This window comes from Trachinotus anak, unplaced genomic scaffold (genome assembly GCF_046630095.1).
Source record: "Trachinotus anak isolate AG129_WGS33_773 ecotype Australia unplaced genomic scaffold, CSIRO_AGI_Tana_v1 ptg000028l, whole genome shotgun sequence".
In the NCBI taxonomy this organism is placed as follows: Eukaryota; Metazoa; Chordata; class Actinopteri; order Carangiformes; family Carangidae; genus Trachinotus; species Trachinotus anak.
This window is the reverse complement of record NW_027273879.1, coordinates 13,541,631-13,685,809: the sequence shown is the minus strand read 5'-3', so window position 1 is coordinate 13,685,809 and position 144,179 is coordinate 13,541,631. Positions and strand designations below refer to the sequence as shown.

At 40.0% G+C, this 144,179-nt stretch overlaps 2 protein-coding genes across 4 annotated transcripts in view; both read left to right on the top strand.

Annotated features, from left to right (window-relative positions):
• The first annotated feature begins 53,171 nt into the window (after positions 1-53,171).
• On the top strand, positions 53,172-117,508 carry LOC139611725 (matrix metalloproteinase-17-like). 2 transcript variants are annotated; one of them, XM_071466600.1, is made up of 11 exons: positions 53,172-53,310; positions 53,456-53,707; positions 74,368-74,500; positions 74,619-74,751; positions 89,111-89,397; positions 102,988-103,164; positions 104,286-104,388; positions 106,114-106,196; positions 107,063-107,215; positions 107,791-108,048; positions 115,887-116,349. In XM_071466600.1, the coding sequence occupies exons 2-11, from the start codon at positions 53,573-53,575 to the stop codon at positions 116,210-116,212; spliced, it is 1,788 nt and encodes a 595-aa protein (XP_071322701.1). In that variant the 5' UTR covers positions 53,172-53,310; positions 53,456-53,572; the 3' UTR covers positions 116,213-116,349. The 2 variants fall into 2 exon arrangements, with proteins under 2 accessions (XP_071322701.1, XP_071322702.1); XM_071466601.1 differs by having other exon boundaries at positions 53,242-53,707; positions 115,887-117,508.
• Positions 117,509-141,323: 23,815 nt separating this feature from the next.
• Positions 141,324-144,179, top strand: part of LOC139611222 (T-box-containing protein TBX6L-like) — a 4,740-nt gene continuing 1,884 nt past the window's right edge. Inside the window, exons 1-4 of one of the 2 annotated variants that reach the window (XM_071465687.1) lie at positions 141,324-142,278; positions 142,730-142,877; positions 143,086-143,188; positions 143,928-144,092. In XM_071465687.1, the coding sequence (XP_071321788.1) occupies positions 142,263-142,278; positions 142,730-142,877; positions 143,086-143,188; positions 143,928-144,092 (432 nt within the window). In that variant the 5' untranslated portion in view covers positions 141,324-142,262. Of the gene's footprint in view, positions 142,878-143,085; positions 143,189-143,927; positions 144,093-144,179 lie in introns of both variants that reach the window. The other variant, XM_071465685.1, reaches the window with a different exon arrangement.

The following is a 144,179-nucleotide window of genomic DNA, read 5'->3' as shown; positions in this document are numbered from 1 at the left end:
GTAGGTGTGCGGTGCCTCGTTTCCTGCTATTTCCTGTGGTTCAGTTCTGATGTGAGCATTGCTGCTGTTTAATTGACTGGGCTCTGTGTCTGCCATGCTCTGTTACAGACAGAGAGGCCCAGGCCTTTGGGAAGAGTGTCATCTCTGCACAGGCAGCTTTCGGTTTGGCAGCCCTTCTTTAACATCTTGACATGACTCAGCCAGCTAATGAACAGCATTAGAGACCCCTGGGCTAGCACATACAAACTTGTGGACAAACCCACACACATGCACCTAAGAAAACTTCTTCTCCTCTTTGCAGTTCACACAATTTCCATACGGTGTAGAAGCTGTTTCTGATTCACCTTTTTTCTTCATCTCTCTGATTCCTTTTGTCATTTTTCTTCACACTTTTCTTTTGGTCTCCAACTTCCTCCCTATGCTGCAAGTTTTCCATTAATTTTATAAAGCATGAAAGAACTGGGGCTGCGTTGATTGTCTGATAAATAACTAAATGCTACATAAGGGGAGTTGTTCTGCTGGATTCATCAACAGACAGAGACAGAATCAGATTCCTTTTCATCTCCAATAAAATCTCAGTGATTTTGGTTCCGTATTAGTGGACCCTCTCTCTCTGTGCTCTGTGTTTTCATCTCTTCTTGTCTCCTCCTATTTGTTCCTGCATTTCCCCATCATCATGCCAGCAGGGTCAGTTCAGCTATTAGTCAACTATATACACGGATGGTCAAGTTTTATCACTTGTTGAGGCAGGCAGGAACATAAATCTCCCAACCAGCCTGTTATTTGGAACTGGGGTTTCAGTAGTGTATGTAATAGGTTAGTATGCCCATATTCAATCAGAGAGCCTAACACCTTCGCTGTGCCACCTCCTCACCAGCTCCAGTCACTGACAGGTCATTTCCAAATACTAAATGGCTAATCATAATCACATTACATGTCACTGACATTATTGAGCCACTTTCTCAAAGTTTTATACATGTTGTCATTTGACTCCACTTTCCACTTATAGAAACTGTCAAGTTAAAGATGGGATTTTCTTTTGCTTTATAAGTTTGACAACCTTCTTAATTTAATAATAGCCCATTGCCTTGGAGCAGCATGCCGCTTTTTTCCAACCACTTACACTGCAACATAACTTGTAAATGGTCACCATCAGTACAAAGCCAGTACTAAACCAGACCCCACACTGATGCTGCTGATGTCTGTGTACAACCCTCTCAGTCTCTTTTCCTGTTGTAGTTTGGGACAAATGTAATCAAAGCTATGATAGATTAATGTAGCCAAAGGGCTAAAAAGCAATCTGTCAGCTCTTGTGAACCATCACCTCCACAAATGCAAGTTCAGTGGACAGATATCACAAATTCATGGAGATATCTATCACACTGGTGACAACCCATGACACCTGCACGAACATACACAGAAAAACGCCGCACCTCCTTGAAATGCAGCCATCATTAAGGATCGCAATTAATGACGAAGTCGGACATAATTGACTGGATATTGAATTTTTCAATTTTTCCCCATAGTTGAACGATAAATATGATTTCAAATAAGTGCTGGTCCTAATGCAGGTATTGTGTCTTAAGTTTTTTTTTTCAATTGGCATTAATGGAGCGCCATTACATTTCTGAAAGCCTGCATCTGTTTGAATGTAACACACAGACACAAGGAACCCCAGGTGGTGAGATACAGTGCAACATATAAATTATTATTGCTTCAGCTCACTTATGTGATAATAAAACAACAGTGTTCAGCCTTGTCTACCATTATGCCATCTTGATTGATTAGAGGGTCAGTGGGTAATGCTTAGATGGAAGTCATTTAGCTGCTGCGTATTAACAGAGACTGTCAAACCAAGCTAATTCAGGAGTATTAAAATGGAGATGATAGTGCTTGGCAGGACATCACTGATTCTCTCTGTGGATCTGTCTTCTGTTGGCAGGGATTGTATTTGTGTGTGTGAGTGAGAGAGACAGTAAGCCTAATATTGGGATAGAGATTATTTTTGTGTATATTATTATTATATATATTATTCAGAGCTATCATGAGATTTGGACTCAAATGTGACTTAAAGGAGCTATTTTTAAGTTTTGCTATTTGGTATCATGAATATTAGCATGAATGTTGCTAGCATGAATGTTAGCGTTAACAGTCTAGAAGAAACGTTGAGAGTTTAACATCAAACTTCATTGCTTTACTCACCAAGAGCTGTCTCCAGCGATAGAAAGCAACACCAATGTTAACTCTAGTCTCTATCACGTCTTTATATACTGAAGTTAGCATGCTAACCAGCTAGTCCAGGCCCGTCTCATCACTTTCTGATAGTGACTTACTGCCGCCTCCAATCTGCCCTGAAGATGATGCTCAGAGGGCATATTACAACCTCTTGTCTTGAAAATGCAACGATGGCCATAGCTTTTAACAAGTGACAATCACCACCATGTTCATCGGCAGAGAATAAAAATAGCCCCCTTTAAGTCGCAAACTTGAGTTTGAATGAAACTAAATAGCATATGTGTGTTTTCCTCTTAAAGCAGAATCCAAAAGGAAGAGTTTCATATTTCATGTGTTGTTATAATTGCGCTGCATTTTTGCATAAAGCAATAAAGTCATCGTTCCATCACAGCCAGACAGCAGCCTGCTACAAAACACAATGTGAGCCACACGTATTCACTTTGCTGCTAATGTCTTGGCCTCAATCATACAAACATGAACGCATCGTCCTCCACCTTAGCTTGTTAAATTAGCTATCACACCAAACATCTACGGGAAAAAGTGCAGGTAGCTCAGCTGCAATGCATTAACAAGCTTAAAAATGTGCTTACTCATCAGTACTACTGCTAACAAAATGAGTGCAATGTGTTACATAGCTTCATTTTAACAAGCATTCAGAAAGGCTTACGAGTGACTTTCAATTTGCTTATAAGACTTAACTTGGACCTACTTTCAGATTCAAGACTTAATTTTGCATTTCTGGATTTACATAAAAATTGGACTGGCCCCAAAAGACTAAAAAAATAGCTCTGACAGCGGTTATGTCCTAAATTTTAAGTAAAACTAAAGTGCCTTCTTGTGTTTTTCTAGTCAAGTTAAGGTCTTGGATTACATAAGGAAATTCATTTAAATCCTCGCATGTTTTCACTGCTCAAATACTGGGTTCAGAGGAATTATTTTTTGGCCAAAGACAGTGCTGTGTGTGCAGCAGATGAGAGCAGAATCAGGAATCCAGGGAATAGCAGTCAGGAGTCACTGGGGGACACAGCCATGCTGAATAAGGTGACCTGAGGCAGATTATTTTCAGACAATAAGATGTGAATTCTGGCAGCTTTCCGCTTTTTGGCTCTTTTTTTCATTCTTTCACTCTTTGCTGCCATGAGTCCTTATCGTTCCCCAGCCTTCATATCGCCGCTTGACACCCTGACTGGCTGATCAGTCACCTCTCTGTCGCGCTATTGCTTTCAGGTACACAATAATTAATCCCTCTATGAATAGTGCACCTGTCTCATCTTACCTTTTTCTCACAGAACTGCTTGTCTCGTAGCGCCTTATCTCCTCTGAACTCTGCTCCTTTCCTAATAATTTTAGTCTTGTACAGATTTTGTCTTTTGTCCTCTCTCCTCGCCGTCTTTCTCCTCTCCTCCCCTCTTCTCTCGTCCAAACTTCTCTATCTTGACAGAGCAGGTTTCTGCAACGGGATACTTCTCAGTCTGGTTTTCAAGATGTCAGTCCTAATTTCAAACCTGACTCTCCCTCCATATTGTTTCATTATCTCTCCCTCAGCCAAACCAGATAGTACAAAAACAGAGAGGTAGCATCAGCCCCTTATCTCTTCTGCTGCCCCGTGTTTTTCATGGACATTTAATCCAGTGCTGTTTAGCTTTGTCTTTATTTCTCTTCTCTTTTTCCCTTTCCTTGCCTTCTTTGCCCGTTCTGCTTCTTCCCTCTTCAATTTATCACTTTTCATAACATCTCCTCTTTCTTTTCCATGCTCACACCTTCTCTCTCTCTCTCTCTCTCGATCCTGGGTCTTTGCAGAGAGCGAGAGTGATGACGACAATGATGAGGACAGAAGATGGAGAGTAAGAAGATAAATATAGATAATAACTCCACTTCTCTGAGATAGACAGGGACAATTTTAGTCATTATAGCAAGAGTGTATCCTCATTAAATCATAAACACACACACATTTTGTTTTAGACTTACCATATACTCAACCATAACAAGTTCTAAACTTCAACAAGCCTTTTTCCTGTGCACCTGCTTTTCAGAATGTACCCAGCTGTTGATTTTTGTTTTGCTTTTTTAAAAATTATTCTTATCTTCTTCACTTGTATTACCACCTCTTAACTCCTCTTACTGACAGACAACTTCACCTCAATCAAAATGTTAACGCTCAACTCTCAGTCAACATTGAGTCACAAACTTTCGTGCGTTGACTAACGTGAAACATCTCACAGCTGTCTAAGAAACATTTAGTAGCCAGATGTCCAATTACTTTTCAACCCTTGCAATTTGGGCATTTAAATGGTTGTATCTCTTGCTCAGAACTTTCTGTAATGACTAAAATACACTGAAAATAAAGCTGAGACTTTAATGTTATGAGACGCTTTAGCATCATTTATTTAAGACTGAATGAGCAGACGCATAGACATGTGATTGTCCAAATACTTCTGGTCCGGATTTTATGTCTCTAAAGCCCCTTTTCCACTGGTCCAAAAACCTGCTAAGAGCCACAAACATCAGCCTTTTGTCAGCAATGGAAAAGGGCACATTGGCATTCATACCTGAGTCAACTGACACTGCAGTAGACGCGGTTATTTATTGGCTCATTGGCTCATCAATGCCGATTGGCTTTATCGGCACTGATGATAAATACAGCACCTCGGTGAACCCGCTAATTTTTGCCCCTTTTCCCGCTGTGACATCTTCCAGTACACACCAGCACTGTAAACAGACCTGTCACCTGCCCATCATGGTGCTGTTACACCAGAACACCATGGCTACACTGTGCTCATTTTAGTTTTTAAAACACACAGTCATTGATCAGTGGCTCTACGGAAGCACAAACCAGGAGATGAAACGTGACAGATCCGTTTTATCTGTTTGCACGGTGGTTAGCAGCTTGCTGTTTCTCCACTGCGCCTGTGTGTGTGTGTGCTCTGCTCCTTGCAGTTGTGTGTCGAACAGGAAGAAAAACTCGACTGGCAGTAGAAAAGGAGTGAATTGGTTTTTATTTGCGGGTTTACCTGTTTAATTTATATATTGGCGGAAAAAAGGGTATAATTTTCATGGCAATCTTGTTGAGTTGATGAGAAATTCAAAACCAACTGTTAACCTCATAAGAGTGCTAGAGGAAAAGTCAGAGGGTCACCAAAGTTGTTAGGATTCATCATTTAAAACCATGAATGCTGTACAAAATTCCATGGCAATGCATAAAACATCCACTAATTGTTATGAATTTTCATTCTGGAGCAAAGTGATGAACCGACTGTCCGACATTGCCTTCCTCATGCTGCTAGCACTTACTTTCCATCTTGTTAAATAACTGCTTCCTGCCTTGGCACTCAACGTTGGCACTGGACATACGGTAACTCCTGCATTGCATAATCCTCCAATGTGAGTGTAAATCTGTAAGACACACATTTACATTAAATTCCACAGAGTTGTTTTTCTCTGCTGCTTCACTGCAGTGAAGAAATGCCAAAATGTGGTGTGGTGTGTAAGTTCATTGTTTTGCTTGTCTGAAGCTATGTTTCCTGTAGAGAAGTGTGAATGTATACAGTGGGTACACTCAGGTAAGACATTGTGAGGACATCAACTACTGCTGTACATGCCTTTCACGTTTGGAGGGTGTTACCCTATTTTTAAATGGCCTATTCACCAGAACAAAATGGCTGTCTTTTGAGTCATTTCTAAAGAATTAATCTGCTGTAACATACTGTTAAAATGAGACACTTATTTTCAACATGGTCCCATGAGGTTACAAACCAAGACAGACAAATATTGTTAAAACTCAAATTACATCAGTTTAAAGTCACAAACCCAAAAAGTAATATCACTGTTAAAACACTAAAATACAACGTCAAATATCTAATTAATGACTTAAGGAACATTTCTAGTCAATGACTCGTAACCTTTCATTAGTAACCTGACACATTGTGCAGTTAGGCATGACGTGACCTTATCTTTTCTTATCTCTTCCATTTGAAAACTTGATATATGGTAGAAGACTGGTCTTGAACACACTGGTCCTGGAGTTGTAGCTGTGAGCTTGGACCAAGTCTATAAGCATAACTATGAAGGAGCATGACAATGTTAACATGATGCAACTTCTGTTATTCTGCCGTGACACCCCCGAGTTCATCACTACCCACATGAGTTTGAGGAGGCTTTCTTCACTGCTGCCTCTGACTCACAGCGGCTAGATCCACAACAGAGCAACAGCAGCTTGCTTGTTAATGAGCAGAATCAGGGAATCATGCCCCTGATCTTTGTTTGACAGCTCAGCAGCAGAAGGTTGAAGTGCTGCCATTGACCTTGTTTCAACTCTGTTATGATGAACTCTGATACCGAGCTGCAGACACATTCACATTAAAGATTACATGTGATTTACAACCACACAGAAAGACACATTTTTACATTTTCTACATCTTCAGATGACCTGCTTTGCACTGTGATAAATTGGAGTTAATTAATTGGAAGTGTACCAACTGAACACTGCCTCCATTTTCCCTACAGTATTTACATATTCAGTGGTCTTCTCCAGGAATCTTCATGAGGATTATCAATTACTGTATATCAGTTCATTTTTAAGAAACTACTACAAAACCATGCCGCTGTTAAAGTTGCCGCCAAATGTTTCCTGTCATTGCCAGTGCTCAAAATGCTTTCCACTGTCTATCTATTGTATTAATTATACAGCCCTCAGTTTGAATTCTCTAAAACAGGCACTAGTACAGTGCTGTGATCTTAATTATCTTATTTTTTAAACTTGTGCCTAATGAAAACATTTCTAGTTGATCAGAGTCTGCCCTACTCTCAGTCATACATGGATGGCTGCGCAGGGTTAGTTCTCCATTCTCATGTGTATTCAGTGGGGCACTAATCTAATTTGAGCAGACAGTGGTACACTTGGGTAATTAAAGCCACTTAGGGGTAGAGAGTTAAAACTAAGTGTGAAGCCTGAAGGCTGCACTGTGCCGGATAACATACAACATTTCTTTTTCTTTTTCTTTTTTTGTTAAGTCAAAGCTGAGTAATTTTTTTCTCCCTCTCTCTCTCTCTCTGCAGAAAGAAGGGGGTAACATAGTTAATATGAATTCCTGAGGCATTCTGCTTTTAAAGTAAAAGTTTTTAAAGTAATTGTGATGATACCAATTTTGTTTCACCATGTTAATGTCACACTGAATGATAGAAAGAGCAGTTCAGCAACTAGCTATTGGTATTCATTTGAGAATTCTGCAAAACCCTGGATTATATTCAATGTCTTAACACACCCATGTACTAGTCATCTCTGTACCATAAGTAAATCCAACCGGATACTGGGTTCCTTATTAATGATGTTTAGTCCTCAGACCTTCAGTGATTTTTTTCGTGTATTTTTATAAATCTATCAAAGAAATTACATGTTGGATCTTGATTGAAGCAGTGCTTGTCAAAAATTCTTTCTTCCTTTTTCCTTAGTAATTTGTTCACAGTACTGTGCAATCATAATCTTGAGCTCAAGATTACAAAATCTTATCATCTGCAAAGAAGAGGACTTATATTTCTTGTCCAAGAGATTATGTTCAGAATAGTTCTCTAATTTCCAGAAAAGTTGTTTAGAGATAGAGTTGGATGGAGCTGGCACAGAAATCTTTCCACTCATTTAAAAAAATACTGGATTCTTTTCAGGGATTTTTTTTTCCTGCAATTTATTTGTAGAATGCTATACTTACTGCTGCTCCAGTGTCAATAATAACATTAACAATATAAAAGTTAGAGTGTAAAATTTCAGAGTGTGAATCTGACCTGTGATGGGCCAGTTTGGTATAAACATATTTGGATTTGTGTTGTCATCTTTTATTTTAAGATTTGGGACATCTACTTCCAATAAAACAACCCAGAAAATATAGCTTATTTCAGTGTCATTGATAGCGATGATAAAAACCTGAAAAAGGCTTAAAGATGCTGTATTTAACAGTGAGGTATCAGGGTTTGTCATTTTGGAACATAGCCAGTGGAAAGTGAGGTGCTAATGGCAGGTGTCTCAGAGCCAAGTGGTCCAACCTTTTTTTCCCTTTTTTTATACGTTTTAATAATAGGCTGAAGAAGGGTCTCATCTGGGCTATTACAGCCCGTCTACAAAATCTTACAATGAGTTTGAGCATAGTTGTTCATGGAATTCCAAGTTAAAAAAGATCTGTCTAATATCTTCAGTCTTGTCAACAAAGAGGTGTAAGATTTTTTCAAAATCATGAGAAAAGACAACAGGAGGAGCATCAATATCATGATGAATAGGAGCCTTGGTTTTTGAATCTTGGTAGTGATTGGCTCAGAGACGAATAATGGGGCATATAATGTTCTTTTAGCAGATCATTTATCCCTGGGGATCTTTTGTTAGACCTAATTATCTTGGTTTTATGGGGAGCAGTAATATCAAAAGAAGACGTGATTAAAATCACTTAGGAGTGCAGCAGTACGGCCTTACAGATATTACCTCACATACATCAGTTTGACTTTGTCATTTCAAGTGGGAATTTTTAATGTTTAATCTTCATATTCACCATTCATTTTTTTTCTCTTATGCGCCTGGAACATAAAGTCTACAAATTACTGTGAGACTGATAGACGGGGTATGATATACTGCCAGGCACAGGTGTTTATGCTTGGTAGTCATATCATTATCATTTTGAGAAAGCACCAGTATATGGCAGGAAACAAAGAGAGAGAGGAATGCACCAATGGTCATGGGCTCGACTCAGACCAGGGATGTTGCTGTTTATCGTGAGGAAAATGCTTCCTTGGCCGATGTGTGTCATGTGACAAACAGAGAAGTTGCAGTACCCCACGTGGCCACTGCACCAAAAGCACTGGTTCTGAGACTTTGAATTTTCTTTAAATTTTTTGGTCCATTGTTCATCCAGCAGTGTTATAAGAGTACAAATACTCTTACATTTTTTTTTTTTATCTTTACCTTTAACTGCATTCAAATTTAGAATCTATGATTTTAAGTAAGAGGGCTAGAGCCTGATTCTGTCCTATTTTTGAGTCAACAAAAACTGTTGTAATTTAGAAGAAAAGCTAAATGACTCAAGTTTAAACTGGGGCACAAATGGAAGCACTTTAACAGCTTCATTTAAATTCTGCCATCTGCGGGTTATCTCACTCACTGTACCCACATTCTCCTCTCACATTCATTTCCTCTCGGAAATCCAGGCCAATTTGTCATTATCAGTTGGCTGTAATTATGCCTACTTTACACTGCCATTCAGATGATCCTTTGAGTAAATTCTACAGATGGAATCATTTAAGTACCGGGTTTTAAGAAACACTTACAGTAAGTGAAGTAGCTGGAATTTAAGCAGATCGGAGAGGGGGGACTGTCTCTCTCTCTTTTTTTTTGTCTCATGTTCATTCCTCCTCCACATTTCCTGTGACTGCCCTTAATGAAGTATTTTCTGTATTTGATCAGTGAATTTCTGTCTTTCTCTCTCTGTCCTCACTGTTGATGTCTTTCCTCCACTCCTCTGTATTCATTGATCTTCCTCTCTTGCTCTCTGCCTGTCATTTCTTCTCCCTCTTTATTAGTAAAGGTTAAACGAGCAAGGCCTTTTTTCGCTCTGCTGAGCAAATTTTAAAAGATTTCTATATCGGCTCAGATCAGCCTCACCTCTTGCTGTCTCTCTGTCTCTCCTTTCACTTTTTGTTCCAGTGTCACAACAAGTGCTTTTACTTAAATAAAAAAAATAGACCAATGACTCCAAAGTGTAATGTAACACTGTTTTTATTTAATTTTATTTAATTATTATCATGCTGTTTAACTAACATGAATACAAGAAACTGCTGACTTTTGCCAACTGTTCTGTCTCCTCATTTTGAACTGATTTGTTTTGTTGTCTATTACCTGGTCAGTGCAATCATGATGATGGTTGAGGGGTCTGTTGGACATTATATGACTCTAATTCTATTCATGCAAAATGTACCAGGAAGAAACTTGTGTACTGTAGGATGTCTTTTATTTTCTTATATGTTCTTTGTTAAAATCTTTTTTCTTCCTTGCTCCTCCCCAGGCCTGTTGTGTCCCTATATGTCTCCCCACATGCCAGTGTCTTCCTGCGCACTCTAACAGCTGGGTCAAATGACTGATTAGCTCCTGTGTGTCCCTCTGTGGCTTCATCAGCTGCTGAAACTTGGAGAAACTCAATCCAACTCTTTTCACTTCTCTGGTTACAAACTTGATATTTCATCACATCTATCAAACCTTTTACTCCTTGTTGTGTTGTGTCCCTCCCTCTGGGCAAAAGGTATGTTCAATTTTTAAATGTTCTGTGCACTTATTTGTTTCATTTATGTTTTATGAAAAAAGCGTTGTGGTAATAACAGCAGGGCAGGATCCAGACTCATCAATGAATTTTCCAGCTTTTAAAGCCCATGACCTGGCACTGTCCCTTTATGCACACACACACACCTGTTGGAGCAAAATAGTTAGAAAATGCAATCTCCAAATATGACTGCTGTCATGTAGTCCGTTGTCAATACACTCATCTGTGAGTAGATATGGACTGTGCAGTGGCAGTGGTATTCTCTCCACTGGCAACAGGCCTTGTTCACAGGAGATATTTTGACATTTCATCATCGATAGACCTCAGAAGTTACTAATGACATTAACAATAGCTACATTCCCTTCAAGTGTCCCAGTCATGTAACAGTGAGTCAATGCCACCATCCTGAAAACAACCTATTGTCATTTTGATATATTTTTTATTTCTTTGACCAGAAATCCTCATCCCACTCTGCTGTAAAAAGTATATATTTATGATAACAATAAATAGAAAGATTGGATTTTATTTTGCTCACAGTTATTTTGACAAGGTTTTTATTTTTTATTTGATGTGTTTTCAGTTTTGAGACACTTTCATCCATTCTGCCTTTTCTGCCTTTCATCTTTTCAACTGATACATTTTCGACCTTTTTTTTTTTTTTTTTTTTTTTTTTTTTTTTTGAATCTTCCTCAGTAAGCTTGCAGTTCAGTCTGTAACATATTATCTCTGTTTGGGGAATGTAAATTGGCCAAATTAGCATCAAATGGTCCCACTGTTTCTAAAGCTCCTGTGTTACAGGGTGGCAAGGAAAGTCACAAAACATTTTGTGGGAAAAAAAAAAAAATCAATGTCTGTGTTGTTTGATTTCTACTTCTATGTAATGCATTGATTGCTATTAAAAAAAAAAAAAAAAAAAGGAAGAAATAAATAATGAAACGTTGGCTGCTGTGCATGCCATGCATCTGTTGAGCTAAAGTGAAAAGTATCAATTGGGCAGCTTTGTGCTATCGCTGAATGAGCCGGACATCAGCTCTGTGGGCCTTTTCTGTTCCAGCTTTGTTCTTTCTATTTCTAACCGCTGTATTTTATTCTGAAAATTAACTCATCGCTGCAGGAAGGAAATAAATTTGACTCTGCTTATTTTTTTTATTGGAAGAGTGAGATGAATATCTATCCATTCATCTATTACCTGTTTGCCACTTACTCAGTGCAGGGTTACAGAAGGCAGGAGCCTCTGCCACAGTATGTACTGATCAGGAGGCAGAGTGCACCCTGAATGGGTCTATTAGAGCTAACACACACAAGTACATGAGTGAAAAGAGTGCACTTGGTAAACACTGGACTTGTTTGAAATTGGCTATTAGTTCCAACTTTTATTAAAATCACTAAGAGCAGTAAACCATTAGTAGCACTGGCTGTTAAACACCTAAACTGCCCGTTCATTTGTAATGGAAAAGAGACACTGAGAGGGGTAAAAAAAATAAAAATATTGCAGTGATTCTTGATAATTAGATGTAATTATAAGGAAAATGAAAGTTAGTGATATCTCGGTCTCAGTGGTCGTGGGTGTTTCTAAGGTGACATGATTTGGGTGGTTTTTGATCTTCATTATAGATTTCTTCTTCAGATATATTGGTGCTTCCACTCACGCTCACTGTCGGCCCACAAGCTGAACTGTGGCATTGTGTCTGGAATAAATTGTGAACATTCATCTGCCCCAAAAGATTGAACCTTGGATTGAATCAGACTGAATCCTGCTGTAGCATTGCAAATCAGCTGAAACTTATGTGTTCTGGCATGTTCTCAGTGTCAAGTCTAAAAATTAATTTCTGAGGTTCCATGTCAGTGAATGCTGTGCGGCTCTCCTGCTTTGTGTGTGTCCTGTTTTTGCACAAATCCAGTTTCCCTTTGGAAACCAGCAGTGTGATAGCGACGCACCAATCTGAGCCAAATTCATTTGGCTCACTCACAGGAAAATCACATCTTTGCATGCTGTTTTGATTGTTTGAACAATATGAGATAGGTAATTTGAAAAACACACACAACTTTTTTGTTTTTGACACAAAACAAATTTGACATGAATGAAAAGCATTTAAGAGCCTACATAAGACAGAGACAAATGCACATTTAGAGCAGTGATGGGAAAAGAAAAGATGTTCACCAAGGCACAGCTCTACAGCTTTGCATGACTTTTCTCTAACATAATATTGCATGGGCAGATTAGGCTGTATGTGAAATTAGGTCTAGCACTAGATATGTACATGTGTCCCTTCAGTTTTTACTAGAGAGTCTTGGAATAAGGGAGAAGCAATCACAATTTAGTGTAGACTATATTTTCTGGCACTAATGAGGATGTTTTGGCCAGTGGCCTTTCTGGTACAGGGCTGTGTGTGAAATAGTGTTGCAAGGAAATAGAGAGCTGTGTTTATTCGAAGCATCCTTCCTTTACCGTGTGCGCTCACTGTGACAGCTGGGACTCCTCTCTGACTGACCAGAGCTGGAGCAAGGCAGGCCAAAATAAACCGATGACCTCAAAAGATCACATTTGTTTGTGGAATTTGAGACGGGCTATAGCTCAACCTCATCAGCCCCTGTTGCCAGAAATCAACCATTACCATATTTTATTGAACATGGGCCACGGTATGAGCAGGCTCTGCAAGGACAATTGCAGCAGGAAATAGAAATAGAAAATAGAAAAAATAAAATGGAATATAAATGATCTAATACATCAGCTCTGCCACAAATACTGCATTACTGGTGCTTATAATGTCCATTTTGTACAGACTGTGACAGAAAGGTCTTACACTAGACAACTAATAATGGTAATTTTTGAGGCAATTTCCTGATGGATTGCATTAGACGGTGTTCAGGTTGTTCCTCCAGCCATGTTTATGGGGAAACAACATCCATCATATGAACACATTTAGAACTGCTCAATTATTCCATCTATCCATCCATCCACCCATTTACTGCCACTTATCCAGGTCTGGGTCACAATGGCAGCAGGGAGGTCCTTATTGGTGAGCTCAGACTTCCAGCCAGAGAAAATAATTTTGGTTGCTTGTGTCCATGTTGTTAGTCTTTTGGTCACTACCCAGGCTGTATGACCGTAGATGAGGGGTTAAAAGGAAGATTGATTGGTAAATCCACAGTGGTGCCTTCAGATTCTTTGCCCTTTTCACCCCTTTTGACACCACAACAATCCACCTGTTGATCGTGGGCTCCATCTTACCCTAAGATATCTGAACTGAATCCCAAACTGAAATAGATCTGGGAGCAAAAAACTGTTTTCACTATCTATCATCCCTATTTCTGGCTGTATCACTCATAGTGGGTTCCATGTACCAGTTTCTTACTAACTGAGCTCCTTAGATCTACACTTCATTATGAAAAAGAAGTGATGAATTCTTGACTCCAGTGGGGAAAACCTGGCTGGTGCAGGTGGAAGATGTTCATAGTATGATACTGCTTATGTCCTCTTACAGTCCCGAGATGACTGCAACCACATGCACACTTGAAAATGTCTTTTATCAATTTCCATAATGCATTAGCAACTCTGCTGACAACTCATCAGAATTGTGATGTGGTCATCAGTTATAGAATTTCATCTTCATTCACTGCTGAAACATTTGCATAACAACAATCTCAGCTAGTAAACCACAACCACAGAGTAAAAGTAAAATGAATAAATGCAGCACATGCAACTCCATGCAGTTATAGCAAAAGAGTAAAAGAGCACCTGGTCTGGAAAGGTATTGCACCTCTGATTGCAGAAAGCCTGCAGTGTAGGTCAGAGTCCACAAAGTGTTAGTGCTCCAGCTGATGGAGGTCAACAGAGTGTGAATGGAGAGTCTGCATTTGGCTGCAGCAGGCCTGCAGCACTGGGCTCTCAGGGAAACAGGATCAACTTTCACTCTACCAGATGGAATTCTGAACTCACTGTTTTCTGGCATTGAGCCACAGCATGAGTGTATATATGTGCACACACACACACACACACATGCACACGCACACACAGTGTGCCTGAACCTTTCTGCTCATTTTACTCAATGTTGCTCTCCTGTCTTTCACTCAGCTCTGATTAGATGGCCATTGTCCACATATAAGGGCGCCTTCCATTTCCTGTTGCTCAGTTACAACAGTCATACCTTCTTCTGTACAATCCTGATACATACCTGTGTCATCTTTGTTGTTGTAGTTCTACTCACAGTTTGAATTGAATTTTTTGTTTCACCTTTACCTGATTAGATTCTTTCCCACTTCATTTCATCTTACTCCCACCTTTGCTTCCTCTCCTTGCAGCTGAGGAGCAAGTGACAGTGTGCAGTACAATATTTAGCTCCTGTATATTCTTTTCTCTCAGCAGGTCAAGTATCCCATTAATGCTGCTAAGGTTGACGGATTGTAGCCTAATGGTTACAGCATTATATTTCACTTTTATAGCTCACACAGGTGGTACAAATGTAAGAACACCTCTTGCACAGGTATGTGTTTTGGCTGAAAGCTTTCCCTAAAGAGTTTTTCAAAGGAACAGTAATGCATTATGTTGGAACAGCCTTTTTATTTTTTAAACTGAGTGTATTTATTGCTTTCTGTAGTAACGCCATGTTATCCAGAACCTTCAGCAGACTATCACCTCTGCAGCCACCCACACAGTAATTTCACAGTAAGTCTGTGTGTTTGTTTGTTTGTTTGTTTGTTTGCGTGTGACTAGGAGGCCACATGTATGGATGCCAGGTGCAGCCTGATCCACACTGGAGTGGAGATTATGCTCATTTATTTCTGCTTCGTTTGCACCTCAGCTTTTCAGAGCAGTTCTTTATTGGGATCAGAGTGATTGATAGAGGGGATATTGTTAAGAAAACCAGAGAGGATAAAGAAATGTAGGCGCTGGTATCAAATTTTCATCTGTTGCATTTTATAACCAGTGGATGCACCAAACCTCTTGCACATTTATAAATGATAATATTTTCTATTATTGTCAGATATTTCTATTATGATGAAGGTTTTGGCACTGCTGACCAAATTATGTGATAGCTTTCGACCATCTTCAGTTGATTATTTTAGTGCTGACAAATGAATAGTTATGCATTTTAAGAAATGAACTTACACACTTTCTTGTTGAGAGTTACATCAGAAGATCAAAACCACTCTCATGTCTGTACAGAAAATATGGAGCTACTGTTAGCTAATCAACGCATTATACCTCATTTGTTTAATCCACACAAAAAAGGTGTTTTGTGCGCAACCTGCTCCTAGACATTAAATTCAGTTTGATGTACTAATTGTATGTAAATGTATCACTAAATTTTCACAGGCAACATTTGTTTTTCACCAAAATATCAGATTTTGCAGTGCAATATCCACTTATACTGACAACAACATTATTAGAGTTTTCATTGTTATGTTTAGGCGCTTATTTAAGGTTAGAGAAAGGTCTGGTTTAATATAGAAAAAGTTCAGATTGACGTAGGGCACAACATATTTATTAACATTTAACCAAAGCCACAATCTTCCCCTGACCTTAATTAAAGTGCTTTTGTTGCCTAACGCTGACCACAAACGGAACTGTGGATGCCATTCCTGGTTTTGACTCTGCCGCCACTAATAAATGTGACCTTGCTTTTAAACATTATCCAGCCACCGATTTTGTTGCCACCACAACCTAATTGGGGAAAACAGTTTAGTCGTTATGAACGTAATTTCAGGCAGGCTTGAATGTGCCAGACCATTTCTTAGCCTGGTGCATTTTACTTCCTGGAGTTTTCACTGGTTACCTGGCAACCTCATGGTTCTGAGAAGACTCCAGATTTAAATTGGTCAGAGGGATAGTTTGGCGTCAGAAGGTCAGCCCTCCAGTGGTTCACCTCCTCCTGCGGACAGAATATGTTGGAGGACATAAGACTTCTTCTCTCACACTTTGATGTCAAAGTCAGCAGCGTCACTGGTACGATGGCTGAATGATATTAAGCGCGCAGGTTAGCTTCTGCCGAACTTCTTTTAGCCACTTGGTTGGGGATCAGTGGGACAAATGTGGGACAGTTTTTTATGAATATCACAAAAAGGAATTAATGAGACTTCCTCCACTCAGATTTGGTTCCCTTGTCCATGGAACATTATTTTTTTTATGTTGAAACACATTAAATCAAATAATGAATCTCCAAAGTGGGACCTCGGTTAGTTTTTACTTAAAATGTAATTTTGAGGCTATTTTGCTTGTTTTTTTCTGGAAATTAATGAACATGTCCCAGAAGCAGTATCTCCAGCTGTCACATCAAATTTGCTGCTTTGAAAAGCAGAAAAAAACTTGTACAAACTAAATACTGCAATGCTATTATTCCCATGATCTTTACAAATTGTACCCGTATGACACATTCAGTCTATGACCTTTGGCAAAAAAGTCTGCATGATGTAATGCTAATTGTTACAGCAGTGATGCTGTTGAAAATTACCTGCATAGCTGTCACTACCAGCTCCATATTTCAGAATTGGTATGTGCTGAAAGTACTTTCGCACAGGACCAACAGCTGACCGATGTAATGTCATAACAACAACATAATTTGTAATGTAAGTATGAATGTGGCTGATTCACACAGTATGTTACTCAAAGACTCTGTAATTATCACAAATTATTATTTGTTCCAAAACCTGCTTAAACTGTGTGAATATAGAACAATAACCTAAGCCTCTGCATCATCCTCCTGCCTCTTTTCTGTTCATTTTACTTTGATGTTTCTTCTCCCTGTGTGCATTTTCAATTCATTTCATCAGTAGCCTCAGCAGCTTCATTATCGATACATTACGTCTTGGGCAGCATTGCGGGTGAAAACTAAAGATGCTCACCTTTAAGCAGAAATACGTATCTGGTTTCATACCTGACTGAGAAAACAGCTCATCAGCTGTGAGGCTGACATGTGTTTTGGTGCAGAGAATTTTAAGTAGGGTAAATAATTCATACACTACAGAGTCTTGCATGCTGCTTAAGAAAAAAGATTCTTATTTTCTCCCAAGTGATAATGACGTTCTTTGCTGTATTCTTTAATTGTGAAGCTGCCAGAGGGCTATATTGTATCCCTTTATTAAGGGTTGTGTTTTGTTGTTTATTTATTTATTTATTTTATTTTTTTGTTACTTTCATTTCTCTCTGCTGTTGTTTTCCTTCTCATTTCCTCTCCCCAGCTGTCTTTCTGTTCAGTGCCTCACCAGTTTCACATGAGAAGCTGTTTTTATTTTTCCTTTGCTGCTGTTTTACAGCCTTTTCTGTGTGTTTGTGGTTTGTAACAAATGTATTGTAGAGCCACATTAGTTGTGGAAACTATATGTAAAGTCCCTCCGAGAAAAAAAAAAAGAGGAATTGTTGCAGTTTTCTTGTAGTTTGCATTGAAAAAAGGTGCGGGTCAGTTCAATCAAGTTCATCTAATTAAATTCCTGACTGATTTATTGCACAAGCTCCTGTAGATATTGCAGTATGGAGATATGGATTGAAAGGAAATTGCTACTTGTTGCCGCTCGACTGAGACCTTTTATATTGCACAATGTGTTCCGGAGAAGATACAATCTAGATAAAGTATTGTTTACTGTCCTAAAGGAAATGTTGAGCAAGACAGAAAAGAAATGAGGAAATTATGTGTACAATAGATAGTGGGCTTAGAAAAAATTGAGGTTAATAACGTTTACACTTTGTGCATTATTTAAATCATTTACTCAGCTTTAGCCATTGTGACTCTTGCTGTGCTTTAACTGCGCATCTAAAACACATCCTTCAATAGGCAACTATATGTTCAAGACCAAAATTTGCCTTTAAGCCAAAAGTTCTTTAATATTTCTGATGAATACAAAAACCATCTAGCCATAGATGGTTTACAGTATGAGACGATGGACCCCTGGCCATGGATGCCGAAAAACAACCCTAACTTTGGTCGTCAACTGACCACACAGTTATACACATTTGCACAGTTATATTACACAGTATATTAGATAGTGTTAATCAGTGGTGAATAGTGAGTAATAGTAAGTGGGCCTTCATCATAAACTATCAAGACTGTGAACCGGCGGCGACTCCCTACCTTTGAAGTGGTTGTGAAGTCAGATTGTCTCTCTTTTGCTAAATTATTCATATTCCTTTAGTCCATAAGGGTCCTTCAGTTAGTCAGGAGAACTATCTGGCCTTTCACTCTGCAGTGAGAAATCTTCAATTGTTGGTTCACCCAGATTAAACAAAATACAATAAGATAAACAAAATAATAAAATATAATAAATAAAATACATAAAAACTTATCCACAGTGGTATATCTCCAAGCAAATGATTTCGCTTTTGTTTGCCCATATTTTGAGATATCTGTCTGTCTGGGGACTATTTCTTCCACTGACCAAAGCTGACAGAAACGTCTACGGATATGGACATTGTTTCTGGACAGAGAGCACCACAAATGAAATTCCATTCACCATCATTATATTTGGGGTGGAGTCTTAAAACTCATCTTGACCCCAAAGTCTGAACTGCATGGCAAGATAACAGTACATGTAAGAGGGAAAATATGTTATTATGTCATTTGGGTGAATGTCAATGCTTCACACAGAGGCTCAAGATTATGGATGGCTCCTTGGGGACCCTGCGGTAGTAAGTAATCTATCTTTATTTGTACTATGGAAATAGATATACTGTAAGAGACAGATTTCTTATTGACCTTTAACACTTGAAAATTTGATGTCTTGTACAGCTATCCCACTGAGTCACTGTGTCTCTATCAAACAGTAATTTATCTATACACTAGTGCCATTTTAGATATAATAGCACCACTAACTTTTACAGAGTAACTTTTCTCCAGCTAATCGTCTTGAGAAATCCTTTTTAGCTTGATTTCTGTAGTCTGAATGGATAAATGGAAGCTTAACACCATGTGAAAAAGGTCAAGGCAGGATAATATCTTTCAAATCCAGAAAATTGTTCCATTTGCCAGTTCATATTCTTTGTCAATGTACAGTCACTGTCGGGTAATTTACAGCCGCACAACAAAGGAGGAGAGATTTTTCCACACCACTCACCACTGGTCAGTGAAAATCAAAGCCTCCTTGATAAAGGATGTGTATCTGGATGTTTTTGGACTGAAAAACTCCAGTAATCCCAAAGTGTATGAGATCACAAAAGGCCTAATTTTTTGGCACTTCTTACTTCCATCTGTGTGTGCCTTGCCATGATACGGTATGACACATGGGTCAAAGAATTCTGCTGTTTTCCTGGTCAATGCTTTGTATGTGTATGTGAAAAGAGTTTTATTTGATTATTATTGCCTTTTATCTGCCTCTACAGCTGTGCTGGCTTTGATAAAGCAGAGAAGTGAGGCTTTTTCAATGCGTAATTGTCCACTGCCACTAAGGAAGAGATAAGTTTGAGTCGAATCGAGTGGAGTGAGGAAGCTTTCTCACAATGAGCCCATATCCCTTTATTACCGCAGCACATATTCTTATATTCTATCTATGCATGTGTGAAGATTTAGTGACATTCAGCTCTTTCGGGCATTATTCCAGATGTCAAAAGGAGAAGGGGGAAAGGTCACTGTTAAGTTAAGTACTCCAGGATAGCTACACCATTGGCAAACTTTTAAATGGCATCTGGGATTGGACATAAGTTAAAACCCAGAATGAAGCTGTAAAGTCAAGATTTATTTATACAGTCCTTCACCACACTTACTTCCAACACCAGCTTCCTCTCCACAGCCTTTCACCTGGTTTTAATAAGGTCTGATGACAGTTAGCTGTGCACAACATATAGTAGTCAAACAGGGGACAGGGGAATATGAGGTTATCCTAGGAAAATGAACATTATTTGATATGACTAATTTACAAAGTGGTAAATATTGCAAGACTTCAACTGACCTCATGGTAATATATTTGACAAGAGATATCATTCACAGCCTTTTATCCTGCGCTTCTCATGTATTCCCCTTTTTCAAAGGGAAGGTTATGACTGATCGTGTTAAAATTGATAATCTTTCAAAAAAGATATATTTCAGTCAGGACATTTGAATCCTTTGACTGAATACTTCTCTGTCTTTCTTACACAAAATGAGTATTCAAGTATTTAACCACACTATACTACTCACCTGGAGGAATAGATTGTAGACTGTTGACTGCAGTTCCATTGACCTTATCTAATAAAGACCATATGTGTGTGTGTTTGTGCAGTATTTGTATGAATTAGATTGTGATGACAGATACCTGCTCAAACTGTGACACTGTGGGGACCCACCTCCCATGAGGGGAGAAAAGAGGTCCTCACAAGTTCGACCACTGATATAAGGTTAAGATTTGGTTTTTGGTTAAGTCTGAATAATTCACATTGTGGGAAATATGCTCATTAGCTTTCTTGCTGAGAGAGAGAGGATCAATATCACTCCAATAAAGGTGTGTTAAGTATGATTCTAGACCAAGGAATCCATCATGTTAAAGAGAAGGGGAAAACAGCGAGTGTTAAATATGTAAAATAAAAAAAAGTCTACCAATGATACTAATTAACTCATTAACAAGTTATATTTCATTTGGTTAATCTGTAGATAAACAGAAATTTTAAAAATTACAACCTGTTACTGGGACCACTAGCAGCAATTTTCAGTAATCTTGTTGTCATGGTGAGGTTGCTGGGCAACCAGAGCATGTGTGTTTGTGTGTGTGAGTGTGTGTGTGTGTGTGTGTGTGTGTGTGTGTGTGTGTGTGTGTGTATGTGTTCTGTATTGGGTACTCTGCATTTCTCCCTCAGAAACAGATGCAAGATGTGGGAGAAACACTACACAGCCTATAGATACGAGTGTTAATGTGGTTTCTTGTGTATTAGCTGCGTTATACACTTGAAGGATATATCTACATATTCACACCTGAAAACTGTTCAAGTCAGATACAGTCTTAATGAGCTGCCCCACTGGAGCGGTTGGGGGTTAAGAGCCTTGCTCAAGGGCATCTCAAGGACTGTGGATTGAACAACTTTGCTCCAGGAATGAGTCAATTCCTGAGGCTGCTCTGTGTGAGACTAAATGTGATGTCACCCATCATTGCCGAGGGCTGCTGCACACTTACTGTTTGCACTGTAGTGTCTGCTTTTCGTTGCCTTTTTAACCCTAAAATAATGAATTTAAGAGCGGTTAGAAAATTAGAAATAAATTAGATAATAGGTAAATGTTAATTGGTAGGCAGTTTGACTGTGGTGAAAAGGTTGAGAATAATCCACCATCAGCCACCAGAAATGTCAGTGAAAAGGGTTGATGTGGAAAATCTTCTCCCTCTCGGCACTCACCTATTGTTCACCTATTTTTACTGTTGCCATTTTTTGTAAGCCTGCCTGCTAAATGCCTAAACTTTAAATCCTAAAAGTAGCACAATGGTACCTGACTTGGTAAAAGAGAGTCCTATTTAGCAGGCTACCGAGTTTAATGCTGCTTTGTTTTCAAGGAGAGAAACACACAAACGCAAGGCTACACAGTTATGTTCACTAATTACCTTTGAACGTGTTTTTTCCCCCCTGTGTTTGTTTCTGGTCATTCTCTAAAGTGTTCTGCAGTTTAAGAATGTCTGAGTGCCTTCAAGTTCATGCTTCAATTGTTTCACTCCTTCTGGAGCTCCACAGTGGGGACACGTTATCCCTGGTGCTTTTAAAACCACTTACCAACTTCTGCACTCTGTACCAACAAAGTGTATTACTTAGCCATTAATTTCACATTAATGTGATGTAGCTGCAGCTTGCATAGTGAGTATTGTCTTGATCACACTCCTCATCCTATCTTGTCTTCAGTCCCTTCCATCCATCTCTCTCTCTCACTTTGTCTTTCCATCTCTCTGTTTCTGTGGCAAATTGTTCCCCTGCCTTTTTGGTTGTTTGTCATAATGAGTTTTTCCCTTTAGAGCAAGAAAAAATAATGGAGATGGAGAAAGATAGAGTAATGAAAGTAGGGAGGCAGATAGGGAAAAACAGAAAATCACAGAGTGCACACAACAACTTAGTCATAGATAGAGAGGGAACAATCATTCCAGTCTAACCGGCTATTGTACTGCCTGAGCACTGGATGGCTGCAGTGTTTGTTTAGGAAAACATTTTCCCTCAGGGTCTCAGCTGGATGTTTCATGGTGCATACAGGAATGCCAATCGGCCAATCAGACTGTGACAGAACACAAGGGGGAACGCTGGAGCTTTTTCCAGAGTCAGTGGACAGCAGCAGCAGCAGCAGTGGTGGTGTTCCTCCTTTACCCCCCATCTATCCTGCCTGTTCTCTCCTGGTGTCTGTTGCAATCTCTTGGCCTCTTCTCATAGAAAAACAACCCGGTTTCTCTGGACCCCATGCAGAGCAAAGCATCCATTGTTCCCCTAAAACATAAACTCCTTCATATCCATCGTGTCAGCCTCCAAACTCTGGGGCACAGGTCTCTCTATACAGCTCTCTATACAATGGCTCATGCATAAGTGTGCCATTAAAAACACAGACAGTGCCACTGTAATTGGAAAGAAATCTAATGAGTCAGGCTGAATGCCTGACCATGGGCCACCACCACCTCCCAGCCTGGGAGTTTGTATTGTCTTTCTCTCAGAAGGATTTGGATAGGATAAATATAGGACTGTATGTGCGCTGCATTTTTGTCACTAAACATACTGCAGGGTCATTTCACTTCCTTAACAAGGACTGGAGCATATTTTAAGTATAACTTTATTCCCAAAGGAACATTGCAGTATATCAAAGTACCATACCATAACATGGCTTTTTACCTCAATTTAAATGTATACCTTTGGTGAGTTTAAGTTGCAGACCAGGAAAGTGTATCGCAAGGGTAACAAGAAATTAAGAGATGGTTGTTTCCTTCGACAGTGGGCCCAACTCTGCTCATATTTGTTAAAGTCACAGGAAATGAATGGCTCTTAATTGGTGGCATTTATATTCTGTTTGTGTTCTGTGACCTGCATCTTACATAACTCCATAGCCTTTTTATTTGCTGCCAAATGATGCCAGTGAGACACCGTGTTTCTTTAAACAAATCACTTTGTAACCGAATTTCATACTCTCCATGATCACCCTTCTTTCACTGCCAGCCGCAGCAGAACAGCACCCGTCTCCTGCTTGCTCTGATATTACACGCCATCCTCTCCACATTCAGCAAAGAATGAGGTCGCAACCTGTCTGAGCTTCAGCCGGACTGGAAGGCGTGATGGCCCCGCTGGGTTTCCCTTAGCAGGAGTAGTCTGCATTTAATCTGGCTTTGACAAAGCAGAGCTGCCAATTTACAATTTCCGATCTAAATAAGATGTGAGCAGCAAAAGACAGCCAAGAAATAACAGAACCATGACACTGGCTCCTCTGTGGTTTCTAGAGAAAGACAGAGTGGTGCTGTGTTTCAGTGTTTTGAAAGTTTTACTGACCTGTTGACTACTGTGCTCTATTTATTTAATTATTGTAAAAATATTCCCCATTGTCTGCAGTTAATGATCGGAATCATTTTTTCAGAGAGGCAAACTAAAATCCCTGCCCCACACTTGAAAAGAAGTCTAAATGAGAAACTGCGGTCTTATGAAAACAAGTCCTGGTAGGCCAAGAGCATGTTGATGATTTGTATATAACAAGTCAGTTTCATAACCTTAGCCATGTGTTTCTTATTGTAGCCATGACGACAGGTACCCTGACTTTAGCAAAATCACTTTAACCCAAACTGTGATCTCTCCCTGAACCTAAACAGGTTGTCTTTGTACCTGAACTATGGCATCACATTAAATAACTAGTTTATTTTGGACAGCGCCGAATAAACTGAACTTTAAGTTTAAGTTTTTAAGTTTGTTTTTTGTAATTTTGGACCAATTTTGTTGACACTATCTCATTCTGTAAAACCCCAGACTATATTCAGTGATGATATTTTTGTCACATTTAAAAAAACATACTAAGCTATGTAATTGGCATCACCCTTCATAAATCATGTACTGCAGAATCATTAGGCAGCAGCATTACTGAGCAGCAGTGTGTTCAAACTGAAAATTAGTCAGCAGCACAGGCAGAGTAAAGGTGAACATGTGAAGTGATGCGTGGGATTTGACATTTAAAACTCAAGGTATTTGAGCTGGTTTAACCTGCTCCATATTACTTTTGTATTCATATTTGGCTCAGAAATGACGGTGCCCCTGAGAGCTCAATGCACTGCAGCACAAGAAAAAACACATGCAAAGAGACAAGACACAAGCAAATTCAGAACACATATTCATCAATCTGACAACACATGCGCTGCAAATACAACACAACCAAACACATGAATGTGTTGCAAATACTCACAATGCAATGGAAGTGTTTCCAGGGGACACTAAAAAGTGATGAACCTGGCTGGTATGCACTTGTTGTTCCATGCCTTGTGACTTTTTAAATTAAAAACATTGAACAACAAGTGTACATGGATGTATTATAATACATGTACTGTAATACCTCCATGCAAATGCATCCCAGCAGTAAGAAGTAGTTGGTTGTTCAAAACATTAGCTTGTCTTCTTGTTCTTCTTAATTTATTAAATGAGAATTTGTCCACATTGTTTTCTCATCACTGCTCCTTTGCAGCTTGTTTCAGGACCTGTTGTGTATTAACATAGTGATAAACCCTCACGTTTGTCTGTGTGTTTGCACCAGAGTCGGCAAGACATTCATCATTCATTAGAATCCAGTGCATTCTGATAATGTCCTACAGCAACAGAGGTGAAACTAAAACATCTCCTTGCATGCTCTCAACTAGTGAGTGATATAAACATGTCAATACTAATCAGACATACTTGTAAATCTGAGTGATTTCTTAGGACACGGCTGTGTAAAAACATTTGCGAGAGTGATGATTTATTGCAGCCTCACACACACACACACGCACACACACACACACACACACAGCTGCTAGAAGCTCAAATAGGAACAAACCAACCATTACTACCTCTACAGCATAACGATCGGCTACAGATTCAGTGCCTTCAGTGGCCATAAAATACCTCCATTTTCATTAACCCTGAACTGAACCTGGAGAACAAGGAGGAAGGGACTTCAGTGTGACAGCTGGGTGGACAGGAGAATTTACAATTGCGCCTTCTAGATGTTTTATGGCTCAGGTTTCCCTCAGACATCCAATTCATAACTCATAATTGCTACAGAAATGAACAGTTCTCCTGTGCAGGATTTGGCCAAATGGCGCCCACAGATGCAGGGATTTGAGAAAAACATGAACACCTAATACATAACCTGAGTTCATCTTCTGTCCTCTCCCACTGGCACTCTGTTTAACTGTTCCATTAAACACAAGTGGCCCTGTGAAATCCACTGATTTATTCATAACCAAGCATCACTGAAGCATCACACAGTTAAAATCCTGTTTTGAGCACATTTTTTTCCCCAAACTATATCATGAACGTACTTAGTCAACATCCCCATGGCAGAAGATGGCATTTCAACATTGCAGCACTGCAAGTTATTATCCTCACTCATTGGTAATCATATAAACTATCTGGCTGCGTGAATTTAAGAAAGGATTAATGAGAGTATGAACGTGGATACGTAGACGTTCCCATTTTTCAATTTAACTGGATTATCATCATCTTTTTCATCTCCATGAAACTGCCTAAGCTGCCCAGACTCTGATACACATTTGCCCACAGACTCCTCTGTGGCCTTAAGTGAGCAATAGACGAGAGGGGAGCTGTTACTCTTTCCAACACAATCCCACATAGTCCCATCATTGTCTACTCTCTCCTGTTTTATTCCTCCTCCCTACCCAATCTTTTCTCATTCCCTCCCTTACTCCCTTACTTTATCATGCATTTCTTCCCCTCTGTGCTGCCCCTTTTTCACCATCACCCGTCCTTCCATCTTCACCCATCCCCCCAAATTAATCTGGTTAATGCATCTGGCTCTTGTGCCGCTGAGCAGAACGAGGCCCACTAAGACGCACACCAACAAAGACACAGGAACACACTGAAGTGCAGTTCTCATATCCACACATGCGCACACAAAGGAGGGTGCACTGGAAAGGAAACATATCGTACACAGTGAAGCACAACTGAACATTACGCACAAGCACACACTTACACGTATGTAAGCAACCGTGCACAGACCTGAAAGCATTTACTTGATCCCTGCACAGTTAGTGGGATGATTCTGCAGCTGCAAAGAAAATGAATTTGATTAACGTGTCCTGTGGGTGAACTGGGTCACCCTGTCATAGCAACTACCTTAATTAGCAACTAGATCAGAGTGAGTGGCAAGGCGGGGCATTATGGGATTGACTAGTTGCAGGGTGTTGAGGTTTTCCCCTCTATTTCTCATCTGCAAACACTTGTATCAAGGGAAGAGGCAGAGGAGAATGGCGCAGTGAAGCTCACATCTAGAATTCACAAAGATAGCTTCAAGAAAATTTCCCCATCATGCATATCCTCTCTGCATCTATCCTTAAGCAGTGCTGCAGAGGCAGCTGTGGCCAAGTATTTCTTCTTTCTCTTTTTTTTTCTTTTTGTGGAATTCTAACCCTTTTTTTATCCATAATTTCAATACCTTGTATTTTCTATAGACAAGTCATTTTCAAGACATGCCTATAAAATACTATACCAGTATTCTCCTCTTGCAAACTGGCTACATCAAATACCTGTCTGTATTTTTAATAATTAATTTCCTGTCTCCATTATATCCTGTCAAGCTATTGCAAACTGCCTTGATCCCCACAGAGAGCATGTAAGGGTGAGATCACATCAATCATTATATCATCACTCTTGGTATGATCTCTGTCTAATGAGCCTGGAAACAGCTGCTCACACATGCTTTTGTGAATTATAGATGCGATGTGCTGGTGCTCTTACCACTCATCATTTTGTAGGTTTCACTCAGACTGAATCAGGTGCAGAGAGGAAAGAAGAAGAGCCCTCACCATTCACTAGATTCTTCTCCATATTACTCATTCTTGGTCTATGGAGATTCTTGACATGGTAGGGGAGGTAAAAAAGACTTTTATGTTTGGTCCACTCTGTTTTAATTGTGAGGGAAAAAAAGTCACTGAGTAGAAAAACTACAGCTGAACAAACAGCTGTTCACTTCATGGTTTTTTATTGAGATTCTTCTCTAGTGTGGTGCATCCACTGGAGGACAAAATGAAAATCTTAACTCTACACCTGCAGATCAGGCAGCAATCAGTGCAATCTACAAGGGATGCTGCCACATCTAGTTGCATGCACACACATACTGTGCAGTATATACAGCCATAAATACAGAAGAACATCTAGTCTTCTAGGATCATAATCCCCAGATACACTTCATATTGTTTATCTCTTTTTTATAAGACACTTATGACATTTATGATGTATGGGCCATCTTTAGATCTGTACTTTCCTCTTGAAATGAAGTGCTCCTACATTCCTGTAAACTGTTTTGCCCACAGGCTCTGGAGACCTCAGCAGCCTTTATCCTCCTCTCTGGCCTCGGTTCTGCTGGCATTGCTCTGACTCACCCTGCTTCTCGCTGCTGTGATCACTGAGCTCTGATCACGACCCTCCATCCACTGTCCTCCAGTGACATCCATCTGTTTTAGGAACTGTGTGGGTTTATTGATGCTTCTATTTATAGTCAGTTTTCAAAACAAAATAAATACTTAAAGCTGCTCTGATCAACATTTTTTACATGAAGAATCAATAAAATTACTCAGTGTAGTGCAGTGATAAACCTCCAGAGAATTAAAACCTGACTCTGCAGTTTCCTCTAGTTAGATTGACCATTTTAGCATCTTTCAGCTCCTTGTTTGGATTTTATGAGCCACAACTTTACTAATTTGATTCATTCTCACTGCTCTTGACAGCATGGTTTCCAGCCACAGCAGGAAGCTGTTTTCATTTGGGGGAAAAAAAAGTCTCTGATAAATGCATCGCGTGCTCCCTGCCAAACACCAAACGGCAGACAGACAAATTTAGCAACTAGCTGGTTAAGAAACAGGAACATCTAACCGCTGACTCCAAATTAATGCTAATGTTGCTCCTTGTCTGCTCACTAACAAGTTCGCCATATCAATTTTATAAGGTGATAACCCGTCTGTGTTTTTCTTTTGTTTGTTTTTTTACAGTATGGTGGGTTGTCTCAAAGTAGTGGAAAAAATCAGTTATGCCCTACATTACACTGGTTTCCTAAAGCTTGGTTGACTTGTTGGCCTATTTGTACTATGATTACATTGTAATATGTGTATGCCCATATAATATACTTTCTATATGTATAAAATACACTAAAATGTGTATATAATAGAAGCAAGTAAAGCATGTGTTATCTTAATACATTATTTTTATTTTATTTATATTTTGCAGAGGGGTTTTGTACATTTAGTTGAATCAGGATACATTTAGAGTATTAGACTCAATAGTGCAGCACACACACACTCTCACTAAATAGAGGCACTCTGTTTAATTGACAGCAGTCAGTGATTTGTGTTTAGTGTTGAGCGGCATCCCTGAGGGGCTTTTGGTGAGGAGGGAGCTCCTCACTCAAACATCCTCCTGGCTGGCATGAATAAATCGTGCATCTCAATCAGCATTTCCACCACATCAGCAAACAGCAACAAACTCCCACCTCTCCCACAGCTCGACATCGGTTTGTTACTGGCGAACCATGAGAGAATCAGCTGGCGTCGCTGCAACTTCAGCTGCACACACCAGCACACAAACATCCTCACCGCGCTCAGCATCTTCGTGATGTTTGCTCATTACTTCATCTAAAACTCAAAGAAAATCTCATGGGGAATCAGTATTAAAGCAGTGTGTGTGTTTCATTTCAACTCCAGTAAACATAAGGACACATGCTCACTTATTTTATTCCCTGTAATTCTTTGATTCTTCCATGCTTCCCAGCCCATCTGCGCAGTCTAGTTGTTGAAATAATTCTGCCAAATTTACACTTGATCTTTTAAGAAGATGATGGCAACATAACCAAGCCCAGGGAGTAGGAGACGAAAAGGAAAGCAGTCTCCTCTTAAGTATTTGCAAATTAGGCATCCCTAAAGGATTGAGACCTCAGGGGGTCTATTATTAATTCTGAACATATTTGCCTCGTGTTGGGAGGGTTCTAATGAGCATCCACAATAGTCCAATAGAATGAAGATTGAAGACATCCAAAACTTTTGTCAGACAACTTTTGAAATGTTGAATAAAATGACCACCAGTGTCTGAAAGAGAACAAAAACTGTCCCAAAGCAATTGTTTAAGAGGACGTGTGGTTAATCACATGCCATGTAGAAATCTGCTGGAAAGCATTAATTTAAATTTAATGGTGCTTTATTTCAAGGAAAGAAAAAGAAAAACAATGTTGCCAAAGCATCAAAATGAAAAATAAATGCAATGAACAACACCAAGATTGATATACATGTATATATAAATTATGCATTTCCTCTAGTTGTGGCATGTTGCGATGTTATTTAGTTCTCTGAATTTACAGAATTGAATTGGTTTAAGTACATGTTCTTTATTTCACTGAATGATTTCCATTTTAGGAGAAAGCGCATCCCTGTCTCAGCCTCACATGCCAAACAGTGACCACATGCTCTGTTTTCTTTGGGTTGCAATTTTTTTTTTTTTTTTTTTTTTTGTCAGGTGTCATCCTTGTTCGATTTGTGGTCACTGAGCCTGTACCTGGTCCGCAGCTGCCTCTGCTCTCTGCCTCTGACAGTTAAGCGATATTCTGCCATTTCATAATCTCTGTTTAGGGACTATAAAGAAATCTCCTACGGCTTTTAGTTTCCTCTTTCTAGTGTTTCAAAGACGTTCCTTTGCATTATGTTATAACCTGGTGTACTCTGATTGGTGTTTGGAAAGTATTGTTGTTGTGAGACTGTTGTGTGTTCGAGAGGAGGCAGTTAGTCTCAGTGCCAACTGCCATAAGGGACTTTTTCTGGGCTCAGCTCTTGGGTTTTGAGGGCTTTTAAATGGAGGGTGTCTGGGAGGCTGGATTTAAGGTACTTCACATACTTTTGAATGTTAATTATCAGTGGGTATTTGTTCTGCTCGACAGGCATTTGTTGGTGATTTTCTTTGTGTGTGAAAAATGTATCTGTAAAATTCTGCATGTTGAGATTCTGTTGGGTATTTATCCCAACAGGCCGAGCTGTGATGTGGACCCCATACTTAACTACCATATGGTGCCATAGGCAGGATAACACTCTGAATTATACAATTTTCTCTCAATTGCAATTTTTTCTTTATTTACTTCTATTGGTCTATCTTTTTTTATTTATTTATTTGATTTATTTTAGCAGATACTCACATAAAGCACATACTGTACATTCACAAATAGTGAATAGTGCCTACACCTAACCAAGCCATGACCAATATTATAGTAACCATGACCGTTAGGTACAATCCATGTGTTTTTTTTTTTTATTGTAACGATGACAACCAAGATCCAGTTCGCCTGATTCTGTAGGGGCGCCACTTCAGGAGATGCTCCTATGGGTCATTTCAGAGGGTTGAAAAATATGACGTGTGTTGTTCAGGTTGGAGGGTTTATTGGACCTGCGGGAAAGCTGCGGGGCCTCTGAAAGGCCAAGTTGGGAAGATCTTTTTCTTCGCCCAACATTTTTGAGTGTTGACTCCAAAACTGTTTTTATTCACTGATAACACTTTTCACTTTTGACATTTCCATTATGTCAGTGTAGCTTCCAAAGCAGCCAAAGCAATAAGTAAGTTCAACAAATTGTTCCATTATTTTAGAGTTTGGCTGGGAGTCATAAGAGAATGTAATTGACTAAAACATAAATCTGATGGGAAACAGAAAATATGGTGTAGGAAAACGTTGCGTCAAACACAATAAGAAGAGACTAAATTGAAGTTACATATACTGAAGGCTTTATCCATGCAAGTAAATCTTGTTCAAATTACTATAATTGTTACAAAAGACAAGAAGATATTACCTCAGAAACAGCCTTTTAATGCCTGAGACATTTCGGTGGTGAAGACTTAGAGCTCTGAATGCTATCGCTAACAATATGAGTGAGCTGCACACAACGTACTGATGGGCTAAATCCACAGAGACAGTCCATCAGGCTGAATTTGAAATATTTCTCTTTGTGCCCTAGACAGCAGCCTCGAGCACAGAGTCTGATTGCAAAATTTTGAAAAGGTCCGCCAGACAGCCCCCTGGTCAATAGGTTTATGCAGAACTCTCTTCAGTCCTGAGGCAACCACTGGAAAGCACCCAAACACCTTATCCCCTGTGCATCCATCCTCAGAGTGAGAGGTCCCTGCACATTGTCCCAGTCTCCAACACTGCGTAAATACCTTCAGTTAGTTAACTGCGATGCTAGATTCACCACATCCTGGAGAGGTTTCCAGCCCCTAATACCTCTGGATACCCCTGGATAATAAATATGTCCTGCAGTGGATGTCACCCAGCAAAATGCCACTGAAAGTGTGCCCACCACTAGGGTATTAACACCCTTTGCCAAATATATTTTGAGGAAATGCAGTTGGTGTCTGGATTATGTTAATTTGCTAAATTTCTGTGTAATCCAGAAAGTGTGACATTCTTATTCTGGAAAGAAGCTCAAAGGGGGACATTGGGATGGATTGTTGAGCTCAGAAACCACAAAACTGTGACACTGGAGACAGATTTGTGTCCTAGAGTCGCATGTGTTATTAGGTTTAGGTAATTTAAGCAGATAAAAGAGAAGGAAAGATGTAGTTTTGATGTAGTCAGTGTTGACTTTGTAAATATTTAAGCAAACCATGGCCTTTTCCTATCCTTAACCAAGTGCAATGAGTTGCCTCAATATTTCCATAAAAAATTAATTGTATTCAACTTCCAGGAGCAGATAATGTGGGGGAAACAAATTAAATATGTTGACAGTGAGGAAGTTAGAGCCATCAATATAATTTGAAGACAGGCAGAATTATTTTTTTTCTGCTGCAAAACACAGGCTATGGTAATTCCACACCTGCAGTTGTGTGTAACCACAGTGATTACTGTCAGTGTAATGGTTTTTGGTGAGCTTGTGTTGTGTTTTCATACTGGCATTTAGTGTTATTGCACATGAAATTGAAGGCATTTGCTGTTTCACTGGTACCTGCACAGAACACAGATGCTCGTTCAACCTCGCTGCCAAAAAGCACCTGACACACAGACTAGATTAACACTGTTTAATAGAGGTTGATGTTGATAACGTGTTGAATAAACCGTGACTTTGTTTAAATATTGTGATTTCTTTTGTATAAAAACAGAAAAGGAGCCAGCACCTTATCAACAGTGAGGCACAGAAACAGGTCTGTGTGCCAGGCGGTTCATTCACTGAGGCAGCTGTAATTGTTGACAGTGAATTCTGTGCAAAGACTGACCCTAGTAAAAAGTAAATTATGGCTGGAAATTAAATTAAAAATAGGACTGTAGAGAAGGTGAAACACTACAGATGAATAATGGCTACTGGCCTGATATCTGTCACCTCCATTTCAAATGACTATGACTTTCCTGCAAATACGATGGCCAAAGAGCATAAATAAAGACGACTACATTTCAGAAACCCAATATATGGAGACAAGAAATAATGTAGAATTTCTAAGAATCCATGACAGAAAAAGGAAAATTGTACAATTTACAAAAGCTGTTAAAAATGACAAAAACTGAACTTGAAAATCCTACTTTCTGAGGCAGTGAATTTATGTTGGAGATTAGACCTCATACTGAGAGTCCAGGCACTGGTATGAGAGAAAGTAGCAGCATAGGCTGAAGTGACATGACTAAAAATGGATGAACACACAATAAGGTTGGAGGAAGAACTGAGTGGTTTTCTCCTCTGCTCCACAGATGAATGCTGAACATTCACAAAGTGCTACTGCTGTGGCAGAGTCTAAAGGAAACCTGTGGCGGGCGCATTAAAGTTACTGGCCTTCAACATGATCGTCGGTGGAGGGAGAGATGACTGAACAGAAGAACACTAAACCTGATTTTCCAGTCATGGATCAAACAAAGAGGCAGAGAATGCGGGGGCCACTGAGTTGTACGAGAGGTCGTCTGCTGGTTCCATGGAAAGCAGATGGAACAGAGGAAGATATTTTCCACTGCTGGCTGTGGGATCAGTCAGTCATGATGGTTCAAATGTTCACCTTGTACTGAAACTTTTTCAGAGCAGCGTCGATTCAACCTTAAGGCTCTTTTGGAGCAGTGTTTCAGCATTTAGTCTACATTTACTGAAATAAATATGGTATATATTAGAAATCCTCCTCGGTATCATGCAGTGCACCTCGACAGCACAGCAGGAGTAAGTGTTAACCCTCTACAACTATGAGTTTTCTTGTTTTCCAATCATTAGATCTGTGACTTGGACCAGCTTTCATACTATACATACAGGAACACAGGGTTTTTCTTTACTTTTTGACAGCCTCCTAAGGTTAAAGTCAGCTCCTGCTCTCCATTGATTTTCCACAAGAAGTGGTGAATCAGTTTCAAACAGCACTAGAGGCAGTGAGGGGCAGACAGGCTGTGCCGACAGCAAAGTTCAAATAAGTGAACTGTGACCTCAAAAGGGGGTAAAATTGCACTGCAATGGGCAATCACACACAAAATATGTTGTGTGTTTATTGCTATGGCTGACTGAAATCTGATTTATTTTGTTGCTCACAGACGTGTATAAATCCACACACAAACTAAAAGAGGAGTACAGAGGGTTTGTTTCTTTCTTTTTCTTAACCAAACTGAATGCGAAATTGAGGAGCAGAGTTGATGGCTGGTCAGTGCTTACTGTCTCAAAAAGATTATGGAGTCTCCCCCAAATAGAAGAAGCCCTTCAGCAACAATCTAAACTTTGACGGATAAAAAGGATAAGAACTGAAAACTGTGCCTACTCCTCTCAAGCAGCAGAGAAATGCTGTGAAGTTTGTTTACTTGCACTCTGATGAGTCCATTAATGTTAATTTAACAGAGGAATCAAAGGGGGGAAATGGAATATTTTGAAAGCTCAAAGCAGAGCAGATTCATCTGAACTCTATTCCTATGAATAAATAATCAGGAAAAAGGTTAAGACCAGTTATCAATATATTAACGGGATGAGGTGGTTATTCTGCAGCCTTTATTGTGCCATAGAGAGCCAGTCCGAGCAAATCAGAGTCATACCTGTGGCCTTTGAAAGATAGTGAAGATATTGAAGGAATGCCAGTGTGGATGATTAAGAGGAAGAGGCTCAGAGTCTTGAGGGTCCAACTATGTCACATGTGAAAGTCTGAGATTTCTCATTCAGACACATCAAATAAAATCCACTCATAAGAGGCTGAACCCGCGACTGCTCAATGAAACCTTGTATCTGTATTTTCACAGCTGTAAATGACTATGATATTATTTTGCAATGTATTTATTAAATAATATAAAGAGTCTTGAGTGTGTTGGGAGGATCTGCTTGTATGATGATGCCGTCTTTAGCTCCCTGGAGTACCTACACAGACACAAGCCTTTAAGTTGAAAAATAAAAAGACAGTTAGACTCTGTAATGAGAACTATTACATTTTCATAGAAGCCACACACCTGTGATAATCATTTTAATGCTGTCTCTAACTATTCCAGTTCCTGACTTTTACACCCAATTAATGTCTCAGCTCAACTCTGGCAGTTGGATGTGGACTCGGTGTGCAGGCATGAGTTCTTCTAACAGTCTCTTGGGTCTTTCATCATCTCTAATAGCTTGTTATCTGCAGTAAGCCAAGAGCCAGCTGAAACTGTCATCATATAATTACCACAGAATGAGTCACTAGCTGCCTTTCATTCGTCGTTGTTATTCATGTAGGTGTAGGTCAGCACATCCTTACGTCTCTAATCCATAGCGTTCCTGTGCCATAGTTTATATGTGGAGACTGTGCCTTGTTATTATCTGGGTTACATGCTATATACATGATTATATATATATATATATATTTTTTTTTTTTTTTTTTTTTTTGGGTGGTTTTGTTTCTGTGGTGAATTCTGCGAGACAGTGGTGTTTGGTGATTTAATGTTTTTTCTCCTTTTGGGACCTCATGTCAGCAATGTCAGTTGATTTGCCTGTCAAAACAAAATCTCTTAATAACTGCTGTCCAGATTGACATGATGGATGAGATGAATGTTCAGGGTCGTCAGAAGATCATGCCTAATTGTTGATTTGACACCTCAACCTTTCCCCAGCCATCATCAAGCCAAAACATGTCACCTCTCCTCTCCAGATGCTGCACAAAGATGTTGTTTCTGTAGCTCCTCTCACAGTATAGACAGAGGCTGCTAATCTAGGTATTCCTTGGCACAGAAAAACACTAGTGCAATAAAACCCATGCTTCACTGATTTCTCGCTATTCTATGGATATTGTGAATAGCTTGTTGGAACTGTTCCAGTTAGATGATGATTTCACCATTATATACTTGAAAGACTTTTATGTCTCAGTTGCTCCCAGGCACAAGAAGTCATTGTGATGCTGGTCCCAAAACACCAACTGGTAACCATTTCCCTACCAATTAACGTAAGCCTATCTACTGTACTGTTGAAGCACGCCCGAGAGGCTACTTCACCCTCTGGGGACTCTGGGGACATCGGTGTGCACAATTGTTGTGGACAGGGGGGGAAGAAGGACCTACTGAAACTGACAGCAGTGGTCTTGCAACATGACGCAAGGATGCAGACACTGGTGGCCAACAGATGGGTTTGTTTGCAGGCTGCACTGCTCAAGTTGAAGGTCGCAGAGAATTATGGGTTTAGGACTTCAGAAGCAGCCATCGGCACTCCCTCCGAGCACTTCACAGTCTGGGCCTAAAGGGCTGACATCATCACCTTACAGAATCAGCACAGCTGAAAACACAGCTCTGTTTCTGGCCTTCATGTGACCCTGAGCTGTTGGAGAGCTTTAGAGACACTAGCCCTGGACAAGACAACAATAATCCAGTTGACACAGGTGCCATCATGACCCTGCAGAGTCATACAGTTACTCTGACACAATAAAAATCACAGGGTTTGGGTCAATATACTGCAGCACCAGCACAGTAGTGGGTTCACTTTACCCAGTACCACTGGGTGAAAATTTTATGTTAAGCTTATCTTAATTTTATCTTAATCTGGCATGGTTGCAAACTGTCATAATCTACTTTAACCCTTTTTAAACGTACATGATTATATGTTATTGAATGTCAAAAACAAGTGTGTCATTTGCAGTTTTTGAATTTCATTTTTTTTTTTTTTTTTTTTTGGTGACAGTGTTCATGTAAAATGTGAGCTTGAGTTGTGGAAACCAATAGATATTTTGTAGGTTTCAGGTTTTGCAGTCCTCTAACCATCCTCCTCACTGATTCACTTGTCTGTGCAATTGTAGCAAGCTCATCCTTGATTGGTTGATGGGTCCCATCAATGCACAGTGTGATCTGTGGTAATAAATAATCAAGGTTTGGGAGCTCAATCAGCAGAATCAACCTCCATGTTCCCAGAGCTAGTCAGGGCTTTGGGAGAGACATATGTCACATCAAAGAATGCAGGTTCAGTACTTGATATTGTAGAATACTCCATGCTGAGGTGTGTTGGCATTTTTTGCTCTTAATTACTGATATAAGAACTGTCTACATACACTCCTTTTTATGCTTATTCAGCTGTTATCGCTGTGCAGAGGGACCTGAAATGTCTAGGGTGAAACTTGTGCGAGAGCTCTCTATCATCAGAGAGCGGCTTAATGACAACAGACTTTCACAAAATTTAGGGCATTCTAAGTCTATTGTGTTTGATTCTAGGCCCTGGAATAACTGAAATCTGTTTAAAGAAAGGAGCTCTTTCCAGCCACATCTTCCTGCAATTACTTCGTCAGCATCTTTGACTTGAATAGACACGATGGGTTGTAAACAAGATTAATGCAAGAATGAAATCCCAAGTTAAAAAGACTAATCTCCTGAATAAGAATGGTTTTACATAGATTATTAGCATCTTGCTTGGTTTTATTTTCACTGTGATGTTTGTACTTGTTGGTTTGAAGGTCAGTCTAATGCTGAAAATGTTTCATGATTCTGTTTGTAATTCACTATCTTTTTGATGTACAGGTACAACAGAAAATATACACAAAAGAGCACAGTAATAAAATGAAGAACAATAACTATGCGAACAGAAAGGGCTCACACTTATCTTTCTGACTAGCTTTAGTTCAGCACATCTGTTTCCTAAGGTTTCTTCAGGTCAGTGGTTGTTCTCCTACACTGGCGCCAGAATAATCTGGTGTCAAACCTGTGCATCTTTAATGGAAAGGTCATGGAGGGCTAGAAACTGAGATGTTTTCCATTTGGGTAGATTTTTAATGTGTTGTATGGTTAGACATTCTTTCAAAGGGTTCACAGAAAGGTGAAATCTGGTAATTAGTTGGATAACCAAAAAACCTTTTTAAAACATGCATGAAAAGCCATGTATGATACTGCCATGATGAACAATCAGCAAGACAACTTAATAAAATTCTCCATCTAATAATGGTTAATCACAAATAGAGCTATGCTAATAACTATGCTTTCTTGATGCTGAAATTGTACTTAATAAAAGGCTTTGAGACAAGAGTTTGTGCATGTTCTCAGTGTAACAATAACAAATTTCAAATTAACAAATTAGGTGATTGTGGCTTTAAAAGACATGTAAAACTAGTGGCTGGTGTCTTTCTGTTGTAGGGTGTAAGGCTGCCAAATCCTTTGCCTGTTGAACAACATTAACAAGCCTGTGAGTCTGTGAAAGCCTTCAGCTGATTCCTGGGCTCATTATTTTCAGGTGTCATTTATCAAATTAAAATCTGGGAATTAATACTGTGGGTATTTTGCATATGAATAACAGGTCAAAATCAATCAAGACTGAATACAGTTTTTCTTCATTGCTAAGACACATTTAATGAATATGGGATCCACTTGATACTTACTAGCACAGCAGAAGCCTACGCTTGCAAATGTGTTAACAGTTTTTTATTAGTTTCACACATTTTTTTCACCCAATTTCAAAACAGTTGGCACAGATCTCATAAAAAGACCCAGAACTCTATTGGTGTTAAAAGGAAAACATCTATTCACTACTGATAGAAATGACTTGGTGATTATGAATCCCTAATGCACCCGTGTGAAAGTCCTTTGCACAATTCTTGCAATCTTCTCAAATCAGTCCTTATCCATCGACAGAATATGCCGTCTCTGTGTTGCTATTTGCAAGCATGGATCAAAGTGGCCAAATGCACAGAGTGACAGTAAGAGGCCATGGCAGAGGGGCCCAAGAAAGAGGAGTCTGCATGTGTGGTGGAGGAGCAAGAGCAAAAAGTAAAGCTCAGATTTCAAATTAAATTCAGACAACGATTATTGACTATGCCGTCAGTCATGGGGAGTCCATCAGAGAGGCTGGACAAAGCTCCAGCCTATTCTGAGTCTGAATATAGGTAAAAAGTAATAGGTAAGTGTATTTCAGCTTTACTGTATTGTCCTGTTGGCAGTTTACTGTGTCTATAGTGGCAATATTTCATTAATCCAATTTATGTGACCGTCATAATGTCAACTCTGAATCTCTTTTAGAATCTACACACTACCACACACTGGTGACAGAGGAAAAGGAGGCTGCTGTTGTAGATATGGTCGTAGCAAACCATGCAATTAGACTGTGTGAAATCCAGGCAGCAGTAATTGCAGACTAGAAATATCAACAGTGTGAGTTTGGCTGCTATTGATCAAGTCCTTACATGAAACCAAGTTGAAATGAAACAGTTGTACAGAGTTCGTGAAGGAAGCAAGAATCCAATATGTGCAGGTAATGATTTGCTATTGTAATACATTATCATACTATACAGTTACATGCAACTGGAATGATTTGCTTTATGAATTTGCTTTTCTCATAGAGAATAGAGTTTAAAGCTGAATCACATATTCATTTATGTGGATGAGGCTGGCTTCAGCCTCTCTAAAGGGAGGACACACAGAAGGAACATCATTGGGCAGAGGGCCATCGTCACAGTGCCAGGTCAGAGGGGCGCCAATATCCCCATGTGTACCCTCCAATGATGGTGTCCTGTGCTGCATACCAACCATCGGCTCATAAAACACGCCATCACATTTCTTCATGCGCTGCATGAAAGGCTGGTTCCACCCGATGAGAGAGGACAGTTAATGCCTGGCTTCACTCCTTGTGTCATTATTTGAGACAATGTTGCCCTCCACTGCTCTCGCTCTGTGAATGAATGGTTTGCAGCGCAGTCCTATGTGATGATGGGATTCCTCCCTGCATACTCTCCTTTTCTGAACTCAACTGAGGAATTCTTCCCGGGTTAGATATAAAAAAGTATATGATCACCAGCCATATGACCAGATGTCCCTCCTGGAGGTAATGAATGCTGGTTGCCTGGCAATATTTGCAGAAGACTGCCAGGAATGGATTCGCCATGCGCATAGGTTTTTTTTCGTCAGTGCACTGAAAAGAAAACATCCACTGCAATGTTGATGAGAACCTGTGGCCTAATCGTCAGGAACAAATGGCCTAAATGATTTTAACTTTTTGGATATTTCTGTCCATAAGTTTTCATAGGTTTCTTTTATGTTTATAGTTATTTCCAATATTGAGCATTTCTGAGTTTGAAAAGTATGGAGAAAAAAAAACAATTACATGTAAAAAATCTGATGCAGTGCAATATAATGATTTTGTTTCTGAGTATTGCTCATTATGGGTCTTTATTCTTTGGTGAAGAAAGAATGAAATACAAAAGCTGTATCATATTCAATGTCCAAATTTGTCTTACTGTTGGTCTTGGGTGTCAGTGACAGTTCATGGGGACAGAAACCTGCAGACAAGAATAACATGAATGAAGAAAATTTTTTTTTAGAAAATGTCTCTTTTTTACACCATTTATTTATATTTACTTTACAAACTATGTAAAGTATCAACAAATGACACAGGCATGTAACACAAATTTGCATTGAATCGATTCATAGTGATAGCTGTATTTTGTTGTCCATTGTGTAATGATTGATTGAAAATCTTATGTTAATTTGACCACAGATTGTGTTGTTTGAGGGAAACGTTTGCTTCTGTTGTGTTGTCTTCTGTTTTGAATGTTTTGTGAGTGTTGTACAAACCAGATTAGTCATTTTGGCCTCAGAGTGGACAAATGTGAAAAACTGTAACACAGCTTCTATTCATATATATATAAAGCTACTGGCCCTGCCACCTGACTAGCTTTAGTTTGTTACATGTTTCCTGTAAAGTGTAGGACTGAAGGATTCTATAGGTCAGGGCTTGTTATTTGACTCTGCGGCCAGAATAATCTGATGTCAAACCCGTACATTTTTAAGGCAAAGGTCAAGAAACTGAGAGGATTTTTTTATTGTGTTGAAGGTGTTGGATATTGTTTTACATCGTTACATTGCCTCTCACCCTGTCAAGAGACTGATGAAAGGGTCCAGAGAGGAAGCACAATATGAGAGCTTATGTCTTTGTGTCAGAATCTCAGGTCTATCAATAAGCTGCTGCACACACTGGACTCTGTTTCAAAGGCTTCACAGAAAGGTGAAACCTGGTAGTTAGCTGGTTAACTAAAACCTTTTTTGATTATTACTTAGTTGTTGTTGTTCAGTCTTTCTACCTGTGCTCCATAGCATCCATAGCATCCATGGCCGTTCTTTGTGACAAAAAACACTTTGGCGTGAAAAACTATGTATCAAACTACCACAATGAACAAGGGACAGCTACTTAAAGCTTTCCATTTAATGATCTTTATTCACGAATAGAGTAGTTTCTTTTTCGTGCAAAAGATGCTTTCTACTTACTGAAACTTACTGAAAGATTTTGTCTTCAGTGTAACAATGACAAATTCCTCCACTTTTACTGTCTCTCTCCATTGGATGATTGTGGATTTAAAGTGTATGTAAAAATAGAGCCTGTTGTCTTTCTGTTGTAGTGTGTAAGGCTGCCAATTCCTTTGCCTGTTGAACAGCATTAACGAGCCTGTTGAGTCTGTGAAAGCCTTCATCTGATTCCTGGGCTCATTATTTTCAGGTGTCATTTATCAAATGAAAATCTGGGAATTAATACTGTGGATATTTTGCAGATGAATAACAGGTCAGAGTCACTCAAAAGTGAATGATATAAAAAATACAGTTGAAAGTCCCATTTCAAATTTAATCAGAGACAACAATCTTCATTTCAAAGCTACTTAGTGACATAATATATTTAGATTAACTGCCTGAGAGGTGATGTCCTGGCAGGACGTGTGATGGGAAGAGGAGATGAAAGGTGGAGGGAAGAGGAATGGGATGGGAAGCAGAATGACTAGAACATTGCTTCTATGATGCATTGTTTGGCTGCATCCCCTATGGTGCAGCTCTTTATTATCTGTCAGGTTCACAGAACCATTGAACTGCAGGAGAGCAGGCAATACTAACTGGCCCTTTCTGTGCTGACACTTATTAACATTGGAGAAATGAAGCCTAGTGCCCAACCCCATACTCATGCACATGGCGTATACAGAAGGCAGAAAGGAAAGAAATGCCAAACTCATGCGGCACAGATAAATCAGTACAGAGAGGGACTTCTTTAAAAGTCACACTTTTGCTCAATCAAATCATCATCAACAATTGCAAAACAGTTATAGCAAAGGTTTTGATGATAATCATTGAAAATGCATAATGCAGGACTTTTTCTGTATGCGGCACATGTAGGGCCTATGATAATTTCAAGAGTTCAAAGTTACACATTACTGTATGAGGGAAATTGAGTGCAATGATTCACATTTACACTTTTACTGTTTGTTCTGTTAACAGATCATGGCGTTGCGACAAAAAAAGAAAAGACTGTTTTACAGCGCTGCATGGCACAAAAGAGAAGAATACAAAATTAGACACATAAACACAGGAAACACACCCTTAGGCACAACTGTACATGCAGCGCTGTATGAGGAAATACAGTACAGGCTTTCTCCACCTTCTGACATTCCTGTCTGTCGGGCTACATATTCTCATCCATATCAGATGTATAACAGATATCTCACCTTGCAATGCAGCAGGGAAAAATTCATTTATACAGTCTTGCTGTCAGTCTGCTGTGATGTCCTCACTCGCTGCATCCATGGCAGCCAGGAGGGGTCATCTTAATATGTGGCTGGTGAATGTAAACCTTCCGACTCCATGCTGAGAATTACTCTTCAGTTAGTTTAAGGAATGAGGAATAGGGTGGGAGGGATTCCATCAGCATCCTGTAGTGGGTCACAAACCCTTGTCTGATGGAGTTTGAGTGATGGGAACTCACATTATCCCAGATTACCACAGACTTTGGTAAATCACCTTGAATCAGACCCCTCTCATCATGAGGGATGAGATCCCTGTTGAGGTGTCTGAGAAGGTGAGGAGCTGCTGTGTGTTGTATGGGTCTATAATGGGAACACAAGGTAGCACACTATGTTCTGCACACATAGTGATGTTCCCTCTCCACCGGCCTGGTACATCGACAGTAATGACATCTCGACCACACCTTCTGCCTTCGGCCAGGTAGAATCCAGCCTCATCCAGAAGCATGAAGCTGTGAGGTGGTTCACTTGATTATGGCTCCATTGTACGCTACATCGAAGAAGATACAAATTGAGCTTCATGAATTACATGTATTTTCATTTTGGACGAGATATAATCAAATGTACACATATTGCATACAGCCATAGCAAATGTGTACAGGTCATACTATTGTACGATATATCACAATGTTGCATATGTGCATAGATGTTTTGCCTCATACACACTGGCACTGTAGCTCCTTCACTCACCAATCATTTCTAATGGTACATGGTATACAACTCATCTGGTTTCTTTTCAGCACCCTGTCGATAGTTGAGATGCAAACAGACAGGATGCTTTCAAAGACATTGTTCTCTTCTATAATAGCACTCTATATTACTCTGTAACTCTGTATCTCCATTAGTTTAATGGAATTATTTGTTATGACCATGGTGCAAAAAGCCTCCTGCTATTGATGTGTGAAAAGGGACCTCTTTGCCCCTTTGGAAAAAAAAACATAGAAATGCAAAACACAAGATTAGCACAAGAGTAAGATTTCAAAAAAATATGTCGCTGTGTACATACACATAAAAACAGAACTGGTTGATCATTGGTTGATCTAACGCTTCACAAATTCTCCTTCATTTACAAAGAAAAGAAATATCCTTGACAGATTATGAAAACTGGCTCAACCACTTATTTAATCACTTATGCCTGCATGTTTTAAAAGGTAAAACTATTCAACAGAGAACCAGTATAATACACTTTGATCAACATGACATAAGCATTTAATAATGTAGGACACAGCAGACAATTGTACACAATCATCTGCATGAATGTGTCAAAGCATTTGCAATTTGTTCAAAATAATGACAAATTGCTTTTATGATTTGCAGAACTCACAAGATGACAACAAGGCTGAACAAGTAGTTTTGAGAATTTCAATTCTGATCTGAGAAACGTACCAAAGCGACTGAGAGGAAGTGTAAACATACAAATCAGAGCCATGTCTTGATCCAGAAACAAACACAAACATTCACTTGTAGCAAGGTATCAACTACTTGTAGTTTTTCATTCTGTGTTTACTGCCATTGTGTGCAGCTGGAGGAACATGGAGGCTGAGAAGACAAAAGATTACCCCCACGCAGATGTAGGCAAGCCCCAGGCACAGTTTCAGAAACCCACCTCCAGTCTAGGACAAACTCTCACAGAGCCTCTGGGCAGGAGGAAGCATCGAGACCACTATCCAATCTGATTAACATGGACAGAGGAAAGGTGCATATCTATTGCCTGCACAACCTCTTAGCCTCTCTCATTTCACTATCCAATATCTGTTGGCTTTTTTTACTCTTGAGGGAACAAAGGAGAGGGAGAGGGTAGATGCCGAACCTCCAGACATTCATCTTTTTTTACAGCAGTAATGTTGCTTGTCTGCATGTGGCCCTCTCTCAGCCAGGATATCAGATTTCATTATGCAGTGCTGCAGCTAGGCTGTTACAGATTTAATCAGGGGTCTAATCATACTATTGCCACTAATCACAAATACATTTTAAGATCAATATGCATTTCACACATGCAGAACCTCACAGGAGAAAACACTGAGCCCAATGTGTTGCATCTTGTATGTATGAAATCAAGCAGTTGGAGCGATCCATGAATTAAACATGACTATCACAGTGGCACAGCTGATACCTCCCCTGTTCTTTTACATCAAATGTAACCTGTAATGAATAATTTATTATGACGCTATAAATCCACTTTAGAACCCTAATTGGATTAATTTGGTCATTAATAAAGGAGAAGATGACTGAAGGAACACCCCAGTCCCTAATGTGAACTTCTATTTTGTACAGCTACTGCTTGATTTTAGGTCCCTCGTAAATCTATCACATTTGGATCCAAGGTAGAAATGTGGCGAACTGTGCACAGACCATCACACAGTGATATCCTGGATAACGTATGATTGATGAGTTTAGCTTGGTGTTTTTAAGACCGATGCAAGTGAGGAATTAAATCTGTGTAATAGATAGATAGATAGATAGATAGATAGATAGATAGATAGATAGATAGATAGATAGATATGAAACAAACTCTTGAAACAAACTCCACATACCTTTTTCGAAAGATTTTTGCTTTCATGCTAAGAAGAGTACAGTACTCCATGTGGTGAAGTGGCACTTCTGACTCCCTCCCTCTGTTGTTCTTTGCAGTGAAGCACTCATTTGTTTACGCCATCAGTTTCATGTCTTGTCTGCCTTTTAACGTCTGAACAGAACAATCTTTATGACTGCTGACAACAAGAGTTACATAACAGCTTTTGAACACATCTTAGTGAAAGTGAAGAGGATGTGGGTTTTGTTTAATGAATGATACATCCAGACACTTGTTTAGGTCTTTCTCATAACTAGAGTGAGGTCACCAAGTGACAGAAACTGTCCAGGCCCTGCTTCTATTCCCCTGCCCTTATTCTACCATGCCTCATTAATCATCCAGCCTAGCAGATCCCAGAGCAGACAGGAGCAGGCTAACAGGCCACAAAAATCAGCTCTTACTCCTGATTTTATTTTTCAACAGTATAACTGTAAAGCACTGCTCGTGAATATTTTTTCAAAGTGATGTTTCATCAACAGCTAAGTCAAAATTAGATTAGAATGAAATCACATTATTACCATAAAATATGACTTTAAATCAACTTTTGGCAACAGTCAAATTAGCACTACTGATGACAACAATGCACTAAATCACTAAAACAAGAGTAGAACCCTTTTTGCACCAAATTTAGCGAGTGTCAGTGGGTTTTTTGAAATGCGGGTAAACCTGTTTAAAAGGCGATTGACTTCTTTTACACTGCCAGCAGAGTTTGCTGGAGAGGGCACACACAGTGTGACCACATGCAGTTACACAGCACAGACACACACAGAGCCACGCAGACGCAGGGGAGAGAGAGCTGCTGGCCGACATGCAAACTGGTAAAACGGATCCGCCCCGTCTCATCCTCATGTTGGTGGCGTACTCCTGTCAGTTTTCAGTGTTTCCATGTGAAACACTTTGATCAGTGATTGTGTGTTTTTAAAACCTATGTCAGGGCTGCAGCTCACTCGTTCATCCCCAAGTGGACTGTAGCTGTTTTTGGTTTAACAGCACCTTGCTGGACATGTGACGGGTGTGTTTACAGTGTTTGTTCTCTGAAAGACCTCACAACACAGAAAAGGGGGTGTTCACCCAGGTGTTGTGTTTATGTTAATTCCAATCAAAGCTGGAGCAGAGAAATACCCCCATCCACTACAGAGTCTTTTCACCTGGGTCTGAATGCTGATTTTGCCTTTTTCCATTCCTAGATGTTAGAGGGTCTCAGTGGGTTTTATACCGGTGGAAAAGGGTTATAAGTCAAAGCCTAGTATATGGCAGGACCATGTATAGTCAATGTGCAAAATTGAGGACATAGCTGAAAACATTTGTGGAACTGATGTAAACAACTAGTTTTAAATGAAAGGTATATAAGGCCTGCTGGAAGACTGCTAAAACGTGTGACATCATCAGACAAACTTTAACTGGTAAGCATTCAGTGTTAGAGGTCAGGAGGATTGGAGATGCAGCGAATATACAGCAAAGGTAGAAAGATAGAAAACATAAAACTTCTGAATTTAGGATGCAATATCCTACTGAGTTTTCCTTGTGTTTAGTATTGTCACCTCCCTCTGACATCCTGGCTGACCTTGTAACAAGTGACGCATGACAGTGAGCACACATCCACAGCCAAAACCTTTATTTTGTATTGCATGAACAGGAGAGAATACAAAATGCCTGTAAATCTTCAAATAACCTTGAAAAGCAGAAAAAATAGCAGCAATGATAAATAAATAAATAAATGAATACTGGTACATACAATAATTCAAGTGAATTATTTCATTATTCAGGCAAAGTACAGGACACTATTAAACCCTGGGTCAGTAAGCTATTGTACATGAAAATTTGATTCTGTCTTTTCATGGTGGCAGTGAAGTTGAAAGTTCAGCTTAAAATATTAACATTAACACTAAATTCACTTGGCTTATATGCAGCACATAGTAAAACAGCAAAGCAGGAAGTCTATCAGCATGCATGATGACTGTTTCCTGAGAGCGGCAAAGTGTCTCCCGCAGTCCCTACACACTCCCACTCCCACACCCCCACTTGTGTGACTCTGTGTGGAGTCACACAAGCTTTGGGACACTCTCACCTTTTTCTCCAACAGAAACAGGAAATTTGTTGCAACCCAAAATATTTTAGAAAGGATACTGTAATCGAATAAATATTCCACTAAAAGATAATACATTTAAAAAAAAAAACAACACATACAGTTTTCTGTGGTAGACAACAGCATGTTCATTCTGAGATGCAACCTCTAACCTCTAATTCCATCGTGTGTGCCCTTCTCTGGGAGTGTGGTTTGTAAGCCTGCATCAATGCACACTCAGTGTTGGAGGGCTTTATAACCCACTCCCACTTCAGGGTAATTGGTTTGGAATGACATGTGGCGGACCCTTCATGTGAATGTGAAAACAGAGTGTGCGTGGGTAGGGGGAGGGTGAAGGGGCCCGATTGGAACTGGGCATATACAGTACCCTCCCCTTCCCTGAGGAGTGGCTCCTACAGCTGTGGGTGTAACTAAATCAAGTGCTTGCGAGCAGCGATCAATTTAGAGGGTAGTCGCCCTGATGGGTGGCGAACGCACAACAGTCAGAATCTGCCACCCTTCATTCACATGGAGAAAAACCAGACTAACACTGGTAAAATACTGTTTGAGAGCAGGTTCGGAAGGAATTCAAGCAGAAGATTTTACAGACTGCTGAGGACTGAAGAGAAGTAATGTGCTGCAAGGTTAAGTCACCAATATACAGTTTTCTGTCTTTTGAAATGTAAGAAAATCCAATTATTAATAGTTATATTAATATAGATTATTTGTTTACAAAAAAAAAATCACATTGTTTAGTTATATGAAAATATACTTGGAATCTAAAAAGACTAAGAGCCTACAGCCTGGCTAGTAGCTCTATGAGGCTGTGCGTAGCTAAATGCTAATATCAACGTGCTCATATTGAGAAGGTAAATATATTGAGAAGGTAAATCAACTTGTGTTGTCCCATATTCAGTATGGGATGCGTTTCAATACAGGCCAGGTGGCAACCCTAGCTGAGACTGGGGGAAAAGTCAGGGGATCATCAAAGTCAGTACAATTTATTATCTTGGGACCATGAACGTCAATATAAAATATTATGGCAATCCATCCAATAGTTATTAGATAGATATTAGATAGATATTTCAGTCTGGACCACCGCTAGCTAGTGCAACTAAAAAAATAATCACAGGACAAACTAACTGCTGGCAAATGACGATTGTTGACAGTATATGTACACACAGGCCTAAACTTCTTCCTGTCAGCGCTGTGTTTTCTTTATGTTTATTTGTTTTGGGGCTTCTTCTGCCATCCCCATCTTATAAGAAACATTCATATGAATTATGAAATATGACCTCAAGCAAAGTCTACACACAGAAAGCACGCATAAAGGCCTGAGAAAGTCTGCGGGGGAGCCCTCATGCGTTTCCACGATGGATTTTATGGCGGGGCAGCCCAGAGCCCTCGTGGACTTACGAGAACTGTACATCAAAGTCTGCGAGTCTGTGACAGTAAGATTGGACGAGAGAGAGTTCGAGGGGACGGAGAGGGAGATGTGGAAGTGGAAGGTTTACATTTGAGCAGTGACACATGCGCACACACACATACATACACACACCATGTAAGATTGATTAATTACAGATCCATCCATAACCATAAGCATGATTGATTTTACTTTCCAGAATGATATCGACGAACTGAAAAAAATGTTATTGGAAACATTACCCGAAGGTTGAGTTTGTATGTTGTTTATGCATGGATGTATCCTGAAGGGGAAATAAAACTGGATGTTAAATTCCAGAAACAGACTTTTTGAGAGTCAAAGGACAATATCTGTTGCTCATCACTGCTTCACCAGACTGGACATGAATAGAAGAGGAAATGCTGCTCAGGAGAACAAACGATAAATATTTAGATGGATTTAAGAATTCAGAGTATAAATTGGTTTCAGATCTGTGATTTTAAATAGTTTAGGAGTCTTTCACCCCTCCTCCAACACACACACACACACACACACACACACACCCTCTTTCACACACACCCTCTTTTCATTATCGATCAAAGCATTTGGAAATGGGAAAGTAATGCAGACAGATGCCAATTATCAAGTCACTCTGCCAAATGATCAGATTGGACAAACATGATTTCCAACATGATTAGGTGGGTTATAGTTATGCAGAGAGATGCCTTGCCAAGTTGACTCTTATTTATGATAATGCATTACAGTGAATTATACGCTGTAGACTGGTTTTGCATACTGTATTTCTTGCATAAATGTTTTATCACAAGGCTGTGCAAAAGTTGCAGCACCACAGCAAGTGTCTTTGCTGTATATTCGTACGGAGTTGATGGGAATGTCCTTTGATTGAAGTAACTTTCCACATTAATCTTGCTCCTCAAAGTGCAGAGCACATACTATATAGAGCTTTATCTATGTGCCTATTTAACTTCACTATGACAAAGGTGTTCAATCATCCCTACTCTGAGGCTGCATTCATATTCAGGGACTTCTTCCTTATTCAGGACAAATACAAACGCACACACACACAATAACATAAAAGACAAAGAATGAAAGGGAAGGAGATTAATTTGTGTTGTTTTGACACAAGAATGCATTTAATATGTTATTAGCAACTATCAAACACTGTCTCCATGTTCAAACAACTTCCCACTAAGCAACACAAAAAACATTCACGTCACTCACTTTGATGGAACAGAAAGAGATTTGACAAGATTCATTTAGATTGATTTATCCTCAGCAGTGCAAGAGGTCTTCAGCCAACCTGGCTTCATACAGCCACATGCCACAACAGATATTACACAGCATGTGTTACAACAGCAGCCACCAAACTCAATTCAGTCCACGTCCACACTCGGCAATGAGTTTTCCTATAATTATACGATCTGACCAAAGAAAATGAGCTAAATTTCTCTGGGAAACAGTCTGATGATGTGGAAACACTTCAGGTAAAATGTGCACAGCAGACAGAGATGAGCAAATGGATGTTTTAACCTTCTGTTAATACAAAACTGAATGACTGAAGCTTTTTTTTTTTCTTTTTTTTTTTTTGCCAGAAGATTACACTGTGGGACATAATATTCAGATGCTACAATTATCATAATATTGTGGCTACGACAGGTCCCACTGGGACTGGAAGCAGTAAAGTTGAGAAGTTTTAAGCCTTCAGCAGAACTTCATGCTGCTGAGCAAAGAACATATTTTTCATGTCTTTCTCCTCTGGACCAGTGATGAATGACTGCTGTAATGGAACAGAATAAGAAGTGGGAAGTGCGTGTACGTGCACATGTGTGTCTGCTTTTATTAACAAGAAGGAGAGCACGGTCAAGTCTTTCTTTTATTGGCACATCAAGCGATCAGTCACATGCTCAATATGCTACACATTGCTCTTAGTGATTGTTAGTCATCACAGTATGCTCCGTCATTGCCAGGTAGATTTTAATATTATGCAACACAAACACACACACATACACACACAGACACACACGTACACACACGTACACACACACACACAAATAAGTACATTAGTCTTTTGTCACAAGAAGCTGGATGATACCACTGTTTCATGTCATAATTATCTCTGCAGCTCAGCAAATTGTTTTGTGTTTTCCTCTGATGTTTCCTCAAATATGGTGAAAATAGAAATGTAATGAGGGGTACAAAATAAAACATCTTTGCATTTCAGAGACATATGCAGTTTTTCTTCTTCAGTGACCTAGCTTCTGTTGATTTGTACATTTAATTGGGTGTAATTTAACTCTTTGAATTCTCACTGCCCATATTTTAATTGAAATTCTATATTATTAGTACAGCATCATTAGTAGTAGTAACAATATTTGTCCCTGATTTCCTTAAAATGGTTTTGATTGACATCTTAACATGTTCTTAAAGCGCAAGAAGATGATAAAGTATGTATGATAGTGATTAACTAAGGTCTGGGGGAGAATAACTGAATGACCTTTTGTTGTGATTTAGTTTGAGATTTCTCACTGGTGATGCAGTGAAAGAGCAACCAAGACAGTCACTTCACTAGAGGCTGCATTCAGAGTTTCAAGACTGAAAAATAGCTTTCTCCCTCCTTCTTCACCTCTTCATGTTGCCTTTTTTCCATCCTTTCTAGCCATGGCTCCTGAAACGCCTGTCTTGCCTCTCTCGGCTTGGACCAGGGCAAAATATCAGACAATTTTGAAAAACCAACATCCTCACATGTAGTAAGAATGCTCTGTTTTAAAATTACACATAGGGATATTTAATAATTAATGATTTATGGTATATATATTTGTGGTGTTGATGATCTGCAGTGTAAAAACTACGCCTGAACAGTTCAATATGTCTCTGAATAAGGGCCATTCACTTTAAATTAATTTACCACTGGCCATGTGAAGATTTTACATCATTGTGGTCTTAGATTGAATGTCCTCTTTGATATTACAGCTGTGTCTCATCTGCATTTTCCTGCTTTGTGGGCAATTTACAGTGAATAACAAGGAACACTGAGAATATGAAAACCACTGTGAAATCTAAGCACGCCAACCTGTCAAAGCAGGCGATTGTCCCCAGACTCAGGACACATAGGGAGCCTCAAGTTTATTGTGTGTATGGTTAGTGGTTATTTAATTCATTTTAAAATTGTGATGGCAATGCCCTTTCACGTGGATCCCACATTATTACATAATCTTGAGGCACTGCCTTGTAGAAACAAGATTAAAAGTCTACTGCCATGCCAGTGGCACTGTGAGGCTGCACTCTGCACAAGGGTGCTTAAACTTTTACGTGAGCATACTAAAAAATGGTAATTAGCTGCATTTATGTATCCAAACAAATTTAATATTTGTGTCTCATTCACACACACACACTGATAGCAGCAGTGTTGGCCTGACTATCGGGAGCAATTTGGGGTTCAGTGTCTTGTCCAAGGACACTTTGCAATGTGGACAGGAGAAGCTGGGGACTGAAACGCCAACAATGTGATTAGTGGACCTCTTGAACCAAAGACACCCGGTTCTCACACTGGCAAAGCTAACATGCTAATGTTAAGCATGTATTATGTTTGCTATGTTCACCATCTTAGTTTAGCATGTTAACGTGCTAATTAGCATGAAGGGCTAGGAAGGGTTTTGCTGGCATTTAGTCACAAACCAAAGTATTGGATACATTGAAATTGTGACCTGATCATACATGATAAGTCAGGAGATCACCAAAGTTCATGTTTCATTTCACTTCATCCTGAGGGGTTTACAGATTTTTATTGCAATCCATCCAGATATCTTACTCAAAACCTCATGGGTGAGCTGGAGGAAAGGTCAGGGCATCACCGATGTCAGAATATTAGTTTAGACCAACCAAGTGGTGGGCCAGCCAACCAAGACCCAACCAGGGCCCACATCTCATATTTGCCCCAGGGCCCTTAAGTCTGTAATCAGCCAATGAATAACTGACATGTTTGGACCCCACTGGCACCAGAACCAAGTGGAACTTATAATGATGATGATGATGATGATGATCAGCATCAGGGTCATGTTCAAGTTAACTGTTAGATTTTGTTCAATACTGAACAGAAGCAAAAAACTAACCTGCAGCAAGTCATAAAAAAAGATCCCCTTCGTCTTGTTAAAAGATTCATTCATCCAGATGAATTTCCTCTTTTTTTTTTTTTTTTTTTCTTAGGCTACATGTTAAAGTTCAAATAAAATTCAGCCTAATAATCCAAAGCTGGATTCACTCCAAGGAACGTCATACCCACTTAACGCTTTCTCATATGAACATACCAGAGCAGCGCTGGCAGACTGAACGTTATGTCTCCGGTCCTAAGCCCTGAGACTCTCAAAATTACGCACGGAGCGCGTCATCAATTCAAAAGTGCCCAAGTGGGCTGAAAAAGGCGCTGGACCCCCCCCCCCCCCCCCCCCCCCCCCCCCCCCACACACACACACACACACCACCCCCCTCCTTTTCCTGAATCCTTCGGGCCAAGTACTCATCCACTGAGTGTGTGTGCGTCAACGCGCGGTCTCTGCTGCTGCTTGCTGCTCGGGACAAAACCACACGCAGCTGCTTTCATTTCCCACTGCTGGAACAGGAGAGGAGCTCTCGCTGCTTGCGTGCTGCAGGGATATCACCTCTGATGGACTTGATGTAGGACAAGAATACACATATTGTTTATTCTCATTTACGGCCACTTAGGCGATAGTTGCGAGCGCCGTTTTGTGGAAAACAAACTTGTGAATCCGTCTTTTCCGCCCACCGGTTTTAATGTGTTTTATGTGTTTGCGCTCAACAGTGAGGTAGACTTACTCGGGCACAATTTAACAGGAGCGTCGGCGTGGGATTGATCCCGTGGATGCGGCTGCTGGGGTCGGTGTCTGAGCCCTGCAGGATCAGCCTGTCGTAGGGCATCATGGTTTCTCTGGTCCTTCACAAGTGGATGAGGAATATTTCTCGGGAGATGCTGCTGTTGGTGCCGATATTGTGGTTTTTACCAGTGACCGGAGCGGCTCCTTCTCTGACTACCGAGCAGCTGGACATGGGGGTGGTAAGTTTTACTACTTAATATCACTTCTGAACATGGTGGGTGGGAAGTTTTTCCACCTGACATCAGCTGCAACTGGACGCGGTGTTGTGTCTCTCAACTATGCCCCTCCACCAGAAAGCGCAGTTTACCCTACTTTTGGATGTCGGAGGCAAACGCTGTCCTCTCCGCGCTTGACTTGAATTTTAACACCTCGCAGCAGGCCAGTGCACGGGTGAGCTCGGCTGGTTGCAGGCTGTATGTGATGGAAAATAAAATAGGAGCCTGTTCTCCAAAGCACGAATCAAGGTCCCTGTAATGGCTTGCAATAAATAAATGTAAATGTATTTGCCTTGGCGGAATATCGACCTCCTCCACGGCATGCTGACATACAATATATGCTGCACTGATGAATGGCAAACGAGGCTCACTTCCAGCACAGTGACAAACCAAGCCGTAACACCTTATTGGCTATTTCCTTTTCTCAGGCATGGCTGTGAAAGGCAGCTCCAACATGCCAAGTTTAAACAATGAGTGGGTTGCTTGGAATGAGACGTGGTGTAGCAGCAGATGCTCATGAACCAATTAAAGAGGTCATTTTGGGCAGTTAGAATGACACGTTGGGTTTGAGCAGTTAATTTAGTTTTTCTTAGTAGTTTGACTTACTAGTAAATGATAATACATGGAGCAAGTCAATGAGTTATATGAATATTCACCTAATTTGTATTGTGTGTGGATGCTCTCTGGTACTTTTAAACAAACTAAAATCACCCCCAACCTTCTAATGAACTGCATCTGAGCAAAGTGAAGCTATTATATATTCATCAATAGGTTAGAGTCAGTGGAAGCTTCAGCTTTAGTATATTCAGAGTTTAATGAGCAGAGGACCTGCAGATGAAATGCTGTATCTGCTAATTAGTAACTCTAGAGACAACAGCCTAATGAATTGTTTGCATTAATGGCTCTGGTATCAACATAAATTCCTAATTTGCTTGCAGTTTTCATCCACATTTACTACTGAGTCACTCATCATGTTAAGCTGCTGCTCATGCAACTTCTGTATCCTTGCCTCTCTCTCTCTCTCTCTCTCTCTCTCTCTCTCTCACTCTCTCTCTCTCTCTCTCTCTAATCTTGTTTATTTTGTTCTCCATCTTCTTCTTTTTTCATTGCTGAGGCATTTCTGTGGCTGGACCACCTCAATTGTCTCCCTGTGGATGTGTGCTGTCTAGAGACAACAACTCATCTCCCTGGTCTGAGATACACTTAGCTGCAGACATGAATTGTCCCTCAGTTTATTGAGGACAGTCCCGTGGCATTGTGTCGATGCACTTTTGAGTGCTCAGAGAGGAGCACAGAGTAATCTACAAATGTCATCAGGTAGTGGTTGGGAGAAGCCGACGAGGTGAAAGCACACATCTCTGAGAGAGCTGGTGGAGTGTGCGGCAGCCTACTTGTCTCAAAAGAAGGATTGTTGTATTTTTGGTCAAATACACAATTGCCATCTTTCAAACACAGATCCACAGTTGTAGATCCACAGACATCACTGCCAAATGTGGTTGTTACGTTCTCTCATTAAATTGGTTGCCTTAATCTTGCTTTTACACTGGAGATTCAGCATGTTGGGTGGATGGATGCGGCTCATCTGGTGTTTGGTGAAGCAATCCTTAAAGCTGCCTTGATACTATATCATCCCTTATCAAGCTCTGTTTGAGTGTGTGAGCAAACACTCGGCGTCTTACACATGCAGCAGAAGCAGGCGATGTGGGCATCACTGGGATTCTGTTTCCTCCCCACCTATCCAATCTCAAGTGCTAAATTCATTGCTGTTTTATTTCTGGTTTGGTTCACCAGCTCTTGAGAAAAGTCTCTGGGTTTATTGCTTGCTAGATGTTCAACTCGCCTCATCAGCTGTGTGTTTACTTCAGCTCTTCACCACTTCATGGTGTACAACTGCTTTGTATGAGCTCCTGTGCTGGGAGCAGCTGCCCACAATTTTTTTTTTCATGAACCTACAAACCAAAACCAAAACAATGGGCTGAAAGCGGCTTAAAGCTGTAGAGAGCTGAATCCTTATTCTCAGTGAGATTGGCAGCACAAACAAACCTTATTACTGGAAATCATTTGATCCTGTGTTAATATCCAATTATTGCTTAATGCAGGTTTAAATGTAGCAGATTTCTTTTCTTGGTTTATGGTTGAAATGCTTTCTGGGTTTAGTCTGAATAACTTTCACTTTTCCACTACACTTTGATGCCATCCTTGATGCCCAGACCTACAAACAGTTGAAAAGGATGTAATATGATGTTTAGAAGCAGGGCTGCAACAAATGATTACTTCAATCTGTGATTAAACTGCTAATTATTTTCTACAAAAATCAATTGGTTGTTTTGGCTGAAAAATGTCAGAAAATCATGAAAAAAAATTGCTCATCAAACAGAACCAAAGGTGAAGTCTTCAGTCGTCTTGTTCCGTCCAACAGTTCAAACCCAAAATATTGAGTTAACAGTGATACAAAACAGAAAATAAGCAGAGCTGGATCCAGCATGTGTTTGTTATTTTTGCTTGAAAAATGACTCAAATTATATTTTGATTATCAAAGTACTGTCGGTGATAATAATCCTTTCAGTTATAATTAGATGTTTCTACCGGAGACTCAATAGTCATAGATTATAGTGTGTGAGTGTGTTTTGATCAAAAACTTGCACAGTGACTTGTTCGCATCCTTGGAGCGAATGGGATCATACACCAGATTATAATAAACAGTCTCAACAAAGGCAGACAGGGATTTGTCTTGGGTTGTTGGCTTTGTTTGGGAGGGGCCATCAGTGGGACCTGGACAGACAGACAGACAGTCAGTCAGTCAGTCAGTCAGCGCAGCATCCTCGTCCCCTGTGACTGGCTGATTGACTTTTAAATATGACTTCTCCTGCTTTGATGAAATTGCTCTCAGCTGTTGGAGCAGGTGGATAATTGGCTGTTGAGGATTTGATGAGGTTCTCCCACCTCAGCCCAGTTGTGTTCATAGCTGCTATACATTTGGGACTTGATCCAGAAAAACAGCCATGTACCCACAGAACCGTGTCCTGATCTCCAGCCCTGCTGTGCTGCAGTCCCATTACACTTCAGAGCCGCTGTGCTGCCTCACTTGGCTCTTACTCGAGCTTGAGCTCTGGATGTATGTCTCGACTGTACACTGTGACTGTAATTAACTGAAGCACAAACTTAACCAGAGCTACGAAGCATCCAGTTTTCAGCCTTGCTGCTATCTAGCCCACCAATTTGCAGCCTAAGCATCTGAGGGAGCTGCTACGTAACAGCTACAGTGTGATCTGCTCAATGTATCATTTTACTCCTGATGGCATTTTTCTGTGTTACTACAGAACGACTGAGCTCCTAAAGGGACTATTTATCTTCCGGAGCAGTACTGTACTTGCTTTAGCAGCTGTTGTAAGATAGTGAGGTGATCGGCTGCTGATAAAAGTCCTTTAATTACCATTTAATCTTGTGGAAAGTGACCTTGAAGAGTGTCTGTGTCGTATATAATCCTTGTTAATGGGGACAATGAAATTTCTGTCATGTTTTGTGTGTTGTAAGAAATAAAACTGCGTGATGAGACAACCACACCCTGCCAGTCTCATTTTGCTTTATAATTTGTTCAATGAGAAAACCATCTGGTCTTGTACGCACTGAATAGAAGAGAAAAAAAATGACTGGAGGACGCCACCCTCCTCCACCTACTTTCACCACTCCCCCTCCTTTGCTAGACCTCATAATACTGAGTTCTCATGCAACTAGCCTGCCCGGCTCCACTACCACCACCCCTCATTAGCTCTCTCTTGCCTCTCATGAGTGCACATTTTACCAGTATCATATTCTGTCCCCTCAGCCTTCTTCAATTTTCCTCTTCCAGCCCAGATAGGAGGCTTTCTTCTACCAGTACATTATGGCTCTTCTGATTGCACCCAGAGGCTTAAGGTTAGAGGGGGCTCAAGCTGAAAAGTGGATGCAGAGAAAGTCAAGGGAAAGTATGGTGGAGGGATTGTTGCTCTGAAATAAGTAATCAGCCGCAGAGGGTCGAGAAAAGAACTGCATACTGAATGAAAAGGAAGAGGATATTTTAGAGCAGTTCTTCTCAAATGCATCAGTAAAATGATTCAGGGAGAGATTTCTCTCATAGATGTCATACCTGTAAGATATTTTTACTTAATTGTCCTCAGCAGCTGCAGAAGAATACAAGCCAACTCATATTTCTCCTCATTGCACTGTCACGCTGGACTATTCGGATACATTTAGCACTGCTGTCCCACTTCCATTAAGCGGTGTGACCTTTCTGTCTGTGGCACTGTATCATGGGGCTTTTATCCAGGCCAAGGGCACTTTTTTCATAGACATCAAGCAGGAGATGACTACACAGTAGGATATAATATATCACTGTGTAATGATTGACAGACAGCACAAGAGACGGTTCAGCGCATAATATATAGCACGTTCTCAGCTTCTCAGGAAGAAGGAGATACTGTGGAAACCAACCAGCCCTTCAATCCGCACCTATCAAATCTGTCATCACAGCTTTGTGGAGTGTAAAAGTTCCTCTGGGACTTGCAAGCTTCTGAGTGGATTGTCAGAGTTTATAATATCCTCACAGGCCAACTGAACAAGGATCCTAAGGGCCCTGACACTTTATTCGGCGTCACTGTAGCATGGTGGCGTGGGACTGATGTGTGGCAGCTGCAACACTTTTCAGTCAGTGACAAGACCATGTAAATTTGGATGAACACATGACTTAAAGTTGATATCGCAGACAGGAAAGCTTTGCGGTTAATAAACCATTTTAAGTAGCATGTCGTGGATTTAGAGCCGTGTCTGTTTCTGGTCTTCTCTTTGATCAATGTGGTGAATCTGAATCTGGCTAAACTGGTGCTCGGGGGAAATTTGTTCATGTATTGCATGCGCTTTTCCGAGTAATATGCAAATTCATTCCTTCTGCGCTGTGTTACTTCATGTAATAGTAAAGTGATTGAACTGATTTGTTGAACAGTACTCCTGTGTCTTCAGACCTCTGCATAATTATCAGTTTGGTTTTTTTTTATTTCAAGAGAAGAAGTGTGTATATCTAAAATGACAACGGAGTGCTTCTACACTGTCTATTTTTGTTTGATTTTACATTAGTCATGGATTTAATATCGTGGGCTAGTGAGTGCTGTCTTCCACAATAGAGCCAGCCGCATGCCATAGTCTTTTTTTCCGTTGGCTTGCCCGACTTCATTACTTGTGCAGGCCCACCCTAGGCCTCCCCATATAGAAAACCTCAAATCAACTCCATGTGGACAGTTCTATTTTAACCCGAGGAGCGCTGCCCCTCCTCGTTGTCTTCGACCAGATCAAGGTTTTAGTTGCCATTGCTATTCAAAGGACCGACTGGATCTTGTAATTACAGTGGTTTCTGGTGTTGTGCTGGCTCGCATGCTGAGGCCTAAAATAATCTAGAGCTCTGCCAACTGAACTGCCAATAGACGGCTTTAATAGCACGATCAAGAAAACCCGAAAGCAACAACAAAGCTACTCTGAAATTGCTTGCAGAAATTGGCAGAATTATAATAAATGTGGTTTGTGAGTGTGTCTGTGCGTGTGTGCGCAAGCCAGTTTCTTCTTGTTTGTGTGTCACTATGAAATACAAATGTTTGTGTGTGTGTGTGTGTGTGTTTGTGTGTGTGTGTGCGTGTGTGTGTGTCTGTCACTGCCACACTGGTGATCTCATCGTTTGTCTCTCATTAGCATTTGTCATTTCTTAACAAGTCACAGCGGAGCGAATGATGAAAAAAGAAAAAAAGGGAATGGATGAGGATGATTGCTTATCATCTTTGGAGTCAACTTCAAGACGGTTGTGTGTTCATGATCCCATTTCTCTGAAGGTCCAAGTGAAATGAAGAGAATTAGACAGGAGGGGGAGGAAGACCAAGAGAGATTGAGTGGGTGGCAGAGATAAGCGACTCCATCCAACTATCACTGGCAATTAGGCCCACTTTTTTTTAGTCTAGTGTTGATACTCAACTTTTTATCAAGTGAATATAATGAGCCAGTAAGTCCACAGAATTTCAAGTGGAACTCATGATTGTAGTTTATATGTACTATGCGAACTGCAACCTAGACCAGGCTTAATCTTGCAGTTGGGTTAATGTTAAGAATAGGGCTGTGCCCTGTTAGGTTTTAGTTTAAAAATAGAATCGAACATGCATGTGTGTGTATTTCTGCATGTGCATACATACTGTAGACATGCCAGTTGCCCACATTCCTCAGCTAACACTGGAGAGACATTGTCTTCTTTGGAAGGATCACTATAGTAGCACATGGCAGCTATTTCATGGCTTTCATGTGAACTTCATACAAGGACAGTCCATAAATACATATTCATGTGCAGTATATGTCCCCATCTACAGCTCTGAACTCTGAAAGGAAGCCACAAAGCTAGATTCCATCTCTAACACCTTCATAAAATGTGTTTTTAAGTCTGTGCTGCAGGCAACAAACACATCAATAGAATGACTTTATACCTTTTTATGATGTATACTGTCCCTGGTTTCTATAAGGTGTACTTCATTGACATTTTCCATTTCTTAAAAGGTTACAATCAACAATTAAAAACCATTTATATGTGATATTGATTAACCCAGTCTTTGACAGAGAAACATTTATTATGTTATTATTAATGACCTTTGTCATCTCTCAAAGATGATGCAGAAAAAAAAGGGTAAAAAAAAAAACTCAGCGTTATAATTCCATGCATTTACAACTTACTTACGCAAGACTGCCAAAAAAAGAAGAAACACACACACACACACACACACACACACACACATATATATATATATATATATATATATATATATATAATCCATAATTAAGATAGACACATTTGTTCACATAAAAAATTTGAGAATATTTGAGAACATTGTCCTTGGATCCAGACTGTTGACTCAGAACACACATACGCACAGATTGTAAACAAACAAATAAAGATTGACTTTGTGATAGCTGAGAGCTTTCACTTGTATATGTTTGTGTATAACTTTACAGCCACCCCCTTTATCCTCACTATCAAGAGACACTGGGCGAGCTTTATTCACTCCTTGTGTCTGTGGGCTTTGGCTGGGTGCCATGCCACATTACCGCCCACTGAGAGAGGAACTTCAAAGAAGGTTTGGGGGCTTTTTCCCTCAGCGGAGCCACTGAAATGTATGCCTGTTAAATTAAGCCCCAGTTTCAGGGGGTTGTTCTAATTGGCTCCATCAGTTTGTTTATCTTTAATCTCTTGCTGACATGTCTTCAGTCCTCTTTTCACATTCAGTCCCAGAAACTGACATAACATACAAAAGGTTTGAAAGCGGACTCGCTTTTTGTCCATAGTGGATGGATTTTTGAAAGTGGGAAGAAAATGATGTTTATTCACATGCAGAGCACATAGGGTTGTTAAGTGTGTGTGTGCCTTTTGTGCACTTGTGCGCTGAGTGTACATATCCCCAATTTCTGGCCATGATGCAATGATGGTGAACTGTGTAACCTTTGCACAGTAATAATTCAAACCTGCCGTTAATCTTATTTCTAACTCAAATGTTAGTTGTCGGAATGTAAGACTTGAATAAACACGGGGACACCATCTTGTTGGCGACACAGAGATGGAGGTGAGTTGATACCAGCAAACAAAACCTTCTGATGAACCAGTGATTAGCAGGCTCAGCAAAGTGGTTAGCGTGGTTTCTCAAAAACACATAAAATGCACTTACCAAGCTTGATTAATGAGGCCCTTGCTTATTGCAATGCATGAAAATATGTTCCGCAAAGTCCAGCTTCAACCTGATTTCTCTCTACCTTTCTTCTCTTCTTTCTCCGTCTCCACTCTGTCTGTTTCTTTCTGCATGACATTTTCCTCTGAGCACTAACTGATTTTCTCCTTTCTCTCTTCTTTCATCTCGCAGTGTTTCTAATTCTCTCTATTCCCTTTGCACTTTGTATTCTCCTCTCTGTTTCTCTACCTCCTTCCCTTAACACCTCTGTCTCTCCACCTTCCTTCCTCGCTGCCTCCAGGTACAGACAGGAGTTCAGTCTCAGCTCTCTCTACAACCAGCTGTTCCTAAAACAGGGATTAAATGATTCACTTACAGTCACATTTTAATCCTCGTTGTCACGCTCTCAGACACACAAACATGCAAATTAGGACAGATTTTGCTCCCTAGTGTCTAGGAAATGACATTCACACCTCGACCTGAATAGAAACTGGGCTTCAGAAGAAGCACATCCATCTGAATTCATCAAGTCAGACTTGTGTCCCATTATATGCACATTGTATCTGCAGCAGAGCAAAAATACTTCCTGAGGCGAAGTGATTGAGTGTTTCAGCAGGGTGGCGTGTGTGCCATCTGCTTGTAAAATACTCGGCTGGAATCTAACTGATGACTTTTATTGTATGCCATGCTTTTCTCCTTCGTCTGTCTTTCCTGTTCACTGCATACAATCTGAGAAAAACAGTTAAATTATAGCTCATTCTAAGTGACAATAAATTGTCCCCTCGCAAAATACATCAGTGAAACAAAACCAAATCCGGCGTTTCATTTTCAGTTTGGGAACAGGCATGTCTCACTGAAGGTCCTCTTTAGTGAAGTGGTTTGAGATGAGGCTGGGGCTACCTTTGCTTACATGAAGAGAACGCAAATGATTTTGGTCAAAAGGAAGCTTGAAAATAGTTAATTCCTTCTGTTGATTATTTCTTCTTTGGTGTCAACTCAAAGGGATATTAAGAGCTTATATGTACTGTGTTCTTTCTGACGCCTACTTGTTGGGCATATCTGTTAGGCAGAGGCAACACCATGAAGCATCAATTGTGGATCCACTGGAAATGTTATATAATATATGCACAAATGGTGCTAAATATACCAACTGGGCCAGATAATAGAGTGTATAAGCTGTGGTGTGGATGTAGGTCCATTCAGTGACATAAGGCTCATTGTTTTTAAGGTTTTTGTGATTTGCACTTGAGAACACCCAGAAAAGAATTGGATGTTTTAAAGTGGACCCACATTTGTACTCAGTTGGATTTCACTGACATCGATCGTTGCTGATTGCAGATGAACAAGTCCTCTTGCAAAAATTATGCCTCTGGTAAAAGAAAGTGAGGAGAACAATTTAAACTACATCCACTCTACATATTCTTAATGATCTTTCCTTAATGATTTCTTGTGACTTGCAGATATTTCAAAAGACTGGTTGGATGCACAGTTGCTGATGTTTGGACTTGTTTTTTCAGACCCAGAGGGCACAATTTACAAAAAAATGTGAGATTTTTTTCAGTCGGAAGCTGGACTGATTTGTTCATAAAAGTCCTTCAGATGTTTATACAAACTGCCTTCAGAAGGACCAGTAGCTGCATTGATTGAATCACCAGCACAGGACACCTGGTGCTGCCGTAAAACACAGTTCGTCTTCTTCTGATATTTTTTTGCGGTTGGCAAACAGCTTTTTGGTGCATCACCCCCACCTTTATTCACGTTCATGCACGAGTGTGTTGAATGAATGGCACCCATTTAGCACGTTCATGCACAACACTGGCCAAAACTATCTAGTTGATAAAGTTGGTTACCAACTAATGAACAGACAGTGTAGTATTCACTTGAAAGAAAATGAAAACTAGACTAGATTGTCTTGAAAACTACAAATTTTTATCTACTGATTTTACCTTGTTTAATGTTCAGAAGCAGAGAACTGAAATCAGACTTTCTAAGCATAAAAGTAACATTAGGAACAGAATAGAGAGGTTTACTTCAGCAGCATGTTGATGTTAGATTACATTAAAGAGAGGCTCATCAGGCATCATCAGACAAGTTTCCATCAAAATGTATCCAACTGTGCAAATGTTAGGAGTTAAAAGGACATAAAAGGACGTGAAAGGCTGGTGGTGCTAATTCTCCAGTTGGGTGCCACTAAACAGCTGCAGAAGGAGAGGGCGCAATGAGATGAGGTGATTTAAAAGCGCCAGTCAAACCTCAATCATTGGAAAACCTGACAGGAAGTACAATGGAAATATGGCAGGAAATATGGTGGGAAACAGGGAAACAGCTGGATGCAAACTGAAGTCCCATCTTTTGTCTTATCTTGTCCTGTACGGAGTGTATTTCTCCAGAGTGAGATTCTGAACTCCTCATACTTAATATTTAGACATGTTTTTTTTCTGATTAATGCATGTTAATGCTGAAAATGGGTCATTCCTATTGTGAGGTGTGTTCAGACTTTTCTCTGTATTTGTATTCATTTGGAGTCGGTTAGTTTGACCTGTCTGAGGTGAGGTTTTGGTCATGGCCACTGAAAACATACACAACACTGGTCAATAATCTTTTCCTCACAACTGTGATTCTGATTCAATTTCACTGTCTTGCTTGTTGACCCGAGTGCACCTCTTGATACATGAGCTTCTTTTCCACACTGTATAAAGTGATTCTGTGGTTTACTGCTTTTCATCTATGTGTTGTAAAGGTCTCTAACACAAATGACCACTTGAAATTGATACTTATTTTAATTCAAACACTGGATGTTCTATCTAATAAAGTAATCCCAGGCCATTTTTTTTTATTGCATTAACTTATATTATGTATATTGATAATGATTCAAAGTAAGTTGCTGACGTTTTAGAGTAGCTGAACACACGCATGCATGGAGACATACACACCAGGGGAGAGAGTGAGGGGTCATGTTTAGTTTAAGGCAATGACAGGAAAGGTGAAGGAACTGCATCAGAGTAGACGGATGATTTCTTGCCGTGGATTAATTCTCACTCTTTTACCGCCTGCATGGCAATCTAGCCTCAATTTTCTGTTCGATTAAAGGTGTCATTCAGGCTGCCTGTCCCCCCTTTTTCACTCTCTTTCTCCTCCCCTATATTCTCCCTCTTTTATCGTATCTGTTTGCACAAATGAGACTAAATCCTTCATTTCTTCAGTAAATTATGTTTACTCTCAGGACACCATGCCTTTGGACTCTTTTCAGGAGCTTCTCAGTCAAACATACTTAAGCAAGCTTTCATTCTTTGGATCCTACATCATCCCAGTGTAATACTTTGAGTAAAGCATCTCTGAATGAGCTGGTGATATAACATGTGAAGCTGCTACAACCGCTTTGAATTATGATAGCATCTCTGCGCCGACTCGAAGCAGCCATGGATGTTCTGATAAAATTTGGTTGAGAGAAATCTCCTTGGTGCAGCGCAACATGAGAAGCAGGAGATTGCTTGATGTGAGGCATTTACATCTGTGTGATATGTGTTTACGTGTCATTTAGATGACAAACAATTTTTTTTTAACAGAACTGAAAAGAAAAAAAAAATCTTTGCTCTCTGCTTAGTCAAAGCTGTTTCTTTCCATTGTGGGGCCTTTTTTGATTTCTGTCTGATCTTTATCTGCATTTAGAGATCGAACCACACGCACCACATTACCAAGATTCTGTTGGTCAGTAGTGAAAATGGAAATGTCGAGTAAAATCAGGTCAGATCAAATTTATGTATAGAGCCAAATGTCACAAATCCTCCCTCGATTCGTAGATCCTCAAGCGTCAGAATATTTGTGGCTCTTCTGCAACCTGTAGAACGTTTTTTCAGAGAAACTAATACATAAATATATTACTTTTCCAGTCATATACAAAAGCAGAAACACTACAAATACACAAGCAAATGAAGAAAAAACTCGTCAACCATTTGACATTACAAAGTGAGAAAACAACCAAACGCAGAACTGCTGCAAGCTGCACAGAACACAGCAGAAAATGACTGAAGTTTCTGTAGGACATGAAATAGTGATGAACATGCCTGGACACAGCGGGGATTCGTTGCCATGGTTACTGGTTTGTGGCTCATGAAGCCAACTATTGATCAGTGGTGTGGGAAAATTAACAAGTGATGAAGAGCTTTAGTTTTAACATCCTGCAGCATCATTGTGTGATCGGGACATTATTGCGGATATTTCCTCGAATCTAGTGTTTGTCTTTTGTTTATATACACAACCAATTCAGAGAATGGTACACAGCATCTGAATCATGCAACCACAATGTTCAAACTAAAAACTAACTAACTAAATGACTAGCTCATTTCTGTGTTCTGTGCAACTTGCATCATATTTGTATGTGTATGTGTATATCTATAACTGTGTATGCTTCTGTATTTGGCTGCATTTTTACACTGCACAACATTTTCGTTCATGAAATGCTGTGTGTATGTGGTGAAGTTGATTTCCTTTTGCTTCTGCTTAATCTATTTCTTGGTTGCATTGCACTCAGCTCTCAGGGCCACCGTTATACTGGCCCAGATATAAAACAACCCTGATCACAAGATGATCTCCCCTCTCCAACGCCTGATTTGGGGAAAATACTTTTGGTATTTAAGAAACATATTTTGAGACAGTTCCCCTGAGATACGATTAGTTAAGGAATAGAATTCTAATTCTTGAAGCATTTTCTCTTCTAAAAGTGAAAAGCAGGAAGATTTCGAAGCTTGCAACCTCAGTAGCTCCATGCCTGTTTGTTTCTTTTGTCTGTTGCATTGTGTGCATGAAGTGTAACATTTTGTGCTCTGCCCTGCTCCCCCTCCTTTGTCCACAAGTGAAAACAAAAGTCTGTAAAGCGAAAAGCACCCATGAGGCAAGGGAAAGCCCCATGCTTAATTAGCATTAATTAATGGATTTACATGATGGCATCTCAAAACTTTTAATGATACATTACTCATGTTTTCACTTTTCAAACTTTCTCCACTGCTGCTTCACATTCTTCTGAAAGTCCAGGACGTCGGCCACAGATCTGACCTCATCCTCGAGGTAGTAAGGAACAATGTAAACACTATAGTGGACTGTGCTACTTCATGACCTTCTGAGAGTCACTGAGGCCACAGGGTTAAATGTCTCCCACTGACTCATTTCCTGTCAGTGAGGCTGAGGATGAAGGGGCTCAGCAGCTGTTCGTCAGGGATAAACAGAGAGGTATTGTGGGACACAGGAGGTCACGTGTTTTCTTTTTTTTTTTTCTTTTTAACGGTCTGCTTTTGAGAAATGTTGCTGTGGTGACACCATAGTCACAGAACTCATTGTGTGTGTGTGTGTGTGTGTGTGTGTGTGTGTGTGTGTGTGTGTGTGTGTGTGTGTGTGTGTGTGTGTGTGTGTGTGTGTGATGTTACAGGTTAAGTTTGTTATCTGGTCGTGTAAAATTGTACAAAACTGGGTGATGAAACACAAGAAAAATAACTAAAGTCCAAGATGCAGTTGTTTCTATTTGGAGGTCAAAGTTAAACAACGGTGACATTTGACCTGTGAGTCTTGAAGAGAACTTACATTGAAGTTGGTTGGAAGATAAGGTGTCACAAACTTTTATCATGCTGACATTAACAGAGCTAATCTTTTTTCAAAATGCTGCTAACACATTCAGACGATTGTGACCACACAAGCATTCAGTCTGCACTGAAATGCCTGAACAGGAGAAAAATTACTACATCTCCTCTTCACTGTCCTCTTTTCTGTTGGCAAACAACACAACTGTGCATCTCAGCCAACAACACATATAAGCACACAAAACCAAACACACCCACACACACACATACACACACACACACACACAGTCTCTGTAGCACAACTATCCTGTTATCAATGCTACACTGATAACTGATGCCATTAATCAGTGTCCCCTGCACACAACGTTTGGCTCTCTACTTGAAAATGATTTCTGCTCTTGGCTTGAACAAGCAGCTCTGTTGCAGCGAGGTGGCGTCTCTCACTCAGTTTGCTCTGTCCACTGTGAAACGCTGCCAATGAGAAACAAAGTCATTTAAAAGATTGTTTAATGAGGGTACGCTTAGGTCATTTTCTATGTCAGTCAGCGACGCCTCCCATCTCCAACAAGCTCTATAAATACTATTAATATGCCTTACCAGAATATACTGTAAGTACCGGACTCTACTATAAATATCAGAAACTCTAATGAGGCGAGGAAAGATGTAGGCCTACTTGATGCTCTCTGAGGACTAGTTATAGCCCCTATTCTCTTTCTGACTGTATTCTTTTATGAACTTGTAGCTTCTTCTCTACTCTACTATATTACAGGATTACAGGGACCAGGTCACAGAGACGAATTACCCTTCACATTTAGATACTGTAGCACAGATGGGGAATAACTTGGACCCTATAATACCCACTCCATACTCCCTCAGTTTTGTGTGTACATATGAGACAGTGAGAGAGTGTGTGTGCGCTGTGTGTATTACGTCCTTGGTGAATTAATAGTCCAATGTGAACATAAATAAAAGATGAATGTCTGTTTGTAGCTCTTGGTTTGTGAGCTCTTGGATCAGTACATGAGTGTGTCTCTGCATGTGTCTATGCATGTGTGTGTGTGTGTGTGTGTTTGCATACTGTACTTGTGTTAATGAGCTGCATCTTGTAGAAGAAGTTTTATAAATCATTGGAGAGTTGGTGTGTGCATTATGAACAGAAATTTCTGAGGTGACAGTCCCACTTTTATGGACTTCGAACCACATTTTAATGAAATGTGTCCTGTGGAGTTTTTGACCACTTGTACAGCCGTGGAAACATGTGTCACGCAGAAGTATGCACATGGGTGTAACACATACCAGCCAATGGTTTCATGGTATTCCCCTGATCTAGATTTGGCAGTAATGCAGTAGGAAATGCAGTACTTCGCCAACAGAAATGAATAAGAATTAGCTTAAGCGACTTACAATACGGTCATTCACACCACAAAAGAGCAAGAGAACGACAAAAGCTGTGAAGAAGAACAATCCCAGCATGTAAACGTGGATGTGCACAAAAAGAAAATTGAATGAATGTTTTATTGGGAAGAAAATGCACATGTTTTTAGACCTCACACAATATGTTTTGTTGCCAAGACCCCAAATGTAAACAGAAACTTGAAGATTTACTTGCCAAATGTCACAGTGGTATTTAAATTTGAAACCAGTGATATTGTGAAACAGCATGTTTCTTGGAAATGAAATTGAGAAACTGTTTTCTAAATCAAGTAACCTACTTAAGTGAATCCCTTAGATCAAAGTGCTTCATTACACGTAACACTCTTGTTAATCCGATCCAACCCAAAAAGACCAGGGGCTCATTTCACAAAAGTCAGCACTGATCACAAATGGTGGCAGCTTAATATTTCTCTAATAATTGTTGCTTGCAAATTGCAGATTTGTGATTGTTTTGGTGAAACATGTCTAAATAAAGAGGACAGAAAATGATCTCATGTGGCAAATCTGATGAAATGGTCCCCTACTCACTGATTTCCATCATTGCTACAGACAACCACAGACATCAAAGTAAGGATAACTGCCTCGGTATTAACAGTCAAATCTGACAACTAACTATTGTCTTACAGTTATACATCATCATGTCAACAACTCAAAGGGCTGGAGGTGTCCAAGAATTGGAAAAGGCAAGGAAAAAGCACACACTGAAGTCAAGAGATTTGTTAGAGAGGATGCGGTGAGACACAGAGCTGAATCTGTCTGGGTTACATGCTGAGGAAAATTGGCTGCTGCTGCAGTAGGTGGTACATCAGCAGACAAGTTTGGTTTAGGAGGCAGTCTAATTGTACCATAGAGAAGTGCATGAGTGCAGCCCTGTCTCCCACAAAGTATACAGCCAATGATAAATGTCAGCTTATTGACAGTGATGAAAAGTGTTGTTCTGATTGGTTAAATACTGCACAGCTGCCAGAATTCACATAACACAGCTTAAAGAGGGAAACATGAGCACTGCAGGGGCTCTGCACAGCATGACTGTAAAATAATTAATGAAGGAACAGTCTGTGAAGATTCTCAGGTCATGGTTATCCACTGGACTGGATTTTGTCGTACATGTTTGCATCCAAGTTGTACATCTACATCTTCAGGTTTCTACAACAAAAGTTGATTCAACTTTTCTCTGGGCAATCTGGAACAAAGAAACTGATGGGGGCTTTGCAGGAGACTTAAGGCTCTCAAAACTTGACTTCAAAAAGTGATTCGCTGTAATATAAAATATTTAAGACTAAATGAGCAATGTTTAGAAAAAATACTGTTAAGTATTATTTAGTCATAGTTTAGCACTTAAAACTGACAAGTACAGAAATCTCTCTTGCGAAAATTGTTCCAACGCTGCTCATCAAACTCTTGACAAAAAAAAATGGAATAAGTCTATTTTCTCAAAATGTTGAACTTTTCCTTCAACAGCAAACCTTTGGCCTGGAATAAAACACTTGAATTTCACAGAGATGTTTCATGGGTTTTTTACTCAGGGTTATTACAAGCCTTTTGCTTGTAATAGTAATAATAATAGGTGGAGCTCTCAGGATTATGTAAATGGAAAAATAAGAAAAATAAACATTCCTTTAAATGCTTTGAGTTTCCCTAACATAACTGTAAAAACTTAAAAAAAAAATTTAAAAAGGTGTGAGTGCTTTATTTGGATTCCTGGATATGGTATTTCTTCCATGAATTTATGTTCTGTCTGAACTTGGCTTAAGCACCAAGCAAAACTGAATAATAAACCAGGACTGGTCTGGTCATTTGAGCAGCAAATAAGCTAAGTGGTAAGGACCCCCTGTGCCGTAGTTGGGACGTGGGGTCAAGCCCCCACGTCAACAAGCATTTGCCCTGCAGAAGTGACTGAATAGCAGCCTCAGGGCTGCTGGACTGCAGCTGAGCCAGAGCCCTGACTTCACTGCAAGATTTGTTGGTTTGTGTTTGTAGAACATGGTGAATGTTGTCAGTTTATATGGAGGAACCTGCCTATATATATTTAGGTGTATCCCTATCCTGTGTTACTCATCATGCAGGCACATCAGTGATCACAGTTCTCTGTCACCTGAACTGCAGCTTGTTTCTGCATCTCTATAATGGGAGTAATGTAACGGGAGGTAATCTGATATTGAATGAAGACCATGGTTTGAAATTTTAAAAAGAGAGAGGATGTGTGTGTGTATTCACTGTCTCGATTGCAAGCCATCTCTTTTTCATGTCGCAAGTTCATTTAACTAATGAGTCCTGGTGCATTAGTTAAACAAATTATTCTGTGAAAAAAGTCAGATAATTATTGGTTTCATGAGAAGTAGGTGCTATTTGCAAATAATTGTTCTTAGGTTCAGCCATAGTGTTTTTCAGTGTTAGTTCATTTAATGAGGGTTTCTGTTTCCAAATTACTGCACTTTTAAAAAAATCTATTGTCTGAGCTTTGGTGATCAGACCCCCCCCTTGCAGAATGTGATTAACTGAAACCTATTGTTGCTAGATATACACAGATTTGAAGAACAGATTGATTGAATTAAAGACATTTTTCCTACATATACTTTCATTTGTGAAAATATTTGAGTTATTTTAAAGCCTTCATCCTCCAGACTTGACTGCCTTTCAAGGGCAATAACACATAATAACCACATTTGAGCTAGACTTAAAATCTGTGACTAAGACCAAAGAAGAGATAAAATTAAGAGAATTTCATCTGTTTTTGTAGTTTTCTTCAAATGACCTTAAAGTTTGGTTTATTTCAACAAGAAACCTTTGTTTTTCTACTCCCCTCTGTCTTTTTTTCACATTTCACTTCACACACTTATTCTTGAATAAATTACTATAAAAACAGAAAAATAATAAAGAACTTTAGTTGCACTTTTTTCCCTTGAAGCAGCAGTTGAACTTCACTCTGTGCCACTCAAGATGTTCTTTAGTCCTGTTTTCCAAGTCTGCACAAGAAAAGTGCAGCACACAACACAGCAATCAAGACAAGTTAACACAGAGGCGTCAAAGGCTTGAAAAGGGCTTCTCGTTTGGGATGCAACACGGTGATACACGGGTGGTGAGTGTCATCTTTGAGCATTCACAGTTTGTATGGGTTCAAATGTCTGAGACCACTTGAACCATCGGGAAATTGGCTGGAGCCCATTCCAGCTGGATGAGAGGCGGGTAAACCCTGGACAAGCTGCCAGTCTATCACATATTTACATGTCTGCCCTCTTACTACTAATCAGAGGTTTGGAGTGGATGAATTTTTATGTGCAGACCAGACTGTGTTTTTCCCCCTCCTTTTTTTTCCACACTGCACACATTTATTTCTGTTAATTCTCTTACCTCTATTTCAAAGGTGAAATCCCCTGAGGTAAAGCATCGTTATCTGTGTCAACTTCAATCTGTCGAAATCTCAAGTCTCAAGTGCACTTGAGTGTATTGCTCTCCTTATTCAGTAATCTCTGATTTTTTGTTTGTTTTTGTTTTTTTTTTTTAACTCTGACAACTCGTAAGCAGCCTTTTAAACATACACCCACTCTCACTTACACACAGGGACAGTCCTGTGTAGAATTTAGCAGTGTTCAGCATGTTACTGAACTCTTGGGCAGGTTTTACTGTTTTTTGTTTTTTTTTGTTTGTTTGTTTTTTTTCCCATGAGCTATAAGGGTTTAAATTAGCTGCTGACTCCACAAAAAAAGTTTGACGTAGTGAGTTTATGTGCAGTGTGTGAAAACAAGGAGTTGCAGTTGTGTAGATGGTACAGATATAATCCATCACTGGCCCACCCCTGCTTACGGAGAAGAACTTAAACCTCCTCTATGTCTGTATGAATACATGCACAGTGTCATATGTTTGCCAAGAACCTTTTTTCCATCACTGAGAAGAAACGATGATGAGACATCATTAAACACTGACTGTGACTTTATCAACATGCAATATTATTGACAAAACCAGACTAAAATGTTAAAGTTTAAATAATAAAAACTTTACCAAAGTCTTTCTTCAGGGCACAAAATGCTATAGATTATGTTTTATTTTTCAGTGCAGCAGTTCTGGTTCCTGTGCTGTTCTTCACCCACCAGCAGCAATCTGCCAACAGTTTTCCTTGACTAAAGCTGGCTTTAAAAAAGTTGATAAGATGAGACTAAAATGCCCAGACTAAAAAACACACACTTTGTTAAATTAGTGAAGGCAGTCTGTATCCAATAGTGCCCACTGACCACACACTGAGGAATTAACTGCATACTCTGGTTCGCAGCGTAGCTTCTTTGATTTAATCACTTTTCCAGTCTGAACACATTGCATGCTCAAACCCTGCTGAGAATGGATGTGCAGTATAGATTTGGGTCAGACCACCAGACTGTAAACTGTGATAGGTGTTTACAGCAGACACATTGGATTAAAAAAAAACACCACCACTCACTTTTATATTAGTCTGTCTGCTCATCACTACTGATAACAGTGAACAGAAGTAAGACCTTAAATTGAAATGACCCTTTACTGCATTTTTTTTTTTTTTTATTTGACTGGATTATTGGATTATTTTATTGACTTCATTGGAAACAGTACCATCATTCGTGTTGATTCATCGAGTCAATTTGACTTCCCTGCTATCTTTTATATTCTTTGACCTCTCCCACTTACCCCTGGCATTACAGTTTGAAACTCTTTCAAGAAATTGTTGTTTCTCATCCTCTGCGATCTTGCTGCGGGTCAATTCAATTCTCCCGTACACTCTTCCCAAGCCAGGTGCAGGGATGACAAAGCCAAGGATGAGGGGGCTAATATCAGCCAGCAGAGAACATCACCCAAGCTAAGTCATTCCCAGCCTTGTCAACACAGGAGGGATGCCTTGCTATCGATCAGTGTCACTCACCTCTGATGAGAGCTGATCAAAAGCCTGTTTAAAATTTGACATCTCTTATTGGCGGTCAGATCATGAGGGAGGAGGAGGATTTAGTGCAGCTGAGGCAGATGAAGGGAAGAGAGCAAGAGAGACACAAGACAAAAAAAGACCTCAGGGGAGAAAAAAAAAGGTCAGAAAGAAAGAGGAAAAGCACTGCTGAGGTTGCAGCTCAGACGCTTCCATCAGTGAGATCGTATACTCTCCAAAACCAATCAATACATTCAGCTGGGCTGCTTTGATTGGCAGCTACTTCACTGGTCTCAAGTGGAAATGGAGCTGCAGTACTAGCCTTTATAGACACATGGCTTCTATTTTTGCTGAACTGCATCTCCCATCTATCCATATCATTCTTTGAACCCATCACATACACATTATATTCATATGACATTTGTGAACAATTTAAATCCAGATCTGGTTATGGAAAAAAAAAAAAAAAAAAAAAGTTAAATGCATGTCTATGTCTTTCACACGATCGTCTGGGCTTCTGATGAACCCTCCGTGCCTCGCAGATAGACACTTATGTGTTCCTCACCACGTGCAGCTCTGGCATAACTGCAAAGGAGGAAGATGAAAAGCGCAAGAGCGTGAGGCATAAAAATAAACGAGGGGAGGGGCGTCCCCATGGCCTAGTGGTTTAAGGCAGTGGTTTCCAAACATCTTTAACAGCGCTTTTCTTCCTCACTGCACAAATGTGCATGTGAATGATTGTGTTGGCTGAGATCTACTCTCTCTCTGTCTTAGTCTCTTTAATCGTTTGTGAATACATAAACTCACACACATGACAAACTGTGAAATAATGCCTTAGGTATGATCATTAACATAGAGCTTGAAAACACATATATTCTCACACACACACACACACACTGAATCCACAGACGGTAAACATGAGCAGGTGTCAGACCACCTCAGCAGCTTTGGGATGCTTGGAGTCACTGAAATGCCTGCGATGACTCTTGAACCCTGTGTCTACTGTTTCCTCTCCAGGACTGGCTGAGCAGGTTTGGCTACCTCCCGCCCCCAGACCCAGTGACCGGTCAGCTTCAGACCAAGGAGGCCCTGACCAAGGCCATCAAAGCCATGCAGAAGTTTGGAGGGCTGAAGGAGACCGGAGTCTTGGGTACATGGCTGTGTTTGTTTGTTTGGGGGGTGGGCGGGGGGTACTTTGGTTTGATTTCCTTAGAGATGAATCAGCACCTTTCTGACACAATCAGCCACTCTTCTTCTCTCCTCTCTAGACCAAGCCACACTGGGTCTGATGAAAACACCCAGATGTTCTCTGCCAGATGTGTCTGAGGCTGAGGTAACAACCGGCCGCAGGAAACGAAGCCTCACTCAGAACAAATGGAATAAGAGGCATCTATCCTGGAGGTAGGGAACAATGAGATACAAGCTCAAGTAGACACTATGGTCAATCCACTGTGATTCTGTCATTTACAGATGACAGAGGTTTAAATGTTTAAATGTTTGAAAGGTAGAGATGCTCAGTCGTTGTCCTAGATTCACTCTTAAAACTAATGGTGCTATCACAAAGTGGATTAGGTTAGTATTAGGCACAAAGTTTGGGTTGATAGTTACATAAGTTAGATAAGTATTGACTGTCTGAAGAAGTTTGCTCAGTATGATTTGTGTTTCAAATGAGATTACATCATCTGAGCCTGAGGCAGGTCTGCAAATTCAGATTCACTCGAGTATGTCACATCAGTGCGGTGCAGTCAGCCAGAAGTCAGAAATCCCACCGTTTTCTGTGAAACCTCTGATAGATTAGATTAGTAGACTCGTCTTCCAGCTGGAAATCTTTTGCTCACCCGATCAATTCTGACTCAAAGGAAGAGCATTTTGTAAAAGTGGCAACCTGATTAGATTATTAATAAACAACAAACACATCCGTCTTCTCAAAGGATGTTCAGAGATTCTTCAGGACATAGATACCTCATTAAACATATAAAACTAAAAAGTTAGCTGCTACAAAATTCCCTCAGTTTTACAAGGTACAGAATTTCTATATATAGATCCACTAACGTTAAGATTAAGTGGTTTGAATCCATGCAGTTCTAATGCAAATAAATGAATAGTCAAAGTATTCCTAATTAATTTCTACCAGAGTCAGCGCTAAAAATAAATAAATAAAAAAGTAAGAAGGATTAAAAGCCATACAAACGCCTCAAAGCACTCCTGCAACACACTGTAACATATACTGAGCATGAAGATCAACAGCCGAGGAGGGGATAACACTGAAGGAGCTTTTAGAGGTTTCTTTAGACGCTTGCTATGACTCTTGCTCACTGTTTGAATCAGTTGTAACTGCTGTGACTCAATGCTGACAAAAGCTCCATAAGAAATGTGATGCAGACTTTGTGTGCCTCTTTGCCAGGACCAGCCAGGGCCACAGGTAGTTTTCAAATGTTGGTCATTTTTTTCAGGTTTTCCAACCGTCCCATTTTTGTGAACACGATACCTCAGTAACACCTTGAGGGAATTTCTTCAAATTTGGCTGAAACATTCATTTGGACTCAAGGATGAACTGATTAGATTGTGGGTGTCAAAGGTCAAAGGTCAAGATCACTATGACCTCACAAAACATATTTTTGGCCATAGGTCATGAACAAATACGCTAATTATGACACAGTTTAATACAAATGTGATATAAAATGATGAAGTGACATTCTATATCCAAACAGTCAAAGGTCAACTTCACTGTGACAACACAATGTTCTGCAAAAACACTTCTGCCCATTATTCAATGCTGTAACTCAGGAAGGGAAATTGTTTCCATATTTCCTGCAACCTGGCTGGTTGGCGGGGGCATACAAACGTGAGGAGGTAATTCTAGTTAGAACCATGTTTCAAATCTGGTGAGTATTTGATAAAAGCTAGATTTATGGTAGACTATTCCTTTAATGGTTCAGAAAGCCATATGTGCAATTCGTGAAGAGCAAAGGCATCGTTTGAGGGTTCATTTCCCACGGTAAAATAATATGGTCAATCTGTGCTGATTCACCCACATAGACACACATACTATTAGTCCTGAATCAACATTGAGTTGCCATAAGCTGGTGTGTGTGCCTGTTTGTGTGCATGTACAGAATACAAATACACGCATGGATTGAGAAATAAGGCAAGCTAAGACACACACACGCACGCACACACCCACACACACATACATACAGTTCATTCAGAAAGTATTCAGACCCCTTCACTTCTTCACATTGTGTTATGTTGTAGCTTCAAGCTAAAATCATTTAAATTTACTTTTTAATTCAATGCCCCACAATGACAGGTGAAAACAGAAAGTTAGAAATGTTTGCAATGTTGTTTTATTTTAGGTAAAAACCGAAATATCACATTCACAATAGTATTTAGATCTTCATATGACAGGTGCCTCCTACTTCTCTTGACCAGCTTTCAGATGGTTCTGCACCTTGGCTGGAGTCCACCTGCGGTAAATTCAGTTGACTGAACATGATAAGGAAATGCACACACCTGTTTACTGAAGGTCTCGCAGCTGACGATGTATATCAGAGGAAAAACCAAGTCATGAGGTTGAAGGAACTGCCAGCAGAGACAGGACTGGATCGATGCACAGATCTGTTGCATTGAAAGTTCCCAAGAGCAAAATGTGAAAAAAGTGACGGGGTCTTAATACTATCTGAATGCACTGTACAGTATATTATGCACATGCACACAGATATGTATGCATTGTCTCCCTCCAGGTGGGCTTTAACTTTCTTTCTCCTCTTTGTACGGCTGCCAATCATACGCCGTGCTCCTGTCAGCTCACTCCTCTCTGAAATAAGACAGGCTTGTCTTCTGTCCAGTGAAACACCTTTGTATTCACAGCACTCATATTTGTATAACAGTGCACAGGAACAGTTATGGATTATGTGCTAACTTCAGATCCAGAGAGATTTCCATATGGAGCATATTTTCAGTAAAGCACCATAACAAAGCACTCATATTCTGCATACATTGGCCTCCGTTGTAATTCTCTGGGTGTACTGCCTCTGCTTCTGTTTTCAGTTGGTGTGGTAACGCTTGCATTGTGATTCCCTCACTGCTTGGTTTAGAAATTTATTTTTATCATCTAATATTTCATGGTATCTCTGCTTCATTATATAGGCGACTAACAGGCCTGACAGAATGGAGATAATACGCAAAGCAGCCAATGAGTCAGATGCAATTTGACATGTGTATTAGATGTTGGTATGCTGATCCACCACATCAGTCAGATTAAAGTAAAATCTAACTATTTATATCACTCAAACATACATGTCACATTAATAAATCAATTCTAATCATTTCATTGGACAAAATGTGACTTAGCCCGGAAAGTCCATCCATCAATTAGCTATGACGCTTATCCTTTGAGGGCCGCCGTGAGGGCTGGAGCTGATCCAAACTGACATTGGACGAGAGGTGGGGTAGGTCACCAGTCTATCACAAGGCTGACACCTGGAGACAAACGACTCACACGCTCTCATTCGCATCTACAGGCAATGCAGAGTCACCAATTAACCTTACCTGCATGTCTTTGGACTGTGGGAGGAAGCCGGAGGAAACCCACACAGGAACAGGGAGAGCATGCAAACAGAAAGGCTCCATCCAGCCAGCAGGTTCGAACCTACAGCCTTCTTGCTGTGAGGTGACAGCGCTAACCCTGCCACCCACAGCCAGGAAAGTGATATATAAAAAGAATATGTAAAAAATGTGTGTGTTAATTCAGAAGTTCCTTTTTTATTTGAATTTTCTTTGCTATCCACACACAGGATAAAATCTTGAAATGACACATAAAATAATCTAGTTTTATATATTAATAAGTTTAAAACCACAATTTCTGTAGCGCTCTTTCATTTGGACGGCATGCTGTGAATCTGATACTTTTGACACCCAGGACTTTTCATAAGCTGACACAAAATACACAAGATTTACATTTGCTCTATATCTGTGCTTGGTTTTGACAGTAAGTGTATGCAGCACTAGCCCTCAGATCCCAAGTCAGTCTATTAGGATTCATGTTCTTGGACTTTTATACCGGCTTGTTGATGACATAAGACCAGTGAGTGATATACTAAATTGACATTCAATAGATTCATAATGAGAAAAGTGTCACGTTAAGAACATAATCAGGTCATCTTACTCACATTAAGATTAGTTAACATGGTTCAGTTACTTGTCAGTTGTGATCCTGTCAAGTGCGTTAGCACTTTATGGCTCTTTTGGTCTTTTGAATCTGTGCACAGGCCACAAAGAAGTAAAAGTAAAAACAATATTGTACATACTGCTCTAACAAAGTGCAAATATGTGCAGGTGTTCGTGTGTGAAGTCCTTCACTGCATCATAAAGAATAAATGTGATAAACAATGAGCACGAAGTCCCTCTGTTTCCACTGTAGACTACAGTACTGTACTGTAAGTCCCTCCAGTTGTTAACTTGAGATCAAGCTGCTTTAAATCACTGCAAAGCATTTAAATACTTAAATAGAAGTAGGGATTTTATTCAGGTACTCTCAGAGACAAAGGCTTTCAGTATGTGCAGTGTTTAAAATGTGACTTGTTATGGGAGTCACTGATCTACAGTAGCAAAGGTCTGCACCATCATGCGGAGATTGTTTGATTAGAATATCATACTAACTTACAGTAAGAAGCAAAGACCCACCCACTCATTCCTGATTTAGCTCACCTCAGCACAAATGACGGTGTCCGACTGATTGGCGCTTTGCGCTCTCTCTTCACTCACATCAATCACGTCATTATGTTCTGAAAATGTGCAGAGTAGGTGGTGAGTCTCAGTAATTTCATACAAGGAAGAAAAGATAAGGCTTGACTTTGATTCAAGTACTGTGATTTAAGTCTTGCTTACCTTTTTCTTGTTCTGTTGCACACACAGATACAACACAAAGCACTGCAAGTATATTACAGACGCTAACAGCCCAGTTGTGTAACAGCCCACTGTTAGCTCATTATCTCATATTGTTAGCCCATTATCACAGCAGACAGCCTGGCAGTCATTAGCAGCACGACTGATAACTCAAACAGATAGGTGTAGCGAGCTGAGTGGTGGAGAGAAAAGATGGGGAGGGGGACAAATATCAACAACAAAGAAGAAAAAAAGAAGAGGCAAGCATACTTTCTTGCAGCTGTTCAGTCTAATAGTGTAAGACTACTTCAGGATTGTAAAAAAATCAACACTTATCCGTCTCTTTAGACTTGTGCTATTATCTTTCTAATGAAGTAAATGAAGTGAGTACAGGGATGAGAAATGTAGGAACACCAAGATGCAAATCCATGCCTGTATGTCCACAGTGGCATCATGCTCTTTACATTTAGTGTACTGTATTACTGTTACTGTAATAACATACAGCTCAAGCCATTGTTTTATGAGACCTGCATGGTGTAGCCACAGTCAAGCACTCCAAACCCCCTGTGAGGGTTATTTAAAAAGAGCAGAGCCATATTCAAAGTCAAAGGCGGCTGGTAATGAGAGTATTAAGTGTAGCCATAGCCATAACTCAGCAGCAGGAGTCCATCAAAGCACCAATTATAGCTATAGCTCACAGTAGTTGCGAGTAAGTTTTAAGAAATGCCACAGCTGTATCCACTGGTATGTTATGGCAACAGAAGTAGCTCTGGGACCATAAGAAGTAATAACATAAAGCTGCTAACAGTAATGGCCAGGCATACCACGGCCTGCCAAGTGTTTTTTTCATTCTTTTATTCCTCTGGCACCTGTGAAGCATATTGCAGAATCCATCAGGTGATTAACTTGGACCAATTCCTTCACTATTTGCAAACTAAGAAAAATGAGTTGAATTGATTTGATTTCCGCATAATGCGACATTCCGACCTTGAGCTTGAAAGACAGAAAATCAGAGACCAAAACTGTTTTTTGCACCAGGCTGTGAACATGTTTATTTCTGCTGTAAAGTTGGTCAAGTTGCCATTTGAAGAAATGCACTTCATTTTTCAGCCTCAGAGGTTGCGGCTTGCTAACAACATAGATAATAAGCGATGCCTGAGTTACTGGACTGGAATGACATGTTGATACTAAATCATCAGGATACATCATCTGGGAATATTTGCATATCTGCAGCAAGTTTCATAGTAACCCATGCTTGAGATGCTTCAGTCTGGACCAACTAACAGGTTGAAAAAATCACTCTACTATAAAATGCTTGCACAAATATTAAAAAGAAGACAAGGATTCCTTCAAACATTATGTACAGTATATGATGTGCACTGTCTTTACACTGAATTAAACATTAAGCCACACTTTTTACTGGAATTTTAAGTGGCTGGTAATGATAACCACCCAAAAACTGTTATCTTTATCACTGACTCCTACAGATGCACCCATAACAAATTTGTTGGATCCACTCATGGACAAGCTTTTGGTGCGCAAATCTCTTATAAATCTGTATTCTATTGGTCATTATAGAAGGTCCCACAGCTGCATCGCCGTCGATGGAAGAAATAGTGTAGCAATAATACAGGAAACAGTTGTTGCTGTTATTTATTGCTTCAGTATTTTGAATAATTACCTTTTTTCAAAAATACACCCATGTATACATGCAGCCTGAACAAAGTACAGTAATCATATCAGTGCCTCACTCTTTTTGAATTAGCTATCCTGGATAATAGATTCTTGAAGTCCTACTCAGGGAAGCACGCGCCTTGAATTTCCCTCATGTTATTGGTCTATTCTTGGTCAATCACAAATCCGTCATTGTGTCTGTGTCACAAAGTGGTTCTGCCACGCAGTGGAGTTAATAGACATCGTGCTACATAATTCCAGGGTACTGAAGTCCTCTGCATTCATCTCCCTGCTGCCATTTGAGGCCACCAACCTGTGAAATTGCTTGGTGGAACCTTAAGAATAACTATAATGCTGTTATTCATTGTTATCTTATTAGGGCCCATCATATTTTTCTCCAGATGTCACATCACCATCTCAGAGTTGGTGACTGTAATAGTCTGAGCATGAGGGAAGAGGGAGACGAGGACTGGAAGGGGGAGAGAGATTTGTGGAGAGAGGGGAGACTCATGCACAGCCTTTTAATTTAGTGTCTTTCATCTTCAGCCTGAATGACATGGTGTGTGTGTGTGTGTGTGTGTGTGTGTGTGTGTGTGTGTGTGTGTGTGTGTGTGTGTGTGTGTGTTTGTGTGTGTGTGTGTGAGTGAGTGTGTGTGCGTGTAATGGAGTATGAGGACTTTTTGGTAATACACAGCACGAGTCTTTGTCAGCAAAATATTTTCATGTTTGTGAGTGTGTTGGAGTGTTCGCGCTGCTGCATGCGTGTATCTACACACGCATACGAGCATATGAATCACCGTCGGCATATGAGCTTTCAATTTGCAGGGTAATCAGCTTATGTCTATGGAGGGTAGCGGAGCACAGGAGGTGAATATTATTTGTGTGTGTGTGTGTGTGTGTGTGTGTGTGTGACTGTTTGTGTGCCCATGTACTTTTTACTTTTGATGTCAGCTCATGTCTCTGTGGAACAGCAGAGCCACGGGAGGTAAGAGCATGCTGAGAGGCTGAAGGCGGGGGACAGCAAAAGAGTCTCAGAGTTTTCTTGATCTGTTTCTCTCCCTCTCTCCTTCCCTCTCTGCCTCTCTTCATCTGAATCATCACTCTGACTCCACGTGTGGGAAAGGTCTGTAAGAAGTATGGGGAACTTAAAAGTCAAACAGGTGTGTGTGTGTGTGTGTGTGTTTGTGTGCGTGTGTGTGTGTGTGTGTGTGTGTGTGTGTGTGTGTGTGTGTGTGTGTGTGTGGGCAGGCATGTGAGAGTGCAAACATTAATGTCTTTCCATTTCAGCTTAATCTCATACACAGACACTTACCTACACATAAGCCTGGTTTGCTCTTACTCATTCATCAAACGAATGAGGAAATCGTGCCATGGAATTAAACAGGTCGAGAAAATGAAGTCTACCTTAATCAGCCCTCCATCCTTCCTGCTAATTTCATTCTGTTAATTCACTTTTTCCAAATCTTTGCTGCAGGAAGCAGGACGGGTTGCAGACCTGTTTCTTACTCGTCCCTTTACTCTGTGTCTCATCATAGCAAGTGAAATAGACCTGAGATACGACTTTGAATTAGAGGGCGATATACAGTATATGGAATTCATTGTGCCTAAACCACAAAATTGAGATTAGTGCATCCGCTGCTGTCACTCAAACTCCTGCGCCAGTCGTTCGCTGTAGTTACAGCAGCGATGTAGGCTGTCGCGGTTTCCTACTATATTGCCAAAAGTATTCACTCACCCATCCAAATACTTGAAATCAGGTGTTCCAATCACCTCCATGGCCACAGGTGTATAGAATTAAGCACCTAGGCATGCAGACTGTTTCTACAAACATTTGTGAAAGAAGGGGTCGCTCTCAGGAGCTCAGTGAATTCCAGCGTGGTAATGTGATAGGATGCCACCTGTGCAACAAGTCCACTCGTGAAATTTCCTCGCTCCAAAATATTCCACAGTCAACTGTCAGTGGTATTATAACAAAGTGGAAGCAATTGGGAATGACAGCAACTCAGCCACAAAGTGGTAGGCCACATGAACTGACGGAGCAGTGTCAGCGGATGCTGAGGCGCATAGTGCGCAGAGGTCGCCAACTTTCTCCAGAATCAATCGCTACAGACCTCCAAACTTCACGTGGCCTTCAGATTAGCTCAAGAACAGTGCGTAGAAACCTTCATGGAATTGGTTTCAATGGCCAAGCAGTTACATCCAAGCCATACACCACCAAGTGCAATGCAAAGCGTCGGATGTAGTGGATGCCGCCACTGGACTCTAGAGCAGTGGAGACGCGTTCTCTGGAATGACGAATCACGCTTCTCCATCTGGCAATCTGTTGGACAAGTCTGGGTTTGGTGGTTGCCAGGAGAACAGTACTTGTCTGACTGCATTGTGCCAAGTGTAAAGTTTGGTGGAGGGGGGATTATGGTGTGGGGTTGTTTTTCAGGAGCTGGGCTTGGCCCCTTACTTCCAGTGAAAGGAACTCTGAATGCTTCAGCATACCGAGAGATTTTGGACAATTCCATGCTCCCAACTTTGTGAGAACAGTTTTGAGATGGCCCCTTTCTCGGCCTTCTCGTCCAACATCAGTGTGTGACCTCACAAATGCGCTTCTGGAAGAATGGTCACAAATTCCCATAAACACACTCCTGAACCTTGTGGACAGCCTTCCCAGAAGAGTTGAAGCTGTTATAGTTGCAAAGGTTAGACCGACGTCATATTAAACCCTATGGATTAAGAATGGGATGTCACTTAAGTTCATATGCAATTCAAGGCAGGTGAGCGAATACTTTTGGCAATATAGTGTAATTTTTGGCTGCACACCTGTCTGAGTTGTGTGCGCTGCAGTAACTGGGTGGGGACTAGCTTCTCTAGCTAGCATCTACGGTCACTGTGGGAAAACAAGATGTGATGTTTGAACAGAAAGTAGTAGCACAACAAATTTGCCAAGTTTTCCAGCATCACCAAGTTATTGTTGTCGTTAATTGATACTGATATTGTTGATGTTGATTTTTCACTTCTTGGCCATATCGCCCAGCCCTACTCTGAATGAAATTGCACCCAGAGCAGAAATGAGTAACCTTTTGTTGCCTTCTTCGTTACCTTTTTTTGTTTGATGAAGTTTGATTTACAGTAAATGTGGCAGATATGTTCTAGAAGGTTGTGTGGAAACCTTTTTTAATTACGTTTATTAATCAGCAAACACAAAACAGGGAAAGCACTCCAGCTAGCAAAGTGTGATACTACATATGGAACATATATCCAGCCGTGCAAATTCATGGACATGATAATACAAAGTCATAATTTCTCAGCTAGTATCCCCACAAATTGCATCTAAATTCAACGATTGTGCCCCTCACTATTTGCGTCCAGTGCCAACATTGAGTGCTAATGCAGGAGATAGTGTGCCCTCTATGTAGCAACATAGATAGTCCAATTAATATTTGTTTTTTTTTATTAACAGTCATAAGCCATGTGTTGCAGTAACCTATCCCCTACCCCTACTACCATGACCACGATCTTTCCCTGACCACACTGTATCTGACTTGCAGAGATAGAGAGATTTACAGAGATGACTCACTAAACTCTTTGTGAACAGTGTCCTCTTATTGTTTAGACACTATATTCCATATTTTAGTATGTGGTCAGTGTTTGCTGGCCTGGGTTTTGTCTCTCAGGCTATGTACAGGTTGCTCTTACCATTTGATGGAGCTTGTTTGGGCTGTGTGCTCTAAAGACACCACTCGGGATTGAAAAGTAAAAATCACACCTTCCCTTGCAGTGTTTCAGGAAAAAAATATATTTTATGTTTTGATTTACAGGTGATGAGTAATTATATTATTCGTCAACAAAAAGACAGCTAAAGCTAAAGGCAGTAAAGAACAGCAATCTTGATACAAAAATTGATTTTTTGTTGAAAATAAAACATATTTTCTATTGTTGTCAGATCTCTATCAATGAATTAAAATGTAATTTTAACATGGATGCATGGATGATGTCCAATTCAACATAATGTGTTAAGCTGATATAACTGTCTATTGAGAAACAAAGATTCAAAAAGTTTTACTTTTTTTAAACCCTGAATTTTGCCCTCCCCCACATACACCTATCTATCATCGGCATAAAGGGGACGGTCTCTCTGTCTCTCTCCCTCTCTCTCTCTCTCTCTCTCTCTCTCTCTCATGCTCAGCCTCCTGCACTGCCTCACAAGTCTGCAACAGAAGCCATTTTTAAAAAGCCCCCTGTAATGAGAAACATTTTTGGCGGGTAGGGAAAAGGGGACATCAGATACTCTGTCAGAGATGGAAATGTGTCTGTGTGATCACTGATCCCTCTGAGTGTAGTAGCTTGGAGAAACGCTGGAACTTAAGGAACTCGTCATTCTCACGGAGAACAAACCGCTTGATTCTGACTACAGTTAGAAGTGTGAAAGATGAAGCCATAGGGAGCTGTCAAAAATATTTCTGAAACAGCAGCGTGCCTGTGTTTTCTGCCTATTTGCCCCTCTTTTTCTCACCCTCTCTCACGTTAGGTCTCTGTTTTCTCTCTTTCCTCCGCCTCCTCCATTATCTGCTTCTGGGATACATCTTCTTGTTCATTCTAGTGATATTTATTTAATTTTTTTTTATTCTGGTGACTGAACATGTACAGTGAGTTCATCTGAAATAAAATAGTGGGTGTCACACACCCATCCAGCCTTGCTCACCTGAATTACAACTTGAGTTGTTTGTGGAGGGAAAGCATTAACTTTAACTTTCAAACCTCTGAAAGCTGTAAGCTGTCAGAGTTGGCAGGAGTCCACGGAGACAGTCTCAGTGATGAGAGTACTGGACAAACAATCCTTCTTTTCACCTGTATCCCAAAGCTGATGGCACCTCTGACTCTGTGGTCTTTTGGTATGGTCATTATAAATAAAACAAGCCCAAAGCACTCTGGGAAATGCTTGGAAGGTAGACATAAATGTTGAAATCATATAACGCACAAAGATTATGTCTTATGTAATGAGCAGCCCAGTATTCCTAGAAAATTCTAATTATACTGGATGAATCTTTTTTAAATCTTTTTTTTTAGCAATGCCTTAAAACCAGAACAGCCTAGGCTTTGGAGCTCACTTTTAATCAGGAAAGGTAAAAAAAAAAACTAAACATGAAACATAAATGAACCCTTGAATCACTGTTGTACTTCCATCATGACCACATGTCCTAGGCTGGTAAAAGAGCAAAATGAAAGAAAAAAAAACTGTGGGGGTGAAGCTCCAGTCAGAGGGATGAGTCACCAGTGCTCAGCATAAAGTCCTTAATCATAAACAACTCAAGTATGAATTGAAACAAATGTCAAACAAATGATTTGTCTGACAGAAACTCTGCTTTCAAAATGCCAGATTTCATAAAAGAAGAAATGGGAATGACAGAGGGCTTTTTATAAACACTGTTGTTTGTAGTGACAGAATTTCAGTCTCTGAACTTATTTGTGACCTAAATGTTTAACATGATTGGCACAAACTAAGTTTGACAGCCCCACAGCTGCTGCAGCTTGTCTAAACTGAACAAAAATAATAAGACTTTTGTGCTTTTATTGTTGTGGAGCGAGACATGTGAATGGACTATAAATGTGTGAGAGGGGCGAGCATCAGAGCTGCTGAAGATTTCAGTCCTGGAAACAACAAGTGCGGTTTAATACGACAGGTCCCAGAATTCTGCGATCTGATTTCATGCTGGAAATGGTACGAAAAGTTTTCCACTCATCAGAGGGAGTCGCACCCCGCCACCCACAGCCCTTCATCCTTTCTAGCAGTTCAGTCTGGCTGCTCCTTCTTGCTGAAATACATGTACAAGTTAAAATATGCAGTTAACAACAACTAAGATCTAAGAAGTTTAACAAAAAAATATGGCTTAAAATTGATAAAAGTCCATTTTGACCACATCTGGCAAACAGCCACAGCGTTGATGCATGCTCAAAGAGGACATGATGTCATTGACAGGCGACTAAATGGAACAGACCGTCACCTTAATTAAAATTACATTCGTTTTGAAATTTAGAAACATTTTGGATAATGTGAGTGCACAGTTCAACAAAATATATAACATGGGTATAGTTAGTCATTTTTAGACATTTTAATGAAGAAAAAAATCCATATTACACATTTTAAGACTTATCGTTCCTTAATGAACCATGGTCATTCAGCGTTAGGTGTTCTCCCACTGAAATGGTCCTCCCCCAGTTCGAGAACCACTGGATTAAGACCAATAAATTCTCTGACAAAATGTTTAATTTGAATGGCTGAAATTGACTCAACAAATATGTGCTAGAGGAAAAATATTTTTAAAAACTGGATTAAAACAGCAATCCAGTAGAAAAACAGAGTGGTCGTCCCTTGAGTAAGAGAGAATACATTTATAAGCCATTTTATCTAGGATTAAGCACACTCACCTTCAACTCTCCCTCCAGTTTACAGTACTAATTGCTTACTGAACATCTCTCCATTCACTGTTTTTTCTCTGCGTTCATTGCCTTTTTTCACGTAAACATGCATAAATGATTGGACAGATGGTCATTTTTTGTGTTGGTACAGGCACATGTAAGAGTCAGTGTTCTCCTGAGGTCGTTTTGTCCGTTTTATTTCAGTCTTTCAATTTGTTCTCCTTTCAGATTCAGAGATCAATAACATCTGCATGTGGTTGTGGAATTGAGTCTTTATGAGTGGGATATACTGCCTTCTAGTATTATATTCGTCCTCAGCTCTGTCATGACAGTCGATAGTTGAATCAATATCCTTTGTGCTCCTCCCTCGAAATGAAGTACAGTCGTCTTATTTGTTGCGGTCCAGATTGTCAATAAAATCTAGCTGTGAAGTACATGGAGTGCACTCTAGTATTATATGGTACTTCAAACACTAACAATATTCCATATAAAATAAATAGGATGTTAGTGGAAAGAAGTCATTTCCTTTACTATAAAGCACTTTCACTGTTTTTAATGTATTGCAGCAATCGGTGATACAAATCCTTCAATACTGTTACTCTGTCTTGTTCACTTTAGATTTTCTATATAAAGAGGATGCTTCTTGAATATCCCACTTTGTTCATTTTGAACTTATTTCTTGAAGCTTGTAAACTAGTTGTGGTGGTAAGACCAGGCAGTATTCTCTCGAGACAAAGAACCCTGCTTTCTTACAGATGAACACTGATTGAATTTCCTGGCCTGCAATGGCCAAATTACTTCTTGTATTTAGACAAATTGCTCTTGTGGGGAGAAAGTAGGCAAGTGCATCATGTAAAAGCAGAGGACCAGGAGGAGGCAAGGACTCATGGGTGGAGATAGAAGAAATGGAAAGACAGGGAGAACAAGAAAATGGAGAAGGAGAGAGGTTAGACAAAGTTAGCGTGATGTCTGAGTGGTTTCCTGTTTATTCTTGTCCTGTTTCTGTGGCTGTGGCTGTGTGAAAGAAATGGCTCGAGAGATGTTAAAGTGATGTGGGAGAAAATTAAATAAGAAATGGAAAAGACAGTGGAAAGCTGATGAGTTGATCCTGAAAGCTGGTGCAATAATCTCTTCCAATTCACATTGTACTCTCAACTTATCATCCGTATAAGTGAGCAGCAGGAGCACCTAAGCATGAAATACAAAAACCGATGGAATCACGTAAAATATGCAAACAGGAATTTTCGTTTTCACGCAGGTCTGTCCCAGTGGCAAACATAGTTGACCTTTATGCTTTTCTGATTTATGCAATTCGCAGCTCACTATCCTGCTCCTCTGCTGCCGGTATCTACTGTATACCAACCCCTCCTCTATCCTTTTTCACCTCTTTCCGTCTGCTCTGCTCAGCACCCTCCTCTTCCCAATTTTACCTGTCTTGTCTCTTCTCTGTCTTCATGTTCAGCTCTGATGTGTCATCCTTGTGCTTCACATACTCCTCCTCTCCTCGTCACCTCCCACAGATTTTACCTCTCTAACCCTTTTCTCCTTTAATTTAGCTCTTTCCTCTCCTATTGTTTCTTGTCCATCATCATTTTTTACTCTCTCATTTTGCCCAGCTCTCCTCTCTTGTCTTCACTTTTTCTTTGTTCTTCTGTCAAGACTCATATCAACTTACCTCATCATCCACCTCTGCTCTCCTCTCAACTCCCCCGTGTCCTTCACCTCTTCCTCATCCCCTCTTCTCTCTACTTCTTGTATGTAATATATTCCTTCTCTCCCCTTCTTCTGTCAGAGTGAGGACCTTCCCTAAGGACTCAGCTTTACTGGGCAGGGACACCGTTCGAGCCCTGATGTACTACGCCTTAAAGGTCTGGAGTGACATTGCACCACTTAACTTCCACGAGGTGGCCAGCAGTGACGCAGACATTCAGATCGACTTCACTAAGGCCGACCACAATGATGGATATCCCTTTGATGGGCCAGGGGGAACCGTGGCACACGCGTTTTTCCCTGGAGAGAGGTTCACAGCCGGGGATACACACTTTGATGATGATGAGGCGTGGACCTTCAGATCACCAGGTGAGCCAGCTCTCGTAAACCCCATTGTCTGCATTTGAACAAATTTATAGCGTCCATTTGGTGCCAGCAGCATAAACTGAGATACTATTTTCCATTTTCAGTATGTTTATATCCTCTAAAATATAATATAATGGTACCACTTGACATTAAGTTACACATATTCACGATTAACTAGTTGCTTATTATTATTCATATTAGTAGCATTGGCTCTTTATTAGTCTTTATTAGCCTTATTCTGCATGAGCATAGTCTACAACTACAAGGCCAGTAACAAAGAGTTTTCCCTCAATTGCTGCTTATTGAGAGTGAATTAGGAAGTTGTTGTACATGAGTTATGATCTGAATATGCTTTGCTCAGTAAGATGGTCTTGACTCTTAGTTAATGGCTTAGTAGTTGCAGAATATGTTCATGCAGAATAAGGCATTAGTAAGTGCCTTAATATGTGTTAATATAAAGTGTCACCAACACAATAATCTATTGCCTAATTCTTAAATGTTTAGGTGAAAATGTAAAAAGTATAGTATTAAGCTGCTTCACATCTGTGTGATTTAGCTAATTGAATGAATGTGCTGAAAATCCTTTAATATCTACAAAATGGTGAAAATCGTAGGTAGTAATATCAGTACACCATCCTGAGTAACTAGGTCATTGTTTTTCAAAGCAACGCTGCTGCTGAGTAATGCTGACAGGAACGTTCTTCATCAATCAAAAATGTCCAACATTGTTTGGTTCCAGTCTCTGAAATGTAAAGATTTGCTGCTTTCCTCTAAATCAGTGGCTGCCAGTGGCACCTTGGCTAATCTGGCCCGCCAGATTTGCTTGATAATCTTTATTTTTTATTTTTTTTATTTATTTTTTTTTTATCTTACAATATTGTACTGTCCAAATAGAGAATCTACTCTCACCTGAAGAATGCTTATTAAACTTTTATCCATGTTGAGAGTGAATGATGGACACAGATCTCCATCATGGCAACAACAGTTACCTACAACTAATGTTGCCTACAAAATAAAAGCGCAAGACTCAGTTGTGGAGACCTCATAACCATGTCAAGTGAACCAAAATTATTCATGTGTTTTGTTTTTGTTTTTTTATTAATTTTTGTGTTGGGTTTTCTGGTGAACTGACCATTTAAATCATTGTAAAATGGATTATTGACATGAGCCGCATTAAATATTAAACTGTATCATTATTAAGTCTGTTTGTTAAAGTTGTGGGCACACAGGCTGTTTGGCCCTTTAACATAAACGCATTAATTGAGTGTGTTTTTGCTTTGAGTGGAGTGGGATTACTCTGTCCAAATTTTTTTCATGAAACAGTTTTCAAAGAGCTTGATTACTCTGGGGGAAATATGCATGTTTGAAACGAGGACAGGATGACAGCAGCTCTAAACGAAATTCGATCAGCTCTGCCAATCAAAAATAGACGGGCTTATATATTGGATTTATCCATCATTCTTAGACAGACAGCTTGGGAAAACACACCACAGTGCCTCTGTGTTTTTTATTCACACTCATTGATTCATTAATTCACTTGTTTCCGCGTTCACTCACTCACAGTACAATGTCTGTCCTCACTGCCGACATCATCATTCACTCACCTCCTCTTTGCACTTCCGATGAACTGTGCGTGCTGTTGTTATCTTATGAATAATTGTTAACTCCAGAGCCTTTGCTGTGTGTGTGTGTGTTTGTTCACTGTGGTGCAAATGAAATTATTGGTGGCACAACAGGAAACCTTTTTGAAATGTGACTAAATGGTCACGTTCTCTAAACCTCTGTGGTCTTGTCACTTAGCATCAACTTCATTTCCTGCCCCCTGTCCTTTGCTTTAGTTTAAAAAAAAAAAAAAAAAAAAAAAAGGTGGTGAGTGGTGAGCAGAAGAGGGCAGGGGGAGCATTATAAGTCCACTCATCCGGATGAAATGAGCGGATGGAGCGATCTAGTCGCACTGAATGCATCGTCAGACAGTGGCAGTTTCAGCGCGGTCACATGAATGACGGCATAAATCATTAACTCTACTTTTCTGTGACTTGCTTTCTTTATTCTTCCCTTCATCTGGATGACTTAACTTAAAATGACATTCCTCTCTCCTCTACTCAGTAACTCCATTCATCCTCTCTTTTTTGAAAGATGGATAGACAGCACAGGAGAGAGGGAATAGTGATAAGAGAGGAAGAGATGATGTGAGAAATATTTCACTAAAACATCTCTCACAAGCTTCCAAAGTAAGTCAAAAAAAAGTTAAGCATGAAAGTTCATATTTGACCTTGGAAGCCCCAGGATGATAAAACAATCCCAACTTAAGTTTCGGTTGAAGCTGTCACTGGATGAGGGAAATTCACTGAGCTCTAGCTCTTAACTAAGTCTGAACTGTTATTTAATGACACTATAACAAAGGCTGTGGCACTGTCTCGCACCTTGTAGGTGATTTAAGATAGCTTTGAGCAGAAGCTACAGCACTATAACATGGTCGATCAATCCTGGTATACAAAAAAGAAATAAATAAATACATAACAGACATCATTTTGGAGCTAAATTATATCAGGCTGTTTCTGGCTTGGTGATAAAGCAAAGGTTTGCTAGACGAGCATCCTGAGGATGTAATCCTGAGTGACGATATTAATCTAAGATTAATATTGGCATGTGCATCATGTAATCTTGAATTGACAAGCACAGGCTGATAAGGTAAACAAAATAATTGACCTCGTTGTTACATTAAACATTAAAATTTGAGGTTAAAGGTTTTACCTCAGAGTAAGTATTCTATTATTACCTGTGATTTGAGTTAAGGAGCAGGTAGAGTTAGAGACATGATGGGATTCAGTCAAAAATGACCTCGCTCGGAAACGTGACCGGAGTTAACTCATTGTCACCTTATATAAATGAAGAGGATTGACGCGTACTCGAAACAAACTTGGTAATACCAAAAACAGAAGTTTTTATTCTTCATCTCTCACCAGGAATTCAGTTTCTTCTGCCTGTCTCCTCCCCAACCTTACAAATGGGGAAAACAGTAAACACTTTGGAAGTAGTTGTGTGAAGAATGAGAAAAGAGAGCTTGAAAGAGAAAGTCCAGTGCTGCCTATTTTCTCACCTGTGCACTTCTGGCTTATCGCTGCGGGAAGAGGCCATGCTTGTCGAATCATTGGTTTGAGGGTTTTAAAACACCATTTTAAAATGAAAACGTATTAGTATGAACGTATACTCAGAGGATTGGACAAGCACTTAGTTTGAAGCATACTGGCCCTATTTCAGGTTCTCAGCTTGACATCACATCACAAAACCAGCCCTCAGCTGAAATGGTTTTTACAAAGAGCACTGGACGCTGTAGGCACACAGAGAAGGTGTCTACTCTTTTTTGATAGAAATATAGTTTTTCAGATTCACAAATAGTGAATCAGTCACAGATGCACAAGTATATTGTTGTTTAGGCTCATGTGCTCCCTTAACTTTGATTATTATATGTGCCGCTCGTGGGAGACTGATGTCTGTATTTAGTCTTTCTTTCTATAGAATGGAAAATAGTACCTATGCAGGGCAAGAGCAGTTGTTACTGCCATGCAGTATACTGTGTACCACCATCTGCTGAAAAGTCCCCAAAGCCAAAAGATGAAGAGAAGTTCTGCCAAGAAGTTTGTGATATGTGGGGAGGCCATAACTCCTCCTCATCTGATTTGTGACGAAGTGATGGGTTTTCCCTTACAGGAGAAACAGAACCGCACGACTTGGCAGCCTACACCCTACATCTCTGTCTCACTTCACCCTCAGACAACCCAAATAGAATAATTCCTGGATGAAAGATGAATTTTTGACCAAATCTGACATGAATACCTCCTCCACAGCTGGAAGCGAAACAGAGCAATCTGTAAGCAAGCAGCAATTTATGAAGCAGCAGCACTGACATTTTGAGTGATCTTGCCTCACAGACGTAATGACAGTATGTGATCTTCAGGGTTATGTGTACATAATCTTGTGTAATGCACTGTACAGAACAGCTCAGTTACAGTATAGACACGTTATGCATCAACACTGTGTTTGATGTTGCGTCATTCTGAAGAAGTTCCCTCTTATGAGCCGTTGCCAGGACGAATCCTGGGAACAAACATCCAAAAAGCATCCGAGCAAGTTATCAGGTTTTGTAATGTAATTTGCATTTTGGGGGCGGCACAGTGGTGCAGTGGTTAGCACTGTCACCTCACAGCAGGAAGGTTCCAGGTTGGGACCTGGGGCCTGGGGCCTGGGGCCTTTCTGCGTGAAGTCTGCATGTTCTCCCCATGTCTGCATGGGTTCCCTCCGGGTACTCCAGCTTCCTCCCACAGTCCAAAGACATGCACGTTAGGTTGATTGGAGACTCTAAATTTCCCGTAGGTGTGAATGTGAGCATGAATGTTTGTTTGTCTCTATATGTATAGGAAATATAATCTTATATTTGTGCTTTACTAAAATATGGGCCATAGCATACAGTATCTATAGCATATAACATTACACCCAATAAAGTCCAACTCTTTCCTTTGAATTTTGCTCAGGTTTTTCCAAAATCATCAAACACCTGCCTTTTGTCATTACATGATTTACTTTCTTGAACTAGAATGGGACTCCTACTCCATGGAAGAAAACAACTAATGTTTTGTGAGTACATGGGTCCAGTGTGTCTTCAGTGTGATTTCTGAGGTTGAGCTTCTAAACTGAATAGCTGAGTGGGTATTGCACCTCTTTTTCTGGGTCAGTGTCATCCCTGAATTTATTATTTTCACCAAGGCTGCACAGGTGCACAGGACAAATGAAACAGCACAAAAGAGCACAATGCAGTTGGTGAGGGTTGATTACATATGTCAATGAGCCCAGTCTCAGAACACACACGCGGCACACTCTCATGCTCAACCCGAATAACAGGCGCAAAGAGAGGGTCGTTAAAGAGACAGACAGGGCTGGTAAAAACTGTATGGATTTTTTGATGGCCCGCTGGCCCACCGATGCGGTGGCCCACTGGGATTTGTCCTGATGGCCAGTGCACCATTGTGTTTAACTGTTGTCTGCAAGACAAGTCTATAGAGAGAGCCAGCACCCCATGGTGCATTTTGACCTCATGTTTTAGATTGCACCTCAAAAGGATGGAGCGTACAGAGTGTGTGTGTTTGTGTATGCGTGTGTGTGTGTCTGCCTGTGAGGCTGTCTATCCCAGCTGGTGAGTCTATGATGGGGCCGGGACCTTGGTGGATCTCCCTCCTTTGTTTTGCGCTGTCAGGGCTGTGAACCATATGTCACTGGACAGCAGCTCAATCTGCTCCAATTAGACCTCCCACCGGGCCGCAGCAGTGGCAGGACAAGCACACGATGCTGTTGTGGAGCCGTGGTGTGAGCTTGAATAAGCGTATTGGGTAACGGGGGGGGGGGGCAACGACAGCTGCAAAGATATAGGTTTGGTTAATGCCAGCAGTGAGTGCAGGAGGAAGGGGTCAGTGGTTTGACCTGGTCTATATGACTGTAATTTGTGTGTGTTATCACAGTGTTTTCCAGAAGACAGGTATTAATCACTTAGCTACAGGAAAAGTTAAAGATATTTGCACTAAAACTTAAAGTTTTAGCTATTTCAAGCAAAGTTATTCCCATTTATGTTTTAAATGCTAATTTGGAAGATGTTTTTTTCCAAACCATAAATAATTCAGAGAGATTGAAGAATGATGATGCGCAATGTGTTAGTACACGAAACCGGCCTTCAACATGGGAGAAGGTAGAAATATGGACTAATGCTGTGAAGCATCATACCTCGCTAGACGTTCCTGTTTTCAAGGCTGCTTCTTTCCGTCATTGTGATGAATCCCCTCAAGGGTGAAATTCGCATCCAGTGCATCAGACTTTTTCATCTGAAAAAGCGAGCGCAGACTGCTATTTTTAACTGTTTAATCTTCTGAAGACAGAAACTTTCCTCAAATATCTCTAATCGGCTCCCCAAAGATAGCCACAGACCTGGTGGAATGTTCTCTTCTTCTGTGGTGTCGGGAGTGAAGTTCAGTTCTCCCCAGGATTTGAATGTTTTAACAGGTGAGTTTTCCTTCTCTACAACTGCCAGACTGAAGCACTGAGGCGTTGTGAAAAAAGTTAATTAAACAACTCTTAATTTCTTAATGTCACACTCTGCCGGCTTCACCTTGCTGCTGTCTCACAACTTTTTCCTCCTCTTCCACCACCGTCATCAGCAGCTGGTCTCTGAGGCATTGTTTAGCTAATGTCAGTATCTGCGTCTACGTATCGCTCTGCTTGTAAGACTCCGCTCCCTCTAAGCTTCAGATTCATAAATTGTTGTTCTTAGCAACTTTTTTTCAAGCATCGTAATCCCTTGAGACTATGTAAACTCGTTAGGTCAGCCCAGAAGGTAAAAAGTGAATGTTGGTGCTTCAGCAGATTGTAGAGCTCTGTAATCATCTTTAGAAAAATGAACATTATCAGACAAATCCGTAGCTGAGTAATTGCCTTCACTAATTCCCTTCCCCAGTGTCCCAGTGCATTGTTCTCAGCAGGACCCTAAATCAGGGTCCGCTAAGGCCATCTCCTAATGTGTATGATGATGCTGAATAGTGGAATATTAAGCACCACATGTAGTGGACCAGCTCACCCCTGTTGTGTGATTGATGGCCCTGGCGTCCATTAGGACTTGTGAAAGGTGGAATCTCAGTGAGATCAAATAAGTGGAGGTCTGGAAGTTCTGTTTTTGCTTTGACAGGCAGCAGATTGCCTCTATTAATTACTACTCTGCCAGCAATCTGCTTCTGCAAACTGATTACCCTGACTGAAACAAAAGCATCATTAAGCAGGTGAATTTTTCATGGCATCCAATTTTTCTGTGTGTGTGCTACTGTGGTGTGTGCATGCAGCCTTGTGTGTACTGTCAGAGAGAAGAGACCCATGGAGAGTAGGAGGCACATTGGTTAATTTAATGTTACTGTATTATTATTTTGATTAGTAATAAATGAGTCATATTGGTATAGTCCTGTTTTTAAGCATTTGTACACTTATCTTTGATTTTGATTTATCTATTTTTTGGCATTTTTAACTTTATTTAATAGGACAAGAGGTGAAGGTGTCAAGATAAGACCTTCAGGAAACATGGGTTAACACACCTGTATGTTTTGATTAGGGCTGTCAAACGATTAATTTTTTCTTGATCACGATTAATCGCAGAATTTCAATAGTTCATCGCGATTACTTGCATGTTTTATCACATGATTAAAATTCTATTATTTTGCATTTCAGAAGTGTTGTCTCTTGCTTGACAACACATACCCATTAGTCTTCCTGGACTAGAAGCTAATATTAGCATGTCTGATGTGTAATTATGAAGATATATGATAATTTATTCATCCGTCGACGAGCTCTGGGTAAGTTATATTTTTATTTTCCAATTCATTCAATCTTCACCAACAACGATTCAGGCATTGGATTTAAACACGTTAGGTCTCCTGACACGCCCGTTCATGCAGACCAGAACTGTCCCCCTTTTGCTCCCATAGACATGACTTGCCACGAAGTATCTTGCTCCACCATGTAAAAACTTTGTCGGAAGTGTCTGTGGCAGCTTGACAACAAGTAAGGGTGCGTCAAAGGGTCAAAATAGTAGCAGCCAAAGATTCTCGAACGTAGCGCTCTAGAATCTCCAATCTGACAACAGAGACGGTAGCGAGCTGAAGTCGTAGATTTTGATTGGGCATTCAGACCAGCCATATAAATGTGAATGTCTGTGACTGACTGACTGACTGAGTGATAGAGTTGAGTAATCAGAGCTTCAGTTGTCAGAGTTTCCCCCATGGCCATTGCTCTCTCAATATGAATTATTATTAGTGGGGCGTTTAAAGCCTGCACCATTGCCAACGTAGCACTTTTGTTGCTTTTTTCGACCAAAACTTTGTTACAAAGTAAAGAGAGATCAAGCAAACAACAATGTACAGGATTACTGGTTTCTTCTCAGGTATGTTAACATTTAAACGTTGCCTGTGTGAAATGCTTGGAAACAAATTAAAGTTATGCGGCCATGAACATTGTTTGTCTGCCTCGTGTTTTATTAGTAGAGGGGAGGGTAAGTCATGTAGTAAAGTGCAGTCACAGCCTCTAAAAGAACAGGGAAGGTCGACTGTCGCCTCTCTAAGCTGCATGCTCCTCCGTTTTACTTTTACTTTTATGAAGCATTTTGAAGTGTAATTTAAAGGGTTTTAAAGGTTTTAAAGGTAATTTAAAGGGGCTTTTATTTGTTTAAACTCACCCTTTACAGTATATCACATTACCTCCTGTCTCTGTCCTGGGTTTCACACAACTACCATTCTAGGCTGATGCTTAAAGCAACAGAGCAGATAATAACTCAATTTTCAAGTATATACAGTATCGCAAACTGAAGAAAATGATACTGCAAAACATTTCAGACCCAGAAAATAGCAACAGGACCAGAATCCAGGGAAAACAAAGCAACCACACACTTAGAAGAGGTATAAACAAAATAGGGGCACAGTGTCAGAGCTTTGCAACAATAAACATGATGCTCTAACTTGCTTATTTTTTGAGTACCTTTCTCTACAGTTCGGTGAATATGACATGACCTGATCTGTAAAGGGTACATACAGAATGTATCGGTATTTACATTTATTGCTTCCTCCTCAAAACTAGCCCATAAAGAAGCAGTATGATTTAGTTCTTATCTATACTGAGTCATACAATCTCAGTATCATATAGCATACAGTGTCACTGGGTATTAAATGGATCATTTTTACTTTTGTGACAATTACAGAAGGTCTTTGTAGCAAGAAAACATATGAATCAATATAGTTTTATACTGTACATCCAATGTTTCCGTGTCTTCGTCTTCTAGATTTGGATGGAATATGAGGCAACACAGCCATTAGACTGCTTGTGGTCACTCTTGTTAAATTTAAACAAGTGGTGGATGGGTGGAACGTGAACAGGCTTTCAACATCAGTGAGTTTACATGATATAAGACAGGGCTGTGTTCATGTACCTCAAGTAGATAAGCATGTGAACACACAGCTCAGTGAGCATGCAGGAGGTCTCTGGAGAGGACTGTATTCTAGTGGCTTGTACATGGTCGCCATAGTGACCATAGAAATTTAAGGCTTAAACACTATTATTATGCCATTGCTCTTAGTTAACAGTTCATATTGGGGATTTGACATACTCTAATATAACTACTGTCCATCTGTGCTGCCTGCGACAGATAAGATTTTTTTTTTCTCCATGATGATATGATATAATGTGATGTTAGTAAAAAAAAAATAATAATAAGGGACTAGAAAACTATTTGAAGTTATTCAGCTTCAAGCTGTAATAGTTGGCCACTGTATTACAAAGATTCAGATCAAATGTAAAAGCTGCATCTTTTAATCTTTGGCACACTGTACAGGTTACCCGAGGACTGGAGGCCAGGATAATTACATCACTCCATATCACAATAAATGGTGCACTCTACTGCTCTGTATTCACTGCACAACAAATGATGCTTACCTGGAGAACTGCAGGGTCTGTATAAGCCAAGGTGATTTCATCATACTGGAGGATAGCTGTTTCAGTAGTTACATCTGGCACAGTAGTGGGTCCACAGCAAGCTCAACGTTTCAGCTGATGTTTTATAATATATGAGCAACATTAAGAACCATTTTCTTATCAAAGCCAAGTATTTTTGTTTGTGTTTTATGACCTGGTATGATGCTGTCTAAGCCAGTAACAGAGATGGAAACAAATAACCCATCATTTTCAATATTTACCTCAGTATAACACTGTCACGTTCATTTTTGACAGAGCTGGAGAGGTATGAGACAGCCGCACTGTTTATCTGATGTTACTCTAGGCTGATTATTCAGCTTGCATTTTGCCAATTTCTCATCAATCTTTTTGTCTACATATAGAGCAATAAACCTCTTCTTTGCCATTTAAATAGCAAAGTAGAAGTAGGACTGAGTGGCAAGATATTTCTACCATAACTGAAATGAATAATTGGCACTAAAACAGTAACAAAACAGTTTGATCAGTGGTAGTATATTTTATAATTATAATAACAACAATAAAGAGAAATACAACTGTAGAGGACACTGCACTGGACTCCAGACTAGAAAAGGTATAAATATATTGCACTGCCGTTAGAACAAGTTTTATTGTTCTCTCTCTGTAAGGAGAAAGAGGGAGAAACATCTTATCAACTAGAATAGCATTTGGCAGAGTCCTACATCCTACAAGTGTCTGTCATGCATCAATCAAGTCATAGATCTCAACACCATAAATATGTCTTTTCTTCAAGATCCTCACATTATCTCCCGAGAAATTATTAATCCCCTATCTTGCAATGTTAAGAAAAGTGATAAAAAATTCATGGATCCTCTCCTTTAAGTAGATAGGCACCAAAATTGAATGGGTTCTTGTCTGGTCCAAACAAACAAACAAACCAACAAACAGAAATGAGTAAATACACAACCTCCTTGGCGGAGGTAACAATGAAGGAAGGTAACCAGCACAGGGTCAGTGGCTGCTGCTGTATATTGTGGTGTGTTTTGCTACTCTGTTCACCAGTTTGCAGATGTATTGATGAGGAGCACTGGTCAATGGAAGAATTGTTTTTGTGGCCGGGCTGTTTTGGCTCCACTTGTCCAGAGTTGGTTAGATGATGTGGATGAGAGAGGTTGTTAATGATGTTGGATGTGAGCTGCTGGGGCCTGGAGTAGCGAGAATGGGCATGTTGTTGGCAGTCAACTCTGGTTACTCAATTATTTCTTTGGTTTAGTCTTTATCCCAGTGTGGCCCAAACCACAGAGCAGCGTGTTGTGTCACAGTGGACTGGGTGTTGGCTGTGGGCCACCACTGTCATTGACAGGCAGAATGTCCTCAGCTGTTGCATTAAGTGCATCCCTTGCTGAGCCTTTTTACTGACTGAATTAAAGTTGTGACCTCAAAGGAAGACTGTATAAGTTCAAACTAGCCAAGTAATAACATGAGGGGCTAGGGATTTATACATCACCATATTAAAACATGCTGCACCACACAAATCACTTCTTGTTAATAAATATTTGCACCCGGTTACTGCCAGGTGAAACTGTTTCATACCCAACAAGCTAACATTAGCTTGCTAATGCATGACCTGTATGAAGGGAAGAAGAGATAATGAGAAATATGGTCAACACATCCAATCTGACACTTGATAAAGTGCTTTTTGATAATGGAGGGGAAATGGGAACAGTTTTAATTACACCTAGCAAAAATAACACGTACCTCAAGACCTTATACAAGCATTGTTTAGCAAAACTACCAAATTACATCAGCTAGGTTAGCATAATTTGATATTTTTTGCTAACTTTGTCACATTTGATATGTAATTTCTTGTCTAAAAGTATAATTTTTGGAAGTCATGCCATGGCTTGAGATGCTTAAGTGACTTCCTGTTTCCTAACTAAGATATTTCTTATGTTTTAATGGTGGAACTTAGCAAATCACTGGCATAAATGTGCTTGTTACTAAGAATTAAGGAAGGGATTTGCAAATAGCAGATTTAAGTTCCATTAACAGTGTCCTTGTATACCTTCCCAGTGTTCGTCAAAGTTACTCCAACCCCATGTCCACTACGTCATTCATAAACATGCTGGGCCTGTAGGCTGACTTCAGGGCATCCAGGAAGGGATGTGTAAAACATTTCAGGTAGCCACACAGATGTCTTACAAAGGTCGTCTTGAATAAGATCAAAGCAACTGAGTCATGTGATCCTAATTTTTTAAGACTGGAGGAAAGACTGAAAGGAAGTTTAGAGGTCTAAAGAATGAAGCCCTTAAATCCCATCACTGGTGAATCCAGCAGAACAAAGACTGAATCCCTAAATATAAAAGAATTAAATAGTCTCTAGAGCTACATAAGTCTACTGTGTCACTTTGTCTCTCACTGCCTTCTTAAATGAATCTATTTCATCCACTCACTTCTCTCAGCTCCTGTTTTGTCCGCAGGCATTACAGCTATCCTGTCCGCCTCATGTGGACTGTAAATATGATGACATGGTACATACTCTGCTCTGAGCCCCTGTTCTCTCTCTCTATCCTTCCTTTTGTTCACCTTTCCTCTCTGCACCATGTGCTCCTGTAGATTAGAGCTGGCATTTTGGCTTCTGAATACCCTAGGTGGGTACTGTAAGCACACGTGCATGTCCCAGGCTGAGGCCAACATAAGGTTAACTGAATGCAGACTTTATCCTAGCCACCAAGGAACTCTAAGCTAGCTTGGCTTGACATGCTGGCTCTCCATACTTTTTGCAAATCCAAATCTCCAAGCCCTAGGTTTTGTCTTGCTTCACGGAGCCAGACAAGGAGTTTTGGTGGCTTTCTCTTTTCTTTTTTAGTTGAACATCGAGGGGAATGTGCTTTAATAGCCTGCAGGCTCTTTAGGTGTCTTTCCGCACTCAGGTTTTGATTGGCAGCCCAGGGATTCAGGCAGTATTACCACAGTTATCTCACCACACCACACACCTAACAGCACTCAAAGCCTCCTGAGCTGTCTGTCATGCCTCTTAATTTGCGCCATAAGCAGATGAGTTGAAAAAGGATAAAATACCTGAACAGGGGTTTGAGTGGGCCATTTAAGGGCAAAGACTTGTAGAAGAAAGGTGACACTGGCGAGTGTCGCCACTGCATCTTCCCAAAGTCGTTCACTAAATCTAGTTCATACCCAGTTCATGCACAAACTCTGAATACAACACAATATATTAAACAACAAATTTGATCGCATAAACCAGGCTATCAGTGACTGGGAGGCCAATTTTATCTACTAAATTATGGGTGTGATTATCAGTATATTAACTTTGTTGTGATACTACAATAAATATTGTAACTGACGGTTACCCTCTCACACCAATTCTGAGCAGTGTCCATGTTAAAACAAGGTCAGGATCAGGTTCTTGATGGCAGCCGTAATCCTATAGGCACTGTGTGAACTTTTTTGTATGATTTTGTTTGTTATTTAGCTAAATGAGGGAATCTGTTGCCTGTTTAGTGCCGACCTTAACTGCATGTGTCTCTTGGATATTCAGTATAATGTATAATAGTATATTGTAGCCCATTGATCAGCTGGATGTTGTTGTTTATCTGGCCTCTTGGTTGATCTTTGAAATGAATGTAGGAGGCTAATCAGAATTTTATTGTGGTGCTGTGTCATAACTTTAGCACTAAAAACAGACATTCATGCATGTGTTGGAAACCTAAAGGTAGCCTACAAGTGGACAGGCGGTTCTTGTGCACACTATGAAATATGATCCTGCCGGCGCCACTGGACCCAGCTGCAGTTTTTCCCCAGTAGATAATTCATTTTGAGAGAAGCATAAATATTCAAAACTATTCAGTCGGGATTCGTTAGATTTTCAACATTGAAAAATCAGATTGCACATTGAAGAACTATTTTCATCCAGTAAGTATTCTGTATTTTAAAAGATAATTGAAACAATACTATGAAATGAGGTGTGTCTTTTGGATTGCGTTTGTATGGTGTTTTGCCCTCCCTTTGTCAAACTCATACCAAGATGTTGTCTATTGACATGTTTCCCTTTCTCTCTGTCTTCTACAGACTCTCATGGCATGGACCTGTTTGCGGTTGCAGTCCATGAGTTTGGTCATGCCATCGGCCTGGTCCACACCTCAGCCATGGAGTCCATCATGAGACCGTACTACCAGGGTCCTGTAGGAGACCCTCTGAAATACGACCTACCCTATGAAGACAAGGTCCGCGTCTGGCAGCTCTATGGTACGAGGGAATATGTAGTCAACTTACTGTGTGTGTGTGTGTGTGTGTGTGTGTGTGTGTGTTGTGAACTGTGTGTAAAAGTGACAGAGGGGTAAATTATTTGCATTTCCATCAGAATTTCCATTAATAAATCTGCCTCAAGTGTAACAACCAGCACACACACACACACATGAAAAATGGTATTTCGGTAACTGATTAGAGCTGGGGACAGTGCTGTCAAAAAAAATGAAACAGAGTGGTCATTTAACCATGAAGCGGATGCCTTTATTTATTTTGGTTTGTTTTTTGGGTTGGTTTTTTTTTTACACAGCCTTTCTAAGTATTTCCAAAAATACTGCAACTCTCTCAGCCTATGTCATTATCTACTTGACATATACTTTCCATCATTATTTACGGTTTTATTTCATTAATTTACAGAGTATACTGGTTAAATTGGCTGCTAATTTGATGCACCATAGAAGCAAACACGACTGGAAGATGTCTCCGCTTCTTCTCTGATTAATCCTGTGAGGTGTGTGTGTATGTGTGTGTTTGTGTGTGTGTGTGTAAACACTGTGAAGACAAACTCTGCCCATATCTGAATTGACAGAATCTTTCTCTACTCCACTGACCATGACTCATTAGCCTATGCTGTAATTATGTATGTTTCTCGGTGCAGTTTGCTGGTGACAGCTCAGCAAACTGAAGGTACAGAGACCACCTTGAGCAGGAAGCGGTTGATGAGCTCTTAAGAGCAAGGTTATTGATTTAATGAAAACATGGATGGAGTTAATTGGACTTTGTTATGGCACATGACCTTATCACACCATTCCCTGACACAGGAAATAGCAGTGTGAGAGAAGAGATTGATAAACATGAAGAGGAGAATGAAGTGCGGGAATAAATGGTGAGGCAACATGAATTAAATCAAACTGAAGTGGAGTGAAGTATGTGAGTGAACAAAGAGATAAAACCGACAAAAACAAGGAGAGAATTGCACACAGCATGTGCCTTGTTATATGATGGCACAAAGTGGGAAAATAATAACATTACAAAAGACCAGGAATAGAGCGAATCCCTAAAATTCAGCAGATTGTTATTACATGTGTTGTAAATTGATTTGGCACTGGATCTCATCCTAGGTGTCAGAGACTCTGTGTCCCACACAAACCGACCAGTCAACCCCTCCCAGACGGCTGAGCCTCCCGTCCTGCTCGACCTTCCTGAAAACAGATCCACTGTCCTGTGAGTAAAAGATTCAAAGACATCCTGCATCTGTGACGTGCAGCAAAAAGTTACAGAGCTACACCGCATAAAAAAAATCCACTTTAGCTTCTTCAACAATCCCTCTGGCTCTAACTTGAGGAGCCTACTTTTGTGCCTAGATTAAACGCAGTGACCCTGCATCTCCAGTGCTGCAGTTTTGCTGGGTGAAAGCAAATGTCTTCCATCCTTCACTCACTCTGTAAATCCCATTCAACATGACACTGCCTGCCAGGAGTGCCGCAGAGAGGAGTGTCAATAAAAATCAGATGGCACAGTACAATTTTTCTACCAAAAATGATGCATGCTTCACAGCTGACTTGGGACACATCTTATTAGGACATGTGCTGCTCTTTGATGTGTCTTATGACTTCAGATGGCAAATGTGCTCATGCACATCCACTCTCCTGTTTCAAGCTTACATGCATTCCTTGAATTGAAAATGTGGCTATACTGAAGTTAAGAGAAGTTCAGCAGCATCCATAAGAACACTAAACTTCAACATGGTATTTATTACATTGTAACTGTACTAGATCTTTTTATTATTATTTTTGTGATGGTTCCCTGTATATCTGCATAATTTTTATTGTGATTTATTGTGTTTTTTTGAATTTTCTTATTTTTTCCTACTTCCACTCAGAAACAAGGTCATGAATCCATGCAGGAATACTCTGCATTTATTGGAAAAAGATTTTTTTGGCCCTTGATCTTAAATCATAAGGTGCCAACAAAGCAAATTAGCTAAGAGGCCGAGAGTGAGTTTGGGAGCCTGCCTGTCTAATTAAGTGATTCCCTAAAGTACAATACAGGCATCAGTTTGTATTTTTTTGGTTTATAAAGGATAATTAGACTTAATTTTGCCCATTTATGTATTTTGAATGTACATAAACACGCTCGCGTGCACACACCCAAACCACCAAGCACTCATCTTAAAGTAGTCCCCAAGAGGTCCCACAAAAAAACACTTCACAAAACTGTCTTCATTCTGAAGACCTGCAATTTAAATTAGTTTCAGAAAACACACACATATGCATGCACACACACATCAGGAAACAATGAGGTAGCACTAAGAAGGATGGCATAGCTAAACAGGCATTGGTGGTATATTTAGTCATCTTTGGCTGTCCAGGTTCAGACTGGCTTCATTAGTCATTTTCCTCCATGACGTGTAAAAAAAAGCTGGCAGGTCCTGACAAGGGCACCAATACTGACCACTAGGCAGTGAATAGTGTTAATAGAGCTCTTTGTTGGTAATATAAGGCCTGGCGGGCTCCCACTCACAGCCCTGTGGTGCTAATGGCTTCATCATTGGCAGGCCAGCCACATCAGTGCTTTAAATCACTTATAAACCTCGGGGATAAATGAGGGACCTCACCCTGTCAACGTGAGAGCATCTCCTCCTTTGTTAAGCTGGGTTTCATTAATTCATGCGTCCAGTCTCAGGAGTGTGTGAACAAAATCTGGCTAAAGATGGCTAAATGATGAACAGGATAAACACATATCTCATTTAAAGCAAACATATATCATGGATTTTATACATAGTCTTTATATTAAGTTACTTAGGTGTTAGGAAACCCACAGTACCTAGAAATCTGTTAGAAACAACATTCTTTGTGGTGTTTAAAGATTTAAAGTGTTATAAATGTCCAGAAGTTCTTTTCCCCTTTTTACAATCTTATCTCCTCCTACTTTCCTCACATCTCTCAGGCTGGCGCAAGATGCCCCTGACAGATGCACCAGTCACTTTGATGCTGTGGCCCAGATACGAGGGGAGGCCTTCTTTTTCAAAGGTACAGTGGCACAAAGGGAGAGAGATGGACGCAAAGCCACAGAGCTGTGTGGTGAAAACTAAAAAGAAATTAGCTAAATGAGCGGAAGTAAGAGGAGGAAGAGCAAATTAAGGAAGGACAGAGAAAAGGAAAGAGGATGAGGGTGGGGAGGGAGCGGTTTAGCCGTAGACACCCGACTGAGCTAGTTGAGTCTTGCTGAGAGACTGCTGTCCAAAAATTACATCAGGCTTTCATGCTTTCCCCTCTGGAGGGATCACCTCGAGCCTCACTGACAACAGAAACAAGAAGCAGACTTGCATACCTTCAGCAGCAGGCATGTTAACAAAGTTTGCTGAACTTAAACTGACATTTAGTATTCCTTTTTTTATCCTTTATATAACTTACAAGAGATTACATTAAGAGTTCATAGATCGTTACAATCAAATACTTTTTCAGACATTGAATTGATTCAGCCTCCAATATGAATACTGTCTGGTGTTCACGTAAACATTTTTTTTTTTTTTTTTTTTTTGTAGAGAAGGGTAACCCTCAGTTATAGTGACCCTTGAACATGCTCTGAAATGTACTACATGAGTAGACTCTGCTGGGGGTAGATGTGTCCATGAGAAACAGCTCATGTTTTTTGATTAAGCTACAAAATGCAAGTTGCTGGTGATAAAATTTCTAGAAACACAAACAAGCCAAAGACAGTTCATGCTTTCATCTTATTCTTCATTAGATTCTTTTACATTTGCACTGCAAAGTTTCCCCTTTGCAAATGCATAAAAAATAACAAATATCAATATCCACCAAACCGATTATTATCTGTTGTCAGCAACATGAATAGTGTTGGTCCTCCTAACTCAAACTGGTCCTCTCCCTCACAGGGAAGTACTTCTGGCGACTAACTCGAGAAAAGCACCTGGTGTCTCTGCGTCCAGCTCAGATCCATCGCTTCTGGAGGGGCCTCCCAACAAATCTGGACAGTGTGGACGCTGTGTATGAAAGACCTGGAGACCACAAAATAGTTTTTTTCAAAGGTAAAGTTCCAAAAAACCCTGTTCCTATAGATAATCAAATCTTGGAATGATTATTTAGTCTGGTTCAATGTGTTGGTGAATCACATTTTTAAAGGATAGTTTTTAAATAAATATGATGGTTCAAATATGCATAGCTTAGTACATACTGTATTTTAAGTGAGAGAGCGTCCAGAACATTTTTTTTTAAAAACTGCTGACGACCCACTGACTTTTGATTCATCCACACTACAAAGAGTCTTAATGAAAAGAGACAGTTCACAGCTTCCTTACAATGTGGCTGGGACTCTGAAGGAAATTGTGGCATTTTTTCTACATGTGAGATTCGGCAAAAGTAAAAAAAAACAGAGGTGCAGCAACAACGGAACGATTTGATTGAATTTAAAACAGCTGTCTTGCAGTGAACGTTCGTCTCTGGCGGCATATCAAAAATGTGTGTAAATCTTTTATGTTTATTTCAAGAGAGTGTCCTTTAGAAATTTTACAGGTCTCTCATCATTTTAAATATATCATCTCAAATGAATACACTGTCTGCTATCTGTGATGTTAAATAGATTTTTTGTGGCCACCCTTTTCAGGTCTAAAGTACTGGGTGTTTAAAGACAATATCGTGGAAGAAGGTTACCCTCGTCCAATCAGTGACTTTGGCCTACCCTTGGAAGGCGTAGACGCAGCCTTCGTTTGGCTACACAACGACAAAACCTACTTCTTCAAGGACAACCGCTACTGGCGCTATGATGACCACCTGAGGCATATGGACCTGGGCTACCCTAAAGACAGCACGCTTTGGAAGGGGCTCCCGCCACAGCTGGACGACGCCATGAGGTGGTCTGATGGTGAGGAGCCTTAAAAAGCAACACTGTTGTTCAAATAACATGCAGAGATGAGATTTCATCATCATCGACAGTAATGCTTGGCACGAAAATGAAAGATAATACTGACACATCCATCACTTTTCTTGCCACCTAATTAGGCCATAGCTGCTTCCTTTAGAAACTTAGACTCTTCCTCTAGCTTCTCTTAGGAAATCTCCATGTACTCCCAGACAGATGGGTTGTGCAAAAATGTTTGGAGGTCAGATATAACACACACACAATATATGATGATGGTAAGATCATAGAGTAACACAAAAGTTGTTGTCTCTCTGTCTTTCTCTGTTTCAAAAACATGACAGCTTCTTCAAAGAATCTCTTGTGATAATAAAGCTGTCTTGCTACTTTTTGGATATTCCAAAATAAATGATCACAACTGTTCCACCAAAAGTGATGTATCACCTAGAGTGAAAAGGTTTATAGAAGGAAGCTAGTGAGATATTTTGACCTCTTCCATCTTGATTAAAAATTGATTATAAAGACACTCTGATTGATTACATTCAATGCAGAAATGATGAATCACCGCTGTCTGTTTCTTCCAGCGATAAATTATTATGTTTCTCAGAGAAAAATAGAGCTGAAATACTCCACCAGAGTATCAAACCACTGGTAGTTCTGGAATTTCTGGTGCCTAAGGCAAGACCGTGCAATATCCTTCTCAGTGTTAATCCTCAGAGAGGAATGAACTAAGAGAGAAATATGAGACAAGGATGGAACAATTATGCAAGTTAGCACACATGCTGCTTCAAGCCTTGAATAAAGTCTTAGAGGCTCAGATTGTTATTCTGAGGCAAGCTCCTGGGAGTAGTAAAACATTGTAGTTTTAAACCATGCCAGTGGCATGACTCTCGGCGTGGCAATGTGAGTCCACTACTTAGGTCCAGACTGAAATACCTCTACAATTAGTGGATGGATTTCAATGATATTTTGTACACACATTTTTTTACATTTCCACGTGGGTCAAAGGTTTCGCTTAAAATTTTGTACATGTATTCATGGTCCCCAGAGGATGTATCCTAATGCCTGCCCATGATCTCCTCACTTCTTCTCTAGTGCCACCATGAGGTAGACATATGTGGTTTTGAGTGTCTGAATGTCTAAACAACTGTTTGCGGGATTGCCATGAAATTTAGTACAGCTATTCATGTTCCCCCCAGCATGAACTCTGGTGATCCCTTAAGATTTCATCTAGCACCATCATCAGGTCAAATTTTCAGTTTGTTCAATGCTCTTATTTATGACTAAATGCTTGCGAAACAAATGATGCTCCCATCAGCCTCAGCTGTACTATTAATGCTAAATAGCAAATTTATGCACAATCATGCTAAACGTGCTAAACATTGTACCTGCTAAACATTAGCATGCTACAATTATCACTGTGAGCATGTTACATGTTGCATGTTGCTCAAAGTGCAGCCTCACAGAGCCGCTAGCATCTTAGACTCCTAGACCTGGAATACACCAACATTACAAGTAATATCTGGTAACACTGTCACCAGTGCACCTTAATAAGTGCTGACAGTGGTATTAAGTTACCTGTCATTGATCTTTCAGTTGGATGCATGGTTTTGCACATCTTTTGAATGAAGGGATGCTCTTCATGAAAAGGTGACATTAATGATCACGTGGCTTTATATAAAGTGAAATGCACACTTAACATGGATTTCAGCATCTAATCAATCAGTTATATATTTACTGTCAGCAAAGTATAAATCAGTATTAACATGCAGTTGTTAATCTTACATGTAAAAAAATTTTGTTTGAATTCAAATTTTATTATTTATTAGTTTAAATTGACTTCTGTTGCTCGTAGATAAGATAATCCACCTGAGAAAATATATTCCATATTTCAATATTCATTATTGTTCTTCCAGTACATTCTGTTATAACATTTTATTTTGATTTTTATTTGAGTTTATTTTATTTTGGCAGTCCCTGGTTGCATCTATGGACAATTTTTTGTTGGCATAGCTGCAGAATGCAGATTAGAGGCACATTTGCATTTAATTGTTTTATTTTTTATTTTCATGTGTCAAAATATGTTTTTTTTTACCTTTATCTGTTATTTTGACGTAGCACACATGGTCCTTTCTGCCAACACTCTGCTTCAGATTCACACAGTCAAACACATTCAAACCTTGGAGCAAACCCAGTGTAATCACAGTGAGCAGCTCCACTGTAGCAGCTGAGTGTCAAGGTCACAACGCCTGCTTCCATCAAACCATCAGAGTCACACTCATCTGATCATGTATGCATGTTGATGAGAGGTGTAAAATAATCCAACACCAAGGAAACTTGTGCAACATTTCTGCTTAGTTGATATGTGTGTGTGTGTGTGTGTGTGTGTATGTGTTGGCTCTGGGTGGTGCTAGATTTTAAAACTGCCCTAAAAAAAACAGCCATTGAGTCCGGATATTCGAGACCACTCTCAGTGGTAGCCAGAATGTCCCTAATCCCCCCCTGCAGCATGTGAATACAAGGAAGCTCTTTCCCTGTCAGGTGTTTAGTGGTTTGTGTTCTGTCCTCTGAGCTGGTAGACTCGGAGGTCTTGCTCCAAGCTCTTTGATGTGTGTACACACATGTGTGTATGTGCATGTGTATGTGCATGAGTGTGGGTGTGTGTGTGTGTGAGAGGAGAGGACAATTGTACAGTCTCCACACTTCACCCCCCAGCCATTATCACCAGAGCCTGGAAGGGTAAACTTGGAAACCTACATGAACAAGTGCACAGAGAAAGACCATGGGGCCTGGGAACTGGAGCCACATCAAAGCCTGTTCTCTGTTTGTTTCACCAGCTCAGGATGAACACAGAGAGAAAGGAGATAGAAACAGACAGTGGGAGAGAAAAGACTGACATGACAGCAAGTAGAAGAGAGGAGATACAGTGACATCTCGTTATGAAAATAGAGCAAAAAAGTGGGAGGGATGTGAGAGAACAGGAAGAGAAGGTGAATCCAGACAAGAGGAAATATGGGGATACCTGAGGACAAAGATAATAAAGACAACGAAAGAAAAATAAGAGATGTTAGAAAGATAGATGGTTTGACTCAGAGGACAAATAGAGAAATCATAGAGAGACAGGGAAAGGCAGTAAAACCATAGCGAATGGTTGCTGTGGAGGGAAAAGGAGGCATTAAGGGTATTAATGTAGCTGTAATGGAGATAATGATCATAGCTGCTGACACCAGTATGGAATCCAGGAATAGTTAAGCCTTCTTGTCATACGGAGGAAAATGAAGTTTCTCAGGCATGAATATCTTCAACCTGTAGAGAAAGTTCACATAACAGTAATGTCACATCTGTAGAGTCAAAGTTACGTCTGTTGTCATTAAGTCAAGAAGTGAATCCATTTAAAATTGTTGGTATTTTGTACAACCCCTGTCCTATTTATCATAACTAGACTGAACTTAAACTGAAGTGAAACTTGTTTTCACAATGGCAATGTTTGAAGGAAACGAGAGACCACTGAGTAAACCACCTGAGACAGAAATTTCTGCAGCTACAGTTCATAGAGTTCCAAGTTTTCCCTTCAAGGATAAGGCTGATGATATCTACAGTTGTCTTATTGTCAGCAAATCCCCTGAAAACACCATAACCAGCAACAAATTGATCCAACTAAAAGAGACTTTCCTGTGTAGCCAAAGCCTGACACAGCTCATTCCTCTATGCCATAGAGCTCCATTGTTGTCTAAAAACTCTTAAAAGCACACCAGTGAGCCACACTGTTGCACTCACATGTTCCCTCATAATCATGAACTCGGGAACTGTATTTTTAATGAGTCTGTCCCATATGCACTGTATTACAAAACACTAACGAGTATGTATTAATGGAGATGTAAATAGTCCCTAAATAAGTGCAGTATTTACTCCTGTTTGACTGCTGTTTTCTAAAAACAACAATGACCTCCCGTTGTAGCAAATTCATGTCTTTATTTGACTAAAAAGGATTTACATCTTTAGTAGGAATCAATGGGCCTGAGGCTGAGGATGTCGGAAAGGTTTCTGGTTTTGGCTCTTGAAATTATTACACAGTATGTGCACACTTTATATAATTAGGATCCCTATAACACCTCTACAAAGCTTATAATGGCAATGCCTTTAATGCTATAATATAATACTAAGAAACAAACACAGGAAGAGACTTTTTTCAGCTTCATTTGTTCAGCATGACTGTAGTCTATCTTTGGTCAAAGTATCTAAAGAAAAAAATGTAGTGTCAAACTGAGTCGAGGGTTATTAGCCAGTTGTGGGTGAGATTCGAAATTTATTCATAGTATCTACAACAATTTTGACAGCTGTAGGACTTTCAATCTGTGAGTTAAAGAAAGAAGCCAAAGAGGACAAAGTGGCATTCAGTAATAGTGATAGATGGATAAGCAGATCACCAAAAGAGCCAAAAATATATATATTTGAAGACCTTATTTAGAATAGATTATGTCTATGTTGGACATTTGTTATCAAGGCCAAAGCACGAGTAAAGAAATGTAGAGCAAAGAGCTGCCTCCATAAAGCAGTAGGTTTGCTATATAGTGTGAAGAGTCATGCAAGCAACACTGCTACATCGATATTGCTGCATTATTTATTTTATTTAGAAAATGATGCTCAAACATAGTGTTCACAGTTCTCCTTTGGTAAATTTTCTACTCAGGGTACAGGTCCTTGGCTGAAGAAGGGCATTCAGAAGTAAAATGAATGCTCTGATTATTCTCTGTCTTTTCTCATCTTATTGTCTTTTTTCCTTCAACACTTGATGGATGCAGCACTCACCCCTGTACAATATGACACAATAGGATTATTGTTTTTATAGATTTTGTGTGTCAAGTATTTAAGCACAAAGAAGACTGTTGTTATCAATAATGTTATCACTCCTGATGAACACTGAACCTGTTTTTTCACAATGACGCTTGATGCATTTTGCAGGCTTTGTCCCTACAAAGTGGTATTTTATCAGAAGCACATAGCATTTAGTTTTTAGTTTTTAGTTTTTTGTTGTTTTTTTTTTTTAATTCAACCTGTGCCTGTTTGGTACTCTGTTGACTCAAATTAACTTAAGTATCCTTAAGTGAAATGACAGGCACAGTCTCAGGTGTGTGAGTAATGATCGAAGGACACAGTACAACTATGGCGTCAACATTGCTGTGATCTGTGCTGTCCAACACACCCCCAGAGACTCTACAAAATTACATGAACTGTCATGTATGTAGAAACCCTTTTACATATGTAATTCTGGCCTTATTTTTTTCTTCAAATAGGACATGTGTGTTTGCTAGTTGTATAATCAAAATGTCCATTAAATTTGTTTACAAATATATGTATTCATCTATAAATGAATATACTAAATTACAAAGTAATTCATTATTTGATATTTCAAATAATTACTGTGAAGATTATACAAATGAAATATTAATCAATTTTTACATGTCTACAAACACAACATGAAACAGTCAGTAAGAACACCATTTAAAAAAACATCAATGAATTCATAAATAAATAATGGAAATTTAAAATCTATTTGAAAATGCAATTTAAAAAGAGAAATAAACAACTGGATTCACAAATTGAATTAAGAATACAGATTTAAAAGGGCAATGTCCTTTTCCATTTGTATTTGCATTTCCATTTCCATTTCCCTGCCGCTTTTGCATAGTTATTTCACTTCTTTTTTTAGCCTCTCCATTTAGCTTCTGCATGACACTTCAGGCTTTGTGCTGGTTAAACAACGCAAATTAGCCGTGAGATGTAACAAGCTCTCTGATTGGTTAGAAAGCCACACCCACCTCATACTCTAGCTAACTCTTCCAACACTGTTTGGTGCCTTTCACTGTCTAAAAATGTCAAACACTGATATATCAAGAATTTAAAGGGACATTTCCAGTGAAATGAAGAGTGTTGCACAGTTAGAGACATCCTCAATTTAGGCACCCACCCTCTTTATCCCCCTCCCACATCCATGTTATACGTCTGCATACAACCCGCCAGGTGACTGCCTATCAGAGAGCATCTCATGGCTAATTTGCATTGTTTTACCTCATTTTACCAGCACACGCCCCTAAGTGTCATGCAAAAGTTAAATGGAGAGGCTAAAAGGAGAAGCCAAATGACTAAGCAAATCAAATAGATAATAGGAAAGGCAGCAGGGAAATGGAAATGCAAATTGAAAAGGAAATTGCCCGATTAAAATCTGTATTCAGAATTCAATTTGTGAATCCAGTTATTTATTTCTCTTTTTAAAACTGCATTTTCAAATAGATTTTTAAATTTCATTATTTATTTATGAATTTATTAATGTATTTTAAATTAATGACTGTTTTATGTTTTTTTGTAAACCACTTTTATTTGTATGTATAAGTATGTATTAAGAATACTTCTTGCATACTTCAAGCATAAATTCTTGTTATAATTCCTTTATTACCCATTAAAAATCAAATAATGAATTACCTTATAATTTTGTATAATTATTTATAGTTAGTTAGTTAGTTACATTAATTTGTAAATGAATTTGTTAATGACTGTTTTTATGGGACAATTAGTTATTAATGAATTATTTTTTTATTACTTTTACCAAGACACTTGTGGTCCTCCATATACTGTGAGTGCATATATAATTACATATAATAAACATATAATTAAATTTTAACCAAATATATATTTCTAATCAGCAAAACAAAATACACCTTTTTTTCTATCTGCCTACGTGTCTATTTTAAGGATTGTTTGTGCATGCTGCTGCTGCTGTTCAATTATTCAGTCTCTTCCAGTGTGGGTGCTCATTCTTGCAGCTCATACTAGCAAAGTTATTGGCTACAACCCAGCCTTTTTGCACAAGATCCAAGTTTATACAGGCTACATCTGCCACCTTAAAATTGGTTCACATCATCTATCAGAGTCCCTGGTTGCATCATCACAGTCCCACAACACCTAATACCAACCAGAAAATAAAACACATGATAACTGGTGACACTGATGTGTGCCAGCTTAGCTATTACTTTCATTTGGAAAGAATGGAGCCTACCAGCCTAACAGCAAGAACACCAAATGCCTTTCAATTTTCTTTTTTTAATTTTTTTTTTTTTTAATTTTCTTTTTTTTTTTTTTTTTATTCATTTATTTTGAGTTTTACAACAGTCGTCTTGTGTCAGACTAAGGGCTCAGTTTTTATGTGGGCACATTGAGCACATTGAATCTGTGAAATGGTATTATCTCAAGACAGTATTCTTTTTTCAGTAAGGAGGGTGTAGCTGGAGGTCACACAGGTAAAAATACAACTTTTACAGGAAACAACGCTGAACTGATCATACTATTTTCTACAGAGTCAGAAAACTATTACAGAAAAACTAGAAAAACTATTCTTTATCCAAAATTTAAAAGTGTTATGCTTCAGAAAGAAAAATCCATACTAGTCTGTGAATTGATGTGGAGTCTCCTGTCCAAAACTCACTAGCGTGAAACTCAACTGTTGCACTATACTGAATAAAATTATGATTTTCCATGATGGACGTGCTTATACACACCCACAGATATGTATCTTCTGTAATCCCAATCAAATTATTCTCACTGCATCTCAAAAAGGTGAGATGAGGTAATAACAGTGTGAAAGTACCAAACATACTGTAAACACTTTGCACTCTGGATCACTGGTTCACGAAATTAAGGCCCTAGATGTTTTATGTGTTCTGTACTTGTTGTGTATTTCAGACGAGCGCAAACATGATTCTGTACCTTGTGTGAGTGATAAAGTACACAGTCCGGCTCTGTGTTGCACACCAACACTAATGCCAACCCTCTGCCTTCTCCCTCCCAAGGCTCGTCCTATTTCTTCAAGGGGAAGGAGTACTGGCGAGTGCCCGGCAGTGACATGGAAGTGGAGCCAGGATACCCCCGCCTCATCGCTAAGGACTGGCTGCTGTGCACTGAGATGCAGGCGGACTCCCCAGACACAGAGCCCAAAAGCACTGAGACAAGAGTCAACGTGCACCATCACCCAGACCACGCAGAGAATGGATACGAGGTGTGCTCCTGCACCTCTGACACCGCCTCGCCTTTGGGCGCCCGCCCCTCCCCATCTCCCATCTGGCTGCTGCCACCACTCTGGACGCTCTTGCTGGCCCTCCGCTCTGAACTGCTATGATGCCAAAGCATGGGACAAAGTTCCTGAACTGATTGGTGGAGGGCCAGCAACTGGAATATTTTTGTTTTTATTATATAATTTGGTATCTTTTTGCTCTAATTTTGCTGTTATTTATTTTATATGTCATTTGGTGGGCACAGCCAACTAAAGTAGTCCTTATAGGCATCAACCCACTCACAATGCTTTACAGAGCTGTTACTGAATGATCAAACTGCCTCATCTCTGCAACGAAAAGGGTGAGTATTTCTCCTCATGAGCAGCAAGTTCACAGTAGCAGAGCCTCACATACAGGCAGATGAAAGGCATCCTGGGCTGAAGGCAGGTACAGAGGTGAACAACAAGCCAACGCGCACACTGTTGCCTATTTCATAAAGTTACAGCAGAAACGTAATTACAAGGTCTTTTCACCAAAATTAGTTCAAAATTGGTTTCGTACAAGTACAAAAGACGCATTGTCACACTTTTCCCTGGTGGTATCGAGCCATGCACATGGTTAATTTTTCATGTGATTGTTGTGTGAAAACAGTGTCACTCTTGATAATGCACAGAACTCATAGGTACAATTTTCCTTCACCTTCGTTATTATGGGATGTCTCAAAAACTGTTGAAATAAACCCAGAACTAAATGCATTGCAGGATATCACCACAGGAAAGTGAGAAAATGTTTTCGTAAACTGGGGGAACTGACCTGTTAATAAACCCCAGAATCTACACATATCCATCTAGGTTTCTGACCCAGCTTGACTTAAGTGCTCGTGATAAGCATGAGTGTCTTTGCTCAGACATTTGCAGATAGTGTGAAAACTTCTTACTGTGAGAGCTAGACAGATGCATGGATGAGTAGGTGGATGACCTCAGCACCAGTTTCCTAAACTCCCTCAACTCTACTCCAAAGTGAGGAACCTGCTGCTCATGAACGTGTTTCTATGGGCACATCATTTTCACCTCTGGTTCAGAAGCATTCCCTGCTTTTGGTTTAGTTGTATTTTTTGTGTCAAATTCAGATAAAATAATATTCCTGTCTATTTTACATTGCTTTGATCAGGTTATAGAGTTCATAGAGCCTTTTTGTGACTGTTGGACAATTTCCTTCATATCCCATGCTCCTTCTGAAGACAAGAGTCACAACAGGGCCTCTGGATTTATTCTTGCTGTAAAGATATATTTACCTATAGACTGATATATTTGAGTTGAAGGGTTTTGCAGTTATTGCATAACTAAGTGGGCTGTGTATATTTTAAGCTGTGTTTTCTAATGTAAAATATTTTTGTAGAAAAATTAAAAAAATCTGAATGACTTTATTGACCAAGTGTGGTCACATGAATTTGTATCTGAAAAGGTTATTTAGAGTACTCTGTCTTGCAGCTGTGAGGGCCAAGTGTGAAATTATTTAGTGTCACTGAAACGGAGCCCGGGCTTGAAGACGGATGAAGGTAACATGACAGCTTGCAGACACCAACTGGGAGATGTTCTCCACCTCTCTGATGTTCTTAAGCATGTTTTCCCTTGTAATGCTCACTGCTGTTCATTAGGAGGGCAAACCACATTGTGTCAATCGCACCACACACACCACACATACACGTACACAAGTGTATTTGTTGGCAGAGGATTATACAGTATGCCCATGTTTCTTAAGGAAAGAGAATCAGAGAAGTAATGTCACCTAATGTGAAAATATTCACAGGCTCAGATTTGACAAATTCAGAGATCAAAGTTAACAGGATGTCAGGCTTGTCAAGTCTTGGTACATTCATACACACACACACACACACACACACACACATACATACTTGTACTTCTATCTTTGTGAGGACACTCATTCACATAATGCATTCCCTAGCCCCTTACCCTAACCTTAACCATCACAACTGAGTGCCTAACCCCAACCCTAACCCTGACCCTAACCTTAACCTAAACCTAATTCTAACCATAACTCTAAAACCAAGTCTTAACCCTCAAAATGTGATTTGAAGGTGTCTCAAAAAGTGAGGACTGGCCAAAATGTCCTCACTTTCCCAGAATGTCCTCACTCTGTTAGTAAAATACTTTTTTTGGTCCTTACTATGTAGCAAGTACACACACACACACACAGAGAGACCCTGACCTGGTTCTGAATTAAAAACACAGTAATGACATAAGGGATGAGGATGATGAAGATGAAAATGACAGACAGAAGGTCTTTTATTACTGTCACATGGAAATACAACAGCTGAAGGAGTCTCATGAAGTCCATTAACCCAGAACTGAGAATAAGAAAGAGGAATAAACAGGAGGAGGAGGAATAAAAGAGAGGAGGAGGAATCAACAGGAGGAGGAGGAGAAGGAGGAACAAAGACAGGAGGAGGAGGAGGTTACAAGTGTAACCCTACCTCTCTGTGGAGAGGATGATCTCGAGTCTGTGCTGACCTGGGACTTGGTCCAGGTCTGAGTCACTGTGATCTAATGGGGCCCTTGAATACTCTAATGGGGCCCTGAGTAGTCTGATTGGGCCCCGGGATCAGCACACACTCAGCTGATCAGTGAGCAGTTCCTCATAGAGACACTGAGCTGTGATGTCAGTGGTGATGTCAAGGACACTTCAGTCCCCTGAGGTCTCCACCTTCACTGAGGTTCAAGTTCAGGCTTTATATTAGTGCTGCACACACACACACACACACACAAATTCTCAAAAAGAGACACAGTGACGTCACAGTGATGTGAGGGTCAAGTTAAACCTCAGAATCAGCAGAAATGTTTCATGTCGCTGCATCACTGGGACCTGAGGATACATTTCAGTCTCTGCTAGAATAAAAAACAAAATAAAATAAATAAAGTAATGAGGCCAAGAGGTCTCAGGAGGTCTCAGGTGAGTTTTACCTTCTGTGATCCAGACAATGCGCTGTGTTTGACGGACGAGCGTTTGAAGGATCGATTAGTCCCTCTGTTGTCCATGTTGATGAAGTTCAGCTGTCCTCCACCTTCATCGTCCTCCTCATCCTCTCTGTCTGTCTCCTTTCTTGTCTCCTCCTGTGTCTCTTTCTCTGTTTCCTGTCTCCTGTGGTCCTGCAGCCTTCAGTCTGTAGGATCACAACAGGAAGTGATCATTTCACAACAGGAAGTGATCATTTCAACATTAAATTCACTCAACGCACGTTCAATAAAGGTTCCAATGTAATGAACTAATTATCACATTTTTCTTAATGAGACACTGCTACAGCCTCATCATCTCAGCTCTGGTTCACTGACAGAGATGTGGCGTCCCCTGGTGTTATTTGTGTGGCAGTGCTTTCATTCATCTTTCTTCCTGCAGCATGGTTATCAGGGCCCCTGGGGACATCTGGGCCCCATGTTCACCTGCCTGTCAATCATTCTTAGTCTCTGCAGGCACCACAACACACACACACACACACACAAACACTTACACACTGATCTCACTTATGATCTTTGGTAATGATTGTGTTCATGTTGTGTCTCCCTCCTCAGAGTCAGGCTGTGACACAGATCAGCTTCTTTCTGATGAAGTGCCCATGAGCAGGAGACCGAACGCTAAGTTGAAGAAGCCTCTTGGTTGATAGGTGAAACGTCAGTTGATGTCTGAAGATCAACTTTTCTTGGCTCACTGTGACCTGAACGATGGCGAATCTTCACAGATCAACATGATGAAGCAGTTGATCGTTGATGAAGTCAGAAGGTCCTGAATTCAAACGTCATCCTCATCTGGAGCTTGCAGGAAACAGACACCGACGCTTAGCATCATTTCTCTCTGTGCATTGATGCAAGATGTGCTATAACACACCCACTGTTGTTTCAGCACAGCAACACAACAGGTAAGACCAGGTGTACTGTCTGGTTTTTGACTGTTGTCTGCACAGCGGTTGAGATCGAGGAGATTCAGAGAAAGTAAACTGAATCAGCACCAAAGTTTTCCAGTGTAAATGTAGATATTTCCTGATGTAAATATTCTTCTGGGATAATCTGATGATTCTTAATTCTTAAACAGAAACACACTTTGCTGTTACGTGCAAAGGTCAACTTATTAAAGTCTAACTGTTTGTCTTTGACTCTCATGGGTCCTCTGCCAATCCTTTACTCTGCGTAACAGTCATAATTGTGAAATGTGCCAGTAAGACATGCTGTGTTACCTAGTTACAAGAAGCCCTGCGTCATCAGCCTGCACTTTTGTTTTATTTCAGTTGAGCCACGCACCCTGATGGAAACGGATGTCTGCAGATGAGTTCCTTATTCTTTTCACTCCTCAACTCAAGAGTAACATTTAGGGATCGTGCAGCTTCCATTTTGCTCATGTATGATAACACAGAGCCGTGAAACCACTTGGTGAGGCTGAAGTGTAGTTAGTTAATAAACAACCAGTGAAACCCCAGAGTTTGTGTGAATGTGTGCTTTTTCCTTCCACTCTTTTTCTCCACACACTCCAAACTGCGTCAACCCAAACACACCAACCCAAACTGTTACATCTGGAAATTACCATGAACTAAAAGTTTGTGTGAACGGTTGAAAGAACAGCAATTAAAATGAACTGCTGCACACTTTACTTTCCACACTCATAGCATACAAGGCAAATCTGTTCAAGCTACAATTAAAACCAGAAACTTTCTTCAAATGGAGTTAGTACCTTTCAGACAAATGTCAGGACCAGACTTACAGACTCCTGTGAACCCGACACGTTATAAGTCGAGTCACTCATCTCACAGACTCACAGCTGGTCACAGTCTAAGGAGACACACCATCAGCTCAGGTACGTGTCAGTCGTCATTAAAAGAACTAACCTTCTGCAGAAAACACACAAACCTGGCAGCTCTCCATGGATCTTAGAGCTGGATCAGGCTGATCCACATCATAGAGGATACACCGCAGAGCAGCGACGGTCACTCAGACCGAGCTAAGAACTAAGAGGAAATTAAGCTTGTGGTGGAAATTCTGTCATAAAAGGCTCGGAAGAAAGAGAGAGTTTTATTAAGTTGACAGTTTCAGACAGCAGAAGCCATTATCTCTTCTCAGTTTACACAGTTATAACCTGATGTCTTTGAAGAAATCACACTTTGCAGCTGTACTTTCATACATTAGGTGGACAGTCAACCATGACTGACCCTAACTACCTCCTGAAACTGAAGACTTGTGGCTGGTTTTAACTCTTCTGAATGTTTTCCTGAAGCCCACTTTCTGTATAGTAATGAAATTAAAACATGTTACTGACTCAAGCAGGTAACAGAAACGTATTTGAATCAAACCAGTGTTTGTGGTCTGTTGTGGATGTGTGAAGGGTGACCTGGACTGATGTTCTGGATGATTATCCCAGTCCAGTCCTACAGGAAACACTACAGGTTCCTGCTGTCAACACCCAAACCTACACCTGCACATGTCTCCAACAGCTCAACCTGGGAGGACGTGAGGTCACCTGAGAGAAGATGAGAACAAAAACACAAGTTTAATGTTTAATCCTTCAAGTACACATCCTGTATTTGCTGAGAGAGTGCTGCAGGACAGAGAGGAGACCTTAACCTACAGAAACTGGTTCACCAATAAGACTGTTCTCATGATCTCACTATATTTATTTTAGTTCGATCTCCTCTTTAGGGCATGATTATGGAAAACAGTTCTATTCTAAAATAAGTAGTAGTATTTTTCTTCTATTTGATTTATTTTAATTGAGAGGTTCATACATACAAGAAGTTGAAAGACAACTCCGTGACAGAGATGTGTATATTCCTCTACACTCAAACCCTACTTTGCCTGGGGCCCCTCAGTACAACATGTTGTATTCTCTCCTCCAAAAATCCATAAAGACTTTTCAATCTTCAGGTGAGCCGGCAGGGAGAGGCTTCAGGTAAAGGTAAAGGTAAAGGTAAGGTAAGGTAAGGTAAGGTGTACCTTTACTGATCCCTTGTAGAAGAAAAGAAAATCAAATTGACACAGTAGCACGAAAGAGTAGCAGCATAAAGTAGTGAAAGTGTATGAAATAAGAATAGAAAAAGAAATCTAAAATAAACAAGATAAAATAGAAATACTATGTACAATAACAATATACAGTGCAATGTAGGCTGTTCTGTACATGTGCAATATAAAAATAAATTTTCCCAACTGTATTTTGATATAAGATATGTGCATCGCTGTCCTCCTTGAGGTTTTTCGGTCTTTGACTGTGGCATTGTGCAGTCCGATGGTGATGGAACAAAGGGTCAGGGTAAGGGAAAGGGCCCAACCTTTGAGGCAGGTGCGTCGGATGAGTCTGTGGCTGAACGAGCTTGAGCTGTCTCAGTTGGGTTGGACAAGGGTGGAGGAAAGGAGAGGGATGGTAGGATGGTGTTGATGATGATGGACCTCTGGGTCAATGAAGGCAGAGGTAGTGAAGTTGTCACAGGGAGGGTTGTCCTGTGATGGTTGTAGGTTGTAGGTTTACACAAAGTTAAGGGTACAGTCAAGTAAATGATCTGGAATGGTCAACTCAGTAATAAAAACTAGCATAATATAAATTAGAAATAATACAGTAAAAAAAGTATAATAAAAGAATTAAGAAGTGAAAATATCAATAACAGTATGTGCACGACACACAAAGTACAAGTAACTGTGCATTAAGTGAAGTGACAAGTGTTGCTCTGTTGGCTTCATCAGACCAGGACCATCAGCGTGCACTGGGGCAGTTTGAAGCTGAGTGTGAAGCCAACAACTGAGTCTTAGGCCCTGGTTGTTGGATTGTTCTCCATTGGTTGGGATGGAGTTTCTGCCCCAAGTGAAGGAGTTAAAATAGGGTCTTAGGGTCGTTCAATAGTGAAGTAAATGTACTCAGTTACTTTCCAGCAGAGAATGAGGAGGCTGTGAAATCAACAGCAGGCTCTCTCCAGGTCTCAGTCCAGGCTCAGACTGATAATCTGTGCAACCGGGCAAATGCCCGGTGGGCCGGTCCACATTTGGGCCGGTAGCCTCTGATTTTTTTAATGCAAATGCTAAATTTTTAAGTTATTTATTTCTGTAGGCTACATAGGCTATGTTCAGCGGCCCATGAATGGCCCCGCGGCCCGTCAAATTCAGTTGCATCCATTTGGCTTAGGGGGTTGCACAGGCCAATATACCTTATTTGCCTCTTCAGGTCAGGTTTAGAAGCAGGTGCGTGTTACGATCGCGCCCCCTACCCCCACCCCTTAAGCAAATCGGCCCATGCAGCCGCTATGTCTATGGGAAAAATTTACAGTGATAGAGTATTGGAGTGCATGATACCAGTATTGAGGAGTATTTTGTTTTCTCTGATCACATTGTTTACTTGCTAATTTGTTTGGGATTATAATTATTATTTATTTTTATATTATTTATTTATTGATGCAATATCACACTTTTTTAATTTTGTCTTTAAGCCTACATTGCAGCTTATGTTTGGGTTCAGTTTTTCAAGTGCTGCTACAACATGACTCACATTGGGCTTAATATTGTGTGATTGTTATTTATGGGGATATGGGGGGGGGGGGGGGGGGGGGGGGGGGGGTTCGTCGGTCCAGTGGTGGGCCTGTCCAGAGGGAAAATTGTCAGGGCCGAATTTGTTCCCAGTCTGACCCTGTCTCAGTCTGTTTGAATCTGGGTTAACTTCAGGACTGAGGTTGTTTTTTCTTAGAATTTTTAATCTCTGTGTTTGAACAGTAAAGTCAACATGCTTTGGGGGCATCAGCCACGAGTATTTAAGAGTGACAGAGATCAGACTGACATACAGTCGCAGGTGGATCCAGACCAATACATCTGAGGTAAGAAGAGCATCTCTGATCTCAGGTCTTTGTGATAGAAAAATGGTGTTTGGCTCTAAAGTTCATCCAGCAGTTTCAAACGTTCGCATTCTTTTACCATGCCGTCCAAATACAGTTAAAAACAAAGTTGTAAAAATGTGAATTTGTCCTTGAACTACAATGAGAACAGATGAAAGAACGTCCTCTAACATGTGCCTGACTGTTGGAGAGAGTTGATCTGTGGGTAATTTCCAGCTCAGTGATCTGTGAACCATGCATCCTGTTGGTTCTATCCTGATGATGACAATGACGATGATGATAATGATGATGATGTTCATGTGGGGCTCTGCAGAGGGTAAGAACCACACAGTCCCTGAGGTTCTCCACAGAGAACAGGAGCCTGACACTGACCTCACCTGCTCCTGTCTTCAACCAGGCATTGCAGACATGTGTAAGAAGAATCCACCGGTACCATGCAGACAGTCTCTGCCTGATGGACCATGGTACCAGCTGGGTAACAACCGCTGTATGAGGCCTTTCTCCCACAACCATTTCAACTATGATGATGCAGAGGTGAGACACACACAGGCAGTGACCTCTGACCTGCTCACACAGTCAGACAGGTCTGGCGATAGTATCAGTACTGACGATACTTGTGTACTTTTACCGCTGATACTTCATCTACATGATCCTGAGATTATCTGTGTACTAAGTAGGTTTTTAAATGCAGGACTATTTTTTCTATGTTGCACTGTTATTTTTACTTATGTAAGGCTAATGTGAGACTACAGTGGTGACTAACTCTTCTTCTTCTCTCTGATCATGTCAGAAAACATGCCAGAAGTTCACCATTGGTAGTTTTAAAGGTCACCTGGTGTCGATGCACAGTCAAGCAGAGCTGAATCAAGTGATATGTGCCATGTAAAAAGTTAACACTGGAAAAGCCCACTACTGGATCGGACTGAAATTTAGATATGTAAGCAGTAAAATCCTGCACCGTCTAATTTAATGTGAAAGATAAAACAAACATTCTGATGAACAGTAAAACAGTTTTTAACTGTTCTGTTTGTTTGTAATTTCAGATTCCAGAAATTGATCGCTGAGGTTATGCGCAATGGAACGATGACTCAAAAGTCGTATATAGTAACTATGCTGGGGGGCAGCCAGACTTCTTTATGTGGAATGAGAAGTGTATTGAGATGAACTACTGGTGTAAGTAACACATGTAAATAATTTAATAGAGATTGGGTTCATTAGTTCAGGGTCCCACTGATTCCACTCCAGAGAGAATCAAGGTAAGGTAAGGATGTACCAATGTCATTGTCCAAACAGGGTTGTTGTGTGTTTATGTGCATGAATTATGTTTTTTGTGCACATGAGCATATTTTCTGTTCAGAATGAGGTGATGCAAAGTTATGGTTGGTTTGGTGGTGAGACAAATAAGAGGTTTATTGATGAGTGAGAGGGTAGGGAGGAGGTTCAGGGAATTCAGGCTTGGAGGCCACATTTGATTAAATTACTTTGAACAGTATTAGTGAGAAGATGAGACATGTCGACCTGGGTTAAGTCTCATGGTATGCATAGACAGGTGAGTTGGAGTGCAGCAGCCCAGCATCAGTGATAACTGATTGCAGGTATAATGACCAGTTCAATTGTTGCAAGTCTGCCAATCAGAGAGAAGGACATGGTCCTCCAATGGTTTAATTCATCTTCTATTGTAAATACGAGGGGAATGAAGTTCAAATCAAACAGGTCTGACAGGTCAATATTAACACTCAGATACCTGAGGTGGTCTGAGCACAAGGTGAAGGGGGTGAGGGTTGCTGTATTCCAATCTCCCACCAACCAGGGCAGAATGATGGATTTTGATTTACTGGGTGAAATACTTTGAGATTCCTGAGAAATTTTTGATGAGTTTAATATTTAACGTTTGATAGTTTCTCTCAAAGGTGTGACAGGGTTTTGCATAAAAAGTGATATGTCATCTGCATATAGACTAATCCTATGCTGTACTGTTGGTTGTTGGTTTGTATTCCTTGGGTGTTTGAGTGGATAGCTGCAGTAATGCTGATTGCTTTTGCTGGTGGTGATGTGTAAAGTGTCATTATCCAGTCTTCAAAGCACTGAATAAAAACATTAACTTTGACAAAAATGCTTTTACTGCATTTATGGACACACACACACACACACACACACACACACACACACACACACACAAATACCAAAAGATCTCCACATCAACAAAGGATGAACAAAAGTGTCACACAGTCTGAATCTGTTGTTCTGTGTTTTCAGCTTGGGGTCTGTGGAATGACGAGAAGTGTTGGCTGAACAGACCTTATGTGTGTGAAGTGAGATTCCAGTGATTCAACATGAAGAGCTCATAAAGAGCTGCAGCTGGAGCTGCAAACACAAACGTCTCCATGTCCTGCAGTTGATGATGAGCATCAGCAAACATCCTTCTCCCTTGTACAGATAAAGGTTACTGTAAAACTCTCCTTTTATATAAGACAGGAAGTATATACTAGAGATAACAACATTGGGCTCAGTCTGGACACTGGTTCACTGTTAGTCACTAGGTTCAGGGCAGGAGAGTAGCTCCTCCCAGCAGACCATCACACAAGGTGATGGTCCTATTAACTCTACATTTATTTGTAGAGCTTTTTATGAGTTCTTGGATCTTGAGTATCAGTTTTATACTCAACAGGTTATTATAAAAATCAGCTCCACAAGTGAGTAAGAGAGAGCAGAAGAGCTGTTGAGTAGCTGAGAGAATTGCATTTTTCTACCTATTCTCTATATGTGAGTGGTTACGCGGAGAGAAAAAAATTATCCTCCTTATTCACCACATAGAGTCAGATTAAAAACTACAAATCACCTCAGCCTATCAGGCATCAGATTATAATATTTATCATGATAATAACAATAACAAAAATACAAACAAAAACAGATAAAACTTCAAAGCAGGACCTTCAAACATATGATAGGCACAATTCAAATCAGAAAATGCATTATATATCCACATAAATATACAAATAAGGAAAATTTGCAAAATGGCATGTAAGTACTATAGGTACACAGGTCAGTCAAGTCATGTTTTTCAAGAGGCACAGCTCTGTAATGGGTCTGTCCAAAGTGCCATATTGTGTCTTGACCTTGACGCAGCACTGTGAGGAGCTAGACCCTATCTTTTGTCTGGAGTTACCCTGTTTGAGAGGTGTGGGGATACTCACCGGCCTGTTTTTAAATGCTATTGTGTTGGGGTTCTCTCTGGAGAAGAAGAGCGTTGCTCTATATGACTGGAAGTTGCCAAGGGGAAGGCTCTGACTGTTGTCTGAGCTTCTGCACCTAACAGCAGTAAGAGTATCCAGCTTTCTTGGAGTCAGCAGGTGGGGTCCTGGAGAGGACACAAGCTGGGGACTCTAAGTTCTTCTGCTGGACTTCAACACTCTGCTGCACTTCAACACTCAAGGTCTCTCATGATGGAAAAACCTTGAGAGTGGTGATTCAGAGGAATGGCATGTTGTTGGTTTCTGTGCTAGCCATGGATTGACCATAACCAACATTATGTTTGAGCACAAGGCAGTTCATAATCGTATTTGGTGCCAAAATTTGGCCTAAGATCAATTATCAACTTTGTGGTTGTATCGCATGGTCTGCAGTCTTATGTCTTGGACACTTGGGTGAACAGAGGTGCAAGTTGTCAACTGATAAACACCTGGTGGTAGTTGGATCAGATGATGGGGGAGCTGGCTGGGGAGACCTGGTGAACCTAAATGAGTAGTGCGGTTGAACTGTGAGTGTCTGGCCAAAGCCCCCGTCTGTCCCCTGTGATCTGTGAGCCAGAATGCAAAGCTCTCAATTTACCATTCCGACTCTGACCTGTGGTCAAGAGCTGGAAAAGTTGGAAAATGATGCTGGGGAGAAGAACATCTGGAGTACTTTTCTTGACCTGCTGCCACCGTGATCTGACCCTGGATAAGGGGAAAAGCATGTATGGATGGATGAATGGACTTACAGTGCATCCGGAAAGTATTCACAGCGCTTCACTTTTTCCACATTTTGTTATGTTACAGCCTTATTCCAAAATGGATTAAATTCATTTTTTACCTCAAAATTCTACACACAATACCCCAAGTGAAAAAACGTTGCTTGAAATTTTTGCAAATATATTAAAAATAAAAAAACAAAATAAATCACATGTACATAAGTATTCACAGCCTTTGCCATGACACTCAAAATTGAGCGTAGGTGCATCCTGTTTCCACTGATAATCCTTCAGATGTTTCTACAACTTGATTGGAGTCCACCTGTGGTCAATTCAGTTGATTGGACATGATTTGGAAAGGCACACACATATAAGGTCCCATAGTTGACAGTGCATGTCAGAGCACAAACCAAACCATGAAGTCCAAGGAATTGTCTGTAGACCTCCGAGACAGGATTGTATCGAGGCACAGATCTGGGGAAGGGTACAGAAAAATTTCTGCAGCATTGAAGGTCCCAATGAGCACAGTGGCCTCCATCATCCGTAAATGGAAGAAGTCTGGAACCACCAGGACTCTTCCTTGAGCTGCCCACCCAGCCAATCTGAGCAATCAGGGCAGAAGGGCCTTAGTGTGCTATGATGGACTCTAAATCTTCAAACAAACCATTCCTGTGCAAATAATCACATAACTGGTTTGCAACTACTTTTTCAAGGATTTTGGAAATAAAGGGGAGGTTGGATATGGGTCTTTAATTGGCAAAAACATCTGGATCCAGAGTAGGCTTGTGATACATAACCTGTTACAAAAGATAAGTTGATCAGACTTAATATAGAGGTGTTGATTAAAGGAAAAACATTTTTGAACAGCCACCATTGTGTCTCTATTTAAAACATTCTGTGCTCTCAGTTGCTCTTGTTGTTGAAAAGCGACGCCACTCTTGTTCTTGCACGGCCCAATCTCTTTTTGTTTTTCATTTTGTCTGCTTCTGTATTCCTTTTCCCAGTGCAAGCTGCTGCTGAAGTCACAGGAACTCAATGTAATTTAATTCCTATGTGACTTGTTCTTGTTCTTTTTCTTCTTAACTGCAACTGCCACTTGTCTGACTCAACATCTGTTTTAGTTATTGCCAAGACTCTTAAACACTCCAGTGTGCACGGCCACAGTACACACAGACAAGCTGGTGGTATGTTGACAGACAGGTAGGCCATCCAATCATTGCACTCAAAGGCCCTAATGCAATCACGGGAAAAACGTTTTACTTCAGTCCTGTGACTGCTACAAAGGATGGATTTTTTTCTGTTTATTGTCAGAGCATTTAATTTATTCATTGCTATTGTAATGTTAAGAGAATTTAGGGAGCTACAACAAAATCATTTCTGACATAGATTACCTACTGTAGCTTTAACTTTTAGGCTCAACACTTTCTCCAACATTACTGCTTAGCTATGGGCTCACTGGTGGCTCTGAATCATGAAATTTGAGTTCGATTTTATTCACAATCACACTTCTAATCTGATCTAACATTATTGGAGGATTATAGATGATTATTATTTATCTGGCGTAATAATGCTAAAGACTTAAATTAATTGTATGCTTTAAAACTTCAAAAAAGTAATCCATCAATTTTAGTCTTTCAAGTCACATGCTAAAGACATTTGTGATAGCTTTAAAGAGAGGGGATACTGAATAAGTATCTTTGTAAGATAAGCCAATGTTAAAAATCTGGATGTAATCATGGATGGGGATCTTAGTTTCAGTGACCACATCAAAGCTGTAACAACATCTGCATTTTGGCATCTCAAAAACACAGTATTCATGTCTTACATCCTCTAGAGTCGATTATCACACTGCTTTCCTCTCTGGGTTACCAAATAAGATCATTAGACAGCTGCTGCAAGGGTCCTGACTAAAACTAAGAAAAGCGAGCATATTACTGCAGTTTTCAGGTCGTTGCACTGACTTCAGTCAGACACAGAACTGAATTCAAAGTTTTATATATTGTCAACAAGTCACTAAATGGTCTGGACCCCAAATATATTTCTGAAATGTTTGATGTATATGAGCCTAACAGGTTTTTTAAGATCTGCAGGAGGTTGTCAGTCAGTGGAACCTGGAGTTAAAACTAAACAGGGTAAAATGACTATCTGTCCAAACCATAACTGGCTTAAAAAAGAGGCTAAAAACTGCCCTGTTCTCCACTGCCTTCATTTAATCTTTTCATATTTTAATCTTGCACGTTAATTAGATATTATCTGTATGTTATAATCTGTATTTTTATTGCAAATGCATTTCAAAATCTGCTCAGATATTTTTATAAGAGGTCTGCTAGCCTAAATAATAATAATAACAATAATAATAATAATAATAATAAATATAAACTTTATTTTACAGGATGTTTCATACAAGAAATGCAGCACAAAATGATAACAACAAAGAAATGAAATCGACGATGTGCCTCACATGAAAAGACATAAAATTAACATAAAAACATGTTGAAAACATTCAAGATGGAATAATAATAAAATGATAACATAAAAAATGAAATGAATCGATAACTAAAATAGGTTAAACTGGATTACATAGAATGCATAAAATGAGTAAGACATTAATACTTACTACTAATAATTTCTACTTACTACTAATACTTAATACTAACTGCATTTAAAAGAGGTGCAGCATTTCAGAGCTAGTTGAGGGTGAAGAGATAAGTTTTAAGCTTTTACATTACCTCTCAGTGAAGTCACATTTGTCTAAGAAACCCACCCACTTTCTGTCTTAGGGCCCTGGTGTAAATTTTCCTTGTCACCACTGTACAAACTGTTATTCCATGATTTAGGGGAATCAAGTCACTCATCCACTCATGTGTTGACATCAGGGTCACGGGCAGAGGGTCAGGGTCACAGATAACACTAAGTGTAGTTTACCTGTTAAAATGCCTTTTAATTTATGTCATGTTGGGAAAACAAAATGAGTGTTAAGTGTTCTTTTCATAATCATCATTATCATCATCATCATCTTCATCATCATCATCAGACATTGTAACAGTCATATCCACACTCTGGGTGAACTACATTACACTAGGTATTGAGACTGTGAATATGTCATGGAGTAGTGGCAAGAGACAGAATTCTTCTTCAGTGGGAGACATAGAATAGAATAGAATAGAATAGAATAGATACTTTATTGTCCCCTTGGGGAAACTTTTTCCCAGTGAGTGAACATGTGGACATGTCATCCTCCACTGGCATGACCATACAACCAGACAAAATAAAATACTTGAATATTTCATCCAGTCAAAAAACAGTATGGACGCCAGTCATCAGTATTGCACATGGCTCCATCCAAATGTAGGCTAACATGTGGCATCAGACAAGGACAGTTGTTGGTGTATACAATAAACAGCAAGGGAGATAAAACACAACCTTGGGGAGAGCCAATGTTGGTAATAATTTTATCAGAAAGAGAACCGCCCACCTTCACCCATTGAACTCTCTGACTTAGGAAATCGCAGGCCTCCATCCAATGCAAAGTCCTCATGCAGCCTCTGAGGCAGGGTGTTAGGATTAATCGGGTTGAATGTGGACAAGAACTCAAAAAATAAGATAAGATGTGTTTTTGAGGCCTCAAGATGTGTGTCAACAAGATTTAACAGGGTTAAAATAGCATAATCGAACCCCCTGCTGGGCTGATGCATCTGACAATGTGTTTTTTAACTATCCTTTCAAAGGATTTCACTACCAAAGAGGTTAAAGCTATAGGACGTAGTAGTTATGCTCAGTCGGTGAAGGTATCTTGGGAATAGGGATGATGTTTGATGTTTTCCATAATAGTGGAACAATGCACTGATCCAGAGAGGCCTGAAAAACAGCAGTAAAAACAGTGGACAGTTGTTCATCACAAAATTTTAACACATTTCCCCAGATGTTATCTGGTCCAGGGCTCTTGCGGGTATTTACTTTCTTAAATAGTGAGAGAACTTCTGTCTGCTTAATAGCAATATACTGCTGTCAGCTCAAACTGCCTTTGTTCCATATTTGCGCTGTTTCCTTCTTTGAAACAAGAAAAGAATACATTTAACTGATTTGCCATATCCCAACCCTCACCACCCCCAAGATCTATATGGTTTTTCCCTCTGCCCTTGTGGGGGACACTGGTCATGGATACTGTCTTGCCTGCCTGGAATTACACAGTGCCATGTGTTGCTCTACTTTTTCTTTATAAATGTTCTTGTCTATTTTTATCTGTCTTTTAATTTTTCTTTGTGTGCCTCTCTTTGTGATTTCGTATTTTTGGATATAAGCCAATTTCTTTTTTTTCATGGGCAGCCAGACTTCTTTATGTGGAATGAGAAGTTTATTGAGATGAACTACGTGTGTAAGTAACACGTGTAAATAATTTAATAGGATTTGTTGAGATTGGGTTCATTAGTTCAGGGTCCCACTGACTCCACTCCAGAGATAATCAAGGTAAGGTAAGGATGGACCAATGTCATTGTCCAAACAGGGTTGTTGTGTGTTTATTTGCATGAATTATGTGTTTTTTTGCACACGAGCATGTGTTCTGTTCAGAATGAGGTCATGCAAAGTCCTCCAATGGTTTAATTTATTTTCTGTTATAAATAAGAGAGGAGTGAAGTTCAAATCAAACAGGTCTGACAGGTTGGTGGAAATTAACACTCAGATACCTGAGGTGGTCTGAGCATAAGGTGAAGGGGATGAGGGTTGCTGTACTCCAATCTCCCACCAACCAGGGTAGAATGATGGATTTTGACTAACTGGGTGAAATGTTTATGAGTTTAATATCTACATTTTGACAGTTTCTCTCAAAGATGTGACAGGGTTTTGCAGAAAAAGGGATGTGTCATCTGCATACAGATTAATCCTATGATGTACTGCAGGTTGTTGGTTTCTAGTCCTTGGGTGTTTGAGTGGATAGCTGCAGTGAATGCTGACTACTTTTGCTGGTGGTGATGTGTAAAGTGTCATTATCCAGTCTCCAAAGCACTGAATAAAAACTTTCTGTTAACTTTGACAATACACACATACAGACACACACACATATGTAAACATACAATGAACACTACAAATTTTATACCTTAGTTGCAGGTCCACTATATTACTCTCTCAAGTAATGTCACAACCACGCACAAATATGTGCATGTCTATAATGGTGTTTGTTTGGATGTTTGTTTATTCCACCCAAAGGCTGTGGATGAACCCCCACCAAAATGATGCAGACCCAAACACTTCATTCTATTTAGAGGTGAAATCAAGTTTTAAAGTTTTAAAAGTCACTCAATTGCCATTTCTGCCAACAGCAGCAGTTTTCCTTCCCTCTTCTTGACACACTCGAGTGGTATTAATTAACTGGTGTGGCACAGCAGCCACCAAGAGAGCACCTGCACCACAGGCAAATGCAACAGAGATGGGTCACTTTATAGCTGTGCATCCTGTTTGGTAAGATGTCATTAACTGACCAATTAGACGTGTTTAATTTAGTAATATTGGATGTTTAGTAAAATAGAAAATTATGATTTTGAAGATACAAGCTTTCAAAATGCTGAAATAGTTGCTTCATCCATGGAGCTTCTTCCAGAGTTGACACATGGCACTCTCACTGATTGAGCCTCCAGATGGGCCAAGCAGAACCAATCAATCACTCTGTAACTTAAATATTAAATACTGGAGGAACTGCTCGCAAACCTGAGAACTTGCAGTGGGATGATTTATAGGAAGGGAGCACACATGCAGTAAGAGGAGAAACAAATGGACAAAAAGTGACAGATAACTGTTATAGACAGATACACGTGGTTAGAGACAGAGAGGCAAAATGAAAATAGAGGAGTTGGCAGCCACAGAACAAAACCACCGAAATGACAAACAGATGTAAAGATAGCAAAAAATGAAATGTCATCCCAAGAGAGACAGTGGCAAAGATAAGAAAGCAATTTAGCAGTAAGCACATAATCCACAGAGGAGATAGGAAACAGTTTCCACATGCTGTAGCTGTCCGTAGAGACTTTTAAAGGAGCTATTTGTAAGTTTTGCTATTGCTACATAGCCAGCGTTAGGTTGTAATACACGGTCTGAGCAGCACTACTTCGTCAAGGCAGACTGGACGATACAATCACTCGGTATCGGAAAGTGACAACATGGGCCAACCTGGCTGGGGCTAGCTGGTTAGCATGCTAAATTCAGTAGAGGAAAAGAAGTGAAACAGAAGCAAAACAAAACTGTTGCTTTCCACCACTGGAGACAGGTCTTGGGGAGTAAAGTAATGAAGTTTAATGCTGAAAGTAAACAGATATCAATGCGAATGTTGGCTATGAAGCAATACAAAAACTTAGAAATAGCTCCTTTAAGGATGATTCTGTTTATTACAACTTGGCCTTATGATAGTTTTCATCTCACAGTTTTACAGGTTATAAACAAGATGTTTAGCCAAATTATCTAACCCATTTTATTTGGAGGTGAAACCTGTGCACCCAAAATGTTGGTAATAATCCCCCACTGGACAAAAACTACAACAACTTTGTGGGTCAAAGATGAAGCAGGAGGTTGGTCGCTTTGGTGACTGCAATGAATGTTCACAATGGAAAGTTTTAGTAACAATTTTATTATTTTGGAACAGGAAAATGTTTTTTAAAACTGTAAGAATAACACCCAAGTTGTAATAAACTGAAATGAAGCTTGAACAAAAGCCTGGCAGAGAGCACTGTATCAAAACCAAAGATCATCATGTTCAAACACATGTTTGTTGTCAAAGCTATGACAACATGCTGCCATGAAAGGGGCATTGTAAAATCAGTATCTTCTGTATATAAGTTTGCTCTGACAAGGGAGGTTAGTGCTCTGCAGCAATATGAATTCTGAACTGTGCTCTCTGTCAAACACTCTCACACTGTCTTTGTGCCGCTGGCTAACCCCACACAGACACTCACATTTCTGTGAGTGTCAGTGTGTGTAGGTTTCAAGCTTTCAGGATGGCCCTCCATAGTCCAGGAGGTGGTGGTCATGGGGGAGAGGAGCAGCTGTTGTGGCTGTCCATTTTTCATTTCACCTGACCTCACACACACATCAAAGAGCCGGAAACAGGACCCCTGAAGCTGGCACAGGTGCAGAATACTCAACACAGACCTCTAAATACCCGACAGGGTAAAGCATTTGAGCCATGAGAGATGCTGCAAGGAAACAGGATGCCAGGGTAGCTGTTTTTGGATCACGATGAAAATCCAAAACACGATTTCTTATCATATGAACTGGCAACAGCCCAGCTGTTGGAAACACAGCAAGTTGCAAAGGATTTAAATCCTATTTGGATTTCACATGTATTCAGAACATACAATCCAGATATAAACACACATGGAAGATTCATGAATTTTGAATTCTGCTATCTAACTCTCTCACACACTCAGCAGTGGGTTCTGTCATGTCATCTACATGTGCATTAAAATATGTAAATGTATTCAAGTATATGAGGGTCAGCCATGGAGTCTCTCCTTTAACCAGAAATGGTACCTGAAGGTCTGTGCGCCTATGACCAATGGCTGAGTCCCTGTAGGGCAGGCAGAGCCAATCAATCACACAAAGTGAACCAAGCTGATGCTGATATATTCACTGCTGGAACATTTCACTGCAAAATTCAGAAAGTGTCACACCACCTGTTGTCACTTATTAAGACAATGTAAAATGAAGAAAGATTTTTTTTTTTTCACAGCAGCAATAATAATAATAACTTATAATAATATTTGTAAAGCACCTTTAAAAAACAGGGTTTAGAAAGTGCTTTGACAGACAAATAAAAAGCAGTGGTACTCAAAAGCAGGACTGAGGTGGAGTCACAGAGGGAAGACAAACAGTATATCAATAGATTACAATTTAAAGAAGGAGGGAGCAAAACCACACACATACGCACACATTCACATAAGCAGATACAAACACGCGCAAACACAGTAAAAAATAGTAAAAGGGCGATATAGAGGTAATAAAAAGATAAAAATAAGAAGAAAAGGAAAAACAAATAAAAAAGAAATTGAGAAGACAACATCACATAAAAGCAAATCTATAAAAATGAGTTTTGAGAAGTGATTTAAAAGAGGTAACTGATTCTATTCCTCAGGCAGATCCAAAGTCGAGGGACCCTGATGGCAAAAGCGCAGTCACCTTAAGATTTAAGCCTCGACTTTGGAACGGCCATAAGGGCCCCACCCAAGGATCTAAAGCTGCGTACAGGCTTGTATGGGGTTAACAATTCTATAATGTAGCTCAGGGCCAGGGCCCAGCATGCTTTAAACTTGATTAGTAAAAACCTAAAATTAATTCTAAAATGGACAGGGAGCCAATGAAGGGAGGCGAGGACTGTTGTGCCAGGAGGAGGGAGTTCCAATACTCCAGTGAGAAAGTGAGAAATTAATGCATGATGGACTGAGATGATAGGTTTGATTTTGGAAATGGATCTTATTTGGAGGAAGCAGGACTGGACAACTTTTGTAATGTGGTGATCAAAGCTCAGGTTGTAATAGGGTCCTGGCTTTGAACCATAGCTTTGGTCCTTTCTGGGTGTTTGTGTGGGTTTTCTTCAGGTGTGGCACTTTCCTCCCTCAGCAACACATGCTTAGGGTTAGGGTTATATGAGTATGAGTAGAAACAGTAAAGCCTCGCTTTTACTCTATATTATTAACTCATATGCAGTTTTTAAAATTATGAGGAACATAATGTCACTTGTTTCCAATGTGACTTGACTTCTCTGGATTTTTCTGAATCAGCACCTCATTTCATTGTAATCTCCTTGTCGTCTGGATGTGTTGAAGCTAAATATGCAATGAAAGTGCTTTTTGTTTTGTTTTTTTACCTTTGTTCACCTGCTTCATTGGTGTAAATGTAAATATGCAGAAAAGTAAAACTTACTGTACTATGTGCAGCTTCACAGTCACAATTTGTTGGTCCTATGCTACCCTCTGCTGGTGAGGTAAGCTCCTTCACTTAAAGTACTTTATTTTTTGAATCAGTCTTATTACTCAAAACTAAAAACAGGGACCAAAAACAAACTGACACAACAAAACTGTTAGAAATGCATCAACTTAGCCCCTTATCTGCTTTTGTTGTTGTCTACAACATTTTCCAAGTAAATTTCAGAGTCATATTCCACATGTAATGATTTTGTCAGAGGCCCAAATAAAAAATAAATTACTTTAGATTCAAAAAGGCCGAAGCCCTTTCAGTGGTTCTCTCGTTTCATATTTTCAGATTCCCTCTGAGCAAACTGAAAGCAGCGCTGGCAGCAGAAGTATCCACAGGGGTCTCAGCTCTGATCTCCCCAGGCGTCTTGTTAAACTTCTGTTCAGAGGCTTCCACTAAAGTCTGTCTCCCCAACCCCCTGAGTGTTCCTTAGACCCTTAATCAGTTCTTATTAGCTCCACGGCCCGGTCACTTTCTGACCATTCAAAAAGTTTTATTATTCTTATTAGATCTGCTGAAATCTGTATACAGCCCTAAACTCTATCTGTACTTTACCCTCTCTTTTTATTATCACTTCCGCAGATAAGGAAGAAATGTTCTCTCAGTTTTCTTCTACCTTTTAATCTTCCGCTGCCATTGTCTTCTCCTCTTGTTCACTCTCTAGAGCTTTTTCTTCATCTTTCATCCTCATCCTCTCTTCTGTCTCTTGCCCTTCTCTTTTGTCTTGCCTAGGCCTACTTTCCTTTCTTCCTCTTCTAATTTTTCAGTTTAATCGCTTCATTAATTTCTCTATTTCCATCAATTCCTTTTCAATTTCCTTTCATTTGTCATGCTTTTCACCATAAAAGTCAAAAAGTCATTACATTACATTACATGACAACCTTTCACTTCTCTTTTGAGTGTTGAGATGTCCTTGATCACACTGCACTAACAGGGAATATATTTTCCCCACTCTTTATATTTCCATTTGGAAATGTTCCTTTGTCTTCTTTCTGAATCTTAATTGTTTCACTCTCCTCTCCTCATCTCTCTCCTCTCTCATCTGCTGACATCATCTTCAACCAGAAATCCTAATGATGATGTTTGAAGGTTGAGAATAAGTCATACTGATGCAAACCTTTTAAATTGAACATAAGTCAGTGTGTGGTTTTAGGAATAATATAACATTTTGAATGCATAAGACAGCTAAACACAGCAATCTACAATGCATATAATAATATAATTAATACAATACAAGGGATATACTCAGAAACTACTATATAGAGCTGATGTTGTTCATTTATCTGTTGACATTAAACTTAGCCTGGAATAAAACCTACTTGACATTCAATCATTCTCAGTAAACACTAACATCACATTTAACTAAAGGAGAAAGAATAAATAGTCTCATTTACCAATCTTTCGACATTTTTTTTTTTTGTGGACAATCAGTGCTGGAATTTCATATCTCCAGCCTCTGACAAAAACACCTCTCAATGCTTAAATAACCAGAGTGCAGGATAGAAACTGAGAAAAAAATGTTTAAATACATGCATATCCTTTGTAATAACCGAGTACTTCTTTGACAATTGCATTATCTTCCTCCTAACATTATTTTTGCACTGGTAAAATAGCATTATGTTATTATGTTGTTAAAGCTTATTCAGATCCTTGTGTTTTTATATTAGGTGCAGAAAAGCTCATTTTCACAACTGTATGTGTGGGCGTGCTCAGCAGACAGGGGAATTATGTTGTGCAGAAAGTGTGGTTTCTCCTAAAGGCATTTAGTTGTTGAAGATTAAATATGTCATGGCTGAAAGATTGTTCTTTAATTTTTGTCTGTCATGTCATGTTATTATTGTTATAAATAGTTTCACTGTTGCAATTTCTACTGTCTCATTTCATATTTATATTACATATGTACTGTAAGTACTTTTTTTAAGGTACTTGTGCTTTACTTGAGTATTTCCATGTTATGTTACTTTATACTTTTCATACTTTTTACATTTTAGGAATATTTTACCTTTTACTGCCCTTCATTCTGTAACAGCTGCAGGTGTTAGTTAACATTCAGATATAAATTAAAAGGCCTTGTTTTAAGGCTAAACCAGTGGGTCCCAACCTGTGTGGATTGTGGCCCCTCACAAAAAAACAGTGTTGGGGCCTCTTGTCACATTTCAGTACAGAGGAGTACTTTTATTTTTGAAACTTCAGATATTTTGAAGATAATAACTCTATACTTTTACATCAGTAGAAATTTGAATGCAGGGTTTTTACTTTAATTGTGTATTTTTACATTCATGTCTTGGGGACTTTTACTGAAGTAAATACACATAACAACAACAGTGGTTAATTAATTTCAGTCTGTATAGAACAATCCAGTAGGTGGCGATATTGGCAAATAAGAGCTTTAGTTAACCCTAATTGTGGTTCATAAACATTTCTACATTATTATACCACAGATGTGTGTCAAGTTATTGTGAAGCTATGGTAAAGCTATTATATCTACCTACATCATATATCTATGTTAAGAATCCTTCTTACAGATAATAATATGCTTTGCTCAAGGGTACTTTGATTTGAGAATTTGCAGTAGTTTGCAAAGGATTATTCATCCCACCCACTCAGTTGCTAACCATCCCACTTCATCCAAGCGGAGAACAGATCACAGAGCCACATCTCTGAACCAGCACTTGCGGGGTCATGCACTGCATCTCCCAGCTGCAGCTTAGACTAACTCAATGAAACTGTTGAAACCACAGCATTTCCTGTGCCATAAGATATTTTTACAGCAGCAGCAGTGCTGCATTAGAGAGGAACAAGAAACAAAATAAATGTAATGCAGAAAAAAACGCCAATGACAGCCTCTGACAACACACAGCACTGTGCCTCTCACCTTTGTAGCATCATTACTGATCTGTAACCGAATGTCACGTGTTGGATCCATTGCAGATAAAATTGGGAGTATATAACCTAAACCTGTTGTTCACTGTGCTTAATATACATTCCCATTACAGCACCACCCATCCTGCTAAAATACCACTTGTAGAAGCAGATGTGGGTGATATCTTCTCTACATGAACTTGACTTTGTAGCTTAGCCACAGAGGTGACACATGCCGCAGGCAGGAACACACTGAATTCCATCTTCAAGCCCAAAGTTGATTTAAGCAAAGGAGCAATGTTTCAACATGCCTGCGATTGGAGCGGAAAGGCCTTGTAGAGACAGCGAATCACTCTTTTACTCTAAGAGTACTGTAAAATCCAGAGAGGTGAATCATTCTGCTCAGGTAAATAATACTGTACAGTATGTGGATCCTCAGATACAACTTTCCCAATATGCACACCCATACACTGCAGCCCTGGGTCCTTGAGCCTCTAAACACAGGTTTAATATCCTGTCATAGTTTCTTTTTAAATTTAAGACAGCAAGCCTGACACCCTCTAACCTGAACTTTAAAGGAAGCACTAAAAGGTCAGAGAAACAACAAAAAACAAATATATAATATTCCAAATAATTTCTCTCTTTCTGTTTTCTGGTTGTTCTGATGGCTGGGAGGAATTAAATCAAGTGTGTTGTAGTTGCTCTTGACAGAAAACTGCTGCTTCACAGTGCAGCAAAGGGCAAATGTATGTAATAGCTTGTCTGGATCTCTTCCCAAATCTGAGCTCTGTGGGCTCTTAATGGGTGATGAAGCGTTAAGGTCAAATCTTAACATCTGACCTCAGATAAACACAGTTTGACACATGCTCCTGCTAAATCTGTGAGGCCACAGGACGATGCAGCTGAGAACTTGCAAACATGTGATGACTCTCACGCAAACTTCTTGTTCGCCTTATGTGAGCACAGGGACATATTGGCCGTTCTGCTCGTCCTAAGTGCCACACAAGTTGGCTCTAATGCCACTTTTTTTGGTCCTCACTCCTGAGAGAATCTATGCATGCCATTGGAGTCATGCATCACTGACCACACTTATAACGTTGAAAGTGAGAAGCAAGAGTAAAAGCAAAAATAACCTTTGTCCCACCTCTGCATCACTTGTTTTTAAGAATATTGGCTGATTTTTAAGATACATATTCTTCATTTTTTGGAAGTAATTGAACAATCATAACCCCCTTGCAAATACTTCCATTTGACTGAAGGATCATTGTAACCCCTCATTTAGTTTTTGGCTCCTTTTCTCTTAAGTAGCCTTAAGCTAAAATTGTAAAATTGCACTTTTTCTTACAGCATCATAAATATTCTGTATTAGCTTGCTCCATCTGTTTATTAAAGATAGATGATCTTCACACTGATGAAATCATTCAAAGCACTAACCCCCATATTCAGATTTTATCTAAAACTATTAAAAGAGAAATTGAGATTAAGATTTTTCCAGGATGAATTTCAAGTAAGATTAAAGGGACTTGGCTGTAAACTTTGAACGTTTTCCTCTATGGCACCACTGGTCTTCCCTTCCTCCCATCAGTCTTTCATGTGAACGGGCTGCTAACTGCTGGCTCCATTAGAGAGCTCGCTCTCCTCCCAGGGCACTTAAGGTAGCATGAAGTGGGGGAGGCAGGGCCAAATGGCCTCATAGGATTAGTAGCACTGTTGGCCATTGTCAAGGCTAGACCCAAACTCCAATCACCTCTGTAATCTCCCAACTTGTTCTCAATACACAACCAAAGCTGCCGGGAAGGGACCTGTTTGTCTGCTCTTCCATCCCCCCAGGTGCTTTGAAATTCTGCTCACTGTCCTTCAACTTGAACAGCAAGAGACGAGTAGGGAGTGAATCTTATATGCATTTCAGGCCTGGCACATATCACAGTGTATGACTGGCTTATAAGTGACCACTATTGTAGTACCTACAAAATCAATGTAGCTATTGTTGTGGTGGTGTGGTTTTTTAAAGGTCTCTTATAACAACAACTAGGCAATGAGAGTAAGTAACACAAATAAAAGATGGATATAAGATGTTTATGTTCTCATTTAATGCATCATCTTTAAATCATTTTTTACGGACTCTCTATGATCAGCAAACACCAAAATGCCAAGAATGAATAACTTTGCAGTTCCATGTGCATACAGAAAGACATTCACCCCAGTGTATGAAAATCTCTCTGTATGTAATTGAACAAAAAGACACCAACATCTACCTAATGATCCCATAGTATGGCAACTGAGCTTGTGAAGTCACAACAAAGACCTCAGTATCAGGCAATGTTCTCACCTGCCCCCTTCAGCCCGCCCCGACCACACCCACTTGGCTGTTTAGACTCCACCCTTTCTTCAATAACCAATCAAGTTCATGGCTCAGACATTTCAAGGATAGAGACCCCTGACTTCACAGTTAGAACATCTGAAAGCAGCACTTTGTCTCAAAACTTCAGGGATCCACTAGGTGCTGTTGGTGGTGATAACAGAAGGACTTTGTAACATGCAACACTTCTCTGGTAAGTTTTTGTGTTATTGTCACTGTGTTGAATGACATGAAACTGGACTTATTCATGTTAAAAGAGGACGGCAGATAAGGCTGTAGGTAAATAACCACTCTTGCCAGATAAATTTGGACTTGTAGTATTTGGGGTTATTTTTCAGTTTCTTGTCTACTAAAAAAAACACATGTTCTTCCTTTGGATTAGAAATGGGCAATCAAATAATTTTACTTATTTGAAGAAGAATTAATACACAGGTCAAACTAAGGATGTGCAAAGCTATTCTGACCTTTTATCTCAAGTATAAATCTTTTGGGGTTGACCAACTGTCTGCAGAGAGATATGAAGCTTTGTGAGACTATATTTTTCCTCTTTTTAACACTCCAAAAAACTCCATAGTGCAATAAACCAGTGTTCCATAAATACAGCTGCAGAACTGTTTACATGTTTATTTGTATTGTCTCCACAGACTCCAAATCCGATCCAAGCATGCCCCGGTCCCCTCCAGCTGCTGACTCATACCAGCAGGGCTGCATCAGGATGACCCTGGAGAACGCCAGTCTCTGGAAGTCCTTTCACAGCATTGGAACAGAGATGATTATAACAAAGCATGGAAGGTAAAAGTGCTGGCACAGTTAGTTGGCTACTGAATTAAGAATTAAGACTATTTCCTACTTTCTAAATGAGATACCAGTTGCGTTTTGTATCATTCATCACACAGAGTCTTTGCACATATTGCATGCAGTTTTGTTTCAAGAATGAAAACATCTGATTGCATTGCATTTAAAACATTCTCTGACTTATGACTTTGTGTATTTGTTTCAGGAGAATGTTTCCTCACTGCAGCGTCAGTCTATCTGGGCTCCAACCTTTTGCCAATTATGTCATCATGATGGATATGGTTCCTGTAGACAGCTTCAAATACAGGGTAAACGCATATGCAACACACTCTGAGCACTGTATGCATTGCTGCACACAACATGTTCATGTAGTATGAGGCTTTTCAGTTTCCTCAACCTTCATTTTTTTTTGCATTTTGTTTTGTGGAGGGTTAAAACCAACAGACTGCAGTATGTAAAACGCAGCAGTCTGCAGCCAGACACGGGCCTGCCCACTCTGGGCTGCACTACTGCATATCAAAGCCTTTCATTGCTTCCTGTTTGTGCACTCTCGGCTGGAGGCCCAATCAATTAGCATCCTTACTCATTCACAATCAGTGAATGAGGAGCAGTCAGCCATCCATACATTCAGTGGCTCCCACATCAACTGATCTGGCCCATTTGCTCACAGATATTGCTTTTAGCACACACTTGAAAACAGTGAAGGTAAAGTACTATGGGAGAACTCTGAGAGAGTTGATTGTTCTTTGGTGGAGACTAATGCATAGCAACTGTGGCTTTTTATCATTTTCCTTTAAAAAATCCTGTCAGCATAAGTTACCAGAAGAACAGAAACCACCCTGTACACAGTAACACTGTGTGAAGAATACCCCTGCTGTTAATAAATAAAGTTTTCATGCACCACAGCTCTCTTGCATTTCCCCATAAGGAATGAAAAATTGATTTCATGCTTCATGAAGAGTTCTGATTAATCAGACATGTCCTGAGGTCTCACCCTTCGTAACCTTGCATCACCCCCTCCCTCCCACCCCCAACGTTTCTCTGTAGTGGAAAAAGGAGCAGTGGGAGGTCGCGGGGAAGGCAGAGCCCCAGCCCCCATGTCGGACATACATGCACCCAGACTCTCCTGCTACAGGAAGTCACTGGATGAAGCAGTCGTTGTCTTTCCTCAAGGTGAAGCTCACCAACAACACCTTGGATCAGCACGGCCATGTGAGACCCCATCTTACCATCCTGAAATAATTATACTATGCTATGCTTGTTTTTCACTTTACTCACTCTGCTCTTTTCTGTCTTCAG

Excerpts from the sequence above, each read along its gene's own strand:
- LOC139611725 (XM_071466601.1), top strand. The coding sequence starts at position 53,573 with ATGGTTTCTCTGGTCCTTCACAAGTGGATGAGGAATATTTCTCGGGAG. Across the intron at positions 53,708-74,367 it reads AGCAGCTGGACATGGGGGTG|GACTGGCTGAGCAGGTTTGG; the intron begins GTAAGTTTTACT and ends TTTCCTCTCCAG. Across the intron at positions 106,197-107,062 it reads GGAGGCCTTCTTTTTCAAAG|GGAAGTACTTCTGGCGACTA; the intron begins GTACAGTGGCAC and ends TCTCCCTCACAG.